This window comes from Pollicipes pollicipes, unplaced genomic scaffold, assembly GCF_011947565.3.
Source record: "Pollicipes pollicipes isolate AB1234 unplaced genomic scaffold, Ppol_2.1 Scaffold_1600;HRSCAF=1878_pilon_pilon_pilon, whole genome shotgun sequence".
NCBI lineage: Eukaryota > Metazoa > Arthropoda > Thecostraca > Pollicipedomorpha > Pollicipedidae > Pollicipes > Pollicipes pollicipes.
This window is the reverse complement of record NW_023595962.1, coordinates 11,872,148-11,988,260: the sequence shown is the minus strand read 5'-3', so window position 1 is coordinate 11,988,260 and position 116,113 is coordinate 11,872,148. Positions and strand designations below refer to the sequence as shown.

The following is a 116,113-nucleotide window of genomic DNA, read 5'->3' as shown; positions in this document are numbered from 1 at the left end:
AAGAGAGAGAGAGAGAAGAGAGAGAGAGAGAGAGAAAGAGAGAGAGAGAAAAGAGCGAGTAAGAGAGAGAGAGGGGAGACAGAGAAAGAGCGAGTAAGAGAGAGAGAGGGGAGACAGAGAAAGAGCGAGTAAGAGAGAGAGAGGGGAGAGAGAGAGGTCAAGTAAAGGTCAGCCGAGCGGAGGTTGAAACAAGACTTCCACCAGGGGACAAGATTAGTGCGCTGGACCTGCAAGGGCCATAAACGTGACTATTTAAGTGTAAACCGTAAATGGTGCGTTTAGTACGTCAACGGACTGAGCGCTGTGTGACTGACGCTCAATGGCGCCCGAACATGGAGCGTCCCATATGCCTATAGATAAGACCGTACTAATAGCCTTATTCCTCGTAGAATGACCCGAAAAATAGAGAGATGGATACACTGATACTTCGGCTACATGCCCACATCGAAACAGTTAGTTTGTCGAAACTACTGATATTCGTTTCTGCCCTGTGCGTTCTGGATAAGTGGACTTCCGGTGACGTGCGATATTGAAAATGAATCTGTGTTGCCGGGGTGGAAAAGAATGTCACCATAGCCAGTTTTCGCAGCCGTCAGTTCTCACTGCATTCTGTTTTCGTCGCAGAGAGTGAGCACATATGTCAAACAAGTCTTACTGGACATACGGGGTAAACATGTTTTTCGTATCTGACCCTCCTGACAAGCTCATATCCGCGCAGCCGGTGATCGCAGCTCCCCCCTAATTTCATCAGCACGAAAGAACATTCTGTAAAGCTGTGCAGCAATATTTCAAGGCCTTTGCGTCAAAGATATACGATCTAAATTGATCTTACTGCAACATCGCAATATGACCAAACTTTACTTTTCCTAACCTCCCGTCAGCAGTAACGATCCTGCTGTTTCAACGGCCACCTGGGTTCTCCCAGGCGGCGAGGCCTCGCCACGTGTCTGCCCGACTGGTCTCTAGCAGCGGCCGCCCCAAAGGGCCGACCGTCCTGTGGCCGGGGTCACAAGCAGGGCCGTAGAAACGGCGTCGGAGGGGCAGCCCTGCAGCGGCCGCCGGGGCTCGCGAACAGGGCCGCAGGGACGGCGCCAGAGGGGCAGTTCTGTAGCGACCGGCCGGGGTCACCAGCAGAGCTGCAGGGATGGTGCCGGAGAGACAGCCCTGCAGCGACCGGCCGGGGCCGCCAGCAGGGCCGCAGGGACGGTGCCAGAGGGGCAGCCCCGCAGCGGTCGGCCGGGGCCGCCGGCAGGGCCGCAGGGACGGTGCCAGAGGGGCAGCCCCGCAGCGGTCGGCCGGGGCCGCGAGCAGAGCCGCAGGGACGGTGCCAGAGGGGCAGCCCCGCAGCGGCTGCCGGGGAAGCCCCACACAGCCGCGGCCGCCGCGCCGGCCTGAGCAGTGGAGCGCGTATTCGGACCGCTCCCGCCGCTCACCGGGCAGGGGAAGCCTCGCGCGTCAATAGCACCCAGAGACCGTCACAAATGGCCAAACCAAAGCCGTCCGGTGTGACGCACACGCTCGCGCACGTCAGGCGAGGAGCGGCGGGGAGGTTCGACTGGCCCCCCCGCGGTCCGGCGGGGACGCGGGAACCCAGCCCAGTGTGTGTCACGGGAACCTGGTCCAGTGTGTGTCACAGAAACCCAGTCCAGTGTGTGTCCTGGGAACCCAGTCCAGTATGTGTCCCGAGAACCCGGTCCAGTGTGTGTCCCGGGAACCCAACCCGGTATGTGTCCTGGGAACCCAGCCCAGTGTGTGTCCCGGGAACCTGGTCCAGTATGTGTTCCGGGAACCCAGCCCAGTGTGTGTCCCGGGAACCCAGCCCAGTGTGTGTCCCGGGAACCCAGTCCAGTGTGTGTTATGGGAACCCAGTCCAGTGTGTGTCCCGGGAACCCAGTCCAGTATGTGTCACGGGATCCCAGCCCAGTGAGTCATGGGAACCCAGCCCAGTGTGTGTCATGGGAACCCAGTCCAGTGTGCGTCTCGGGAACCCAGTCCAGCATGTGTCCTGGGAACCCAGCCCAGTGTGTGTCACGGAACCCAGTCCAGTGTGTGTCCCGGGAACCCGGTCCAGTGTGTCTTACGGAAACCCAGTCCAGTGTGGGTCACGGGAACCCAGTCCAGTATGTGTCTCGGGAACCCAGTCCAGTGTGTGTCCTGGGAACCCAGTCCAGTATGTGTCACAGGAACCCAGTCCAGTGTGTGTCCCGGGAACCCAGTCCAGTGTGTGTATCACGGGACCCAGTCCAGTGAGTGTCTCGGGAACCCAGTCCGTTGCGTGTGTCACGGGAACCCAGTCCAGTACGTGTGTCACGGGAACCCAGCCCAGTGTACGTCACGGGAATCAAGTACAGTGTGTGTGCCACGGGAACCCATTCCAGTCAAGCGTGTGTGTCACGGAAACCCAACCCAGTGTGTGTCACGGGAACCTAGTCCAGTATGTGTCACGGGAACCCAGCCCAGTGTGTGTCATGGGAACCCAGTCCAGTGTGCGTCTCGGGAACCCAGTCCAGCATGTGTCCTGGGAACCCAGCCCAGTGTGTGTTACGGAACCCAGTCCAGTGCGTGTCCCGGGAACCCGGTCCAGTGTGTCTTACGGAAACCCAGTCCAGTGTGGGTCACGGGAACCCAGTCCAGTATGTGTCCCGGGAACCCAGCCCAGTGTGTATCCCGGGAGCCCAGTCCAGGCCTAGGAGAGCACTGATAAGACGTGGCATCTGGTCCAATGCGTTCACGCTGAGCGCACGCCACAACGATTGTTACCTCAAGACCACTTTTACAGGGTTTCAAAGTATGCGTAATGCACAAGACGATCGGTGTGTTCGTCTCAAATTGCCTGCGGTTCGCATCATGATCATGATTTCCTTGGGAATGGCAAGCATGGCTCCCTTGAGCAATTTACGAGATCTTGTTTCGCCACATTATGCGTGCGCTTCGTTGCGTTATTCGGAACTTATGTACGCGGATTCTAAAGGATACGCAAAATTCCCAGTGCTTGTCTATGCTGCATAGCCCATCAATATAAAACACCTTTAAAACGCCTTCATACTCTTTGAAGAAGAATGTTAACCCACTGGCGGGTGTCGTGGAGGGCGATCTCACAGCCGGTAACCGTGGCCAACTCCAGCCAAAGTTGGCTAACAGGCTTCGTAAGTGCCACCACCTGGACGTACATCACCGCCTGGTTAGCTCACGTGGCGACGTACATCGCCTGGTTGGCTCACGTGGCGACGTACATCGCCGCCTGGTCAGCTCACGAGGCTCCTCAGGCAGGCCGCAGCGACAGAGCCAGTGGAAGGTCGCAGTGGTCGTGAAGTCGTGGCTGTAGCTCAGCCGTTACGACCCGCAGCCAACGCTAGTTACTTCACCTCCCGGGCTTTATATGTGGTTACTCTCTCCGATATATGATAATAAACTTTGACCTAGTGGGTAACACAAGGGTACCCACACAGCGTTCGCACTAGGGGCTTATTTTCAACAAAAAAATGAGTAGGTTGAACAGTGAAGAATGAAGAAAATGAAAAGAACCTGCCCTCAACATACGCCAATAAACGGGTTCTTCCCGGACAGGGCCCACCTCCATTTCAAAGTTGAAAGGGGGTCTGGAGCCTAAAACGTCAGGACGAGCCCCCCCCCCTCCCCACACCAACTGAATGGCAAAACTACACCCCTGGTCTGCGCTGTCTGGTGCACAGCTCCAGGCTTCAGGCCCACTCACGCCGGGCTTTCTGCGAGGACAGAGGGGGAGGAGGAGGACTAGGCGCGACGGACTGAGAAGTCTGAGCCTTTCAAGTCCAGTCCTCCCAGTTCCGAGCCCTCCCAGCGCCCCTTGGCCCCAACTCCGAATCCTCCCAGTGCTCCTTGGCCCCAGCTCCGAGCCCTCCCATTGCTACCTGATTCCAGCTCTGAGCCCTCCCAGTGCTACCTGGCCCCAGCTCCGACACTCGCACGCCACTACTGCCGGCGCCGCGTGCACTGCGCGTTGTGGAACCATGGGTGTGACCTCGCGCACGTGTCTTTTGTGATTATGTGCATCAGGTGCTCGCTTCATCTATGCAAACGTGCCACAATGGCCTGATGCTCACAAGCCAGGCCGCCTGGCCACAGTCAAATCCACCACTGGCAGGCGCAGCCCTGCAGCCAATGCCTATCGGTCGGCACTCGCGTGCTGGCCTGGCCTGGGGGATGTTAAGGATTTTTGGCATGGCCTTGTCAAGGGCTATGTGCCGAACAAGAAGTTGCACCCACTTAACGGGCGCCTTCCCGTCAGCGTTGCGCTCACGGGCATATACAGGTAGATAACAGCATTACAGCAAGTTTATCTTATGTGGCACGTCGTAGGCAGAAATACTGGCGCATGGATGGCCTTTATCTTGTCTGGCCTCAGCCAGTGTTGTGTTCCTATCCTAACAGATAAGCTGCAGCCACGGCGTTAGCAGCTTCAGTGGCTGAGTGAGCTGGCTGAGCTAAGCTTCAGCGGGCACTATGCATCAAAACCAAGGCTATAGCTGTGAGGAGGTCGCGAAGCCGACCATCCTTCCTCGTCCCGTGAAACAAGCGGTTTGCGTCACAGAAATGTCGAAATTCACAGAATTTGGGAGAAAATTATACGTTTGCCCCTTCCCGTCGAGAAAAATTTTGGCTGCTTGCCTGATCAGAACACAAGCCAATATGCCTGAGAAAGCCTGGCCGACGTAACGCTACCTTGCGCTTCTGGAGGATGCTGCTGTCAAAATTGCTGGCCGCTCACTTCCATCCACGAAGACAATGTCGGCTAAGGCCTCCGAGACCAAGGACCTGCTGCGCGACCTGCTGATCTTCAGAAGATGGTAAAATATCGGTTTACCCCCGCAAGTTTCTGGTTGGGAACGATCTCCACCCCACCCTGCTCCACCCCCCGCCCCACACTCACGTTCTCGCAACCCCTGGAAGCGTTCCACGACGGAATACGCAGAGCACCAATCATGTCAGCCAGACATTTTTGAATGATGCCAATGCCCGTCGCTGAGCCGTGCCTTTAAGCACGTAACGCCGGCGTGGCGCGCGACCCTCGGCTCGGTCTGTCTCGTCTACATCGACCGCCGACATCTGGCGCCGACAGGTGGGCGGGGGGGGGGGGGGGGGGGGCGGCGAAACCAATTGTGTGCACATACAGGGCACAGCGCCGTGCGCACACAGCTGAACCGCGGCCCGCCGCGCGCAGGCGCGGCCACGACGTGACACACAGGCGCGCGAGTCTGGCTGTGTGCCGGCCAGACGGCAGGCTGCCGCAGGTCTGGCTGCGTGTCGGCCAGACGGCACTGACTGCCGCAGGCCTGGCTGCGTGCCGGCCACACGGCACTGACAGCCGCAGGTCTGGCTGCGTGCCGGCCACACGGCACTGACAGCCGCAGGTCTGGCTGTGTGCCGGCCACACGGCACTGACTGCCGCAGGTCTGGCTGTGTGTCGGCCAGACGGCACTGACTGCCGCAAGTCTGGCTGTGTGCCGGCCACACGGCACTGACTGCCGCAGGTCTAGCTGTGTGCCGGCCAGACGGCACTGACTGCCGCAGGTCTGGCTGCATGCCGGCCACACGGCACTGGCAGAGGCGGAAGTAGTGGGAAAACAATGTGATTCGCTTTAGCTGCAGTGACTAATTACCGGCACAGCACCGAGGTACGGCCCTGGCATTTGTTGGCTACGGCTCTGGCCTAGCCTGAAAACCATGGGCCTTTAAAATGACGACGAGCCGGCAGCCTTGACTGCCAACTGAGAAACGGCATCAGTCCAGCCTAAACATGAACACCGTTAAGTCCAAGCCGTGGAAGAGTTTAGTTAGATGACATTTCAACTCTCACTGAATTTTTTGTTTTTGTTTGCACCAAGACATGCTCTGCACGACGTTGAGCATTGCCTCTGCTATTTGTATGGAAATAGGTGGTTATAAACAAATCTGGTGTCCAATGTCAGATTTGTAGCGTCTTTAACTGCACCCATGCGTGTGATTAACGGGGCATATGTCAATAACAAGGTTGCTCATTCGGACAGACAACCGGCCAATCTGCTCGCAATTGAAACAACCAATGTTTTTTTTCGGATGTTTCATGGAATGTTACATTCATGCGTATGACAATGCCATATTTATGCATGTACGCATATATATATATATATATATATATATATATATATATATATATATATATATATATATGTGTGTGTGTGTGTGCGTGCGTGCGTGCGTGCGTGCGTGCGTGCGTGCGTGCGTGCGTGCGTGCGTGCGTGCGTGCGTGCGTGTGTGTGTGTGTGTGTGTGTGTGTGTGTGTGTGTGTGTGTGTGTGTGTGTGTGTGTGTGTGTGTGTGTCATACGTGCGTACGTGCGTGCGTTGGCGTGGTTGGGTGTATTTCGCAGCGCCGTAACGGTGGCGTTTACACAAAACGTTCTTGTCCTTGTTGGTGTTTCACGTAGGTCGTAGCATTTTCAGTCAAAAGGCTAAAACCGGTTTTAAACTGGTTTAAACCGGTAAAACCGGTTTTATGAATAACATGAAACGTCGGCATTCGAAAAAAGCCTAGGGCTTTCCTAAAATGCCGCAACAGATAAACGCCCACGACATGTACATTGTAGAGGTTTATTACCCGGATTTGATTGCCCTTTCTGCCATAATGTTGTCATTCACATTACAAAATTATCTAAAACTTGGATTTCACGCTAGACCTATGGGCCGCCGTTGCCAACAGGATGCTTATCAGAGACTTGTCGTTCATTTCTCTCCGGTCTCCCATCAGCACCAGTGTAATGATTAGCTTCAGGTGTTGTGCAGCTGTGCAGCTTGAGTGAATCATTACGCTGGGGCTGTGGAGAGAGCTGAAATAAAAAGGCTGGCAAGCGTCTGATTTCTGTGTTGCTAACTGTCATTCGTGAATGTCGTTGGGCGTTACTTCATTAGGTTGCGTATATGTTCTCCCATCGTCTCGCCCGATGTAGGCACGTCAATGCCTCGCGTGGGAGAAAACTGGTCAATGGTCCTCTGTGATGACCAGGCATTCATTTATTTCCCAGGATAGAGAAAGCATCTCCGAAACGTCCATCACAGCATATGTGAGCTGACATGGAAACTTAGTTGCTAACTACCAAAGTATCATAAAACCGCCGGCCGAATAATTGAAAAATAACGAGCAACTCTTCAAAACTGGATGCGCATGGGTCTTAAATGATACGTGCATCATATAGACGTGAAGCACAAAAGTAGACACTATCTGTACCAACCAAAGTGACGGCAACTTTAAGCACTCATTGCAATATTCAGCGTGCTAACTCAGACGGTAGCCTGAGGGCGCCAGCACATTCGCCGACAGCAGCATGTTTGATCAGTTAGTGCAGGTCAGCACAAGTTAGTATCACTACCGATCGTCCCGCTCAAGTCTGAATACGTCACTGATCCTGACCAAATGTTGAGCATGGCTACTTGGAACAAACTGCATGCATGGCTTGAAGGGAATGTACCGTACCTAAATATATTGAAGCAGGCATCATATATGATGAAATAGGCTCAATTGTAGTTATTTACATAATTTTAGGCGAAAAGAATGCTCTAGACAACACGGCATTCCCAATTAGTAAACATACTCATCAATACATCATTGCCTGATTGTGTTTGGGCTCATTTACATGACGTTGAGGTGCTGCCAAATTGTCGTGCGAAATTGCCACCCTAGTCCTAATTTGTAGTACTCTAATCTCCTGAGAGGCTGCCGTGGTGGTGCTGGAGGTGTTGCCTGAACCAAATAGCGTTATGTGCTTGTGTTTTGATCTTTTCTCGTGGTGTTCTAACATATTTATCCGCGAGTTTAAGCTGCTTATTTGCACTCACATGTACGGTTATGGCGCTATTCTGAAAGGGAACGTTCCACATCTGTGCGGCATTTTGAGCTGATATAGACATTTTGAGGATCATTCAGTGCAGTTCACGGTCCTACCTTTCTTAAAACCTAACACGCTCTAGTTTCTGAGCTAGACGTCCGCCAGGATGTGCTGTCTATTTCGTGGAGATAATTTCGAGGCCATGCAAGCATGCATGACGCCGCGGCAAATGTATTCAAATTATGCCACCCCAGAGGCCAGGCGGCGTTCAAGGTCAGGAAAAATATTATCGTTCAGCCGTTCGGACCTGGCGTTCGTGAGCGCCATTTCCAAATATGGTGGATGTCAATTGTCTCAAATAATGCTGAGCAAGCTGTGCAAACCTCAATCACGAGGCACGTTTTGTGCTACATAATGTAAGAAGTTGGACATAGTTTATTCACCTGTTGGCTTCTATCCAAATGAGACTTGAAATCGAATAACTGAATGACGCCATGAACGAGAATGAGAATACAGGTAAGCTTCGTGAATTCAAGGAAAAATATGCCAGAACACTAAGAGAAAGGGCCAAAATACGACAACGTAACCAGATTTGGCGCAGCGCATATTTCCAGCCCATGCTGCCATGTCTCGACGAGATTGAAGTAATACAAGAAAGTTACAAATATTTTTCCCGTAAAAACTAGTACCCAAGTCCAACGTTTTGCATTAGACAGCATAAAACGTGCTTCATGATTTAAGCCTGCACAGCCTGCACAACATTGGTTGAGAGCCAACTGACCTCCGTTATCCCTGGAAATCGTGCTCACGAACGCCAGATGCGGACGACTCGACAATCATCTTTTTCTTGACCTTGATCGTCGCATGGCTAGTGAAATGGCAGCATTTTAAAAACGTTTTTGTGGCGTCACGAGTGCCTGGATAACTTTGCCGTAGTTTTCCCGAAAAAAGGCTGCACATCTTCGCGGGCGTATAGCTCAGAAACTAGTGATTTAGGTCGCAAGCAGGGCAAGGCTGTAAACTGCACTGAATGGTCTTCAAGATGGCTATTTCAGTTCAAACCCCCACACAATTGTGGAACATCCATTTTTAAAGATACAGGACATGGATAAGCGTTTATGAGAAGCTAATAAACAGCAGCTGGGGCGCGCCAGTCACAAGGCGCTACGTTCAACAAGTTGCAGAAGGGAAAGATCAAGATCGGGGTGGCAACTACAAACTAAGATCTGGGAATGATAGATGATGACATGGAAGTTCGCTTTTTGGTGAGCTTGTCTTTTACAGGATTCTCACCGTTGTGTTCTGTTCAGTATGTTTATTGTTTCGCCGGTAGTTTGTTTACAGTTCGTGTATTTGCTTGAAGTTCGCGCTATGTTTGTTTAGTTTGCAGTCTTTGTTTGAAGTTTGTAGTGGCGTACAGCTGCGGTCCAAAACATCGGTTGGTCTTTTAACAAATGTCACGTCTCATAAGCTACTCGCTGAACTTTCTAAATAGACAGGAGTTCTCAAAAGAAGCCACTGATCATTCGGCCATCCGTGGCCCGAATGAAGCAGTCATTCGGCCATTCGTGGCCCGAATGAAGCAGTCATTCGGTCATCCGTGGCCCGAATGAAGCAGTCATTCGGCCATCCGTGGCCCAAATGACTGCGTTTGCACTGATGGTGTGTAGTGTTTCACACATGCTGAGCCTATACTTGTTTAACTGGTTTGAAGAAGCGCCCTTGGGTAAGAGCCCGCAGCGCTACGGTACAACGACAGGCAATTTAGGTAATTCAAACGATTTTAGGAGCAGGAATTTTGATCAGTAATGAGGAAAATGTTGCGCAAACGTTGTAAAACACGCTACTGAACCGTAGTGGTCGATAGGTAAGACGAGGTACGTACAAGCTTCGCTCTAAATAGTCTTTTTTCAACGACACCCCTTAAAATGAGAAGGCATCTTGCAGTCATGAGGTATCCCACGACTTCACAAGGGTGCCACATCCCTGACCTCATGCTTAAAATTTCAAGGAGGCCAGCAGTGCACTTCGTGCTGGCCCACCCCGTGCACTGGACCATGTGCCTTAGGAATGCTGTGCCAGACAGAGACGTCAAGGCCGCGCATGACGCGCGTGCACTCCGCAGCCAGAGGCGCTCACATGCCGGCCAGATTAGCGCTAGAGATCTACAATCGGATTACCCGGCCGTAGAGACAGCATTAACCTTGCCAAACGTGGTGCCAGCATATGGCCGGCAGGGCTTCCCAGCATGGTGGGTTCTGGTCAAATGTCTTCACTCGCCGCCTGCTGCTGCACCTTCGACGTTGATTCGCCAAGTGTTGGGCACCCGCACACCCGCCCCATCACCCAGCCATGCTGCAGTTTCTGTGCCTTTATCGTACATCACATCGAAACCTATTTCGGTACATGGATACCGGCTCAGGGCCGGTCAGGATCAGCTGGTACAGATACGGGTACCGGCTTTCGCAGCATTCAATGCAGGCGCACGTTTCCTGCAATCAGCATGCAGCAAAGTTCTAGCATCTCCAGGCCCGACTCTGCTCCAGTGACGCCATCGTTGACCCGGTGCTTGCTGCAGACAGCGCGGCCTTGCCTCTTCGCCAATAGCCCACAGGACGCTGTCGTGCTCTACGGCAAGACTGTCGCTCTGGAGAGGCAGCACGTCCACAGTGGCCGTGACTGCCGCTGTTTCGGACAGGTGTCACCTCCAGGGAGGCTGCGACTGTGCCTCTGGAGAAGCAGCACATCCAGAGCGGCTGTGACTGCCGCTGTTTTGGACAGGTATCACCTCCAGGGAGGCTGCGACTGTGGCTCTGGAGAAGCAGCACATCCAGAGCGGCTGTGACTGTCGCTGTTTTGGACAGGTATCACCTCAAGGGAGGCTACGACTGAGGCTCTGGAGAAGCAGCACATCCACAGCGGCTATGACTGTCACTCTTGATAGGCATCACCTCCAGAGCGGCTACAGCTGTCATTCTTGAGAAGCATCACCTCCAGAACGGCTGTGACTGTCATTCTTGACAGGCATCACCTCCAGAGCGGTTATGGCTGTCGCCCTTGAGAGGCATCACCTCCAGAGCGGCTACAACTGTAACTCTTGACAGGCATCACCTCCAGAGCGGCTACATCTGTCACTCTTGACAGGCATCACCTCCAGAGTGGCTACAACTGTCAATCTTGACGGGTATAACCTCCAGAGCGGCTAACTGTCACCGCGAGGCTTTTTGATCGATTTAAACAGCGAGTTTTTCTACGACAGTGATGTTTGCCTGTTTTCCCCTTAGGTCGCTTACAGTGTGTTTTGTTTGAACTCATTTTGCACTAGCTCAGCGCACCTGATCGATTTTGTGTTAAAGGCTTATCATTCTTTGGCCATCGTTTACGGAACGAAATGCGCTTCCTTGTCAATCACGTACACATGAAGGAAAGCGTACAAAAATATCATTTTTCTGTCATTCCGCATCACATGATCAGCCCCATCAGTGCCTGTATAGACTTACTCAAGATGTTTTTCAGGCCAGCCAGGCTGTATGTTCGCCCGTGCCGTACCGGACCTGGGAAACGTCGTAAGCCGTTCCTGCAGCTGGCTGGCAAGAGTCGGATAACCGGCCCAACAGGACGGCCTCCAGGCCAGAAATCAGTCGTGTCTGGCCCGTATCGCTGGGAACCAACTGGTACCTTGTTATTTTTTTTCCATTCTTTATATCAGAGGAGCGCGATCACACCCCTTTGATGGCGAACCAGCGACTGTATTGACCACGTTAGCGCTCCGGGGCCACTGTGCAACCGGGACTCGAACCCGGGTCCCCAACGCGGGGGTCCGACGCGCCAACCACTCGGTCATCACTGACACCTAGTCGGAACGACCAGGTTAGAACAAAGGCGACTACCGCCGCACGGTAGATCACGTCGGCCAAATTATCCACTGTACTTTATCTGCTGGTTTGCGGCACACGGTCATACGTAGGCGGTCATACGGCATACGGGCATACGGTCATACGGCATACGATCTTTGTGATATGGTAGGTTGAACAATGACTGTTCTAAAGGTCACCTCTACCGAGCATGTGGTCAAACCAACAAAAGTGAAAAGAGTCGTTAACAGCTGCTTCGGTAATTCGTCGCTTCGAACGTCTCTATTCATCTTGGTGCCGCTGCCGTTTTAGTTACGACCACGCTCGTTGAGTTCCAGGCCGTGTTAAGGACATTAACTGCCTCGGACTCGGGTTAAGTATTGCCAACTTGGATCAATTAATGCACGCGCCTAAATACACGCGACCAAATGAAACAGAGCCCTTCTGAACTATGCAGTTGTTTCAAAAGACTCAGACCTTCTCAAAGACCTTTCAGCACCCCAGAGGCATCATAGATTGGAGTCATGTGGTTGTCTTCACTATTGCAATGTAGTCTGGGCCTTTCCGGTACCTCGCTCGGCGTAACCGGTTGCAGCCATTTGTCTACTCAATCCCCCATCCTGCTCTCCGTAATATCCTTTTTGCCATACCATCGGCGCAACCCGAATTTCTCTAAGAGAGGAGGGCGTATCCGTCCGGTTGCCCCCTCCCCCCTCAGCCTGAGCAGGCCTTAATTAGCAGCAATCCCAAAATTGTTTTTGTTCTGTTTTTGTAACTGCGACGCTGCACCTTTGGATCCGAATGCTGTGAAGTTTTGCACACTACGGCAATTGCCGCTAGAGGTCTCAACGATGATGATTAGAGACAACTTCGTTTATCGCTAAGTAATGTACAAATGAACGCGACATTAGTGACAGCATAACACCGCCATATAACTGAATGCTTAGCAGGGTCCCTGATCCCAAAGCTACCCCTGCAAAATATTCGGAACAATAAAGAACAGCTGTCAAATCAGAATGCGTATTTTCGCGTCCAGGTGGCCAATCAGTGGTCAGCCCACATGCTACTATAGCTAGCGAGCGCTAGCGGACTGGAGGTCGGATCCTGCCGTCAAATACAGTTCAGGGGAGAAGGGCGCCACTCAGCAGAGAACCTGCTTGCAAACGAGGCGGGCCTCTCGCGATGGGTACATTCTTGAACGCCGCCAGAGACCCCTTAAAGTAGGCCAGTCGGGGTTATTCTCGGCAACTAGCGAGATACTTGCTTTGCGAGTGATTTGCGAGCAGAGGCTCATTTACCAGTCAGCGGGTGCAAGAGCGTCAATTTGTATGCTTTCAGGGGCGGGGCTACCCGCCCCCTCTCTCCCAATGCCATTGGAGCCCCCTTGAGTGAATATGAGCACATATAGAATAATGTACCAAAGGAGTGGAGATCAATTTATGTTGGTCATAGCCCTCTCGATTGACCACGGTGATACGTCGCATCGCAGCTGAAGATAGCTTTGAGCTTTTGGAGGTCCTCCCTCGAGGATGGCGTCAGACCGATAGTGATAAAGTGCTCTGAGAACGTGTTGACAAAGTGCTTGTTCTCGTCCTTAGATGCTTCTTACCGCAGCATGGTTTGACGGAGGCGCGATCACAGACGACTGATATTGTTTTTACCACCTTTTGCCATTGAATGGTCATTCGAGTATTACTACAATATTGATTGCACTAGAGATAGCGCTTGTAGCTATTGATTAAAACGCGTGTTAGCTTTCAACCGGATCACCTTGCATTAGCGGCAATGTCATATAAACTTTGTTTATGTCTGCTTGTGTCGCCTTGCCTGTATACTGTGCATTGTTGTCTTCTTTTTACGTTTTTTTGTGAGCTTGATGCTTTGTTTAAACGAGAACTTGCGGCACAATCAGCAGACTTCCACCAACACTCCGTGTATGTTGGGCGTGTATCTGGTAACATGCATGGGTACTGTAAGATGTCTACGTTCATTCGACTGGGAATCAGAAGATAATCACGCTGTTCTTCCCATTTGTGATTAATGACCGTTCTTAGTATGCATAGGTCGTGAGGAATGGTGATGCAGTATGATTTGGGCGTAAAATATATTTTTACACAAAAATTAGCCCAAACCTTAAGGATAGGTATATTTCTGGGAGGAGCGCCCATGCTGAGCAGCACCTGTTAGGTGACCCGACCGACCATAAAATTGCGGATAAGCCCATCCACAGCCGTCGTGCGCTCTGACGTCACCTGGCCGTTTGCACGGTCGCTGTCACCGCCCGCAGGCTTTTTCAGCCAGGGATACATGACGAGCACCCACAGCGATTCGAACCCACGCCGCCACAGGTGTGTGAACTGGAAGGCAGGTGCTTCAACCCGCTGAGGTATGGGGGCGGACTTAAAATGTGCATCCCAGCTTTTTTTTAATTTTTTGCTTATTGTTGCATGGAACGAGTACGTCTTGACTAGAAATGCCCGTTTTCTCGGAGTTCTTCTCCACGGCTCAGGATTTGAAGTAGCCACTCCCGTGTGAGAAATATCATCATATCAAATACATCATCATCATACGTCATATCATACATCATATCAAAAACTCTCTGCTTGCCACTATGAACGCAATACATTTCATTTACCTCGCTTTCTGTAACGCGTGTGTTCCGCGATGTTTGCAACACACGAGTGTGTCAAAATGTTTGTGCAATAATCTCTACAAAAGTTTGGGACAATTTGGTTGGACAAAAATATGTGAAACCATGAAGCAATTATCCGCAAATACCACGGAACGTCACGCTATGGCTGTTATTTCTCCCCTTATCCATGACGTTAACTGCAGGGACACTTTTCGAGGTACACTTGGGTGCGCACAGCAGTTGTCATGACGACGACGGTCGCGACTGCAGGGGAGAAGCGTAGTGTTGTTACAAAGCGTTGACAGCGTAATTTGAGCTTAAAAATGATTAAAATTGATATATGTATGTCTGGACGGCACTGCACTGGCACTACCCAGTGTCTTTGTTAGACATAATTGGTCCCGAGGCTTCACCTGAGTATACTTTTGAAATATGCCTCAAAAGTGGGACACCCCTTAAGCACATTGAGAACGGGACAATTGAATCTACGCTGCGCCGTTGCACTCTTCACCCGATTGTGCCGCAAAAATGGTAGCAAAGAATGAAATTAACGTATTGTGTGCGGTGTATTCCAAAGTGACGGGAATGTGGGGGCGACGTTGACCTTTTGCGAAAAGACCTGGCCGTGAGCAGAGTATCAGAACGTCGAGTTTCCACAACATAACCGATCATTTTTATAACGTCATTTATCCAGTGCCTCAAAGGACTACCGCACGGCTATTTTCAACATAAAATTCCCAATTCGTCTCCTCGAAACGCTAATATTCAAGATTTTCCTGGCTTATATCAACTCCCATCCGGTGTGAACACATTTGCCACGCTATCCTTACGACGGCTGCCCTGGAGACCAATTGGGTCAATTGTCATTGCCTGCTCTTTCTCTTCAGCTATCTGCATATCTGCTGAAAAGGTCGTGCCACTTCAGTTTTACTTTTGTGTGTATGTGCATCGTGAGTGTACTCAAACATTTCCACAGGTTCTCGTCGGCATGTCTCGGGCCACGTTGTCCTGCATAAAACCGCCTTGTTCGCACCTCGGGCCGCCTTCGGCGATCGATGACAGACACCTATGTTCGTTAGTCATAAAGGCTCCAGCTACTAAGATGCTATTCTGCGAATTACACCCCAGTGTGTGTCATTGTGCCTTAACGGCGCACTCAGCTGTTGAGGCTATGTGATGTTGCATGCCTCTCCCTTGGGAGGAAGGGCGGGTACCGCGATGAATCGAGCCCTGTACCTCCGGTTCCCCAGACACGCAGTGGCTATTGAGGGCTCATTAACCACTACACTGTCGGTACCCCAAGTACAACCCATTCTAAGTCACAGTAAATCGCAGCTTCACATCGCCTTCAAACGGAAAGTCATACCTGCACAGCAAACACATTTGGAATCCACGAAATATCTCATTCTTTCATATCAATAGCGTGCACGCAAATTAAAGTGACCGAAATCCGGAGAGATCCATTTGGGGGTGGGGCGGTGGGGGGGGGGGGGGTAGGTTAGGTCAATTTTATCGGATCAGCCCCCGCCCTAACCGGCTTTAGAAATAGACCAAGCTTTAAACAGTTGGGTTCTCCGCGCAGTGTGGAGGAATGCAAGCTCGTTCCTTCCGCCGCTTCTCCTTCCGTTTCTTTCCGCCCCCCCCCCCCCCCTCTACTTTTATGCCGGGCCTGGGTTCCTCCACACTCAGCGCGCCGTTACACCTCCGTTAGGCCCCGCCCTGTACATTTGTGGACCTTGTCGGCTGAATGGAAGTTCCTTGACGGTTCATTACCCATGGTGACTGGCTGCGGAGCTCAGCACGCCCGTCAGAGGAGGAGGGGGAGGAGAGGAGGAGGAGAAAACTGTTGTCACACCAGCCATTAGCCATCTCAGGAGCAATGCATGCATCACTTGAAATCTCAATTTTCTGTGCATTTAACATTTTGTGGCAGTGGAGCTTCTAAACAGGCCACCATGCCAGCCTGTGAGAGTCTAGGATCACCTCACCCTGCTGTAGAACCTCACCATCCTCTCCTAGATGTCTTAACGGTCCAAGTTACACACTCTCCTCAGCACCCTACTGCCCAAGTTAACTCTCCTCAATATCTAACTGTCCAAGCTGCACACTCTCCTGGGTATGCAACTGTCCAAATTACACTTGCCTGGATATCTTACTGTCCAAGTCACACAACCAGCAAAATATGTAAAAATCACAACCCTATCTGTTATGTTTCTAGGAGCTACAGCTGCTGCAATGGCCACTTTCCCTGACACCCACTTTGAAGTGGCAGCAGCCCTGATAACAAACTACATGGATAACCGATAGCTGTATTGTTCACAACACATCAAATGAAACCAGTAGCAGCACCAAGCTCTGGTGACAACCATCAGCCACATCATTCATGACATAACATCAAGTGAAAGCATATGTGGTGACAAGCTCCAGTGACAAACGGGTGAACCGTTTGTTTGGAAATGTCAGCAGCAAGCATTCACATACTTCTGTGCACCACTGCAGGCATGCAGCTACATGAGAACAGCACACAAATTATGCTGGAGTGGCTGCAGTAAACAATGCTTACACATCATGCTACAGTCATCTAAATAGCTATGTTAGACCAAAAATCAACATCTAACAAACGCAACTTAACATAAGATGCACCACAAAACTTGGCACCGCACACATCAGCCAAGGGATCAGCAAACTCATTTTAAAAACACACAAATGGAAAACAACAAAGGCAGCCAGCACCATGCAAAAATGGATGAACACAAATCATGCAGAACTGGCATATCTTCTGCAATGGTGCCAGCATGGGTAAGGTGGATTAGCACACAAAGCAACACACACAGCTTCCTCATGTTAAGCACCCAGCCCCATAACAGAAAATAATAGCTGTGGTTGATATAAGAACATTTGCTCAGTTCTGATTCACTTCCACAAATTATATACACACAATGCTGCAATGTTACCATCAAACATCCAGTTTTACATTAGGGTTGCAGATAGTGCCACACCAGCAACTGCACCAGTGCATAGTTCTATTCACTTTCACTGTAGCGTTTTGAAGTGAGTAGAAATCAATTCTGGTCAATTGCAAGCTATTTTCTATTCAACTTGTGCCAACACAACAGCCAAGTATGCGCTTTTGTTGCAGCTATACTCACTTGCCCAGCTCCTCCTTCAAGTCGTAATTATCACTGAACTTTGTAGTAGCCAAGGACGCCATGTTCCAGCACACCAGCTCTGCCTCGCTGTTCGAGAACGGTTATCTACTTAGCGCACCTCACTATGTCCAACACATCGGTCCGTTCGGCTGGCGGGTTCACGGGTGAAGCCCCAGCAGACGAGATCCCGCGCAGAAGCCCGTTGTTTCCTCGCGAATCCACCTCGTACTGAGCCAAAAAATAGTATCCTCGTGCAACGATGTATCCAGTGAGCATTCCACGCTATGGGCTGCCTTTTAACACCGAGATCACGCTCCGCAGGGCCGCTGACGCACCCCCACAGCCTCTCGGCGCCCCCTGCGATCTGCAGACACAACCGCCAAGGTCGAGCTTGCTGAGCGTGCCCCATCGATTCCTGAGGCAGCCACTAATAGACTGCCTACATGCCCCAAGAAGCTGCCTCAGGTGAAACCAAGGCATACATGATACATTTAGTGTTCTGCTCGATGTATACAAAAAAGATTTTCAGCCAGTCGCGGGTACAGGGGGTTCAACGGGTCCATGCCCGCTTGGGCTTCGATGGGGCTCATAGGCTCCGAATAGGTCCTTAGCCGGACGAACAGACGAACAGGCGCAGTTTTGTATACAAAACGCAGTAAAGTTGGATGTTTTTTGGCCTCAAAGCGACCAAGAACTGCCACAACCGAAAGCAACGTACCCAGAAACAGACCAAAACTTTTGCTGACTGAGAGGGTGGAGATTGGGGAGATTTTAAGGCTCATCACACAGTCCAGAGGCCTTATGCTGTTACACTTGGTTTATTTGAATTTGCTCGGAGGCTCCTAGCTGTTGTAGGGGTCGTAGCTACTGGCACACCAGGCACTTTTGTCGATCAGGAGCCCTCCACGGATTCTTAACATTTCCTCGAAAGGCTCTGTACGCTATAGTCGGGGCCCCATATGTTAACCTGCCGGGATACTCTCGGTTGTTTAGGGCCCCTCCACATTGGCCTCAATTAACAAACCGACACACCCACGGTGTGCTCATCGGCCCTCTACATTGGTCTAGGGCCCTTTCAATTTCCTGTTACCTGGAGAGGGCACCACGCCCTTGTCGAGGGCCCCACCTGGTGGTCGGCTTCGGCACACTCGATCGCTCGGGTGCCCTCTACATTATGTTTTAGGTACTCCTAATGTGCTTGGAGTGCCTTCACTTTTGTCACGGACCCATCTGTTGACCTGCTCGGGCACACTTGATCGTTCGTGGGTCCTCTACATTGGGTTCGTCTTGTATATTTTTTAATTTGCTTCGAGGGCGCTTCGCTCTTGTCGAGCCCTCTATCTGTTAAGTTGCTCAGGCCAGTGGCGGATCCGGAGGGGGACACGGGGATATGGCTCTCTGGGGTGCCAAAGGGTCTGAAAGGCTCTGAAGGGACCCATAACCGGTCGAACGGACGCAGTTTTCCAACACAAAACACGACCAGCTTGAACATCTTTGGGCCTTCAGCGACCAGGAACAGTCACAAGCGAAAGTGGAGGGCCCGTGAGCAGACGGGTGGCAATTTGGGGAGATTTTGAGACTGCTTACGCTGTCCCGAAACCCTACACTGCTGTGGGAGGGCCTTATATGTTAGCCCGCAGGGGTGCTCTCGATTACTAAGGGCCATTCACATTTGTCTCGGGTTCTTTCGACTTGCTCGGAGGGTGATGCGCTGTTGCTGGGGCCTCTATAGGTTAGCGCATCGAGGCGCTCGATGCCCCGGGGCCCTCTACATTGGCCTAGGGCTTTTTCTCTCTGACCTCGTTTGCGGAGGACGTTTCAGTCATGCCAGGACCCTTTCTGTTGACCTGCCCGGGCACCCTTGATCGCGCATGGGCATGCTTCGATGGCCTGGGGCACTTAACATCTATTCGGAGCACCCTGACCTTTCGTCCAGGGCCCCATATGCTCATATGCCGAGGCATTCACGAAACCCCAAGGGAATTAAACGAAATGTTCCACATTTGGAGGAGCTGAAGTCACCAGATATGATAAAATAAGGTCATTCATAACTACTGGCATATTTTTTAGACTCTTCTAGGCAACACGATTTCTCTCTTAAGTAAATATATTGTCAATACGTCATTGTTTGATTGAGTCATCGTATCTTGCACAACATTGATCGAGAGCTAATTGACGGCCGTAATATCTGGGAATTGTACTTATGATCGCCAGATATGATCGATTGGACAGTTCTATTTTTCCCGGCCTTGATCGCCGCATGGCTGATAAAATAGCAAGATTTGAATGGCAATACTGTGTCATAGATGCCTTAGTGACCTCGAAATAGTCTCCTTGAAATAGTCTGCACATATTCGCAAGCGTGTAGCTTAGAAACTATAGGGGTTTAAATCTTAAGAAGTGCATCTCAAATTGATGGCTTTGAAGTGGTGCCACATGATCTTCAAGATGGTTTTTCAGAAATTTAGATGTAGACCACTCCCTTTCATCCATGCACGTGGGCCTTAAGTTTTTCCTGTTTGCTGAGAGGCACTGCGCTCTGGCCGGGGACCCATATGTTTACCGGCCGGGGCACTCCCAACCGTTCAGGGGCCCGCCACATTGATCTTGGCTTCTTCTCGCTTTCTCTGAGGACCCAACACTGCTAATCGCGGGGCACAAACCTTTCCGCTGCTGTCGACCGCGGCACCCTCGATCGCTCAGATTACACCCTGTTGGTCTTGAATTTCCCCATTTTGCCGGAGGGCTTACGCTGTTGCGGGATCTACATGTTGATCGGCCGACGCACTCTGGATCGCTACGGGGCCCTCCAAATTGGTCTTGGGCTCTTCCGATGAAGTGAGAAGGGTCCTTCTCTGTTCTCGTTAACCTCACATTGGCCTGCGAGCGCGAGGGCGTTTCGTTGCCTCGTGTGTATGGGGCCTGGCTAAATCACTGCTTGCTTACAAATCCGAGATCTAGACGATGAAGATTTTGTCTTGGCACCCCAGCCTTAGATTCGTAGCTGAATATGTACCAATGAACTTTTACGCGCAATCATTACACAAAATTTTACGCGCTGTCGACGTCGGAGTTGCCATTTTCACCAGTCATGGCAAAACGCTTCTGACGTCTCTGTGACATCATGCATCTAGGAGAGACTTCAGAGGTGCAGCTCCAGATAGACTGCGTAAGACCGAACTTGCTTAGCTCAAAAACTCAGGTTCTGAAGCCGTGCGAAGGGCATGCCTGTGAACTGGAGGGAATTATCTCGAAAAATGTCTCTCTCAGTTTAAAACCAATTCAAACGTGAAACAGTCTTATTTACACAGCATAGTCCTTGCTACAAAGAACACAAATTATGTTTTCACTGGCGTCGACCAGCAGGTGCTGCCACCTGCCGACCAGTCATGAGGACTACGGGACGGGGAAACCGGTCGGGCTTTGTACTCACGAGGGACGGAAGGACATGGATAGCGCTGTCGTTGTGCGCTTGCGCAGAGCCCCAACTCCCGGCGGATGGCGAATAGCTTTGTAGTCTGAAACACTCTTCTACCAACGTTTTTGATAAGCACGAGGCTTTGCCCCGCGTGGGAGTGGAAGAGAAGGGAGATGAAGAAGCGCTTCGCTCGCGACGTCCGAGGCATACCTTATCGCAGTCGAGCCTTACGAACTCATGAAATGAAGCCTCAATAACAAGGGGCGTGCTCGTGAGGTCAGGGTCGGACGCGCTTGGTTGAACAGGAAAGGTCCAAGGGGGAAAGGTTTGTCTATCGGGGTCGAGCAAGGAACCTGCCTCCACAGCGGTACTTCCTCCCCCGAAGGTCAGTGGAAGCTCCTCCAAGACAACATGCGGTTGATGTGGGCTCCCCAATGGATCCCCTCCACCACGACTTTGGACTACAGTTACTCCTAACAAGCGTGCTGCAGTGCCTTCCTCCCCTCCTCCTAAGCTGTCGTCACCATCCGACTGTGGCAGTCCCCGGATCTGTCCCGGACTTGAGCACGGCCCAGGAGAGCTGGACCGTGGCTCGCGGTCCGAGACGCGCAGTCCCGCTTCCGGTGCGGCCCAGCACCACATGCTTTTTACCGCAGCTTACCTTGTGACTGTTCGCGCCACTTTTAAAGTGAGTGTTCCACATTTGAAGATGTTGAAGCAAGCATCAGAATGATGGAATAAACTCACATAACTATTGGTATACTTTTAAGCAGAAAAGACTGATCTAGACCACACAATTTTTCCGTTAAGTAGATATCCTCCGTAATGCGTCATGGTTTGATGACGTCATCGCACCTTATGTAACGTTGATTGATAGCCAATTAACGGCCGTTTTTATCTGCAAATGGTACTCATGAACGTCAGGTATGTATGGCTCAACAGTTATAGCCTTTTTGGCCTTGACCTTCGTATGGCTAATGGAATAGCGTGGCCCATGCCGTTTATAATGTAATAGTAACGTCATTCAAATCCGGTGTAAACGACGGCACTTTTGCGTCATTGCTACCAGGTTAGACCTTGACATGGTTCTCCCGAAAAGTCCGCACATGTTCGCGGGTGTGTAGCTCAGAGACTAGAGGGGTTTACATCTTAAGAAGGATTGGCCTCTGGGCTGCATCAAATAATCTTCAAGATGGTTATGCTAGTCCAAAACCCCATACAAATGTGAAACACTCCTCAGCTTCGCAAACACGACATAGGGATGGTTGCACGCATCACACTGGTTCATCTAGCCTCTTCGCTACTGACAACAGAGATAATTAAACTTGGATGACCTCATATGGCCTTGCGTGGCCTCATTTACCTATTTTGGCCTTATTATGCATTAAAATGATATCACAACATGCTTTCAGTGGAATAGCAGAACTCTGCGCTCAAAAGTACCTGAAAAGTTGTTTACTTTGAGCTCAGTATGGGTTTTGCAGAAGGCACCGATAGAGGCAGGTCATGATGTGGGCCAAGGCCATGTCCTCTGTGGTCATATGGCAGTTGGACATGGGAAAAGGTACTCTTTTTCTCATACACAAACACGAAACGTGCACAAAAATGCGTACCAACATGCATCATCTACAAACACAGCAAAAATTGACCTGACCCCTGGTCACTGATCTTGCCTGTTTAAAAAATCTGAAATATGAAAACTGTATGTATCACCATATTTTAAATTCTAGCATGATTGAACGATGGCTAATAATCCACAATTAGTGATTTGTGGTCAAAGTCTTTTAGGAGGTTGACTTATGCGACCTTACCTAGGTCACTAACCTTGCTAGATCACGATTTCAAAATTACTCAGAGGATGCCAAATTGACAGGTAAAAGACACTGAAAATTTGGTGTTGCTGCCAGCGTTTGTTTTTTAGCTGTTCTCGAAAAACCGTTGGCGGGAGTAAACTTCCTCCGGTCGAGTGCTGGTTCCCCCCCCTCCCTCACCCCCCCCCACAGCCATGCGTTCTCACAGTGGAACACTACAAGCCTAAGGGTGAACAGCCAGGACCTGCCGGCAGTATTCGGCCCGCACTCTCCTCAGGACATCAAGTTGACGCCGGACTCGCATTGCTGAACCAGTGGATACAATGTGTTTCGTAAGGATTGCTGGCCGATGTCATCGGGCAAGGCGGCGTTTTGCTGTCCGCGCATCGCAGCGTGCCAGTGAGGAAGCGGACCGTCCAGACGATCCTTCGGGCCGTGACAGCACGCCTGCGCTTTAATTCCTGATCCCTCACTGTCTGTTCACTGTACTTGCCCCACTGGCGTCGCTTTTACGGCGATACGGATCAGATGCCTTACCTGTGAGTCGCCCTGTCAGTCATGATCTTGGGAGATTTCGACGCTCATCATACGATGTGGAGTTGCGCTGGCGTGAACACGCGTGGTCGGCTCTGCGAAGCTCTTATTCACGACGCATCGTTATGGTTCTTACACACAAGAACACGAACTCAACATACTCTTCCGCTGGTCGGACATCAGCCCTCAATCTCAGCCTGTCCGGTCCTGAGCTGGCCAGTAATGGACGACTCTCTCGGTGGCGGCCACTCTCCGGTGTGGCCATTGTATCGAGACGGAGACATTCTTGGCACCAGACCGAGGAGATGGAACTTTTAAAAAGCCGACTGGAATGGGTTCGTGCCGAGACTCGAAACATCCATTTTAATCAGGGCCGAGTGCCCATCCACTTCATTTGAGGATATTACAGCTCTGATCTTAGGCTCTGCTCCTGTATGCATACTTCGCACGTCTGGAGCTCCTTGTTGCACGCCTGTCCCTGACTGTGGAGTGTCGAGACGTGCTCACGCAAACGGGTATTTTGTGTATTGGACCGTTACAACACCGCGGCAACATGACGAATCTTAAGAAGGCAAAGACGGTTGCTCGGTGTGCCATTAACATGCTTCTTGGTGCTCGTACGTCAGTCCCGTGGACAGTCTCATCTGGACTTCACTGGTCTGGTCCAGAACAAAACGAGCATTGGGGGAGTATAGGCCAGTCCCATTTCCGCTACTGCAAGTTGGTGATGAAAACGTGACACACTGGACTGACGTCACCAACAATGTTGACCGAGCGCTGCCTGCGCGAAGTAAGGGTGAAGACTCGAAGCCACATTTCGTGTGCCACATAGCCCTGCGCGAGAAAGTCATCCCCGATTTCTTTCCACCCATACAACCGGCATTCAACAAGGCTTTCACGATGATGGAATTAATGTCCGCAGTCCAGTCTTTGAAAGATGTGTCGGAAGGTTCACATGAAGCTCAAAACTACATGCCTCAACACTTGCCAGCCTGCACGTTAGAGACACAGCTTGCGTTTTTTAACGTCCTGTTGGAAAGGTGAATTTTCCAGTGGCCTGGCGGCAAGCCATTCTGGCCCCATTTTCGAAACCTGTGAAGATCAGTTTGAGTGCACTTTATTACCGCCCACTCGCCTTTACATCATTCCTCTGCAAGGTAATGGAGAACATCGCACATGTTCAACTGTTGTGGTTTTTAGAGTACCACCGCAGTCTTCCCAACGTGCAAAGCGGTTTCAGAAAACATCGTAGCACCATCGAACATACTCTAACCCTGGACACCGTCATTCACACCGGTTTTAACGACAGCCGACGCGTGGAGGCCGTGTTCTTCGACATGGCAGCAGCTTATGACACCGCCTGGCAGCACGGAATTCTTTTGCAGTTTTTTTTAACTAGATACACTATTCGTGATTCTATGTGTATTTCTTGAAAAAACCTTCTTGCTGATCACGCTTTTCGAGTCCGCGTCGGAAGCCATCTGTCGAGAAGTTTCCCCGCAGTAGACGGCTTCCAACAGGGGAGCATGTTGAGTGTGGCACTGTTTGCAGTAGCCATCAACGATGTCGGTGATGCCCTCCCACGATCCATTGGCCGTTCATGACATCTTGAGACATCATCGCTTTGCGTTGATGTCTTTGTAGTACAGTGTAAAGCCTCCAGCCGTCATCCACAGGGAGGCAACTGCAGTTGGCCCTATCCCGTTTGGAGGAGTGGAGTATGTGAATGGGTTCCGATCCGCTACTGCTAAAACCACCATTCATTTTACCCGGCGCCAGCAACGTGCTAATATTGATCTGCAAGTCTATGGTAAAAGTGTTTTCTGGGAGCCGGCTATAAAGTTCTTGGGATGCGATTTGACCGTCGGCTCACGTGCAAATGGCGCCTCAATGCGCTGCGTCACAGATGCTTTAGATATTTAAATTTCTTGAAGTGCGTGTCACGCGCTTCTTGCGGTGCTGATAAGAGCAGAGTCAGGCTTTTATGTCGTTGGCTGATTCTTGCAAAGCTTAACTTGGCACGTTGTTTGTATGGCGGCGCGTGTGATTAAAGCAAGCATTTTTGGACCCAATCCATAACGTATCTCTTTGCACAATCACTGGAGCAGCTCGCACAACGCCAGCCTTTAGCCTCATAGCAGAATCGCAGAGCCAACCCTGTCTTTGCGGAGGAAATTCGCCACACCCTGCGCGCGTATTGAGCTTGCTGCATGAGGGGCCAATGCAGCAGAATGTCCCATCCTGCGTCCGGATCCTTATTGGAGTACACTTTGACGCCTCTTTGGAACTACTCACAAGTTTCACAACGTTCTCAGCCTGTCGCCACCAGTTACATCTACACGGAAATTGTGTGCAGATTACAATGTTTGCCATTAAATTATGGCGCTGCAAACTATGTGCGGTGAGGAGCGTTTGGACTGCATATAAAAGAAATCGAGTGCGGTTATTGCCAGGGATAGTCACCAAAGTATCGGGATTTGTTCAAGGCATTCATGGTCATTTTTGGGATAGTCATTTTTCACATGCAGTTTTAATGCAACGTTCTTAAATAGGACCATACCGTGCACCACACACACTTCCTGAGCCAATGCGTACAAAAAAATCGATAGTTTGTTATTCAAATTGGCCATAAAACAATGTTGTTTTTATGCATTTTTGAGGCTGCCACTCACAAAATCTTCAAAATCAATGCAATACCTTGCAGAATTCCCAACTGGTCAAAACAGTGTGGATTGAGCTTTGATAGCTACATCTTTTGGGCGAACTTCAATATTCTCAAACACGTTGTAGTTATGCTAAGGTGTTTTGTTCGCGACCGCCCGCGCTCAAAGAAGCAGCATCGAAGACACATTATGGTGAGTGGTCATCTCCCGTTCGTTAGCTATGATGTGCGCTACTATTGCTACCTTTTACAGCTGTTACGCGCCAAAATGGTTGGCTAATGGGCGGGGTGGAACTTTAAAATCGGGTGCCGAGAAGGGGCCTGAGTAGATTTGGCGAGCAATATGTGGTGGATTGATCGACGGGGTACCCAGAGCAGTTCCGATCCTGCCTCAAGCGGGAGAGCCAGCTTCTTTGCCTGTGGTAGGGGCCCTTTGATACTGAGGGTTGCACCAGTGTCGTGCGATGAAGCACCGCCAACAATAGCGACATTTTCTTGTGGTTGAATATATGACCGTAAATAATCGTTATGACATGATGCACCACGTCGGCTCTCCAAAATTGTATCAGCAGCGCATGTGCCAGCCGCCACCAAGGCACTTGGACAGATGACGCGCTTTCCCAGCACTGATCTGAGGGTCTCACCATGTGACGACATGCTATTATTGACGACCTGTCCCCCAAATCCAAAATCGTGTGGCCAAACAAGTATCAAAACGAGTATGTATGTTAATTGGGACGTAGTGAATCACTTCTTATAACCATAATTCCGTCTAGCTCTACAAAAGCATGTGAAAGTTTTATTGGTAGGTCCGATCCTTGAAACCACGAGGTTAGTGAGTGTGCGGTATTCGAACGCTACATTATGGCAGTGTTTCGTTCGAAGTCCGGAGGCTTACGACAAGTTGCGAAAATTGGTACTGCTGCAGCTATTGGGAATTTGTTGACGATTTTGTTATTACTTTATAAATTATTGGGAATTTGAACATAATATTTGTTAACAAACATCCTGCTTGTTTTGGGAAAAAGTCTATACCGAAAATGTTCTACATGCATGCATCCAACCGCCAACAAGTATCGTCACTGGTTTCGACGTTTATTTTCAAACCATGCTGCACGAAAATGCTCTGAAGGTCGAGCCAGGCGTTGTGCATCTAAGCACATTATTAGAGATTTATTTCATAAACACCAAGCAACAAACTGGAGTAAGCTACGTGTCAGCTTATCGATCACGTGTCAAACAGTGAATAACATACAAATTCGTCCTGAACAACAACGCAGTCTAAGGAATAAAACAATAACGAATCGCACCGGCAGGAACACCAACATACAACACTGTGGTTCTCACCCTCTAAAATGCACCTAAGCAGCCGACATCAACCACAAAACAACACCGTGTAAGCATTGCGCCCAACATTTGCTGCCCCATCGCCCCAGGTATTGCCATGTATTCAGTCTTTCTTAGTGCGACGAAAGTGACTGGAGCTATCTGTTATGACAGGGAATACCCGATTCTAAGCCATTTTAAGCAAAGCACCGCACCTTCAAGACGACACGAACCTGCTTGCCTCCTCACTGCGCCCTGTCGCCGCGGAAGGGATCGTTGTCGTTGAACATCTGGCGAATGAAGCCGCTGACCTGCGCGTCAGCGGATTTCTGGTCCGGCTCGCCTCTGACGTAATCAAATGACGTCATGTCTGGATTACGCCCGCTGTATGAAAGACCGGCCCTGGTGAAGGAGGCGTCTGGTGAGCTTGGGGCCCGTACATATAAGCGTGGTGTCACGAAGTGACTGTTTCGGGTTAAACTAACTGACTGCACCAGCAACAACACTCATGTAAAAAAATGATTAAAAAATTTTGTGGATGTGTGCCATTTGTTTTGCATAATGATAAACCGATCTCGGAAACCACTACACCGAAATGGAAACTCAGGGGGCAAACCAAATCATGGGATGAAGCCAAAGTGTTGGGGGGGGGGGGGGGATCTGAGCGCTCCCAATTAAGTAGCAAACTGCACACATGGTAGCCTACCTGCGGTCTACTACTTAGTCGTCCTCTGCCACTACTTGATAGGCTGATGATAAACTGCACATACAGCCCCTTGACACCATCCCTCCACCCTCCCAAGAAGCATCCCTCTACTATCAACTGTCTGCCTCCACTATCCCTACACTCACTTTCTACCAACTTCCTGCCATTCCTTACTTGACAGCTGTTACCGCATCTATCTTGATCGGCTACTCACCTGTAGGCTCCACCCCCTTGTTCCGCGCCACCCCGGTACTCCTCGCTGTTGTCTTTCCTGGTGAAGCCGGGTCCGTCGTCGCCATAGTAACCGGGCGCTCCGCCGTCATAATAGGACTGGTTCGGGGTGTAGAGCTCGTCCTCGCCTTCCTGAGGTGCCTCTCGCGAGTCCTCTCCTTCGCGCCTCTCGTCGTCCGCGTAGTAGCGCCCTGCGGCAATGGTTCATGTCAGACGCGAGCATTGGTCGAGCCATCTGTGATTGCTGGGGGCATAAAGCTGGCTGCGTATACGAACGGAGGCGAGTGGGTCCACATGTACGAATATAGCACAAGTAGCGTTATCAGCGCAATATAGTCCAATGGAGAGCTTCCTTACCACGCTTCACCATGGGGCTAAGATGGAACAAAATGGGTCGACTCTCTAAGAAGTATAACTTGACTCGTCAACAGCATAACTTGCCTGTTGATTTAAAACTCAATGAGCGAAGTTTTAGGTGCGCAAACCATGGCGCTTGATGAGAACAGGTGGCGATTTTTGTTTGAATCGGCGCTGTTTCTTTTGCCCGACTGATGGCGAGGCATTCCAGCCTAAGAGTGGGACGGGGCTTCCTTAGCATATCAGGACGGAGCGTGGTAAAGGTTCGAAAGAAACCGTCAATTTTCCAAAGTGTGCCTCCTGCACTTCTGCACTTGCAAAACCAGATGCTGGACAAACGTTTCATAGATGTGTTAGTATCGTGGAGATCGGCTACGAAGCATGTCCCGGGTGTATCTACAGCTTGAAACCTCCGCTCCACGGGATAAGATGCTGGGCACTGGATACAATGGATACGTCTCGCGTGCTCGCAATCGCCCGGCACCGCTAGCTTAGTCCCGCTCCCTGCGCGCCGGTGACCCGACCTCGACATGGGGTCACGAGGTCACGACCCAATCATGGCGCACCACGCAGGGCTGCGTCGCGGCGCGTGGCGGCGGTCAAGGTGACCTGACCCAGCGGTCCAGACCGTCCCGGACCTAACTGGACCGGCCAGGCCGGCCGACCCAGCATCCAGACTGCCGAGTGTATCATTAACACAGTTGCACGCAGACCAGTTCCAGTTGCGTGCAGGCAGTTCTGCACGCTTTCCACACAACGCTCAGAGGCGTTCAGAGACGGGCGCCTTGCACGGCACCCGTGTCCTTTACGTTTAACCAGACCCGTCACTCACCTCCGCTCTCCGGCTGCCGATAGAACCGGTCGTGCTGTATCTGATCCGGATGTGGCTCTCTGTAGTAGCCGCCCTCGCCGGCGTCCTCGGCCGAGTCCGGGTGGCGCGAGTCCGGCTCCCGGTAATAGCTGGGCCGCTCGCCCGGGCTCCGCGTGCAGCTGGGGTCGGCCGCCCGAGGGACGACTGGCGCCGCTCCTCGTCCTCTCCGGGGCGTCGCTCGGGGTAGCGTCGGTCCTCGTCCTCTCCGGGGCGTCGCTCGGGGTAGCGTCGGTCGTCGTCGCGCTCGTCGTCCGAGTCGACGTACCCCCGCTGGTCGTCGTCGGGGTGTCGCGACGCGTGGTACCGGTCGCCGTAGCTGCGTCGGTCGTCCTTCTGATGCCGCTCCTCGTCGTAGCGCCGCTCGTCGCCGCGTCGACTGTCGCCCGGCCTCCTTTCGTCGTCGCCGTACCTCCCCCCATCATCACGCCCGTCGTCGTGGACGTTTCTGTCGTCGTTGTAACGCCGTTCCCCGTCAGGCCCGTCGCCTTCTGGCCTCCTCTCGTCGTAGTATCTCCTCGCGTCGTCGCGTCTGCCCTCGTCTGGCCTCCGTTCACCGCGGTATCTTCGGCCGTCGTCTACCTCCTGCTCGCCAGCGGGGTAGCGCCGCCTCCCGCTGTCTCCCCGGTCTTCGTCGTGGTGTTCCGGCCTCGGGCGGCGCGGTGGCTGCGGCGGCTGACGGTAATAGCCGGTCACTTCGCTGGAGTCCTCCGATGGAGGCGGTCGCCTCTCCGCCTCCGGGCGCCGGCGGTCATCATCGCCGTATCTCCGGCCTCCGGTGCGACGATCGTCGTCATGAACACGCCGCCCGTCGCCATGTCGACGGCCTTCGTCGTAAGGGTAGCGATCTTCTGCGTAGCGACTCCCGCTGTCGGAATAACGACCATCAGGGACGCCTCCCGGTCGGCGACTGCCCAGGGACGGGTTCTGCTGATATCCCCCACGTCTGTCGTCCTCTTCCTGCTGCCTCCTGGCCTCCTCGCGTCTCCTGCTCTCCTCGGCCGCGATCAGCTCCTGTTGCTTCTGGCTCTCGTTGATCCTGACGCGCTCCTGATGACGCTCGTTCGTCTGAACCGGCCGTATTTCCGTGAACGAGCCCAGACTCTCGATTGCCCCGTCCCCATCCTCTTCACCGTACTGACCGCCATCGTCGAAGAACGAGTCATCCAGCTGGCGGCCCGCTGTGTCGTTTCCCGCCCCTCCCGCCGCCGTCGGAGCTGCCCGGGCGTACCGCTCCGCTGAGCTGTCGTAGCCCGGTCCCCAGGTCGGGATCGACGCGTCAGAGATGTAGTCGCTCTCGCGGCGCTCGAACGCTGCGTCGGTGTTGGCCGGAGACGGGAAGTGGTTGCCGAACTCGGCGTGCGAGCGGCGGCGGCCGAAGGCGTCTGTCTTCGGCGTCCGGTCGCTGGCGCCTCCCGCGTACGGCAAGCGCAAGAGGTGAGCTGGCCTCCGCTGGCGGGCCCACTCGATTCCGCCATCTTCGGGACGGTCGGTATCGGGTGCGCGGCGGTTCCACTTGGTGCTCTCCCACCTGGGGTTCTGATTTTCATCGTAGTCCTTTCTGTTGTAACCGGGTCTCTCCTGGTAGTCGGCTTCGTCATGTTCTTCCCGGTAGCTCGATAGTGGCTTGTGATGTCTGTGACGCTCGTCGCCATGTTGATCAGGAGCGGATTCAGAGCTTAGATCATCATCGCCATCCCGGTATCGGGAGTCATATTGATCATATTCGGCGCCGGACGCTTGCTTCTGTATCTTCTTGGTGTCGTCTTCCAAGCTGTTTGGAGCTTCCTCCTCCTCCGACCCAAACTCGGGAATGTCCACAAAGTTTGCCGGGTTGTGCGGGTTCCGCGGATATTCCTTTTCCGAGCCACCGAGCGGAAGAGACGCAACCTCAATCACGGAACGACCTAGCGCCGGCAGCCTCTCCTGTATGGAGGCGCTGCGGGTGGCAGCCTGGCGGCGGCGACGCACAGACTCGATCCTCTCCAGAGCTCCAGTGGACGGCGTCCAGCGGTACCGAGCGCCCTTCAGTCCTCGTGCCTTCCTCGGCCAGTCCACGATCTCGTCAACTTGCACCTCAGCCTGGTCTTCCGTCGCTGGTGGCACCTCGCTGCCGCGTTCGCCAGTGTCCAGCACTCTGCCTAAGTCGTCGTCGTTGCTGGACTCGCTCAGTGCTGCCCGCTTCTGGAGTCTGCGGTATGAGGGATCTTCTGGCGCGCGCACGTCGTACCTATCGTAACCCTCTCCCCGATTGCCTCTTTCCGGACGCTGGCGAGGGTGTTCTTCCGACCTGTAGTCTCGTCCCGCCCCGTACGCTTCGTCCTGCTCTGATCGAACGTAGCGCAGCTCCTCATTGCTTGGTAAGCGGTCTTTAGAAGGGTAGTAGTCCTTGGCAGCGTAACGCCCTTTTACGGTGTAGCGGTCTTTAGGGGTGTAATAAACGTTGGTTGCGTAGCGGTCGTTTCTAGAGTAGTCATTTTTCTGGTCATAGGTGTTATCGCTGGTCTTGGGCGAAGATGAAGGGAGGGGAATGGAGCTGGAGCGGGCGGCGGGCCGACGCTCAGGCCGGAAGTCCTCGTGGTCCTCGAGGACGGGCACTCGCACTTCTGCGTCCTCCTCAACATACTCATCATCATAATACTCCGGATAGTCCTCGTCATAGTCCTCCACGGAAATCGCCTTGTGCCGCCGCCTGCTGCCACCGCGCCTCCGTCCGTCGTCCTCCGCCCGTCCGCCGTCCTCGTAGTCCTCATACTGCGGTCGTGGGCGGCGCCGGCCTGCTCCCGCCGCTCCCCGCCGCTTTCCCTCCTCCTCTTCGTCGCCCTCGTCCTCGGCCGGGAAGAGCTGGCTGCCGTAGTAGCGATCATGCTCCTCCTCCTCCGCGTAGCCTCGCTCCACCTGCTCGTCGGTGGGCCGGATGTTGTAAGGGTCACCGGCGCGGTGGCCGTCGCCGTACACGTGGCGCGCCGCATGGTCGCGCGGGTAGCCGCCGTTCTCCCGACTCGCGTGGTGGTGCCCGTCGAACGCGCCGGCGTGCTCGAGCTCGTCCTCCGCGTACGGCTCGACGCGCGCGCGCGAGTAGCCCGCGCGCTGGAACGTGTCGTAGCGCGAGCGATGCTCCTCGACCGGCCGGCGGCGTCGTGGCTTGACGCGTCGCTCCTCGTGCTCGTCGCGGTACGACTCGGCGTGTCGATCGTGGCGCGACTCGTCCGCGCCGCGCCGCCGGCTCGGGTCCAAGTACGTGCCCTCGAGCGGCTGGCCCTGGAACGGGTGGCCGGGCAGCCAAGGCGCGCGACGCTGGCGCGCGCTGGCGGCGTACGGCGGTGGCGCAGCCGCGCGATTCCAGCTCCGGTCCGTAGAGCGGCGGTGGCGGCAGCGCCTCTGGCGGCGGCGGCGGCGGCGGAAAGCTTGGCCGGCGCTCCAGCAGACTGGTGCCGAGGTCGCGGATGCGCGACCCGAACGAGTTGATGGCGCTGACCGCGCGCGAAGAGAACGAGGGCGCGGGACCGGGGTCGGGGTACGCCGGAGCCGGACCGGAGTACGCCGGAGCCGGACCGGGGTATGCCGGTGCCGGACCGGGGAACGGACCGTCGGGGTCGGCGTGCCGTGGAAACGGAGAGGCGTAAGGGCCGTTGTAGGGCTCCTCAGCCTGCCGAGGCGGGTGAAACGGAGGCGCCCTCTGGTGCCCGCCTGTTGCCTCAGCCACCTGGTGGAAGATTTGGGAGTTACGATTGTGCTCCGCTAGTGGCACGTCACGGGGGTATCGGTACTGTAGCGTTAAGTTGCGCGCTTGGGATATATGAGATGTGGAGTTTGATTCCCACGGTAGCTGCCCTTCTTCCAGGGAGACAGACAGACGTCATCATATGACCTTAGCGCTTGTGTCGTAAATCCACAATGACTTGGCATGCGGTAAAACTGAGAGTTCCGTAGTAGGCTGGGCTGATTTTTTGACGCTTTTATAGTTGTTCAATATCCGCAGATGTGATCACTTTTGGGGTGAGCATCGGCAACAACGCCGTCCTATAGACAATAACTACTGCCGCAGGTCAGCCTTGCAGCACATTCCCTCTAGCCATTTTTACCCTCAAGATTGTAAAACTTCGTGACTCCTTTTTGCCCCTCAATCACGGTTTAGACACTTTAAACATCACCACTTCAGGTACCGTCACATATTCAATCTTCACGTGCCCCAAATGTTGTGCAAAGGACGGCTGGCAAATGTCATTTTCTTTTTTCACTTGCTGACCTGTGATTGGTCGTGCCAGCTGCCATGCCGACTCTCTGCTACTGGTTGGTCGATCCCCAGCTGGCCCAGAAGCGCCCTCTGCTCAGCAGAAATGGGGCTGTCCTCCAGCTCACGAAGAAGCAGAGACGTTCCAGCTTGGTTTGTCGAGTTTTCCGATGATATCACTGGTACACTGGTTACGCCATTGAGCCCCAGAAGCCAAGCTATCAGGGTAGTTTTGTAGAAATGCTGAAAAATCGCTGAATTTTAACACAGCAAGTGAGTATGCTTGTTAAGAACAAGCAAATTTCACGGATGCTCCTGTAAAACTGCGTTATTCCGGGTGATCTCAGTACCATCAGTTCCCCGGTGATTTGCAAACCACTGCGGACGTCATGCAGAAGAGGATTACGCACACATGTTGTCACGATCCGTATGAACAAAGTACAGAAATGCTGGATTTCGCAATGGCGCAATGAACGACTGGAACCGAAGAGTGAAGAGGCGCATGGTAATGGACAGTGCGCATGGATTTAGCGCACGTCTCCGCAAAATAATTGTAGGCCATCGATCTCAGAATTGAACACTGGAAAAAATGGGCTGGGTTATCACGCCATAATGTGGGATAATCTTTCCCATTATTACCAAATATCAGCAGCTATGACTTTCAACGTTTTGGTCTGCCCTTCACGACGCGACTACAGGTCAGATGTGACTTAACACGCGATCGGGTGGGGGTTAAATTGCCCCCCGAAAATTTTTCCGGAATGGTTTCCGAATGGCTTGGTGTAGCCGCGCTAAATTTTGCATGGCTGTAGACAATTGAATCACAGATCGTTTGGTATGAAACATTTTGATGTACCTTGTAAGGTCACTGACCTATGGAAGGTCAAAATCAGGCCATGGGAACAGCGAGGCCAATTTCTAGGGAATCGTTCAATCTGATCCAACAGCGGAGTGTTAGACGAAGCCAGACATCTCTGAGATACTTTCTTAGGCAACACAACAATGGAATAAATAAATGACACTGACCAAAGGTCAGTGATGAAGGTCAGGCTAAGGTCGAAATCAGCCTCCTTTATTACTCTAGGACTTGCTCTATGAGGTAATTTCTGGTGCTCATGTCGAATTTATTGCTGACAGGAACCGCATTATGCACCTTTCATAGACTTCTTAAACGCCAGAAGAGGTCACTGAGCTAGAATGACCCAGATCAACAATTCGTCTTTAGGAACATACTGCTTAGTGTAATCGACGTCGCTTGTTTAAATGCAAAACTCAAAGTGATCTTGCATGACTTTGGTCGCCACGACATTCGAAAGGTCAAACGAGGTCACAAGTGAGTTCACGTACAGTTCAACACACTCTGTGAATTTGGTGTCTCTAAGTCTCTCAGTTCCTGAGATCTCAGGGACGCGAAATTGACCCCCACGCGAGCGAAGGGTATCCAACCGGCCACCCGGGGGCGTGTTAAGCCCACGCTGTTGTTGAGAGAGATTATTGAGGCCTAAGTGGTTGACGCGGTCTTTAATACACATCTACGGCATGGCGTAGCAGCTTGAACATTGCTTGGCAATGTGACACACACAGAGCTATGCAATACATCCCAAATTGCACGTGCACAGTCAGGTTTAATAAGACGCCCACCCATTTTCAGACCTAAAGAGGCGTGATCTAGCCAACCCAAGGGGTGCCGGTGTCGGGACTGATGACCATGTTTGCGGATGGTGTATTCCACGGGCACATGCCGTTTGCCACTTCATGCCCTTGATACTATCTCTGATGAGCCACAAGTATCCGACGCTGGTGATAATGTGATCTCGCCATCCGTAAACATCGTGCTTATCCAATAGGTCGCACAATACTTCGCTGCAAAGCCAAGTCGTGCCGGGCTATTTCTGCGCTTCTAAAAATACGTCATGAAATTGCGCATGTGCTCAGCTGTTTTCACCACAAAGATATCCGATGAGAGATGGCAGCCTTGGCTGTCAAAGCACCGGTGAACCAATGGATGAACTCTTACCATTTTCAGCTGTGTGTCATTCCCCTCCTAGCCACAGACAGCAGACCCGCTGCACGCACTTCACCACAGTGCGCTAGATGAGAGCAAACCGCGGCCAAAACCGCAGCGTACTGCGGTGTTTCGCGCTCACCACTGGCGCACTTCGCGGCGGGTTAGCGTTTTAAGCGGCGGTTTCACCGACCGTCGGGCACGAATGAGCTGCGCCAGCGAGCGGCACGACGAACGTGGCGCGGTCGTTACGGGGTGAGAGACGATCGTGGCGCGGGGCGGCGGAGCGGCGCGGCGGCCGTGCCCGGCCCTTGCAGGACCGCCAGCGAGAGTGCATGACTTCGGCCAGGCTCGTGTTCCTGGTGCCGTGGTCTTTAGCGCAACGCCTTGCTGTCTTGCAGATTATGGTAAGCTAACGTTTTGAAGATTGCAACCAGGGAGTGATCCACCTGCGGTTACTGTATAAAGGGTAGCTAGGATAGGACGTGGATGCAGGACAACAGGGATTTACCTGCCAAGGGTCCTCAAGAAGGAGGACCGCAAGAGCTGACGAACGATGATGTATTTAACTGTACTAACTATCCGGAAATGTAGCAACTTCTGTGAGATGGGCAGGTTTGCCGCCAAAAGCATGTTCAAGGTCATACTCGTTTTTTCCAGCGTCATCGGTGCTGTAATTTGAATGTTCCTAGCCATCGGTGTAGCTTCACCAGTGCATGGACTGGGCGCATACATTAACACACATTGCATGCACTGGATGCATGCAATAATACACATTACATGTGGTCGACGCAGACATTATTATACACAACGCACAAAGCAAGCATCTGAACCTAAAGCTGGTGAAAACCAAATACATTCATATAGTGAAAGTTCATTTTTGATTTATAAATATGAATCTAAATTTCATCTAAACTCCCACAATTTCAAGGACGTCTGGACAGGAACGAGATAAACCGCGGGTAGGAGGTATCCACAGGCGGCCAGGACACGAGGGGGAAGTGGAGTGCCATCCAGCCTGACCTGCGCGCTGGTCATCCCGGCGGGAGGTGGTCTCCACACGCCGCACCAGGCCCAGCGTGGGGCGTTCAGGGGGCGCGTCCGTGCGGCTTCTCAGGGGGGCAGGGCAAGGGAGGGGCTTTCAGGACGGAGGACGTCCAACCTTACCAGGTGCGTCGCTCTGAAGCCTGACCTTACCAGGTGCTTCGCTCTGAAGCCTGACTTTACCAGGTGCGTCGCTCTGAACCCTGACCTTACCAGGTGTGCCGCTCTGAACCCATGCAGCCCGCCGTGAGCAGCCATGATCTACCTGGTATGCAAACTGCTTGACCCTCGTTCAACTTCGTTCAGCTGAACTCAAATCGAATCAACTCAAGACGGTTCCAAAATTGGCTGCGGCCGCTCACGAGCTGGTGACGCGGAAACGATCGCCGCACGGTGGCTGCCGGCCCTTTCACTCGGTTCCGGCCGGCTGCCACGCACGCCGCCAGCCGCGGGTCGGACACCGCTTCAGGTTTCGCGCGCCCCGCCACGGTGCGCCGCATTTGCCGGGATCTGCGTGGCAATGGTGTGGTTCATCGGAACGGCACGGGAAGACAGAAGCGTTTAAGGAGAAAACGTTGGTTTTACAACGGGGAATCCTCGCGGGACTTTTTCCTCCGGTTTAAAAGAAGTCGTCGTCATGCACAGCTGTTTAATCGTTCATATTTTTCATATAGGTTATGATAACGAATTGCATTGACTAAGCTAAAACCGGCCAGTTTTCAGCAACGTTATCGACTTTATAACACTATTCACAAAGTAAAAAGGAAGTCCCAGGATGACGTTACTCGCGTGCCTTTAACACTTGATGTTTCGCACCCAGAATCGACCTCTGCTGACGACAGATCGCTTCGGCTGGATTCGGCGCCGGGAATTCTGACCCAGCCCGAGGTTTCTCGTGTAGCACTCACAGGCTAATGGGGCTAGTTAAGCTCCATCATGTTGCTCCTGCCTATGGCTGAACAACGTAGTGTAGTGTTACTCTTAACTGGTCATAAATTAATACCAGTCATGTGCTGGGTGTCTTTTTCTCTTCAGGTCATTCCTGGGTAAAGAATGGTTTGAAAGCGCAGTTCCACACAAAGTCGGATATTGATCTCACATCTGAATATATATATATATATGTATATATTCAGATATATGTATATATATATATGTATATATATATGCATAAATATAAATATATATATATATATATATACATATATCTGAATATATATATATATATATATATATATATATATATATATATATATTCAGAGAGAGATATATATATATCCCGAGATAGATAGATATATATATATATATATATATATATCCCGAGAGAGAGAGAGAGAGAGATATATCTGAATATATATATATATATATATATATATATATATATATATATATATATATATATGTGTGTGTGGACGGCACCTAGGTCTATATATATATATATATATATATATATATATATATATATATATATATATATATATATATATATATGTGTGTGTGTGTGTGTGCACGGCACCTAGGTCTGCTAATGATGCTTGCTCAACTTCACTATTTGCCGGCTCGTTAGCCTGAGGCAGCTGCCTCGGCTCTCTACAATGTTTCACAGCGTACATCCGCCAGTGATAGCCCCCTCCTTGCAGAGGATCTCATCGCTGTCGTCATCTCCGTTATCGTCATATTGACGTGCGGGCGTATCGTGCGAGCGGAATGTATTTGTCGCCCTGCACGGGGAAGGTAGGCGGAATGGTTCTCGTGACTGGGTGGTCCGGCGATCTCCCTTTCTCATGTCTGGGAGGTTCCTTGCTAACGTGCCATGAGTGCCGTCACATGGGTTCCCTTGTTAACTCCATGGAACAGAACACTGTATCTCTCCCGGTGGTTTGCCAAGGACCGGATGGAAATCGACACACATAATTTTCAGCTCGTAGTTCCCGGGTCTAGTCAAAACATTTAGCGACTCTCCACCATAACCATTCAATTCATGGAGCTGCTGTCGCTAGATCTCCCACTGTGAGGAGCCTGGGTGTTGCATTTCGCCAGCACATGACATTTTTGGGATGAACGAGTGGCATTGTGCGGCGATGTACGGCCATGCTGCGACCTCAGTCGCAGCAGGCATAGTCTACCACACTTTGCTCTTGTTAAGGTGGTAGAGAAACTCGTGGTATCACTGACACAGTGGTTCGTTCAAATGGGCTTGCTGGTCATATGCACCTCTCGTTAACGGCTTTTTCATGATGTCTGACTGATGTTGATTTGAGAAATGACTGATGTTCCGGGTGTCCCTCGGCATTCCGTCCAGCGCTTAGCGTCCCGCCGCACACTTAAGTCTCGGCACCAGTGACGTCACGCTAACGTAAAGCGAAGATGAAGCAGCTATTACCGGATGGTTTTGCCCCTCTTATAGGGCCTTGGTTTTATGCGGCCTTTTCCATTACTAGCAGGCGGGCCAAGAGCCGTTTGGAAGTACCTCGGTTACCCGACGTCTTCCTGCCACTACTACTGCGACGCTTAAGTTCCAACCAGCGATAGAGGCAAAGCCATCACCGCAGGAGCAGGTTTTGTGCTGTCCTACTGCTGTGGTAGAATCCACATCTGGGTTTCGACGGGCCCAACCTAAAACCACCGCCGAAACCCGGGATCGAACCAGGGACCTTTAGATCTTCAGTCTAACGCTCTCCCAACTGAGCTATTTCGGCCGCGGAGGCATCTGGAAGTGCTTATATGATCCTGTGTGCGGGATAGGCGTATGCGTCATTACAGTGGGGAGAGAGGTGGGAGAGGGTGACCAGCTTTTCCATAATAAAGTCAAGTACATTATGTGCAGCGACCTCCGTGGTATCTCGAAAAAGAGACAGGGCAGTGATTTGGCAGACCCCGACTGAGCACGCTATATGCCTCTCCGTTAGCGACATGTTTTCCCGGTCTAGTGTGACTGGCGACGCCGCTGCAGAGGATAAGTGAGACCAGAAAAGTGCTCTGCTACGGTGGGCGTAGGAGCAAAGGCGCCTCATTACGGCGTTTGCTTTGCTTTTGCTCACTATACACTCACAAAATTTTGGTACGCTCACTTCTCATGCTGTGTGGTCGTTGATTTTTTCTTGGCTGTCTAACGCTGTGTGACCATTTGCGAATTTTGGAACAACATCGAACTGCGTCTTATTTCAATGACCATTCCGAAAACATGGCACTAAGAGGGAGTATTGTGTACCAATGTTCCTCGTCCTGCGATGTAAATGAGTGCAATGTCACACATGCCGATCGGAATTACATAACACTGATGAACCGGGACACAGTCCGAATTTTCTTAATGGAGCTTGGGATCTCTCAGAACGCTGAGCGCCTGCTTTTGGCTTTCGGCCTGGATCCATGTAAGCTAAAAAAAGGCGGCGCGTCAAAAAGGGCTACATTTAGCAAAACGGCCTCTGGAGAATTGCGGGCTTTTTTGATGGTCATAACACCAAGGGACGTGTTTTACTTCCGTCCATCCAGTTTTCCCAGAATTTCAGATTTAGGACCATGCAACGTGCCTTATCTAAGAATGAAATATTGCATGTGTGTCCATTGTAAAACAGGGACGTAAGTCTATACCACATGTCAAACGCAATAAAAATAGGATAAACAGAACCGGAGCTCAACGTCTGGTGTCATGTATCTAACAAGCTCATGATTCTACTCAGGAAGCCGTTTTGCTTACGCAACACTTCTTCGTCCTACGCGCTTGTCTAGGAATGGAAGATTGTACATATATCCATTGTAAAACAGGGACGTAAAACGATGCCACATGTCAAACGCTATAAAAATAAGATAAACACAACCGGAACTCGCCGTCTGGTGTCATGTATCTAACAAGCTCGTGATTCTACTCAGGAAGCCGTTTTGTTTACGTAACACTTTTTCTACGCAGCAAGTGCTTAGCATACATGGGTTCAGGCAGAAAGCTGAAAGCAGTCCTTCTGAGTTCTGAAAAAGTCCAGGCTCCATTAGGAAAATTCGCTCTGCGCCCATGTTCAAAAGCACGTGGTACGAGGGGCATCAGCACACACAACCGCTTAGTTGTGCTATGGTATCAGAATGCTCATAAAAGTAAGGCGGTGGGATGTTGCTCTAAAATTTGTAAATGATCATAAAACGTAAGGAAGCCGAAAACGCCTTCATAACTTGGGTGATGAGTATACAAAAATCTTGCGAGTGAAAATTGAGCCAACATCCAAGTGACGCACCTGACGCTAAATGAGACGCTTTGCTCCCCCGCCTACTGGAGTAGATCACCTGCCTGGTCTCCCTCATGCCATGCAGTGGCACCACCAGTGATTCCAGGATGGGAAAACATGATGGTGGAGAGGGGCAAGTAGCGTGTAGAGCCGAAGTTGCGAAATTTGCAAATCACTAAATTGACAACTTACCAAATTATTTTTACCAAATTACTACTCTGGCACTTTTGTTAGGATTCCAGGAAGGTCACTGTACGCGATGTAGTGGGGCGGCGTTCGATATGTCGTCAGCACGTTTGTCAGCACCAATCACAGCCAATTCGCCCCACGTCACGTCACGTGATCACAAAGTCACGTGGTATGTGACGCCACACGCCGGCTGAAGATGATGTCAGGAGTTTTTGCCCACCCGTCAGCATGGAGAGAAGGCGTCACCAAATTTAAAAAAATCACTGACAAAGAACCGGGGGTCTGACTTTGCAGCTTTTGCGTTGGCGAGTACGTTAGATAGGGTGGGGGCAGTACTCTCGAATTTTTGGGGAATACAACGTAGGATAGAAAAGAAGGGAACTGAATTGTAAAGAGCAGCCATGAAAAGATGGGTAACAGTGATCGGTGTGGTGTTTTGCTGCGTTCCCAGCGAACTAATAGTGTTGGAGTGATCGTAAAAGATAGAAAACAGAAACGAAACGTCAGGGGTCTCGAACATGGACTTCGTCAGCACAAGCGAGAGTTCAATGAAAGGATGGGCCTCATGCCGGCACAAAAAGCACTAAAGGATCGAAAGACCTTTTCGCACAAAAATGAGTGAACACCTAAAATAAGAAACCAAGAAATTGGAATAAGATATGAATGGGAACAAACGCTCAAACTGCGGATGCGACAGATGATGGTAACATTCGCTCGGGTGGGGGTCAAAATTTCCCTCCCCCGAAGGTTTTTCCGGTATCGTTTCCGAACGAAGCGGCGTAGCCGCGCCAAATGTTGCATAACTATTGAAAATTGGCTAGCGGATCGTTCGGTGTAAACAATATAGATGTGCCTTGTAAGGTTGCTAACCTATGGCAGGTCAAAGTCACTCAATGGTTTCAGAGAAGGCAATTTCTGGGGAATCGTTCAATCTGGTGCAGCAACGGAGTCTTAGATGAATCCACACATCTCGAGATGCTTTCTTAGGCAACAAAAATATTGAATGAGCAAATTATGTCGACCTAAGGTCACGTATGAAGGTCAGACCAAGATCAACACCAACCTGTTTTATTGCTCTAGGGCTTGCTGTATGAGATAGTTTCTAGTGCTTATTTCGAATTTATTGACTGCAGGAACCGTATCATGCATCTTCCATGGATTTCTTAGGGGTCAAAATAGGTAATTGACCAAAAATGACCCAGGTCAACATCTTTTTTTGGAAACATACTGTCTAGCGTAATTTTTGTCGTTTATTCAAATGCAGAACTCAGGGCAGTCTTAAGTCATTTTGGTCACCACGACCTTCAAAAGGTTGAACAAGGTAACTGACAAATGAGGATGTGAGCTTTTGCTTAGAAACAATTTTGGGGGCACTTTGGATACCAGCTTGGAATTTGACCTTGTTTGACCTCATTCGATGACCTATATGCCGCCATCCCTTCCTGAGGCCAACTATGAGGACTTCGTGTCGAAGCGGCACCAAAATGTCATACCGGAGAGGCACCGAAACTTTCATTTGGGAACGCCACAAACAACACTTTTTAGAGGTAGCACATTCCTGAGCGCCACAAAAGGCGAAAAACTTAATTGTTCCAAGCATCAACTCCAGCAGCTCCATTGTCTGGTGCCTCTCCATTGACCACACCCAGCTGATCGGTTCATTCTTCGAGGCAGCACTAGCACCTTATTTCAGGAAATATCCCAAATCATCTTTATCTGGGAGGATTGGCGTGAGCTATCACGAGTGCCACATTCAATATGCATGACAAAACCTTTTCATCGGCCAGTTCATCAAAGATGCATGCAAACCTCCCCGCGTTTTTCGTGCATTTACATTCGAATTATTTCGGAGCCTCGATATCCTTCATTTTCGATAGGCTCCATATTCAAGGAGTGCTGCAGTGTGCAAAGCCTTAGGGTTTTTTCGGAGCACAGCACTTCATGGATAACGTACTGTCTATGTCTCATCCTGTACAAAATCCTGGACCGACCCGCGGCAAACAAATATGTTTCCTTGATTTGGGGCCAGGTAATCTATATGTCAAGATATATTAACTTCCATGGGCCAGCACAAATTGTCCAAAAAAAAATTAATGAGAAGAGACCTTAGAGCACCATTATCAGGAGCGCATGCAAGTGGGCTACAGGAGCACGCGATCCCCCTTTAGGTCCAGAAAAGTGCACCAAGGACTCTCTGGACCGTGACCAGGGACCCGATTAGACTGCCTGAAAGGGAGCTTAAAAACAATATTAGGGGGAAAATACGCACAACAATTTTAAACCAGTTTTGAGGACCGGCCGCAGGGCTGGGCCCTCAAATGCCAGTCAGAAAGCCCCTTGGGCTAATCGAGAGCCCCTTGTAACAGTGAGGTCCGGAATGACAGAGACCACCAACCGAAAAATCGTTTGCGTATCGATCTGGGCCGTGATGCCCATTTCACAGAGATAACCAGAGCCTGCAAAGCTCACTCAGATGGCTCGTTGCATTGTTGGGGGCCTCGAAACCATGAAGCCTCTGTGTCGGTCGGAGGCCCAGGATGCTTAACAAGGGTCCAGGACAGTAGTACCGAACGAGATGCCCTACGCCCCGTTTCGACCAGTGGCCCGATAAGCCGAACTAGGATCCCTTAGCCAGTTATTGGCATCCTATGTCATTAAAAGATCCTGTTGGGAATCGTTGATCCGGAGTCATATGTCCTGATCAGACGGCCTACTGCGTCAAGGAGGGGACCGGCGTATCATTCATCCCTCTGTGATCCGTCGGATCGACCAGGGGGGCGACTCCCGTATCGCCAGAGTGGCAGCCGCTAAGTACTTCGGAGTGGAACGGAGGGGTCTTTCAGTTCCTGATCAGGACAATTTTAGTGAGCAATTTTGAACTTGATTTCTGAACGGATTGGCAATTACTGCTAATTTTTGCAATGCTTATCCATCCCGAGAATCCAGCTGGAAATTGCAGATATTAGATATTAGATAGTAAGTCCACACTTCCACACGTACGAATTAATCGCATAAAGCATTTGACAATGCTCATTTCCTATACCTGGTCGGTTTTGCCTGCTTGTTGATTGATTCCAATCAAGGTGTGGCGTGGGTGACAGCAACGTATGCAAAGTAAGTTGCATTGGGCCGAATGGTGAAGTAACGACAAAACTTCCCGAAATAAATGCACCAATAAATGTGTTTCTGCACAGGCTTAGTCTAATCCCTCGAAACAGAGGAGTGAAGCAAAACATAAAAGTGCGGGTGGAGACCCATGAACCGAATCAGAAACATCACCCCCTGGTCGTGAATGCAACAGCATAAACATACCCCATCAATGATTTGCTTTCATGCTTTACCAAAACCCTTAATATATTTATTTTCCTAATAAGAGGCTCACCATCCCACCAATTCATCATAAATGCCTGAAGCCTATCAGAGTAATGCATTCACCTATTTTTATGGTTCATGAGGTTCTTTGCCATAAATATATATCCTGCACATCCCTTGGTCAGGCCGGTACGTAAAAAAGTAAATATACCCGCGCTGTCTTTTGTTGAACGATTATTTTACATTTGCATAATTCATGTAAAATTGGTTTGCCAGTGTGGCATTTATCACCATCATGTGATGTCCAAAAAGGCAGTTTTGTGGTGACACGTAAAAATTTTTAACTCATACCCCCCTCAGTTTTGCAAGATTTTAGCAACAGTGAATTGCCCATTGGTAACCTCAAATCAACAAAGGGGGAGGCAAGTTAACATTGCAGAGGCCAGACTCCTCACACGAGAGCAAGTAACACCCCAGCCTATAATCTTTGATAATGTGTAGCAACTAAGTGGTTTGGTACCTACGCACCTAGGTATCTACTCACTTGTCCAGGGATGAAGGGAATTGATGGAAGGACGTCATTGATTATTCCTTGCGAATCGTATGCAGTCTAAGCCAATCGCCCAGCTAACTTTCCGCGCATGCACGCAACCATCACAACACTTGATCACAACAAAGACGGCGACGACACTCGAAACTAGGCGATAGAAACGCCAGCCGATACAAAGCCGCTAATTAAATACGGGACACAAAGGCCGCAACTGGTGCAGTCGGGTACAACTGTACCATGAACGGCAGCCAAACGGCACACATGGGCGTGACGTCAGGGGACAGTAGAAGTGCGCTTTCTGAAGATGAATCTTCAGTTTGCCTTTGTAGGCCCATAGCATTATTCCAAGATCCACCGGTTGTGTCCCGCAATCCTTAGCCAATCCTCAGCTCGCGGCTTGAGGGCAATAGAGATCTACCGTTTCCTGGAGAGTCCCGTCACATCGCGTGACCAAAAGCCGGCCGCTGGTTGGTGGGGGGACTACATTTTGCACAGAAACGTATCTAAATTTGGAGACTTCGACGAGGCGAATTGGTCACAAGAGAGTAAACCGCTGAGGAACTATTCCGTATTGAGAAAACTGCTGCATACCGGAAGACATGAGTAACACAACGGGCCCCTAGAGGCGTCAGAATTCCAAGGAAAAGCTCCTTTCCGCTACTCTGCGGCCCATCTTCTCTTCCTCTCGAGTTCCCCGCGCTGAGTGAAGTTCCCCCCGGTTAACAGTCGTACGTTCCCCAGCAGTTGGGAGAGCGTTAGACCGAAAATATAAATGTCCCTGGTTCGATCCCGGGTTTCGGCAGCGGTTTTATTTTAAACTCAGCAGCATCCAGATGTGGACTCCATCGCAGTGGCGGCACGGTACAAGGGTCAGGCTATGGCTCTAAGAGCCATAGCGTTATCGCTAGATGTAACTGTAGTGTTGCAGTAGGGAGAAGATATCTGACATCCACAATCCTCACGCAGGTTGTGACCCGCTTGCTAGCAAGTTGATAAACCGCATGAGGTCAAAATCATATAACTAGGTAGACCCGTTATGACTTCATACTTGCTTAAACTTAGCATGACGTCACTGATGCCAAGACTTAAATGCGGTCGAGGGGCAATTGCAGCATCGCTAACGTCAAGCAAAGGCGAAGTGGAAATTACCGGACGGTTCCAACCATGTTTTATTGCATTGGTTTTATGCGGCATGAACAGTTGCCCATAACCCGGTCACAAGTTAAGATGGAATCGTAATTGTCCAAGATCATCTTCCCACTGCAACACTTAGGCTGCAACGAGCGATAGCGCTATGGCTATTGGGAGTCATAGACCGGCTCCCGTACCGTCTTGCCACTTCTAAGAAAACACATCTGAGTTTTGAGGGTTTTGCTTAAAACCACTGCCGAAACTCGGGATCGAACCAGGGACCTTTAGATCTTCAATCCAGCGCTCTCCCAACTGAGCTATTTCGGCCGCAAGTGCAACCGGAAGCGCTGATATGCTCCTGTATGGGGGAGCAGCGGCGTTATTGCGGTGGCGAGAAGGGCGGGAAGCGGTGGCCAACCTCTCAACCTTTAACTTAAAAACATTATGCGAAGCACCCTTCATGGAACCCGGAAAAAGGGACAATGTAGTGACTTTGTAGTCGCCGGCTCTACACGCTGTTTTCCTCTCCCCCAGCGATGAGTTCACCCAGTCCAGATTCGCTGGTGACGCCACTGCAGGAGGTAGTGAGATAAGATAGGTGCTCTGCTCTTGTAAGGGGAAATGTCCACAATGGTTAGCAACTGTCGAAAAGATAAACAATGCCCTGAGTATTATCATACAAAGCAAGTTACATATTTTTGATTTATATTGCCCGGACTACATCCTATATTGCATCATCCATTTCTAGCAAGAATAAACTTCCCTCCACTGGTGGGTGGCAGATTTACTTCATTTGCCACACTTAGAATGAGCTAGAGAGGAAGAAATGACAATGTAAGAAACTTTTCCTTTTAACGTTTGCCCAATCTCAGTAACGAAGCAATTTAATGACTCTGCCATATCCTGATCATCTGTAACTGCTTCATCATTCCCCTGACTAATCCTAGTTTGAGCAGCATCTATTTTGCTTTGAATTTCGAAGAGCTTGCAATGTTTTGCATGTATCCCCGGAAGTGCAGGAATGTTTAATGAATTGATCACTCTAATGCTTACTCTTAATTACGTAAGCTTTTCAGGGTATTTGCGAGGAACAGTATGCACTTAGCTGAGACAGTGGGATTACCACAATTCCTCTTTTAAAAAAACAGGTGAACGGAGAGATAGATGCGTTAATACTTCGGTAACATGTTTTTTACAGAAATGAGCACCAGAATTATGTTTAAGCCTCAAAACTGCCTGCCGAGCGCAATCGATTTGTTTATTTTTAGTTTTTTTTTAACAGCGACCCACAGTTTTACAGGTCATCAACATTCAGGGGATTACACCAGAAGCAACTGTTAGCCATTTCTACGATGTGCTACATATTTGACTTGAAATTTGAATACGCGAAAAATACTATGCCTGTTTACATGCAAACGAATGCAAGTAAACAGGCATCACATATCGCGCGTCGGTTACGCATGCCAACAATCTAATTTGAACAGGCGTCGCGCATCACACGTCAGACACCACTCATACCTATAAATGGTTCAAGCTAGCACACATCACACAGAGCAGTCTGCACTTGCCAGCTCCGAGCCATCTGTATTTACATGTAGGTGATCACAATATATATATATATATATCTATATCTATATATATATATATATATAGATATATATATATGTGTGTGTGTGTGTGTGTGTGTGTGTGTGTGTGTGTGTGTGTGTGTGTGTGTGTGTGTGTGTGTGTGTGTGTGTGTGTGTGTGTGTGTGTGTGTGTGTGTGTGTGTGTGTGTGTGTGTGTGTGTGTGTGTGTGTGTGTGTGTGTGTGTGTGTGTGTGTGTGTGTGTGTGTGTGTGTGTGTGTGTATGCATATGCATATTTATGTTCAAGCGACATTCACATGATAATGGGACAAATAAAGGCATTACCGGGGTGGTATTTTACTAAACTGGATAATCAACTGCACGTTTGATTGTTGCAGATCGCTACACTTAATGCATGAGCAAGTATAATTGCCTTCATAACAATCAGATGACCTACAGTCCTTGCGTGACATGCTCCTTGCAACATGTACATCATTGAGAGCATGAGTGAGTTTCAAATCTTGATTTATGTAAGCTTAAAGTTTCAATTGCAAGCCAGCAAGTTGTTTTCGGTTTAAAAACCTTCACCTCATGCCTTGGTTTCAAGCAGTGGCCTGAAACGCTTGATATCACCGAAAGGTAAGTCAAAATTTCTAATAACTGGCCTCAAATGTCCATCCAACAAATTTCTGAAAAAATATAACACTCTGAAATAATATAACTCTCTCAGCGAGAACGAATCAGCATGCCGGCACAGGGCAAGATATGCGCAGAATAAACTTGCACCATAACAGTTAATTAGCATGCTTTACTCAGAACAAAACGTGTCTCAGCACGTGTCTTGTGCTCAGAAACCGACGAAAAATCAGTCACGTCCTTATGTCGCGACACCACGACGTCACGTCCATTTATGTTCATCCATTTGTCCATTTATATTTATTTGATATCACAGATAATATTGAGGCCACAAGAAAGCATGGAGAGTGGAAGAAAACTTCCCTTTTTCAGGACGTTTCTCTCGTAATCTGAAAATGTCAAATACAAGCCTTTTTATGGCGGCATTGACCAACCTCAGTTATGACACCGATCTTGTAATGGCTATAAGGACCTAGTCGCCCACCTACGTGATCATTTTGATACTCAATGTCGATTAAAACCGCACAGTAACAGCTGGCGCCGCAAACGTTTGCCGCCATGAAAGTCATAAACGATTAGGGCCGGATAGCACAGCTGCAATCCCCCGAGCGCACGATGCAGCCCGCGCGCAGCATTCCCGGCCTTCCTCCCGACTGCCACCGCTCCAGCTGTTGTGACGTCACAGATCTACCGGCGGCGCTTCTAAGGTTGGAATACAATCTTCAGGCAATGCTGAGCGGGCGGGAGCATTCCAGGCGCGGAAGGCGGTGGACGCACTTAGACGCGCGCTGATTGGTTGAGGCATGTTCAGAATTGCCGATAGTACGGGAGCTCGCGCTTAGTAGCAGACGTATGTGACCGGCAAATCGATGGCGTAGAACTTACCGGCGAGCATGATGTCGCACGAGATAACCCGAAGCGGCGAGCCATTTCAATGCACTTTGATCTTACACGGCCTGATACCCCATGGCCATGCATCATCGGTGAGTGGCGAGCGTGGCGAGATGTCTGCTGCAAAGAAGGCTGGCTTGGCTGCTAAATACCATCAAAATCAAGCCCGAACTTGATTCCTAGCTTATTTATGTTTAGCCAGCTGGTTGATCAGCTGATGGCTGATGACCAATGCAGAGTTCATCCTTTCTTATAAAGGAGTGCAAACCATTCTGACTTTCAAAATGTATTAAACGCGTGATGCAGAAGTGTAATAGGTGTCAAACACTCAATAGGCAAGGAAATGGCGCATGCGACGTCAGTGGCACGTAAAATTACGTTCGACAATTGCGCGTGAAAATTTATCGCCGTACATGCGAATGCTGCTCTGAGCGAAAGCACCAAGGCCAATAGCGACGGAGCCTGAGTGGTGTCGGAAGTCGTGGGTGCCGCGGGAGGCCAGCAAAGAGGCTCACGTCAACAAGTATAGGGTTCTCAGAGCAGGCGAGAATAACCCGACACCAACGTGATGGGCCACTGGATGATCGGCAGCAGTGCTCCGGCATACTGATCTATAGAACCCCGGCCAGAACACGAGGTCCTCTGAGCAAAGGAAAATTACTGAAGACCAATGTAAAATAATGTAAGACTCCTATATGATCAATAGTGCCTGGGCAGGTTAACAGAAAGGACGCCCGGAGAAGTGAAGGGTCTCCAGCAAACGAGATAAAAGGAAAAGAGCCCTAGATCAATGTAGACGGCCCCTGATCATCGAGTGGCTCGGTTCCTTACTTTACAGCGTCCTCAACAAGAGTACAAAGCCCTCCGAGCAAGTGAGAAGAGCCCGAGAATAATATGAAGCGTCTTTGAGCAGCCGAATGTACTACATCATTTGGGACCCCGGAAGTCTTTTTGAAGATTAAATCTGAGCCACTTGAATGAATGGATTCATGGGATCCGAGCTTACGCTAAGCAGTGCTTGTTGTGTAAGCCCTGGCCCTACCATCCGATCGCGCAATTCCACGTCAATGGCAGAATTTGGTGGCGAATACGCGCCGCAACGCTCGGCACGGTCCGTCCTGACCTCTGACGTCATCTAACCCTTTTCGCGGCCACAGGCCATACCTGTCGAGGGCAGATAGCAGGCACCGAAAGGGACTGGAACCCACTCCACCACGGGCGAGTGAACCGGAAGGCAGGCTCTCCAACCAACTGAGTAATCGGGACGAACTGACTTTTTCCATTCGCCCTTTCGGGCGAGTGAGAAGAATCTGTCGCGGGAAAACCTGACCGATCAGGAGCACCCAGGTATGTAAGCGGACAGTTTCTCAACAGCAGCGCAGGGCAATGCGGGAAAATGCAGAGAGTTCGAGGGCAGCGTGAAATGCTCCTTAGAGGTTAGATTGACCCGGGAGTGGATATATATTGCCTGGGGAATAGCGTAAGGCCTCTGGACAGCATAATGAACCGCAAAAGGGACTCAAACCCGCTGACCATATGCAAACAGTGTATGGCCACTGCAAAACGTCATGAACCTTACAATCTCCCAATCGCGACCCTCGCAATCAGTGAAGAATTACTGGTGTTTGCTCGTGGGCCCTTTACTTCCGCTTGCGACAGCTCTTGGTCGTCAGGAAACCCAAACACGTCCAATTTTGACGCGTTTTGTGTTAAAACACTGTAGCTGTTCGGCTGAATGTGGACCCTTCGGAACCATTGTAAAACAGGGACATAAATCGATACCACATGCCAAACGCCATAAAAATAGAATAAACAGAACCGGAGCTCGACATCTGGTGTCATGTATATAACAAGCTCATAATTCTACTCAGGAAGCCGTTTTGTTTACGTAGCACTTTTCTACGCAGCGAATGTTTGGCATACACGGCTTCAGGCATAAAGCTGAAAGCTGTCATTCTGAGTTCTGTAAAAGTTCAGGCTCCATTAGGAAAATTCGCGCTGCGCCCATGTTCAAAGCACGTGGCACGGGGGGCATCAGCACAAATAACCGATTTTTTGTGTTATGGTATCAGAATGCTCATAAAAGTAAGGCGGTTGGATGCTGCTCCAAAATTTGTAAATGATCATAAAATGTAAGGAATCCGAAAAACGCCTCCATAACTTGGGTGATGAGTATACAAAAATCTTGCGAGTGAAAAGTGAGCCAACGTCCAAGTGAGGCACCTGACGCTAAATGAGACCCCTTTGCTCCCCCGCCTACAGGAGTGGATCACCTATCTGGTCTCACTTATACCCTACAGAGGCGTCACCAGTGATTCCAGGATGGGAAAACATGATGGTGGGGGGGGGGGGGGCCAAGTAGCGTGTAGAACCGGAGTTACACAATTTTCAAATCACCAAATTGCAAACTAACCAAATTATTTTTAACAAATCACTACCCTGTCACTTTTGTTAGGATTCCAGGAAGGTCACTGCACATAATGTAGTGCGGCGGCGTTCGATCTGTCGTCAGCACGTTTGTCAACACCAACCACAGCCAATTCGCCCCACGTCACGCCACGTGACCTCAAAGTCCTGTGGTCTGTGGCGCCACACGCCGGCTGAAGATGATGCCAGGAGCTTTTGTACACCCGTCAGCATGGAGAGAAGGCGCTACCAATTTTTTTTTTTTAAAAATCACTGACAAAGAAGCGGTGGTTTGATTTGGTAGCTTTTGCGTTGGCGAGTACGTTAGATAGGGTGGGGGCACTACTCCCGAATTTTGGGGAAATGCAACTTCGGATAGATAAGAAGGGAACTGAACTCTAAAGAGTAACCATGAAAAGATGGGTAACGGTAATCGGTGCGGTGTTTTGCTGCGTTCCCAGTGAACTAATAGTGTTGGAGTGATCGTAAAAGATGGAGAACAGGAACGAAACGCCAGGGGTCTCGAACATGGACTTCGTCAGCACAAGCGAGAGTTCAGTGAAAGGATGGGCTTCATGCCTGCACAAGAAGCACTGAAGGATCGAAAGACCTCTTTCGCAAAAAAAGGAGTGAACACTTAAAACAAGAATGGAAGAAATTGGAATGAGATAGGAATGGGAAGAAACGCTCAAAATGCGGATGGGATAGATCATGTTAACACGCGCTCGGGTGGGGGTCAAATTTTCCTTCCTCCGAAGGTTTTTCCGGGATCGTTTCCGAACGACGCGGCGTAGCCGCGCCAAATTTTGCATAAGTATGGAAAATTGGCTAGCGGATCGTTTGGTGTAAACAATATAGGTGTGCTTTGTAAGGTCGCTGACCTATGGCAGGTCAAAATCAGGCAATGGTTTCAGAGAAGGCAGTTTCTGGGGAATCGTTCAATCTGGTGCAACAATGAAGTCTTAGATGAATCCATACATCTCGAGATGCTTTCTTAGGCAACACAAATATTGAATGAGCAAATTATGTCGACCTGAGGTCAGGTACGAAGGTCAGACCAAGGTCAACACCAATATGTTGTATTGCCCTAGGGCTTGCTGTATGAGATAGTTTCTAGTGCTTATTTCGAATTTATTGACTGCAGGAACCGTATCACACATCTTCCATGGATTTCTTAGTTGTCAAAATAGGTCATCGACCTTAAAATGACCCAGTTCAACATCTTGTTTTTAGAAACATACTGTCTAGCGTATTTTTTGTCGTTTATTCAAATGCAAAACTCAGAGCAGCCGTAAGTTATTTTGGTCACCATGACCTTCAAAAGGTTAAACAAGGTAACTGACCTTAGATGAAAATGTGAGATTTTGCTCAGAAATAATTTTGGGAGCACTTTGGATATCAGCTTGGAATTTGACCTTGTTTGACCTTATTCGATGACCCATATGCCATCAGCCCTTCCTGAGGCCATCTATGAGGCCTTCGTGTCGAAGCGGCACCAAAACGTCATGCTGGGGAGGCACCGAAACTTTCATTTGGGAACGCCACAAACAGCACTTTTTAGAGATAGCACATTCCTGAGCGCCACAAAGGGCAAAACAACTTGATTGTTTCAAGCACCAACTCCAGCAGCACCATTGTCTGGTGTCTCTCCATTGACCACACCCAGCTGATCGGTTCATTCTTCGAAGCAGCACTAGCACCTTATTTCAGGAAATATCCCAAGTCATCTTTATCTGGGAGGATTGGCGTCAGCTACCACGAGTGCCACATTCAATATGCATGACAAAACCTTTTGATCGGCCAGTTCACCAAAGATGCATGCAAAACTCTCCGAGTTTGTCGTGCATTTACACTTACATTATTTCGGAGCCTCGACATCCTTCATTTTCGATAGGCTCCATATTCAAGGAGTGCTGCAGTGTGCAAAGCCTTAGGGTTTTTTCGGAGCACAGCACTTCATGGATAACGTACTGTCTATGTCTCATCCTGTACAAAATCCTGGACCGACCCGCGGCAAACAAATATGTTTCCTTGATTTTGGGCCAGGTAATCTATATGTCAAGATATATTAACTTCCATGGGCCAGCACAAATTGTCCAAAAAAAATGAATGAGAAGAGACCTTAGAGCACCATTATCAGGAGCGCATGCAAGTGGGCTACAGGAGCACGCGATCCCCCTTTAGGTCCAGAAAAGTGCACCAAGGACTCTCTGGACCGTGACCAGGGACCCGATTAGACTGCCTGAAAGGGAGCTTAAAAACAATATTAGGGGGAAATACGCACAACAATTTTAAACCAGTTTCGAGGACCGGCCGCAGGGCTGGGCCCTCAAATGCCAGTCAGAAAGCCCCTTGGGCTAATCGAGAGCCCCTTGTAACAGTGAGGTCCGGAATGACAGTCAGAGACCACCAACCGAAAAATCGTTTGCGTATCGATCTGGGCCGTGATGCCCATTTCACAGAGATAACCAGAGCCTGCAAAGCTCACTCAGATGGCTCATTGCATTGTTGGGGGCCTCGAAGCAATGAAGCCTCTGTGTCGGTCGGATGCCCAGGATGCTTAACAAGGGTCTAGGACAGCAGTACCGAACGAGATGCCCTACGCCCCGTTTCGACCAGGGGCCCGACAAGCCGAACTAAGATCCCTTAGCCAGTTATTGGCACCCTGTGTCATTAAAAGATCCTGTTGGGAATCGTTGATCCGGAGTCATATGTCGTGATCAGACGGCCTGCTGCGTCAAGGAGGGAACCAGTGTATTATTTATTCCTCTGTGATCCTTCAGATCGACCGGGGGGCCCGGCTCCCGTATCGCCAGAGTGGCAGGGGCTGAGTACTTCGGAATGGAACCGAGGGGTCTTTCAATTCCTGATCAGGACAACTTTAGTGAGCAATTTTGAACTTGATTTCTGAACGGATTGGCAATTACTGCTAATTTTTGCAATGCTTATCCATCCCGAGAATCCAGCTGGAAATTGCAGATATTAGATATTAGATAGTAAGTCCATACTTCCACACGTACGAATTAATTGCATAAAGCGTTTGACAATGCTCATTTCCTATACCTGGTCGGTTTTGCCTGCTTGTTGATTGATTCCAATCAAGGTGTGGCGTGGGTGACAGCAACGTATGCAAAGTAAGTTGCATTGGGCCGAATGGTGAAGTAACGGCAAAACTTCCCGAAATAAATGCACCAATAAATGTGTTTCTGCACAGGCTTAGTCTAATCCCTCGAAACAGAGGAGTGAAGCAAAACATAAAAGTGCGCCTGGAGACCCATGAACCGAATCGGAAACATCACCCTCTGGTCGTGAATGCAACAACATAAACATACCTCACCAATGATTTGCTTTCATGCTTTACCAAAACCCTTAATATATTTATTTTCCTAATAAGAGGCTCACCATCCCACCAAATCATCATAAATGCCTGAAGCCTATCAGAGTAATGCATTCACCTATTTTTATCGTTCATGTGGTTCTTTGCCATAAATATATATATCCTGCACATCCCTTGGTCAGGCCGGTACGTAAAAAAGTAAATATACCCGCGCTGTCTTTTGGTGAACGATTATTTTACATTTGCATAATTCATGTAAAATTGGTTTGCCAGTGTGGCATTTATCACCATCATGTGATGTCCAAAAAGGCAGTTTTGTGGTGACACGTAAAAATTTTCAACTCATACCCCCATCAGTTTTGCAAGATTTTAGCAACAGTGAATTGCCCATTGGAAACCTCAAATCAACAAAGGGGGAGGCAAGTTGACATTGCAGAGGCCAGACTCCTCACACGGGAGCAAATAACACCCCAGCCTATAATCTTTGATAATGTGTAGCAGCTAAGTCGCTTGGTACCTACGCTCCTAGGTATCTACTCACTTATCCAGGGATGAAGGGAATTGTGAAAAGACGTCATTGATTGTTCCTTGCGAATCATATGCAGTCTAAGCCAATCGCCCCAGCTAACTTTCCGCGCGTGGACACTCGAACGCAGGCGATAAAAACGCCACCCGATCCAAAGCCACTTATTAAATGCGGGACACAAAGGCCGTAACCGGTGCAGTCGAGTGCAAATGTATGCAGTCGGGTACAATTGTACATGAACGGCAGCTAAACGGCACATATCGGCGTGACGTCAGGGGACGGTAGAAGTGCGTTTTCTGAAGATGAATCTTCAGTTTGCCTTTGTAGGCCCATAGTATTATTCCAAGATCTACCGGCAAGACCCAGCAATCTTCAGCTCACGGCTTGAGGGTCATAGAGGTCTACCGTTTCCTGGAGAGGCCTGTCACATCGCGTGACCAAAAGCCGGCCGCTGATTGGTGGGGGGACTGCATTTTGCACAGAAACGTAGCCAAATTTGGAGACTTCGACGACGCGATTTCGATGACAAGAGACTAAACCGCTGGGAACTGTTCCGTATTGAGAAAACTGCTGCATACCGGAGGACGTGAATAACACAACGGTCTCCCGGAGGCGTCAGTATTCCAATGAAAAGCTCCTTTCCGCTACTCGGCTGCCCATATTCTCTTCCTCTCGAGTTCCCCGTGCTGAGTGAAGTTCCCCCCGGTTACCAGTCGAATGTTCCCCAGCTTTAAGTTGGGAGAGCGTTAGACTGAAGATCTACATGTCCCTTGTTCGATCCCGGGTTTCGGCAGTGGTTTTAACTTAGACTGAGCAAAACCCAGATGTGCATTCTACCGAAGTGGCAAGACGTTACGACAGCCGGTCTATGGCTCCCAATAGCCGTAGCACTATCGGTCGTTGCAGCTTTAGGGTTGCAGTGGGAAGATGATTTTGGACAAAAACGATCCTACTATATCTTGTGACCGGTTTGTGGGCAGCTGTTTATGCCGCATGAAATCAAGGCCACAAAAAAGAGGTAGAACCGTCCGGTAATTTTCACTTCACCTTTGCTTAACGTCAGCGATGCTTTGGTTGTCCCTCAGCCGCATTCTCGGCAACAGTGGCGTCGTGCCTTCTTCCCACTTCAGCACTACAGTTACATCTAGCGGCAACGTTATGGCCATTAGAGCCATATTCTGACCCTTGTACCGTCCTGCCATTGTGATGTAGTCCGCACCTGAATGTTGCTGAGCTTAATTTAAAACCACTGCCGAAACCCGGGATCGAGCCAGGGACATTTAGATCTTTAGTCTAACGCTCTCCCAGCTGCGCACCTGCGCGCTGGTGACACCCGTGACATCCATTAGTTTAACTGAAATTCGCGACGACATACTAAATCACATCAGGAAATGTGTAACACCATCAAACGGGGAATGAAATTATCTATCATTATCCGCCGTAGCAATGAAATGATATGATATTTTAACGACCTGGTGCTGCGTCGTTTGAATGCTCCGCGTGGGCGCTTCGCGCGGCAATTGAGTTTACACGTGGCAACCCCCCCCCGACATTGCTCTGATTTAATTACTTTGGCGACGACATGCTCAAAGCTTAACAACTATTTTTAATGCCGTCATGTAAAGAATTACCAATAAGCTAGCACACATCACACATCAAAGCACTCATCACATTCGCACGATCAGTCAGGATGAGCCCTGTACGTTAACACGCGCCCGGGTGGCTAGCTAGACACCCTTGGCTTGGGTGGGGGTCAATTTGACCCCTCCCCCGGGATCTCGGGAATCAAGAAAGCTACAAACACTAAATTTACAGGATATCTTGACCTCCACGTGAGCTTATTTAGTTCAAAGTTTTAGCTGCCTAGGTCATGACCTTCAGGTCAAATAAGGTCAAACAATGTCGAATTCCAGGTTAGTCTCTGAAGTGCCCCCAGAAGCGCGGCAATTGTTTCTAAGCAAAAGGTCACAATCCCATTTAAGGTCAGTGACATTGATTGACCTTTTAAAGGTCGTGGCGATCAAAGTCATGCCAGGCCGCTCTGAGTTTTGCATTTGAATAAGTGACAAAGATTACGCTAGGCAGTGAGTTCCTAAAACAAAACGTCGACCCGAGTCATCTTAGGTCAATGACCTGTTCTAGCTTCTAAGAAGTCAATGGAAGATGTATAATGTGATTCCTGCCGTCCATACATTGGAGATGAGCACCACAAACTATCCCATGCAGCAAGCCCTAGAGTAATAGATCAGGTTGGTTTTGACCTTGGTCTGACCTTCATACCTGACCTTATGTCAACATCATTTGCTCATTCAATATTTGTGGTGCCTCAGAAAGCATCTCAGGGATGTCTGGCATAGTGAAACACTCGGTTATTGTATCAGGTTGGATGGTTCTCTGGAAATAGCCTTCGCTGAAACTATGCCCTGACTTTGACCTGCCATAGGTCAGCGACCTGAGAAGATAAATCTATTTTTGTGTCAAACGATTCGCTATTTAATTGTCTACAACTATACAGGATTTGGTGCGACTATGCCACGCCGTTTGGAAACCATTATGGAAAAACCTTTCGGGGTGGGGCAATTTGACACCCACGCCCAGCCAAGCGCGTGTTAAGGTCTGGTTACTGACGTTTTACAAAAATAGATTCACCTATTTTCCTGCCGGGAAAGCTCTGTGTTATGTAGATGACTTTTAGCTCTAAAATGGGCATAGGGTTCATACTTCCCTGGATTTCAGCCTGCGCACAGGACCATCCAGGGAGGGAAGGCGTGAATCTATTCTTGTTAACGCTTTGTTGTATGATGCGTGCTGTTTTGAAATTGCTCACATGAATGGGTGATGCCTGACGCGCGATACGCGATGACTGTTTAATTTAAATCGCTTGCATGTACAAATGCTGCGTGATGCGTGATGTCCAGTTACTTGAAATCGCTCGCGTGTCTGAATGAAGCGTGATGCGTAATGCCTGCTGACTTGCCTTCGTTTGCATGCACACGTATTTTTCATGCATTCCAATTTTTAGCTTGAGTCACACGGTATTGTAGTAATGGCTAGCAATTGCTCATTTTTAGCCCTATAAATGTTGGCGACCTGCAAAGACTGTGACTTGCTTTTTCAAAAATGAAAAATTTACAACTCAAGTAGGATTGGCAAGCGATTCTACATTTTTGTGTTTCTTTTTGTCCCAAACAATCTCATCGCGTGTTGATATCCAGAAGTTCCGTTCGCTAGGGTGTTTAAAACTTGTGTCCTAGTTTTTATCTTTTACTGTCCATAGCGCTCGAATATCATAGGACAAAACTGTGTGCATATGAAATGAGCCCGTATGTCTAACGACCGTTTTATTACCGCATAAGTTATGTCATTGCGTGAGTGCTTTTTATGACGACACCACTTTATAACCTGGTCCCGATTCATTCATCACATTCAGAAGCGAAAGTTGCGGGATGGAAGATGTGAGAGCGTCACTACTGAATTTTGTAAAGTGGCTGTTAAGGTTTCCCATCTAAACAGGCACATTTGTCACAAATATAGATACAAACACACTAGTTGTGCCGCAAAACCTTCTGACATTTCCTTCAGTATTCTTCACTGCTTTCAACTTCTCTGAGCAGACGACAACTAGAATAACCAGACTTAACGAGGACATTCACTTTTCTCCTAGCCCTCGTTTCGGGCCTGCATTCTTCAATACCTCAACAGCAACGTAATTTGGTATGCAATCTGAACTGCTGTGAGAACAGGATAGACAGAAGCAAAACGCATCAACTGTTGCTAGATAAATCAAAAAAGGGTGCAATTTCATTCCGAAAGCCGATTTGCGCACCGCATTTTTAGCATATATGGCTCCAGGCACAAAGCTGAAAGCAGGCATGATGCGTTCTATCAGTCCAAGCATCATAATGAAAATTTGGGCTGCGCCTACGTTCAAAAGCACGCGACAAGCAATTCCAGTGCGTATGAGTGCCAACAAACCCATTCGCAGAACGGGGATGTCGGCACACGCACATCTTCTTAGCTGTGCTATGATATCGGAATGGCCCTTGAAATCAGGCGCAGTTCGCTGTTGTTCTTAAGTTTGCTAATTGTCATACAAAGTAAGGAAGCAAAAGAAGACCATGTCACTTATGCCGTGAGGTTACCAAAACCCTGCGAACAAAAAAGTGAGTGAACTCCTAAATGAGACACCCAACGTCAAGTGGGACGCCTTTGCTCGAGGGCAGGCCACCTATTTGGTGTCACTTATCCCCTGCAGCGGTACCACCAGCGATTCTAGGCTGGGGAAACATGTCGTTAGGGAAGGGGAAAATATCTTGCAGAGCTGGAGTCTATGCAGTCACTACCTTGTACCTTTTGTTTCGGACTGCATGCGAGTTTTTGCGCATTCGGTTGTTTCCGTGGCCGAAATAGCTCAGTTGGGAGAGCGTTAGACTGAAGATCTAAATGTCCCTGGTTCGATCCCGGGTTTCGGCAGCGGTTTTAAATAAAGCCCAGCAAAATCTAGACGTGAATTCTACCAAAGTGGCTGGACGGTTTGAGTGCCAGTCTCTATCTCTAATAGCGATAGCGCTACCGCTAAAGCAGCGCTAAAGATATCTGACATCCACGATCGCACAACTTGCTACCCGCTTCCTGGCAACTAGGTGGGCCAGCAGTGTAGCAATGGGTCGTTGTCATGTAAGAGAGGTAAAACTGTCCGATGGCTATCACCTCATTCTTGCTTAACGTTAGCGTGACGTCACTGTTGCCGGGATTTTAATGCGCAGCGGAGCGCTTAACGTTACACGGAATGCTGAAGGGCGGCCCCGAATATCGCTAACGTTAAACAAAGATGAAATGACAATTACCTGACCAGTCCAACTCTTGTTTATGGCCTTGGCCTCATGCCGCATAAATAGTTGCCCACAAACCGGTCATAAGTTTTGCTAGGATTGCAATTGTCCGAGATCATCTTCCCACTGCAGCGCTAAAGCTGCAACCAACGATAGCGCTATGGCTTTAAGAGCCATCGGCCGGCTCTCGTATCGTCCTGCCGCTGTGGTAGAACACACATCTGAGTTTCGCTGAGTCTAAGTTAAAACCACTGCCGAAACCCGGGATCGAACCAGGGACCTTTAGATCTTCAGTCTAACGCTCTCCCAACTGAGCTATTTCGGCCGTGGAAGCAACCGGAAGCGCTAACTTGCTCCTGTATGCGGGGAGCATCGGCGCCATTATGGTGCGGAGAGAGGCACAAGAGGATGACCAGCTTCCCATACTTAAATCAATCATATTAGGTGAAGTGCCTTCGCTGGAATCCGGAAAAATGAATAGGGTAGTGAGTTGTAGACTCCGTCTCTGTGCGCTGTTTACCTCTCCCTTCAGCGGTATGTCTCCCCATCCTGGAATCACTAATTACGCCTCTGCAGGGGATTGGTCAGACCAGATAGGTAATCTACTCCTGTGAGCGGGAGAGCAAAGGCGTCTCACCTGGCGTTGGGTGTCTCATTTAGGCGTTGCCCACTTTTCTTTCACAAGATTTTGGTACACTCACAACTTATGAAGGGGTTTGTAAGTGCTTCTTTTACTTTCCTATATTGCATGACCATTTACAAATTTTAGAACCGCATCAAACCGCACTTGAATGACCATTCCTATATCATGGCACAAGGAAGAGGCTCAAACAGAAAGAGGCTTGGAGTAGTCATGGCCAAACTCAGCTGAAACCATCCGGTTAAAAAGGCCAAAAGCTACAAATACTCATTCACGGCGCTAGTAAAGGTTATCAGACTTACGGGTGGGTGGGAGAGGCAATCACCTGGTCCTTTGTACGCTTGGTCTTGAGCTGTATCTATAGGCAGTCCACCCAGCTAAGCGGACCTTGTTGCTGAGAGAACTCCTGGAGCAAAGCGCCATAAGTTCTGGTACCAAGTGTCTGAGCATGCATATGTTAATGATTGTGAAACAGGAAAGAGGTCAAGTGTGGAGAGAGCTACACAATGCACACCTACAGGGCCAAGCAAACAACATTCATTCCAAAAGCTTCATATATATTGGTTTTATTTATATGTCTTGACAACATGCTGGCGGATGATATTCTTCACGATATTTTTTGATACAGAGATATCAGATATTCTTGGGAAATTTGAAATTATGACACTGCTCCGCAGCACAGAATGAAGGAAAGATGCTGTCGATAACTTATGACTGCGACTCGAGAAAATGTGAGTTAAATGTTTTTTCGGGCCCCTATGCATGCATTTTCAAAATAACGATATGCATATATATGTTCATATGCACTGATTTAAAAAGCATAGAAAAGTGTGAGGTCATAAATTCATGCATTGTAACTTACATTACAAATTATGCAATTTCCTGTAAGATCAAAACTTTTTCGTGTAAAGGTTAGCTCTGAGTTTTTGTTGCGTTAAAATTTCTATCAAACGACCAAACTTTTTGAAATTACTGAGCCATCTAGTTGAAAACCATGGTTAACATCCGGAATCAAGCAGCAATATTTCAAACAAGAATAAAATCGCTATGCGGCAGATGCGACATTTTTAGTAATAGTCCTGCTCACTGTTCCAATAAGTCTGCTTTATTTTGCTTGCAATGTGATTAACATGAGATGCAAATCTAAGAGATTTGTGAATAAGCACGCCAAGGTAGTTGATTTGTATTCTTAGGCTCTAATAGATAAATTGAGTTGCACCTTTCGTGCTAAAATCTCGCAATCTAGTTCAGGATCAACTATTTCGTGTTTGCTGCTTAAATATATATATATATATATATATATATATATATATATATATATATATATATATCGTGGCATGAAAATAGACACACAAGGCCTAATAGCTAGTTTGTAGTTTGAACCTACGAAATGCAGCACGGCAAACAATACCTTTTCCTGTTACCAACGGCTCTGTTACGTCTCAGCTATAATGCAATTAGCATTTTCTACCTGGCACATACGGCCTAGACCCATTGGTTATATAGCATGCAATGTGGACTAGGCTGTACTAAACTTGACAGCTGGCAGTCTGCACTTACCAGCTCCGAGCCATCTGTATTTACATGTAGGTGATCACAATATATATATATATATATATATATATACATATATATATAATGTATATATATATATATATATATATATATATATATATATATATATGTGTGTGTGTGTGTGTGTGTGTGTGTGTGTGTGTGTGTGTGTGGTGTGTGTGTGTGTGTGGTGTGTGTGTGTGTGTGTGGTGTGTGTGTGTGTGTGTGTGTGTGTGTGTGTGTGTGTGTGTGTGTGTGTGTGTGTGTGTGTGTGTGTGTGGTGTGTGTGTGTGTGGTGTGTGTGTGTGTGTATTCATATGCATATTTATGTTCAAGCGACATTCACATGATAATGGGACAAATAAAGGCATTACCGAGGTGGTATTTTACTAAACTGGATAATCAGCTGCACGTTTGATTGTTGCAGATCGCTACACTTAATGCATGAGCAAGTATAATTGCCTTCATAACAATCAGATGACCTACAGTCCTTGCGTGACAGGCTCCTTGGAACATGTACATCATTGAGAGCATGAGTGAGTTTCAAATCTTGATTTATGTAAGCTTGAAGTTTCAATTGCAAGCCAGCAAGTTGTTTTCGGTATAAAAACCTTCACCTCATGCCTTGGTTTCAAGCAGTGGCCTGAAACGCTTGATATCACCGAAAGGTAAGTCAAAATTTCTAATAACTGGCCTCAAATGTCCATCCAACAAATTTCTGAAATAATATAACACTCTGAAATAATATAACTCTCTCAGCGAGAACGAATCAGCATGCCGGCACAGGGCAAGATATGCGCAGAATTAACTTGCACCATAACAGTTAATTAGCATGCTTTACTCAGAACAAAACGTGTCTCAGCACATGTCTTGTGCTCAGAAACCGACGAAAAATCAGTCACGTCCTTATGTCGCGACACCACGACGTCACGTCCATTTATGTTCATCCATTTGTCCATTTATATTTATTTGATATCACAGATAATATTGAGGCCACAAGAAAGCATGGAGAGTGGAAGAAAACTTCCCTTTTTCAGGACGTTTCTTTCGTAATCTGAAAATGTCAAATACAAGCCTTTTTATGGCGGCATTGACCAACCTCAGTTATTACACCGATCTTGTAATGGCTATAAGGACCTAGTCGCCCACCTACGTGATCATTTTCATACTCAACGTCGATTAAAACCGCACAGTAGCAGCTGGCGCCGCAAACGTTTGCCGCCATGAAAGTCATAAACTATCAGGGCCGGATAGCACAGCTGCAATCCCCCGACCGCACGATGCAGCCCGCGCGCAGCATTCCCGGCCTTCCTCCCGACTGCCACTGCGCCAGCTGTTGTGACGTCACAGATCTACCGGCGGCGCTTCTAAGGTTGGAATACAATCTTCAGGCAATGCTGAGCGGGCGGGAGTATTCCAGGCGCGGAAGACGGTAGACGCACTTAGACGCGCGCTGATTGGTTGAGTCATGTTCAGAATTGGCGATCGGACGGGAGCCCGTGCTTAGTAGCAGATGTATGTGACCGGCAAATCGATGGCGTAGAACTTACCGGCGAGCATGATGACGCACGAGATAGCCCGAAGCGGCGAGCCATTTCAATGCACTTTGATCTTACACGGCCTGATACCCCGTGGCCATGCATCATCGGTGAGTGGCGAGCGTGGCGAGATGTCTGCTGCAAAGAAGGCTGGCTTGGCTGCTAAATACCATCAAAATCAAGCCCGAACTTGATTCCTAGCTTATTTATGTCTAGCCAGCTGGTTGATCAGCTGATGGCTGATGACCAATGCAAAGTTTATCCCTTCTTATAAAGGAGTGCAAAGCATCCTGACTTTCAAAATGTATTAAAAGCGTGATGCAGAAGTGTAATAGGTGCCAAACACTCAATGGCCAAGGAAAATGACGCACGTGCCGTCAGTGGCACGTAAAATTACGTTCGACAATTACGCGTAAGAATTCATCGCCGTACATCCGACTGTTGCTCTGAGCGAAAGCACCAAGGCCAATAGGAACGGAGCCTGAGTGGTGTCGGAAGTCGTGGGTGCCGCGGGAGGCCAGCAAAGAGGATCCCGTCAGCAAGTATGGGGTTCTCAGAGCAGGCGAGAATAACCGGAGACCAACGTGATGGGCCACTGCATGATCGGCAGTGCTCCGGCATATTGACCTGTAGGACCCCGGTCAGAACACAAGGTCCTCTGAGCAAAGGAAAATTACTGGAGACCAATGTAAAATATTGTAAGACTCCTGTGAGATCAAAAGTGCCCGGGCAGGTTAACAGAAAGGACCCCGGTAGGCGTGAAGGGTCCCATCAAGTAAGGAAATAGGGAAAATAACCCTAGATCAATGTAGAGGGCCCCTGATCATCGAGTGGCTCGGTTACTCACCTTACATTGGCCGCAGCAACAGTACAAAGCCCCCCCGAGCAAGTGAGAAGAGCCCGAGACTAATATGAAGCGTCCTTGAGCAACCGAATGTACTACATCATTTGGGACCCCGAAAGTCTTTTTGAAGATTAAATCTGAGCCACTTGAATGAGGGGATTCATGGGATCAGAGCCCACCCTAAGCAGTGCTTGTTGTGTAAGCCCTGACCCTACCATCCGATCGTGCAATTCCACGTCAATGGCAGAATTTGGTGGCGAATACACACCGCAACGCTCGGCACGGTCCGTCCTGACCTCTGACGTCATCTAACCCTTATCGCGGCCGCAGGCCATACCTGTCGAGGGCAGATAGCAAGCACCGGAAGGGACTGGAACCCACTCCGCCACGGGTGGGAGAACCGGAAAGCAGGCGCTCCAACCAACTGAGTCATCGTGACGGACAGACTCTTCCCATCCGCCCTTTCGGGCGAGTGGGAAGAATCTGTCGGGGGAAAACCTGACCGATCAGGAGCACCCAGGTGTGCAAGCGGACAGTTTCTCAACAGCAGCGCAGGGCAATGCGAGAAAATGCAGAGAGATCGAGGGCACCGTGAAATGCTCCTTGGCGGCTAGATTGACCCGGGAGTGGACATATAGGGCCCGGGCAACAGCGTAAGGCCTCTGGACAGCATAATGAGCCGCAAAAGGGACCCAAACCCACTGACCATATGCAAATGGCATATGGCCACTGCAAAGCATCATCAACCTTAAAATCTCCCAATCACGCCCCTCGCAATCAGTGAAGAATTACTCTTGTCTACTCGCGGGCCCTTTACTTCCGCTTGCGACTGCTCTTGGTCGTCAGGAAACCCAAACACGTCCAATTTTGTCGAGTTTTGTGTTGAAACACTGTAGATGTTCGGCCGTATTTGGACCCCTTCGGAGCCTATGGACCTTTGGGGGCCAAAAGGGTTTCATGACCCGTCCCCCTGGATCCGCTTCTATTTTGCACATAGGTAAATCCTTCTTGCAGGCAAAATGCTGTACGGCGTGTGTTTGTTACTCACGCATGACATTATTTTCCACTGTATTATGCCGAAATGCTTTTGCTCATTGACAAAGCGAGATTGATGTCAACATGAGAAAAGAGCAGCTGGATCACGCCCTTGGCGGATCGCTTTGTGCTGACACCTAGCGGACCAGACTACATCAAAGGTTATAGGTGGCGCTTCTGTATCGAGAACCGTGATTTCTCTGACGTTCCTACAGTGAAGACTTACACCGCCAATAGCATTTCTTTTTGTCTTTCGAGCAGTTTTGCTATATCATTGTACACGATGTTAATATGTGTTGACAGCATGTGTTTAAAAAAACGGCAGACTGCGCTGCTGCACAAACAGCACGTACTAAAACTTTGATGACGAGCTCACAACAACCGAGGGATGTCTAGAATACAGTATGTCGCCACTTGGTGCTTCACCGTCTTTGCCTTCGATCGCTGTAAAATTTGTTTTTTTCGTGGCTTAAGGTCAGATAACACTTAACTTGATGATAAGAGAGACGAATAATTCTAGCATTCCTGGGACATACTCATGTCCTTAACAAATTTTGGACAGAGAAGTGTCCATGGGCATAGCTACTTCCCAACCATACATCACGAAATATGGACTCAAATTTGTGCTATCTTTTTGTGCTCTTCGATAAGCCGAAAAATAGCGGGGACATTCAAATCCTTGTCCCTCTGAGCAGGGCTGACGAGTGATGATGTACCGATCGTAACTATAGTTTTGCACCAATGGTCCTGAATTGTATATTGCAATAATTTTGAAAGTGTGTTTTAAAGCCTTTATGCTTTACAGAGAGAGTCGCTCTCTTCTAAGCTTTTGTCGATAAGCTTTCGTCGAAAACGAGATAACGATAACGAGATATCGATAACGAGATGACCACCAAATACCCTTGATGGGTTTAGTCGATGGGAGGGTTTCAACAATCGGGGGAATAACGACCTGTGAGCCAGGCAATGGTGCGCACTTTTGAGTGTTCGTAACAGGGAGCGCCATGCCGTTCAAGACCTATGCTGGACGGAGATGTCACCTAATTCGGGATGCCTCTCATTCGCATGATTATCACGAAGCATCTGGCCATCCGGAAACTTTCTTGAACAGTTGATTGATCCTCGGGATTGTGTAACGGAAATTCTAGAGAGTTTTTTCGGTCACGTACCCTCTCCTAGGCACATCTTTGCTTGTAGTCCTGCAGCGCCCTGCGTGTCTGGTCGGAGTCTATAATACTCACGCTTGGAGATGGTCCGAGACGTGGGAGTCTGTCAGCAAAAATATTCTGCTCGCTAAATATGTGTGCTGGACATCGCAAAGATATTCGTCGAGAATGATGGCCCAGCGTTGGATCCTTTATTTCTCATATCACTGGTAAAGAGCAAAAGAGCTGTTTTAGGGGTTGTAACTCGTCATAGCAGTGAATCTTGAGCCATGAAGGTAGTGTCTATGTTTCTGTATGTCGTACACAACCGCGTAGGTTTCTTTTTTTCGTAACGGGGCACCGTTGTTGTGTGACATTCAATCGATGTGAGAGATATTGGACCCCTACCCCCCCCCCCCCCCCACTCTTTCGCCTTGTTCCGTGTCTTGCACGAGGGGAGCAGTAATGCCGTGGTGTAATGCATCTGGGTAAAGTTTTAACGGTTTTCAGTGGCCTGGGTGAGCCAGCACAGGAGCTTTGAAAAGAGTTTCTCGAAGACTATTAAACGCCGTTTGACATGTGTCATGCTGATAAAAGTGGTTGTCTTTCCTTCTTGGTTCCGTGATGACTTTTGCGATTTTAGCAAAATGCGGAATTAGCGGTGGGAATATGAGTTTGTTTGACGAGATGCTTCATGTGCAAGAAATTCGATGTTGAGGCATCATTGCAAGCTGCCATTTCATTGCATATAGATTCCTTCCTTTTTAACTACATTTTATTTTGAATGACACTTTTAAGCATGTAATGACGAAATCGTCCTCCGTTTTAACAGCACCACCAGTTTAGAGGTAAGCATGCGCTGAATGCCGCCCGCGCCGGGACTCCCGTCTGGTGAAAGTGGTTCATTCTCGCCCGTGCCACGTGATCACGTCCGGTCCAATTCGGTCATTAGGACTACATATGATGATGATGATCGGCATCATGATCATGCCCATGATGGTGATGATGGTAATGATGATGGTGGTGATGATGATATGAAACGTGCGTACAAAGATCACCAGTACCAAGTAGATTTATTAACGTCTCATAACACCTCATTTGGTCACACCTTCCAAAACTACAATAACGATGGGCGCCCTCCCGTCCCACTCCAGGGCTCCCGCACAAAACGTCCTCAACCTCTCCGTACAAGCAGCCCGAGGCTCGCCCGTCCGTTGGGGACCAGCACCCTCAGTAGGGAGTGTCCCCAGTCTGGCGCCGGACGCGCCTGGAACGCCACCACCCCCGGTGGGCGAGGGCCGCGGATGCCTCTGGGGGCGGGGCCACGTCCATCGCTTGAGATGTCCTGCGGGCCGTGGTGTTTACCATCGGCATCGCTACCGCGACTATGACTGTGAATATTACTGTGGCTGTGACTGTGGGTGACGTGATCGTCGTACGTGCGAGTGACGTGTGTGGTATCGTGCTCATGGCCAGCTGACTTCGGCAGGTGGCATTTTCTCTCTCCGTGACCGCCGCAGGATTTGGACCCAGGGTCAAGTTTAGTGGCAGACTCAGGGCCAGGCTTGATGACAGAGGCACCTCCAATACTGGGATCGCGCTGTTCACCACCGCTGTGTAGCTTGTGTGGCGTGAGGGACTCGTTTGGTCCCTTGTCCCCATCAAGTCCCACTGCCGTGTGCCCTGGGACAAAGCCATCCTTGCCTTGAGAAGCAGAGCCAAGCTCGTCACCGAGCGAGTGACTCCACTCTTGCTCATCCTCAGCCCCCGCACCAGGCACCACTTGGTCATCAAACGAGTGATCCCACTTTTGCTCATCCCCAGCTCCCACACCAGGCACAACTTGGTCACCGAACGAGTGACTCCACCCTTGTCCGTCCCCAGCTCCCACACCAGGCACAACTTGGTCATCAAACGAGTGATCCCACTCTTGCTCATCCCCAGCTCCCACACCAGACACAACTTGGTCACCAAACGAGTGATCCCATTCTTGCTCGTCCCCAGCCCCTGCACCAGGCACACCTTGGTTACCGAACGAGTGGTGCCGCCCTAGCTCGTCGCTGGCTCCCACACCAGGCACAACTTGGTCACCGAACGAGTGATCCCACTCTTGCTCATCCCCAGCTCCCACACCAGGCATAACTTGGTCGCCGAACGAGTGATCCCACTCTTGCTCATCCCCAGCTCCCACACCAGGCACAACTTGGTCACCGAACGAGTAATGCCGCCCTAGTTCGTCCCCAAACCGCGCACCAGGCACATTTCGGTCCAAGTCGCCGTAGCCGAGCGCCCCCAGTGGGCCAGTGTCAGGCCCACCGCCCGGTGTCCCGTGCCGCCCCTGACCCGACCTGAGGCCGGACCACTCCCAGGCTGGGTCACCGTCCTCAGACACGTACAGCGAGCTCCGCCAGAAGCTGTGCCCGTGGCCCGGGTCGTCACCCTGCTGTTCCTGGCGGACGTAGTAGCCGAAGCCACTGCCCCCCACCTTCGTCTGCACCGCGCTGAGGCCGGAGTACCTGCCGTCGCCGGAAACATAGCCTCCGCTTTCAGATGCAGACCCTCCAGCTTCGTGATCCGACCTCGTGACCGGAAGAGAGGTCGATGCTGCTAACGCCGACAAGCAGACCAACTGGGAGAAAATATGCAGGGCAGGGTGTCAATTGATGAAGACGAGAACGTGATGGCGTTGCTATGTTAAGCGAAATGTTCCCATATAAAGATATTGAAACAAGCATCACATATGATAAAATAGACTAACTTTTAAATACTGGTGTAATTGCACTTTTTTAGTGAAAAAGACTGCCCAGCATAATTCTCCGTTTAGAACTTTGCTGCTCAGTGTGTCATGGTCTGATCGCGTCATCATACCTTGCACAACACTGTTTTAGAGCCAAATAACGGCCATTATATCTGGAAATCCTACTTAAGAATGTTAAGTATGAACGCCTCAGTAATCATATTTTTTGGTCATAGCAGGATTTGAACGGTGTTATTATGATGTCATGAATGCTAAGGTGACTTTGAAATGCTCTCCCCGATATACCTATAGCCCCTATATATATATATATATATATATATATATATATATATATATATATATATATATACCTATAGCTCGGAAATTAGAGGAGCTTAGGTCTTAAGAGGGCTAAGATTGTGAACAGCACCAAAATGTCTTCAAGTTGACTATTTCAATTCAAAACCCTTATATCAATGTGAAACATTACCTTTAACATCCCAAAGCCATGGCTAAGTTTAGCGCAGGCGAATATTTCTACCAGTCCTACGCGCGGTTATCACCGAAAGCTTTCAGCACGAGAGATGAGCGCGAGTTTTCAGCACGAGATGACAGTGCCAGTAGTCTATCACGGGGAAAGCAATACAAACAGTCTCTATCCCAACAGGGCAGCAACTGAGATCTCCAGGATCGCGGCTTAATGGTTTTGTTAGGAAAAGCTAATTCAGTTCTTGATATGAAAAACTGGTAGCAAGTGCCTACGAAATGATCATAAATTATCGACAGAGTGGTAATAACCAAAATGCGAACGTTAAATTTGTGATGCAGTCAATGCAGACAAACTGTGCCAGTCATCCCCCTTCCAACTTCATAAAATTTCATTCTCATCTAATGCATTGTCAGGCAAGAAATGGAAGTTATTCAAACCACAAGCACGCCTTTAGCACTGATATTCCGATTTCTTCTGACATCATATGGCGAGGCTTTAATGTCTCGCTTGCTACAAAGGATCACCATCCTCTTTCCAGCACCATTGATGCCCCGTGCGGTGGTCCCCGCAATGACGTCACATGATGACGTGGGACCGGGCGTCAGCTGACCGCGGCGCTCTTGACCTCACCGTGAGAGTTTCCATCGCGCCACCGGAGCCGCCTGACGTCGCCGACACACCGCCGACGGCAGCGCCCGCGTGTGTGTCTGTGTGTGTGGAGTCTCAGCGCTCTATATCAGGATATGTGACCGGAGGCGCACGCAGGCACCCCACCGCGGGATGTCGGAAAAGTCGCGATTTGATATCAGTGACCTGATGGCGATGTCGCACGTGAGGACAGCACGCTAAAACGCATCACGGTTTCTACAAAATTTAAACATTACATGGCCAATGACGTTACCCTGTGTGCGCCGCTGCTTTACTCACCTGAACCGAAAGAGTTCAGTAACACAAGAGTGCTAGTAATAACTGGCAGGGCCCCAACCCAACAAAAACCCGCCGTTACCACTGACCTCTCAGCGAACGCTCGCGCAAGTAGCATGAGTCAATGAGCCGGTCTACTGTTCATTTAGCCCTGTGTGTGCTTGCAAACTGCTGAGCTTGGTAAGCTACTGAAATAAAAACTGCTGCGTGGTAAAGTTCGTCGTCATTAAGGCTTTTCGATGCACTTAGTGGCTGAGGCTATATTGCGTCACTTGCCCCACCCTGGCAAGAAGGGCCATGGTGTGATAGAGGTCATAGTTTATAAACCAAGTAATGGTACCAAGCTCGCTCAAAATGGCATCTCTGGGTAGATCGTGACAGGATAACCAAATCACGCCGTCGGCTATATATACTGCACGTCAGTGCGTTACATACCTCTCATCATGGGTAGATCGTGACAGAAGAACCAAATCACGCCGCCCGCTATATATACTGCACATCAGCGCGTTACATACCTCTCATCATGGGTAGATCGTGACAGAAGGACCAAATCACGCCGTAGGCTATATACACTGCACATCAGTGCGTTACATACCTCTCATCATGGGTAGATCGTGACAGAAGGACCAAATCACGCCGCCGGCTATATATACTGCGCATCAGTGCGTTGCATACCTCTCATCGTGGGTAGATCGTGACAGACGGACCAAATCACGCCGTAGGCTATATGTGCTGCACACCAGTGCATTACACACCTCTCATCAGGGCGTTTCAATGATGTTATCATAGATAAGATAGGTAACGACCGTTATTGTTTCACCACGTAGCTCCGGCGAGGATGGGTTCTTCCGGACGATACTCTCCAGTCTTGACTGAGAGGATGCACTACGTCTCCGCCTCCAGCCTGCTCGATGCTACATCGTGATGGGCTTTGAATGCCACATCCTTACCAAATAGGCCTTAAAAGACCGAATAAAGTCGATAGAAGCACCCTTTCGAAAGATCACACCGGTTTAAAGTACTAACTTTTGTGGCGATCGAAGGCGGCTCCGCCTGGGTAGGTACTGCATTGCACATCTACGCAGACCGCTGGCGATTGACCATCACCTCCATGACAGAAACAGCAGACATCGCCCATAATGTGGCACAGAGCGCACCGCCGTTCCGCGTTGGGGCTGTCCACAGTGGGGGCATCTCTCAGGCCGACCTGACGTGTCGACGCATCGATCATTATCATCATCACCATCATCATCATCATCATCATCATCATCATCATCGCCGCCGGACGTGGATGACAAATTCAGGCAGCTGGCGTTACAGTCCCCGGGTGCGGAAAACTTGCTTCCAGCGGTTAGAATTCTCGCCAGCTGGATGGTTGCTTCGTTCAGAGCCGAGCGGTTTAGATTCTCCGCGATCAGTAGGTACACGTAGTTGTCCCGTTGCAGCTGCCCAGCGGTTGCCTGGGCTTGCACTTGCACTTGCGATGCGGTTGCACTTTGCTCCAGGCTTGAGGAATATCTTCCAAAGTCCCTAGGTTAGCCAAGTTAAACGTCTCTTTCCGTCTAGCTTGCTCTCCAGCCTGACGACATTATTTACTGCATAGGGCCCAAAGCGTCCCATACTAAGGTGGAAGAGTTTGTAGCCGTTAGAAAACAATAAGTAAGTCATGTATGCTAGAGAATGAGTTCTATAGGCAAGACACGTGATCATCGTGTTGCTTTTTCCGTCACATGTGCATGTGCTACCATGCTCGTATTAATAGTGTCACTGGCATGCCTCTGGAGGGTCGTCGTTCTTAAACGAGCGTTTTGGAACTTCGCAGCTTTCTTACTTATCCACCCATTTTTCTCCTAATCTTCTTTCATACTTTCCTCCCCACATTTATTCTTCCCAAGGTGAAGCTAAGCCCAAGTTGAAACACACATGATAAAAACAATCGATTGTGTATATTCAGACTTGACAACTCAAACCATGCGGCTCGCTAGTCAGGTAAATCCTTCACTGCTAAGTCACAATCATGGGAATACTCAAGTTTCACTTTCTCTGCTCGCGCTGGCTTCTTTAGTGGTAGCTGCTGTAGCCGCCATAGTAGGCAGGAGCAGAGTAGCTGTAGCTACGGCCGTATCCGTAAGACGGCGCGGCGTAACCGTAAGAGTGGCGGCCGTAGCCGAAACCATAGCCGGCATTGCCGTAGCCGTATGAGCCATATCCGAGACCAAAGCCGTTGCTGTAACCGTAGCTGCGTCCATAGCCGAGACCGTAGCCGCTGCGGTATCCAAGACCGTACCCGTTGGCGTAGCCCAGACCGTAGCCGCTGCCGTAACCCAGACCGTATGCGGGGGCAGTGTAGCTACGGGTGTAGCCGTAGGCAGGAGCGACGTAGCTGTAACCTCCACCGTAGGCGGGGGCGGCGTAGCTGGCCACGGCGATGGACTCGTCCTGGTCCAGGTCCGCATCAGAGGCGGCCGCCACGGCCACCACGGCCAGCGAGAGCACGACGAAAAACTGGAACTTATTCCCAACTCGGACAAATGGAGGGTAGCCGAATATGAACTTTACGTGATATTCGAAAGCAGACACAAAATGACATTTTAGCCCCTGCGAATACGTGGATATATCCGTTGAGAAAACATCTGCTTCAATCTCTTCGGCAATCCACCGCTTGAAAAAGTATTAAGTGATGACGGCGTCTTTAGGCCAAACATGACACAAGTGTTTTAATCCGATGCAGTTGAGTTGGTGGCGCCCACAGACATAAAGAGACGAAATAAATAGCTACAGAAAAACAATACAGCACGGTACGTGTGGCTCCATGGTGCATTTTGCTATGTAAATTAGAACTATTAAGCATTTGTCTTTCCAGAGCTTTGGGACATTGCAGCTTTGATACTTATTATTCTATCTCTCTCTTAATCTTCTTGCATACTTTCCTCCTCATACTTATACCTCTCAAGGCAGAACCAAGTGCGAGTTGGAAAAAACGGCATGATAAAAACAATCAATAGCTTGTATTCAGACCTGACAACTCAAAACATACGGTTCGCTAGTCAGGTAAATCCTCCAAACCTAAGTCACAATCATGAGAGTGGTCAAGTTTCACTTTCGTTGCTCGCGCTGGGTTCTTTAGTGGTAGCTGCTGTAGCCGCCATAGTAGGCAGGAGCAGAGTAGCTGTAGCTACGGCCGTATCCGTAAGACGGCGCAGCGTAACCGTAAGAGCGGCGGCCGTAGCCGAGACCATAGCCGGCATTGCCGTAGCCGTAAGAGCCATAGCGGAGACCATAGCCGGCTTTGCCGTAGCCGTAACCACCATATCCGAGACCATAGCCGTTGCTGTAGCCGTAGCTGCGTCCATAGCCGAGACCGTAGCCGCTGCGAAATCCCAGACCGTAGCTGCGTCCGTAGCCCAGACCGTAGCCGCTGCCGTAGCCCACACCGTAGGCGGGAGCAGCATAGCTACGGCTGTAGCCGTAGGCGGGAGCGGCGTAGCTGTAACTTCCACCGTAGGCGGGGGCGGCGTAGCTGGCTACGGCGATGGACTCGTCCTGATCCAGGTCCGCATCAGAGGTGGCCGCCACGGCCACCACGGCCAGCGAGAGCACGACGAAAAACTGCAAACAACAGCGGAACGATAGTGAGATGGCGAGAGCTGGAGACACACCAGACAGCCAAGCAGTACACAGTGTTGCCAGGAAACCAAAACTGTTTACGTACATCTCAGTAAAATATAAACATTCCACGTTTCTCTTTTTCATGCGCTGAAAGGTGTGCATTCATGGGATAAACCAAAACATTTCAAAATAATTTTTGTGTCATGTTTAACAGCTTTTGTGATGAAATGAGCAATTCTGACGTTCACATCGCTTGGAATCGAAAGGTGGACGTGCTAATCTGGGGTTCTGAGGGTGTAAATAAGAAAAGAACTTCGCTTGTTTCGCGGCTGAGCAGCGGCGACATCAGGTTTACAAGGTGATGTTTGCTTTTTGCATGATAAATTGAATTACAACACATTTTGGGCAGGCCCAGAAGCACCTTGGTGATGTGTCCATTAAATTTGCTTGCCAACACCTTTAATCCATTGCATAACCAAATGATAGCAAAACGCATACAATGCATAATGTCCGATACAAACAGAACTAATGATTCCCACAACTAGTGCAGTCAGCAAGCAACCATCTAAACATTACAGTTCCACCTATCTAAATCGTCAGATTTCAGCCGGCCCCTTGAACACCAACACCACCGGGCTCACCTTGTTCATGATTGGTGGTGGAGCAGAGGATGACTGTGCGTCGGTGGCGGCACTGCTGGCCTTTATACCGGGCATCGCTGCAACCTCTGAAGGCTGCCGCCATTGCTGGCCTGCTTGGGTGACATTGAACCACTGAGTATCGCCCTAGGATACCGCCACTTCCTCTGTCTGTTATGAGAGCGCAGAATTGTGCCAATCACCCAGACAGGTGGCTGGTACCACCTAGGGAAATCAACCCCGACTCCTACGCATTCGTTTGGACTTCTTGCTGAATCCCTTCAAGACGAATATATCGTGTGTCAACTGTGACTTCCACATAAGAAGTCGAATTGTCACTTCTAAATCGTCTCCAATGTGCTCGATTCCATTGACAACAGCTTGGGATGCAGATAGTTGCATGCATTACACATACATCGCCATACACATCGACAGGAAAACTTCCACTGTTACTTCCGTTAGAAGCATGACATCCACTACAATAAGTGTTTGCTATCAACTGCACTCAATCGGAGTTACCCTGCATGTGCGCAACGCGCCAAGTCAACTTTATTTTCCATTTCCGCTCGGCAAGGTTTTTGTGTACAAGATTTGCCAGGCGAATCACGCGGATTTTCTGTCCCCGTAAGAAACTAGCAGCTTTGCTCACACTGCAGGAACCTAAAACCAAACTGCTTATATACCCGCAAACTCCAATCTTTCGACTCGCACAGACAGGGTGGTTCTGTGCTAACATCTGAACAAATGCATTCCGGTGTATTGGCATTTAGAGGTCTTCTCCGATAAAACTTGCTGTCCCCCGACCCACCCGCTACCCATTGGGTTATGATTTCAGCCACCGTATACCCTTTGAGATTTACTAACAGCTATCAGTTACCCATTCGTAATCTGTTGCACCCACTCGGTGCCCACCCGGTACTATTCAGCGTTAAAAAAGCAATAAGTAACATGGTCTAGCATCTCTTGAAATGCCTACCCAACAATTTGTAAACGTCTTTTCCATACTAATGCTAGTAAGTCTCTCAAAATAAGAAATCAAACCATCCGGTCACCCCTTCCATACGAGCATCGAAGTGTTTATTCCGCCTGTGAAGTCGCCTCCATTGATATTGTTGTCCAAGCTTGGTAAGAGCACTGTCAAGTACCCTGCGCAGCCAATGGTACAAAATTGCGCTGTGGAACAATGGAAATGGGCAGAGATGCTCGATTCTAGACGTGGGTTCGTCGTGCCAACTTGGTTTGAAGGGGGCACGATTTTCATTACTTTCTTTTTACGTTTAGCTTTTGTAACTGGAACTGATGTCGAATGCTACCGAAAGGTGCAAATCTGTTTGAACCGGTGCGTTAAATGATTGCATGATATTATACCGCCGTCGCTGTTTACTTTACAGTGACTCAGTTTAGGCCTTGGCGGGCTCATTTTGTGCCTGTTCCCCCTCTCTGCCTCCCTTCTGCGCCTCTGTCTCGCACATTGTATATGACCAAGACAAAGCCGAAGCCGTCCGCTAATGAAGTTTCGTTTACCAAGAAACACGTGTTGATCAAGAAAGTCGCAATGCGCGCGGCTAGGTACCAAACTTATGTGTCATAAAATGGAGGCTAATGCCATGAAAGGAGGCCTTGCCAGCTGTTGAGATCGTGTCGCGAGCTTGCGATCTAGAAGCATGACAGTGCCGTAGTCTGACTTATCTCTTCATTCGTGGTGGCACCGTATTTCATGATCATATAACCCACCTGCTGCCGTCCAGTCAATAGGAGAAAACTTGACAACATATTACACCTGTTCCCAAGCAAACCTGCTCTCAATTCTGACCAATACAGGGCAGTCGAATATGGGTTTTACGTGATATTCTAAGCAGACCCCAGATGGCATTTAAGCCCCTGGGAATACGGGGATGCATCTGTTGAGAAAGCACCTCCTTCAGTCTCTTCAGCAGTCTATCGCATGAAAAGTATTAGCTGATGACGTCGCCTTTGGGCCCAACATGACACAAGTGTTGTAATCCAGTGCGACCGCGTTGATGGTAGGCGCAAACATAAAGAGGCAAATAAATATTTCCAAAAAAACAATAAGGCATGGTATCTATGGCTACATAGTGCATTTTGCCATGCAAACTTGAACTATTAATCATTTGTCTTAGCAGAGCTGGGGGATTTTCTTAATCACTTCACCCCAAGCCTGAAGAATATCTCACAGATCCTCAGGCTAGCTAAGTAAAACATTTCATTCCGTCCCGTTTAAAAATTGAACCTGACGTTGTTAGTTATTGCTTAGAGCTCAAAACGTCCCACACTAACGTGTGAGAGTGTGTAACGGTAAGAAAGCAATGAGTAAATCATATATACTGGAAAATGAGGTGTACAGGTAAAAGACGAATTCATCATGTTTTGTCACATCTACACGTACTACCATGCCCGTGTCGATCGTGTCACTGGCATGTCCCTGATCAGGTGCCGTTCTTTACAACGAGCATTTCGAAACTTCGCAGCTTTGATACTTATTCTTCTATCTTTGTCTTAATCTTCTTGCATACTTTCCTGCTCATATTTATAATTCCCAAAGTAGAGCTAAGCGCGAGTTCGAACAAACGACATAATCAAAACAATCGATAGTGTGTATTCAGACCTGACAACTCAAACCATACGGTACACTAGTCAGGTAAATCCTCCAAAGTTAAGTCACAATCATGAGAGTACTCAAGTTTCACTTTCGCTGCTCGCGATGGGTTCTTTAGTGGTAGCTGCTGTAGCCGCCATAGTAGGCAGGAGCAGAGTAGCTGTAGCTACGGCCGTATCCGTAAGACGGCGCAGCGTAACCGTAAGAGCGGCGGCCGTAGCCGAGACCATAGCCGGCATTGCCGTAGCCGTATGAGCCATATCCGAGACCATAGCCGTTGCTATAGCCGTAGCTGCGTCCATAGCCGAGACCGTAGCCGCTGCGGTATCCCAGACCGTAGCCGCTGCCGTAGCCCAGACCGTGGCCGCTGCTGTATCCCAGACCGTAGGCGGGGGCGGCATAGCTACGGGTGTAGCCGTAGGCAGGAGCGGCGTAGGTGTAACCTCCACCGTAGGCGGGGGCGGCGTAGCTGGCCACAGCGATGGACTCGTCCTGGTCCAGGTCCGCATCAGAGGCGGCCGCCACGGCCACCACGGCCAGCGAGAGCATGACAGAAAACTGCAAACAACAGCGAAACGATAGAGAAACAGCCAGACCTGGAAAAACAGCAGACAGCCAAGCAGTGCACAATGCTGCCACGCATCGAAAACTGCCTACGTACATTTCAGGAAACCTTAAACTCACCACATTTTTATTTTCCATGCGCTGAGAAGTGCGCATTCGTAGGGGAAACAAAAACACTTCAAAACCATTTTTGTACCACGTTTAGCAACTTTTGTGATTAAAGGAGAAACTGAACGCTTCCATGGCTTGGAATTTAAGTGTGGACGTGATGATTTGGGGGTTTTCAGCAATATAAATAAGAAAAGAACTCCGCTTGTTTCGCAGCTGAGCAGCAGCAACCTAAGTTTGGCAAAGCGATGTATGCTTTTTGCATGACAAATTGAATTACAACACATTTTGGGCAGACCTTAGAAGTATCTTTGCCCATTACACGTAGCCTGCCAACACCTTTAATCCACTGCAAAAGCCAATGATGGCAGCATGTGTACAGTTCAGAAAGTCAAAAACCAAATAGAAACCATAATGACCAAAACTAATGCAAAGCTAAACTAATGACAGCAAGCAACCATTTAAACATCACAGCCTCACCCAGCTGAATCGTCAGACTTCAGCCGGCTCCATGAACGCCGTCACCACCGGGCTCACCTTGTTCATGATTGGTGGTGGAGCAGAGGGTGACTGTGCGTCTGTGGCGGCACTGCTGGCCTTTATACCGGGCACCGCTGCAACCTTTGAAGGTTGCCGCCATTGCTGGCCAGCCTGGGTGACATTGGACCACTGAGTATCGCCTTAGGGTATCGTCACTTCCTCTGTCTGTTATGAGAGAGTAGGAATGTGCCACTCACCCAGACATACGGCTGGTTCCCAACACGCATGACAACCACTACCAAGTGTTTGGTATCATTTCCATTTAATTGAAGCTGCCCTGGTATGTGTGTAGCGCGCCGAGTCGGCTTCATTCTCCATTTCGATGCGGCAGGGGTATTCTTTTTAAGATTTTCCAGGCGAATCACTTGGATTTTAAGTTATCATAAGAAACTAGCAGTTTGGGTGATACTGCAGGAATTTAAAAACAAACCGCTTACATGCCCTCACACCCTTAACCATTTGGCTTGCACAGATAGTGGGGCTCTGTGTTTACACCTGTACAACTCCATTCTGGTGTTTTGGCATTTAGAGGTCTTCTCCGGTAAGACTTGCTGTTCTCCGACCCATCCTCCACGCATTGGGCTATGATTACATTCACCGTATACCCACTGAGGTTTACTATTAGCTATCAGTTACCCATTCGTAATCTATTGCACCCACTCGCTGCTCATCCTGTGCTATTTTGTGTTGGAAAAACAATAAATGATATTGGCTAGTATTGTTTTAGATGTCTACCCGGCAATTCGTAACTGTCTTTTTCGTTCCAATGCTGGTAAGTTTTTTTCAAAATATGCAACCAAACCATATCACCTCTTCTTATGAGCACCGAAGTGTGTATTCAACCCGTGAAGTCGCCTCTATTAGCATCGTTGCCAAACCTTAGTAGGATCACTGTCGATTCCCCTAGAGCACGAAGTCATCTAAAATTTCGGCTGTGGAACAATGGAAAGGCCGCAGGTGTTGGGTGCTATGCGGGGTTCGTCTTACCAATTTGGTTGCAAGAAAGCACGATTTGCGTTACTTGGCTTTATTTTCAGCGTTTGTAATTCGAACTGAGTTCCAATGCTACCGAAAGAAGCAACTTTTTTAAGTCGATGAACTGAAGGAACTGTGCGTTAAATGACTGCATGGAAATATACCGCTTGCGCCATTCATTTTACTGTGGCTCAGTTAAAGCCTCGACTGACTCATTTTGTGCCGGTGCCCCTTCTTCCGTTCCACCTTCGCCTCTGTCTTCCACGTTGCGTATGATAAAGGTAGAGCTGAAGCCGTCGGCTCGTTAATTTTCCTTTATCATGAAACACGTGTTGATCAAGAAAGCCGTGAAGCGCATGGCTACGTGCCAAACTTATGTGTTGTAAAAACCAGGCTAATATCATGGGATGAAGTTACAAACCTAACTATTGTGATGATATTTTATCGTAACCTTGCAATCGTAACGCATGGCAGCGCCAAATTTAAATATATTTCCTTATTCGTGACCCCACCGTATTTCATCGTCAAGTAAACGCTCAGCTGACGTCCAGGCAACCAAAAAAGGCTCTACGACATTCTACACCTTTTCTCAAGGAAGATTCTTCCCAACTCTGACAGACACAGAGTAGCCCAATATGGATTTTACGTGATGTTCAAAGCAGACCCCGGTGGTATTTAAGCCCACTAGAGTGTGCGGATGAATCCGTCGAGAAAACGTCAATTATAATCTCTTTAGCAATCCATCGCTTGAAAAGTGTTACCTAATGATGGTGCCCTTGGGCTGAACTTGATACAAGTGTTTTAATCCGATGCAACTGCGTTCGTGGTGGCCGCAAACATAAGGAGGCAACATAAAAAGTTACAAAAAAGTAAACAGCACGGTATGGTACGTATGGCTGCATGATGTATTTTAGCAATACAATTAGAATCATTTTGATCGTTAGAGACGGAGCGCATTTCCTTTAACGCTTCCCTCTTAGCTTGGAGAATGTCTTCCAAATTGCCTAGGTTAGCTAAGTTAAACGTGTCTTTCCATATAGTTAAAAGGTTGAGTCTGGCGATATTTGTTATCGCATGGGGCCCAAAGCGTCCACACTAACGTGTGAGAGTTTGTAGCCGTAGATAAACAATGAGAAGATCATGCATACCAGGGAATGAGGCATATAGCTATGACACGAGATCATCCTGCTTTTTTCTGTCATTTATAGATGTGCTGCCATGCCCGTGTCAACAGTGTCATTGGTATTCCCTTGGACAGTCACTGTTCTTTACCGCGAGCATTTCGGAACTTCGCAGCTTTCACACTGATGCCCCATCTTTCTCTTAATCTTCTTTCATACTTTCTTCTTCATATTTATTCTTCTCAAGGCAGAGCTATGTGCGAGTTGGAACAAACGACATAATAAAACCAGTCGATAGTGTGTATTTAGACCTGACAACTCAAACCATACAGTTCGCTAGTCAGGTAAATCCTGCAGAGTTAAGTCACAATCATGAGAGTACTGAAGTTTCACTTTCGCTGCTGGCGCTGGGTTCTTTAGTGGTTGCTGCTGTAGCCGCCATAGTAGGCAGGAGCAGAGTAGCTGTAGCTGCGGTTGTATCCGTAAGACGGCGCAGCGAAACCGTAAGAGCGGCGGCCGTAGCCGAGACCATAGCCGGCATTGCCGTAGCCGTTAGAGCCATATCCGAGACCATAGCCGTTGCTGTTGCCGTTGCTGCGTCCATAGCCGAGACCGTAGCCGTCGCGATATCCCAAACCGTAGACGTTGCCGTAGCCCAGACCGTAGGCAGGGGCAGCGTAGCTACGGGTGTAGGCGTAGGCAGGAGCGGCGTAGCCGTAACCTCCACCGTAGGCGGGGGAGGCGTAGCTGGCCACGGCGACGGACTCGTCCTGGTACAGGTCCACATCGGAGGCGGCCGCCACGGCCACCACGGCCAACGAGAGCACGACCAAAAACTGGAAACAGCAGCGAAACGATAGAGAAAAGGCCAGAGCTTGGAAAGTAACAGACAGCCAAACAGTGCACTGTGTTGTCACGCATCTAAAACAGCTTACGTACATTTCAGTAAACCCTGAACTTGTTTTTGAACATGTCTCTCTTTTCCATGCGATGAGAAGTTGGCATTCATGGGATAGCCAAAACATTTCAAAACCATTTTGGTACCATCTTTAGCAACGTTTGTGATTGAAGGAGAAAGTGAATGTTTCCATGGCTTGGAATTGAAGGGTGGGTATAGTGATTTGGGGGTTTTGATGAACATAAATAAGAAAAGAACTTCGCTTGTTACGCAGCTGGGCAGCAGCAACTAAGTTGTACGAAGTGATGTTTTCTTTTTGCATGATAAATTGAGTAACAACACATTTGGGCAGACCTTAGCAGCATCTTGGTGATGTGTCCTTTAAACCTTGCTTGCCAACACCTTTAATCCACTTCATAAGCCAATGATAGCAGCGTGAGTACAGTTCAGAAAGACAAAGACCAAACGGAAACAATAATGACCAAAACTAATGCAAAACTAAACTAATAACACCAAGCAACCATCTCAACTTCACACCTCAACCCAGCTGAATTGTCGGCTTTCAGCCGCCTCCATGAACACCGACACCACCGGGCTCACCTTGTTCATGATTGGTAGAGCAGAGGGTGACTGTGCGTCGGTGGCGGCGTTGCTGTCCTTTGTACCGCGCACCGCTACAACCTTTGAAGGTTGCCGCCATTGCCAGCCTGCCTGGGTGACATTGGACGACTGAGATTGGCCCTATGGTACCGGCACTTCCTCTGTCTGTTACGAGAGAGTAGGAATGTGCCACTCACCCAGACATGTGGCTGGTTCCACCTGGGAAAATCAACCCCGGCTCCAGCGCATTGGGTTGATTTCCTTGCTAAATCCCTTCAACACGAACTAATTGTGTGTCGATTGCAAATCCCATACAAGCAGACGAATCGTCATTTCTGAATTATCTCCAATGTGTTCGATTCCGTTGACAACAGTTTGGGACGCAGATAGTTGCATGCGTTACACACATATTGCCAAGGACGTTGACAGCAAAACATCCCTGTTGCTTTCGCTTCACGCATGACAGCCACTACAATAAGTGTTTGCTATCATTTCCATTCAATTGGAGCTGCTCTTGCATGTGTGCAACGCGCCAAGTTGACTTTATTTTCCATTCTGGCGTGGCACGGTTTTTGTTTATGAGATTTGTTACGCAAATCACTTGAGTTTTACGTGATCGCAAGAGGTCAGCAGTTTGCTGATACCGCAGAAATTTAAAAACAAACTGCTTACATGCCCGCAAAACCCAACCTTTCGACTTGCACAGATAGCGGGGCTCTGTGTTGACATTTGCACAATTGCATTCTCGCGCATTGGCATTTAGAGTGTTTTCCGGTGAGACTTGCTTCGCCCGCCCTATCCGCTACCCACTGGGCTATGATTATAGCCATCAGATACCCACTAAGATGTTCTAACAGCTATCAGTTACCCATCCGTAATTTGTTACACCCACTCGTTGCTCACCCAGTACTATTTAGCGTTGGAAAAGCAATAAGTAACATGGGCTAGCATCTCTTGAAATGTCTACCTGTCAAGTTGTAAATGTGTTGCCCGTACCCATGCTGGTTATTTACCCAAAATATGTAACCAAACTATCCCGTCACTCCTCTGAATATGGGTATCGAAGTGTTCATTCAACCTGTGAAGTCACCTCTATTACTATTGTTGCTCAAGTTTGGTAAGAACACCGTCAATTCCCCTAAAGTATGTAATCGTCTGAAATTTCGGCCGTGGAACATTGGAAATGGGCAGAAATGCTCAAATCTATACGTGGGTTCATCTTGCTAATTTGGTGTCCAAGAGACACGATATTCTTTAATTTGGTTTTGGTTTTAACGTTTCTAACTGCAACTGAGGTCATACGCTACCGAAAGATGCAACTCTGTTTCCATTTTTAAGTCAATATACTGATGGAACTGTGCGTCAAATGACTGCATGGAAATGTACCGCCAGCGCCATTCATTTTACAATGGCTCAGTTTTAGCCTTCACTGACTCATTTTGTGCCTGTGCCGCCCCCTCCCCCCCCCCCGCCTTCCTCCCTCCTTTGCTCCATCTACGCCCTTGTCTTGCACATTCCACACGGTTAAAATAACGTTCAACTCATCGACTCATCAATTTTTTATATAAAGAAACACATGGTCATCAAGGAAGCTGTAACGCGCATGGCCACGTACCAAACTTAAGTGTTGTAAAACAGAAGTGCTGTAAAACTTAAGTGCCGGCATCTTTCAGCAATCAGCCATTTTCAGCCGAATATGGGCAAGAACATTTTAAGCAAAACCCAGCTCGCATTACATGTATTGGAAATGCGCAAATGTATCCGTTGGGAAAACTGTTCTTTTAAGTTCTTCAGCAATCCATCGCTTGAAAAAGTATCAGCCAATGACGGCGCCCCGCATCGGCGTTGGTGGAGCCATAAACATAGGGGAAAAAAGCTTTAAAATGATAACACTTACTGATGATTATGGTTCCATACTGCATTTCAACATTTAAAAATATAAATATCAAGGACTTTGGCCTTCCAGAGACGGAGGGCATCCCCTTCACCACTTCGCTCCTAAGAAGAATTACGCTACCAAAAGTCCTAAGGTTAATTTCCTGTAGTCTATTTGTCACGTATCGATGTACTAGCATGTCCGTATAGATGGTGTCGCTGGCATGCCATTTCACAGTCGCCACTGTTTAGTGTGGGCATTTCGTAGTTTCGCAACTTTCGTACTTATCCTTCTATCGTTCTCTCGATCTTCTTTCATACTTATCCTATTCATGTTGGTCGTTCTCAGTGTAGAGGTAAGCACAAGTTGAAACACAAGATATGATCTAAACAATTGATAGTGTGTATTCAGACCTGACAACTCACACCATTCGATTTGCTAGTCAGGTAGATCCACCAAAGTTAAGTCACAACCATGGGAGTATCAAAGCTTCACTTTCGCTGCTCGCGCTGGGTTCTTTAGTGGTAGCTGCTGTAGCCGCCATAATAGGCAGGAGCAGAGTAGCTGTAGCTACGGCCGTATCCGTAAGACGGCGCAGCGTAACCGTAAGAGCGGCGGCCGTAGCCGAGACCATAGCCGGCATTGCCGTAGCCGTAAGAGCCATATCCGAGACCATAGCTGTTGCTGTAGCCGTGGCTGCGTCCATAACCCAGACCGTAGCCGCTGCGGTATCCCAGACCGTAGCCGCTGCCGTAGCCCAGACCGTGGCCGCTGCCGTAGCCCAGACCGTAGCCGCTGCCGTAGCCCAGACCGTAGGCGGGGGCGGCATAGCTAGGAGTGTAGCCGTAGGCGGGAGCGGCGTAGCTGTAACCTCCACCGTAGACGGGGGCAGCGTAGCTGGCTACGGCGATGGACTCGTCCTGGTCCAGGTCCGCATCAGAGGCGGCCGCCACGGCCACCACGGCCAGCGAGAGCACGACGAAAAACTGCAAAAAACATCGGAGCGATAGTGAGATGGCGAGAGCTACAGAAACGGCAGACAGCCAGGCAGTGCCCAGTGTTGCCACGCATCTACAATTGATTACGTACATCTCAGTAAACTTTGAATATTTCATGTTTCCTTTTTCCATGCGCTGAAACGTGTGCATTTGTAGGGTAAACCAAAACACTTCAAACCATTTTAATACTATGTTTAGCAACTTTCGTGATGAAAACAGCATTCTCAAATTTTCCATGGCTTGGAATTAAAGGGTGGAAAAACTAAATTAAGGTTATTGAGGAATACAAATACGAAAAAACTCCGCTTATTTCTCAGCTGACCAGCAGTTACCTAAGCGGCCACCACGGCCACCACGGCCAGCGAGAGCACGACGAAAAACTGCAAACAACGGGGAAACAATGGAGATGGCGAGTGCTGGAGAAACAGCAAACAGCCAAACAGTGCACAGTGTTGCCACGCAACCAAAACTGCTTACGTACATCTCAGTAAACCTTGAGCATTTCATGTTTTTAATTCCATGCGCTAGAACGTGTGCATTAGTAGGGTAAGCCAAAACAATTCAAAGCCGTTTTTGTACCATGTTTAGCAGCTTTTGCGATTAAAGGAGCAATTTAAACGTCCCATGGCTTGGAATTGAAAGGTGAACATGCTTATGTGGGGGTTTTGAGGAGCATAAATAAGAAAAGAACATCGCTTGTTTCGCAGCTCATCAGCAGCGACCTAAGTTTTACCAAGTAATGTTCGCTCTTTGCGTGATAAATTGAGTTACAACGCATTTTGTGCAGACCCCATCGCATCTTGGTGATGTGTTTATTGAACCTATCTTGCCAACACCTTTAATCCATTGCGTAACCAAATGATAGCAAAACGCACACAATCCATAATGTCCAATACCAAACAGAGCCAATGAGTACCAAATTAATGCAGGTAGCGGGCAGCCATCTAAGCTTCACACCTCAACCATGATGAATCGTCGAATTTCAGCCTTTCCCATGAACGCCGACACCACCGGGCTCACCTTGTTCATGATTGGTAGTGGAGCAGAGAGTGACTGTGCGTCGGTGGCGGCACTGCTGGCCTTTATATCGGGCACCACTGCAACCTTTGAAGGCTGCCGCGGTGCCCGCCAACTTGGGTGACATTGGTCCACTGGAATTAGCTCTAGGGAATCGCCATTTCCTCTGTCTGTTATGAGAGTGTAGGAATGTGCCACTCACCCAGACATGTGGCTGGCCTCACCTGGGAAAATCAAACCGCCACTCCAGCGCATTGGGATGTTTTTGTTTTTTTTTCCAAATCACTCCAAAACGAATTAATTGTGTGTCAATTGTGACTCCAATATAAGCAGGCAAATCGTCATTTCTGAATCGCCTCCAATGTGTTCGATTCCGTTGACAACAGTATGGGATGCAAATAGCTGCATGCGTTACACTCATGTCGCTGTACAAGTTGACAGGAAAACTTCTACTGTTATTTTCGCTACATGCGTCACAACAACTGCAACAAGTGTTTGGTATCAGTTCATTGGAGTTGTTTGGTATCATTCAATTGGAGTTGTTCTTGCATGTGTGTAGTGCACTAAGTCGACTTTTTCCGTTTCCGCTCGGCAAGATTTTTGCTTCTAAGATTTGCCGGGCGAATCACGTGGGTTTTATGTGCTTGTAAAAGACCAGCAACTTTGCTGATACCGCAGAAATTTAAAAACAACCTGCTTACATACCCGCAAATCCCAGCCTTTCGACTAGCACAGATAGCGGGGTTCCGTGTTAACTTCTGTTCAATTGCATTCTCGCGTATTGGCATTTAGAGGTATCTATTCGTAATCTATCGCACCCACGCATTGCCCGCACGGTACTGTCTAGCGTTGGAAAAGCAATGAATATCATTGGCTGGCATCTCTTGAAATGTATACCTAACAATTCGCAAATGTCTTTTCCACATCAATGCTCGTAAGCCTCAAAATATGTAGCCAAACCATCCTGTTACACGTCTCATATGAGTAACAAAGTGTTTATTCAGCCTGTGAAGTCACCTCTATTAATATTGTTGCGTAAGCTCGATGGGAGCACCGTCGATTCCTCTATGCATGCAATGGTCTAGTGTTTCGGCTGTAGAACAGTGAAAATGGGCGGAGATAATCGATTTCATACGTGGGTTCGTCTTGAGAATTTGGTTCGAAGGGGGCACGATTTTGGTTGCTTTCTTGTTTAGCTTTTTTAGCTTTTGTAACTGGAACTGATGTCGAATACTACCAAAATATGCACCTCTGTTTGAACTCTGCGTTAAATGCCTGTATGGAAATATACCGCCGGCGCTATTTATCTCACAGTGGGTCAGTTTAAGCCTTAACTGACCCATTTTGTGCCTGTGCCCCCTCTCTCACCCACGTGCGCCCCTGTCATGCACATTGTATATGATCAAGATCAAGCTGAAGAGCCACCGGATCATCAAGTTTCGTTTACCAAGAAACACGTGTTGCTCAAGAAAGTCGCAATGCGCGCGGCTAGGTACCAAACGTATGTGTTATGAAATCGAGGCTAATGTCATGAAAGGAAGCCTAACAAGCTGTTGAGATCGTATTGCGAGCTTGCGATCTAGAAGCATGGCAGTGCCGCATTTTGACTTATCTCTTTATTCGTGATGGCACCGTATTTTACGATCATATAACCCACCCGCTGCCGCCCAGTCAATAGGAGAAGACTTGACAACATTTTATGCCTGTCCCCAAGTAAACCTCCTCCCAATTCTGGTCAATACAGGGCAGCCGAATATGGATTTTACGTGATATTCTAAGCAGACCCCAGATGGCCTTTAAGCCCCTGGGAATACGTGAATGCATCCGTTGAGAAAACATCTGCTTCAGTCTCTTCAGCAATCTCTTGCCTGAAAAAGTATTAGCTGATGACGGCGTCTTTGGGCCAAACATGACACAAGTGTTGTAATCCAATGCGACAACGTTGATGGTAGACGCAAACATAAAGAGGCAAATAAATATTTACAACAAAAACAATACGGCATGGCACGTATGTCTGCATAGTGCATTTTGCCATGTAAATTTGAACTATTAAGCATTTGTCTTTGGAAAGCCGGGGAGACTTTCGTAATCACTTCGCTCCAAGCCTGAAGAATATCTTACAAAGTCCTCAGCTTAGCTAAGTGAAACGTTTCTTTCCGTCCCGCTTAAAAATTGAGCCTTACGTCGTTATTATTGCTTAGAGTTCAAAGCGTCCTACACTAACGTGTGAGAGTTTGTAACGGCAAGAAAACAATGAGCAAATCATATATACTGGGAACTGAAGTGTATAGGTAACAGGCGAATTCATTATTTTTTCATCACACCTACACGCACTACCATGCCCGAGTCGATCGTGTCACTGGCATGTCCCTGATCAGGTGCCGTTCTTTACAACGAGCATTTCGGAACCTCGCAGCTTTGATACTTATTCTTCTATCTTTGTCTTAATCTTCTTGCATGCTTTCCTGCTCATATTTGTCCTTCTCAAAGTAGAGCTAGGCACGAGTTGGAACAAACGACATGATGAAAACAATCGATAGTGTGTATTCAGACCTGACAACTCAAACCATACGGTACGCTAGTCAGGTAAAACCTCCAAAGTTAAGTCACAATCATGAGAGTACTCAAGTTTCACTTTCGCTGCTCGCGCTGGGTTCTTTAGTGGTAGCTGCTGTAGCCGCCATAGTAGGCAGGAGCAGAGTAGCTGTAGCTACGGCTGTATCCGTAAGACGGCGCAGCGTAACCGTAAGAGCGGCGGCCGTAGCCGAGACCATAGCCGGCATTGCCGTAGCCGTAAGAGCCATATCCGAAACCATAGCCGTTGCTGTAGCCGTAGCTGCGTCCATAGCCGAGACCGTAGCCGCTGCGGGATCCCAGACCGTAGCCGTTGCCGTAACTCAGACCGTAGCCGCTGCCGTAGCCCAGACCGTAGGCGGGAGCAGTGTAGCTACGGGTGTAGCCGTAGGCGGGAGCGGCGTAGCTGTAACCTCCACCGTAGGCGGGGGCGGCGTAGCTGGCCACGGCGATGGACTCGTCCTGGTCCAGGTCCGCATCGGAGGCGGCCGCCACGGCCACCACGGCCAGCGAGAGCACGACGAAAAACTGCAAGCAACAGTGGAACGATAGTGAGATGGCGAGAGCTGGAGAAGCAGCAAACAGCCAAGCAGTACACAGTGTTGTGACGCGTCTAAATTGCTTACGTGCATCTTAATAAGCTTTTAACATTCACGTTTCTCTTTTCCATGCGCTGAAACGTGTGCATTCGTAGGGTAAACCAAAACACTTCAAAACCGTTTTGTATCATATTTAGTCCCTTTCGTGATGAAAGAAGTGATGTGGACGTTCCCATGGCTTGGAATTGAAAGGAAGACATGCCTATTTGGGGTTTTGAGGAACATCAATAAGAAAAGAACTTTGCTTGCTTCGCAGCTGAGTAGCAGCGACTCAGACTTTACCAAGAAATGTTTGCTCTTTGCGTGATGACTTGAACTACAACACATTTTTCGCCGTCCCTGGCAGCATCTTGGTGATGTGTTCATTAAACCTAGCATGCCAACACCCTTAAACCATTGCGTAACCAAATCATACAAAAACACATACAATGCACAATGTCCAATAAAAAAAACAATGATTCCCAAAACTAATGCAGGCAGCAAGAAGCCATGTAAACATTACAGTTCCGCCCAGCCTAGTCGTCAGATTTCAGCCGGCCCCATGAACACCGACACCACCGGGCTCACCTTGTTCATGATTGGTGGAGAGCAGAGGGTGACTATGCGTCGGTGGCGGCACTGCTGGCCTTTATACCGGGCACCGCTGCAACCTTCGAAGGTTGCCGCCATTGCCGGGCTGCCTGGGTGACATTGGACCACTGGAATTCGCCCCAAGGTATCACCACTTCCCCTGTCTGTTATGAGAGAGTAGAAATGTGCCACTCACCTCGACATGTGGCTGGTTCCACCGGGGGAAATCAACCCCGACTCCAGCGCAGTTGGTTGATCTTCTTGCTGACTCCCTTCAACACGAATATATCGTACGTCGCTTATCACTCCCATATCAGCAGACGAATGTTAATTTCTGAATCGTCTCCAATGTGTTCCGTTCCGTTGACAACAGTTTGGGATGCAGATAGTTGCATGCGTTACACGCATAGCGCCATACACGTTGACAGTAAAACTTCCCCTGTTGCTTTCGCTACACGCGTGACAATCACTGCAATAAGTGTCTGCTATCAATTTCATTCAACTGGAGTTACTTTTGCATGTGTGTAGCGCGCCAAGTTGGCTTCACTTTCCATTTCCGCCAGACAGGGTTTTGTTTCTAAGATTTGCCAAGCGAGTCACGTGGATTTTATGTCCCTCTAAGAGACGAGACTAGACCCGCTACCCATTAGGCTATAATTACAGCCGCCGTATACCCACTGAGATATACTAACAGCATCAGTCACCACTTCGTAATCTATTGCACACACTCGTTGTCCACCCGGTACTATTCAGCGTCGGAAAAGCAATGAATAACATCGGCTGGCTTCTCTTGAAATGCCACACGACAATTCGTAAATGTCTTTTCCATACCAATACTAGTAAGTTTCTCAAACTATGCAACCAAACCATTGGGTGGCCCCTCCCAAGTGAACACCGGAGTGTTTATTCGGCCTGTGAAGCCGCCTCTATTAATATTGTTGCTCAGGCTCGGTGGCAGCACTGTCGATTCCTCTATGCATGCAATCGTCTCAAATTTCGCCCGTGGAACATTGGAAATGGGCGGAGATGCTCGATTCCATGCGTGGGCTCGTCTCGCCAATTTGGTTTGAAGGAGGCACGATTTTCGTTACTTTCTTGTTTATCTTTTTGAGCTTTTGTAACTGGAACTGATGTCGAATACTACCGAAATATGCATCTCTGTTTGAAGTCTGCGTTAAATGATTGCATGGAAACACACCGCCGGCGCTATTTATCTCACATTGGGTCAGTTTAAGCCCTGACTAACTCATTTTGTGCCTGTGCCCCCTCTCTCACCCACGTGCGCCCCTGTCTTGCACAATGTATATGATCAAGATCAAGCTCAAGCCGTCGGACTATCAGGTTTCGTTTACCAAGAAACACGTGTTGCTCAAGAAAGTCGCAATGCGCGCGGCTAGGTACCAAACGTGTGCGTTATAAAATCGAGACTAATGCCATGAAAGGAAGCCCTACCAACTGTTGAGATCGTATTGCGAGCTTGCGATCTAGAAGCATGGGAGTGCCACATTTTGACTTATCTCTTTATTCGTAATGGCACCGTATTTTATGATCATATAACCCCCCGCTGCCGTCCAGTCAATAGGAGAAGACTTGACAACATTTTACACCTGTTCCCAAGCAAACCTCCTCCCAATTCTGGTCAATACAGGGCAGCCGAATATGGATTTCACGTGATATTCTAAGCAGACCCCAGATGGCATTTCAGCCCCCGGGAATACGTGGATGCATCCGTTGAGGAAACATCTGTTTCAATTTCTTCAGCGTTTCATTGCGCCTGTATCCTTAAGTATTACCTAATGACGGCGCCATTGGGCCAGACATGACACATATGTTTTCACCTGATGCGACTACGTTGATTGGTGGAAACATAAGGAGGCGAAATAAATAGTTGCAAAAAACAATACGGCATGGTATGTATGCCTCCATAGTGCACTTTGCCATGTAAATTTGAGCTATTAAGCATTTGTCTTTGCAGAGCAGGGGGGACTTTCTTAATCACTTCGCTCCAAGCTTGCAGAATATCTTACAAAATTCCCAGGCCAGCTAAGTTAAACATTTACTTCCGTCCCGTTTAAAAACTGAGCCTGACGTTGTTAGTTATTGCGTAGGGCTCAAAGCGTCCCACACTAACGTGTGAGAGTTTCTAACGGCAAGAAAACAATGAGCAAATCATATATACTGGGAACTGAGGTGTATAGGTAACAGGCGAATTCATCCCTTTTTGGCACACCTACACATACTACCATGCCCGTGTCGATCGTGTCACTGGCATGTCCCTGATCAGGTGCCGTTCTTTACAACGAACATTTCGGAACTTCGCAGCTTTGATAATTATTCTTCTATATTTGTCTTAATCTTCCTGCATGCTTTCCTGCTCATATTTGTCCTTCTCAAAGTTGAGCTAAGCACGAGTTGGAACAAACGACATGATGAAAACAATCGATAGTGTGTATTCAGACCTGACAACTCAAACCATACGGTACGCTAGTCAGGTAAATCCCCCAAAGTTAAGTCACAATCATGAGAGCACTCAAGCTTCACTTTCGCTGCTCGCGCTGGGTTGTTTAGTGGTAGCTGCTGTAGCCGCCATAGTAGGCAGGAGCAGAGTAGCTGTAGCTACGGCTGTATCCGTAAGACGGCGCAGCGTAACCGTAAGAGCGGCGGCCGTAACCGAGACCATAGCCGGCATTGCCGTAGCCGTAAGAGCCATATCCGAGACCATAGCCGTTGCTGTAGCCGTAGCTGCGTCCATAGCCGAGACCGTAGCCGCTGCGGTATCCCAGACCGTAGCCGTTGCCGTAGCTCAGACCGTAGCCGCTGCCGTAGCCCAGACCGTAGGCGGGAGCAGTGTAGCTACGGGTGTAGCCGTAGGCGGGAGCGGCGTAGCCGTACCCTCCACCGTAGGCGGGGGCGGCGTAGCTGGCCACGGCGATGGACTCGTCCTGGTCCAGGTCCGTATCAGAGGCGGCCACCACGGCCACCACGGCCAGCGAGAGCACGACGAAAAACTGGAAACAACAGCGAAACGATAGTGAGATGGCGGGAGCTGCAGAAACAGCAGACAGTCAAACAGCGCACAGCGTTGCGACGCATCTAAAATTGCTTACGTACATCTTAATAAGCTTTTAACATTCCACGTTTCTCTTTTCCATGCGCTGAAACGTGTGCATTCGTAGCGTAAACCAAAACACTTCAAAACCTTTTTTGTATCATATTTAGTCCCTTTCGTGATGAAAGAAGCAATCTGGACGTTCCCATGGCCCGGAATTGAAAGGAAGACATGCCTATTTGGGGGTTTTGAGGAACATCAATAAGAAAAGAACTTTGCTTGCTTCGCAGCTGAGCAGCAGCGTCTTAGACTTAACCAAGAATTGTTTGCTCTTTGCATGATGACTTGAATTACAATACATTTTTCGCCGTCCCTGGCAGCATCTTGGTGATGTGTTCATTAAACCTAGCATGCCAACACCCTTAATCCATCGCGTAACCAAATGATACCAAAACGCGCACAATGCACAATGTCCAATACAAAAAAAACGATGATTCCCAAAACTAATGCAGGCAGCAAGCAACCATGTAAACATTACAGTTCCGCCCCGCTGAATCGTCGGATTTCAGCCACCTCCATGAACGCCGACACCACCGGGCTCACCTTGTTCATGATTGGTGGTGGAGAACAGAGGGTGACTGTGCGTCGGTGGCGGCACTCCTGGCCTTTATACCGGGCACCGCTGCAGCCTTGATGGCTGTCGCCATTGCCGGCCTACCTGAGTGATCTTGAACCACTGAGTATCGCCCTAGGGTATCGCCACTTCCTCTGTCTGTTATGAGAGAGTAGAAATGTGCCACTCACACAGACAGGTGGTTGGCTCCACCTGGGAAAATCAACCCGACTCCAGCGCATTTGGTTGATCTTCTTGTTGATTTGTCTTATCACGAACTAGTTGTGTGTCAATTGTAAGTCCCACATAAGAAGACGCATCGCCATTTCTGAATCATCTCCAAGATGTACCTTTTCGTTGAGGGCAACGAAGGATGCAAATAGTTTCATGAGATACAAGGATATCGCTATAAACGCTGGTTAGAAGACAGCAAAACTTCCATGGTTACTTACGCCACACGCACAATAGCCACTCCTTTGAGTTTTTGTTGTCATTTCCATTCAGTTTAAGTTACCCTTGGTTGTACGTAGAGCGCCAATTCGACTTCATTTTTCATTTCGGCGCGGCAGGCTTTTGTTCCTACGCCTTCCAAGGCGAATGACTTCCGTTTGATTTGGCCGTAAGAGGCTAATAATTGTACTGATTCTGCAGGAATTTAAAAACGAACTGCTTACATGTCCTCAAACATCAACCCTTCAGTTTACACCGACACCGAGGTTCTGTGCTTCCTTCGTTACGACTGCATGCTAGTGTGTCGGCATTTAGAGGTCCCCAGCGGTAAGATGTGTTCCACCCCACCCACCTGCCACCTTTTGGGATATGCTCACAGCCACCAGCTTCCCATTCATTATCTATTGCACCCACTCGCTGCTCATCCGTTACCTTTCTGCATTGGTAAAAGCAAGACAAAACAAGGCAAGGCATTTTTGGCTGGCATTTTTTGAAATGTCTACTAAGCACTTCGAAAATGTCTTTCCGTACCCATCCTTGTAAAATACCTAACCAAACCATCCCGTCAGCCCTCCCAGATGGGCACCAAAGTGCTTACTCAACCTTTTAAGTCATCTCTGTGAACATTGTTGCGAAAGCTTAATATAAACACTGTCGATTCTCCTAAAGCAAGAAATCGTCCAAATTAGGCGGTAAAACAATCGAAACGGGCAGAGAGACTTAATGATACAAGCGAGTTCGTCGTCGTGCCACTTTCAATGGGGTACACTTTCCTTGCCTTGTTTTATCTTCATCTTTTTTACTGGAACTAGAGCCAAGAGCTACCGGAAGACGCAATTGTCTTGATAGTTTTAAGTCTATAAACTGAAGGAACTGTGCGCTAAGTGACTGCATGAAATAAACCGCTGTCGCTTTTCATTCTACGATGGCTCAGCGTAATCCTTGAATGAATCAGCTTAAAACCCTGACTGGCTGATTTTAAAACCGATATCGCTCAGAGGCTACCTTTATCTATCAGAGGCGATATTTTTCCTGTCGGTGCAATTGTAAATCGGTCAGAGGACATCCTCCAGAATTGACAGGCGAAATAGCTACCCTATTCCAATTTTTCAACGGTACCAGATTATTTTGGAAGACTTTGGAAAGCATCATTTCACGTCGGTGATTTCGTCCGACCGGCGGCCGCCGCCTGGTGTAGTTATCTGTAGCGGCCAACGCCGTTCGGTTTAACGGGAAACGCAGCCTTGCACGCCGCCGTCCTTCTTCCTAAGATTGAGAGCGCGCAAGCTCAAAACTGGTTTACGTGAGCTGGTTCTCCAGTCAGTTCAGCCGTAAAAGTATGGACGTCCTCAGGCAAACATGCCTTAGTCTTCTTTATTTTTGTCCTCATTTAGTCAGCTGTATTGAACGCTTTTGAGGCACCTGACCTTTTGTTCAGACAAGAGTGCCGATGGTTAGAATACTAGGGGTCACATTATCGTTCCCAGCCGGGGGGTGAGGGGCCATTTCGTCCCAGCACAAGATGCCTATCAGCTGCCATTCCGACGACACAGGGGCCGGGTTCCCTGGTCGATCCGGAGACCCTTAGAGGGCTGCATCTTACATTGCCCCCTCCCTGATTCGGAGGGCTCTTTGACTCGGGCAGCTGCCCCAGATCAACGAAGGGGCCATCATTGACGAGAAACATTCCTTATCGCCGCAGGGGTCCAATAATTGGCGGAGAGACTCTGATTTGGCTTCACGAGCCTTGTGCGTGTGGGCGTGTGTGCATGTGTGTGTGTGTGTGTGTGTGTGTGTGTGCGTGTGGGCATGTGTGTGTGTGTGCGTGTGGGCATGTGTGTGTGTGTGTGTGTGTGTGTGTGTGTGTGTGTGTGTGTGTGTGTGTGTGTGTGTGTGTGTGTGTGTGTGTGTGTGTGTGTGTGTGTGTGTGTGTGTGTGTGTGTGTGTGTGTGTGTGTGCGTGTGGGCATGTGTGTGTGATTGGGGGTTTACGACGCACTCAGATGTTGACGCTAAATGGCGTTGCCCGTCTCTCGCACTGGCAGGAATGGCGGACACCGCGAGAATTGAACTCCGTATATCTGGTTTCTCAGATGTGCAATGGTTAACGCAGACGCGTTAACCACCACTCCATCGGCACAGCCGGTAGTGTTGCCCTTCCTTCCTTCCAGCCCTTCTATTGTGTCACTGCGGACTCCCACCGTAAGTTCTGATGTCTTCTTTCATTTTTAGATAGCCCCAACCAACGCAAGAGACCCCCAGGAATTCAAGGTTTAGTCCCTGTCCGTGACGGGACTTGTCCCTATCGCCTCCGTCCCTGAAAGCAAATATTCCCTGACCGTCCCAGGGACCCCTGCCGACACAGGATTCCCTGTTCGGCACTGTAGGCCCCTGACCCTTCACTGTTTCGGAGACCCCGACCAATTGAAATCGTGGGCCCTGACCCTGTCTCCGCTCGGGAAATGGGCCCTAAGGGTTCAGGCCGACATGGGGCCAACTGCTCGATGCAAAGGTCTCTGGCCGAAATAGAAGCCCGCACTGTCTCGTAGTGTCCCCAATTGGTACAAGAGGCTCTCTAACTGACTAACTAAGCTAAGCTCTAACTAAGCTGGGGTTTTTAGTGTGACCTACAGCAAGTCCCCCGGGGCCTTCCGCCTCCCTCGGCCCTAGGTCGACGGTTCCGTAAGCCTACGGAACTGCATTGCCGGGCCCCCTCAAACAGCCAACGGGCCGACTCGGGCCCTCACCCACACAAGGCCTCACCTACACAAGGCCTCCGTCACACATAAGTCGGCGAATCTTATGAACACTTTTTAGAGGCTTACCATTCATGGCTTCACACTGTTCACAGTATGAAAATTACGGTAGAAAAATATGAGTACGCATCTTTGAAACTTTGGAAATAGGGCATTTCACCATATTTGATATAATTTTAGATGACTAATGCTCACTCTCATCACTCAAGCCGCTTCAGAGTCTTGCATAACTTTTGTGATTGACGTAAACTGAAGCTGCATGTCCTCAATTTCTGACGTTAAGAACATACAAGCCGTGCAAACCCATTGCTAGTTGTTAAGGCCATTTGTAAAACACTGAGCTATCGCAAAACGACATAGTCGGCCTTACATTGCATCTCCCGTATAAGCTTGCGAGTAAAAGAAAATATCGGCACTAAATTCTGACATGCCTGTTGATTCGGGAAACATATCGCAAATCTTCATGATACGGCCTATGCGCCAGGATCCTATCAGAATACAAATGTTTCGTGTGGTCTGTAACCACACCGAACCTACACCGTCACCGTCCAGTGAGGTCAGTGGGCTGATCGTGTGCGGAAAGCAGAACCAAACACCCAAACACCTTACCACTAAACCGCTGACTCATAGCTATCACAGACCTGTGATTAGCTGCGGACAAGCGTAGCCCAGAAAACCAGCCCGGCATTCTCACAAAGTCGCACGGTAATGCGTTCCGTCACGCAACAAAAGTTACTGCATTGCCGGCAGCGGCTGCGTGGCTCAATGCCACCCTAAATGGCCGAGACCATGTACTAACGGCTTCCGCCAATGCCGCGCGCAGGGGCGCTATTTAAGCCGACTGGAGGCTGCCCTGGGCACAGTCTGCCGCTGAACAACACTCCGTCAACAACCATGAACAAGGTGAGTCTGGAGTCCGCTGGAGCTTGCAGGCGGAGGTGTGACCAGTCCGTGAGGCGTTCCGAGCGGTGCGTGCGTTCACGCTCGACAAACGTTGTGTGTTTGCTGTCGATGACGTTTGGGTGTGTTAAGTTTTTGCTGCGTGATTTTACGTAACCCAGAATTTAAGTGTCATCAATCGTTTGGATTAGCACCTCCCAGTTCACACTGACCCGTTTGCATATAGCCGCTTATAACAGCATTGCCATGGGGCATAATTTGTAATGGACGAAATTACATCTTTAAATGAAAATAGTGGTTCTGAGGCATAGCGTCCACTGACTCAGCTTCCAGACTCGAATCTCTTTCCGCTGTTGTTTCTTGCAGCTTTCCCTATCTCACATGTCGCTTCGCTGTTGTTTCCAGTTTTTCGTCGTGCTCTCGCTGGCCGTGGTGGCCGTGGTGGCCGCCTCTGATGCGGACCTGGACCAAGACGAGTCCATCGCCGTGGCCAGCTACGCCGCCCCCGCCTACGGTGGAGGGTACGGCTACGCCGCTCCGGCCTACGGCTACACCCGTAGCTACGCTGCCCCCGCCTACGGTCTGGGCTACGGACGCAACTACGGTCTGGGCTACGGACGCAGCTACGGTCTGGGCTACGGCAACGGCTACGGTCTCGGCTATGGACGCAGCTACGGCTACGGCAACAGCTATGGTCTCGGATATGGCTCTTACGGCTACGGCAATGCCGGCTACGGTCTCGGCTACGGCCGCCGCTCTTACGGCTACGCTGCGCCGTCTTACGGATATGGCCGTAGCTACAGCTACTCTGCTCCTGCCTACTACGGTGGCTACAGCAGCTACCACTAAAGAACCCAGCGCGAGCAGCGAAAGTTAAGCTTGAGCCCTCATGATTGTGACTTCCTGACGGAATAGTGATCTGGATTAGCAAACCGTGCGGTTTGAGTTCTCCGATCTCAATAAACTGAATTCGCTCTATGAACTTGTTTGAAGCGATCAGCGAAGGACCATTGTGATGATGTGCCAGACAAAGAAGATTGTGTTACTTTTCGGTGCATGAATGCAGTCTTAACATCAGCATGGTAGCAGGCAACAGCAGCTTGCGCTTTGGAATCCACCGATAACTGGTTATTTTACCAAATAACCACTTATATATATATATATATATATATATATATATATATATATATATATATGTATATATGACGGCTGGTTATTTCACCAAAGTGTGCATGCATAAGCATCTACCAGGGCGTCTGCCAGCCAAACGGCATAAGGGAAGTGAAATATGGTGCAATACCTGTTAATGCATCGCTTAGGATTTTTTGGAAAACGTGTGTTATCGCCAGAACACACTGCCGAACCAGCCCACGTTTGCACCACTTCTGCTGAGATGGTCTCTGACGGCTGCGTGTATGTGTATCCTTGAGGCCCAAGGCCCAAGCGATGGAATTCAGTCGTTGCATTCAGACAAAATTCGCAGGTGAAGCGCAACCAAAGATTGCCTCCCCCCCCCCCTCTCTCTACCCTGCAACTGCCGCCGCTCTACAGCTGTTCGGTCGGTGACATTCGGTAAGCGAGATCGTGCCAAACATATCAGTCAACGAACAGCCGTTTTGCGACTCGCTAGCCTCAAATTACGGTCATACAGGACGCTCGTGCAAAGTTACGCTCCTTGACCACGGGGTCTCTGAGCTGACAGCCTGAAAGGCTACATGCTCGGAGCTTGGCGACTATTTTCCCGGGCAAGGCAACTCCCTGTTCATATCAACATCAACGTGATAAGTATTATGACGAAACTTGCGTGCCTGTGGAACATGTTGGTTTTGCCCCCCCCCCCCAAGCCAAGGAAGCTATGGCTCAGAGACTGAAAATTTTGATGAGCGAGGTGTTCAGTGTGGCCATCTAATCGTACTTAATTAAATAAAATAAAATCGCATGCTTTGTTCATATTGCAAAACTGAGGTATTGTGCGCTGATTTTTTTAGTTAATTAAGAATTAATTAAATTGAATGCAATTAACCTTGATAAAATTATACTTCAGTTCTGTACCCACAGCATTTTGTTCGGTGCGTTGAGTTTTCGCCAAAATCATGTGACGTCCTCAGAACAAAAGTCAGGTGTTTTACGTACTACAGGGGGTACAGAATAAAATCAAAGATGGCTTACTTGTTGCAACGTCTCATAGCTAAGGTTAAAATCACTGCTTGAATCATCTTGAATGATGAGGTAGATGAGAAAGCTGCAACTGATGTGGCACCGGTTATTGTCCACATATATGGCAAAACAGCAGCGTCATAGGCAACTAATTTTTTAAAAAAATCTTTGGTTTTCCAAAAAAAATCCTGAGCAGCTCTTTGCCAGTGAGCAGACTGATTACTGCAGAAGAAAACACATTTTTCTGGTGGAGCTGCTATTAAGGATAGACACACGGTAAAGAGGCTGTTTTAATGTAAAACTGATGGTAATGTAATGATGACGCGTTTGGTAATGATGTCACGCTTGGTGATGGGGATGCGCTCAAATAGCTTGAATGGTTTCAGAGGCTCTCCATATTCTTTCAGATATTGTGCTGCCCTTTCAAGATTCTTTGCTTTGCTTCGAGAACAAACAGGGTGTTTAAAAAGTCCAAGATTGCCTTGAAGGTATCAACATCACTCTCCAATGTTTTGAGTTTCCTGAAATGAACGCAAATTCATTTGGTAGGTGGGGGTGGACGGATAGTTGGGTGTTTTTCAGGTCACAGGTCTCATCTCCGACGCGGCTTGGCAGCACTGCTGTGGTCCCATTGGGAATGCCACCTGCTGACGAAGTGTTCTTGCTGGCCAATAGGAGCTGGCACCAACGAGACCACTTCAGCACGCAGTGAAAGCATTGTGCACCGAAGTGGACATCCTCCCCGCAACTTCGTGCAGAAACGCCGGTGCACAGACCGAGAAACCGCGTTGACTCAGACCTCTAGCACATACGTGACTCGGCAATCCTCAGGGAGCAGATTGTAATGAAATATGGTCAACAGAGATGAACGAACTGCTGTCCATGATATCGACAAGGCCGGGCGTCGCCGACCCCGCGGCCAACCAGACGTCCGTGCCAGGTGTCTCGTCATTAAGACCCGCCATAGCCAGACAACACCACAACCGAACCTCAAGTCATGCTCGGTTTCCACGTTTTGACGGTTCGATGCTTTCATCTGAGCTGCCAATCAGGCATGTGAACCGGCTCGGCCCGTGCACTAGCTTATGCACAGGGCGTTCAACCGCGACGAGTGGCGACGATCCTGTGCCGGTCTACGCCCGACTTGGTGATGATGCACCGACTGCAGATGATGAGACCGAGGTGGCGCGGGTCCAGTTGATAGGGGCGATTGGCGGCAACCCTGTGCCTGTCCACAACCGACTGTGCTCACTGCAGATGATGAGACCTAGGGGGTGCGGATCCAGTCAGTAGGGACGAGTGGCGGCTACCCTGTGTCGGTCCACAACCAACTGTGCTCACTGCAGATGATGATTTCCCAACATTTTGGATCCAGCCAGCTCAGCGTGCCCTGAGCCAATCCCTGCCACGAGTCTCTCTCCCGACGGCCGAATAGGCACCGCCAGGCAGAGGTCAAGGGTTATGGAATGAAAAGAACACTGACATTTCTTAATCTCGTACATTTGAGAGTGCAGCGGTGAAATAGTGCAGAATGTTCGACGTTTGGGCCAAATTCAAGTGACGCGTACACTTGGGCCTTGAAATTCCTTGAAAGAAACTTCGATTAGTGACAAGCACCTGCTGTTGACGACTTTGCTCCTCGGGGCAGCTGTCACTCAATACCTGCAGATGTGGTTTGCCTGGCTTTCGTCATATCGTCATGCTCCTTGTCACATCTTTCTTGACCGGCGTATTTGACGCCATGGCTGCAAAAGGCTATGGAAATAAGATTGCTTCTCTCCTTGCCGGTGTGACAAACAGCTCTGAAGAGGTAGAAGGAATAGACACCCAGGATAAAAGCTAACGTAACAGTGACAGTAGAACAGTAGATCGACTCACTGCTCAGCCAGAGGGCGGGATGAGCCCGGCTCAGCTGTGGCCGGCCAAGCAGGGCTGTCACCGGTGGCGTCTGCCAAGCCGCGCGGACGGGCCCGGGTCAGAGGTCAAGGGAATGCCATATAATAAGCCCGAGCGGAACCAGCGTCCATGTGTGTGATCGGGTGGCATGTTGTGTGGGTAGACTTAAATGGTGATAAGGGATGCAGTTTTTGCTCACAAAACGCGATTAATTGGGTAGTTTTTTAGGCTTATTTGAACGTATTGATCACAATGATATGGAAAGGCGTCCTGATTTGACTTTTAGTGTGCCGACAAGCACTATTAAGTCAGCGGTCGGCATTTGAGCAGTCGCATCTATTTGTTGTGAGTCTTTGAGAACTTCACAAGCCTCCCTCATGCTTATCCATCTCAAAGACCAGCTAGGGACGGCTTGAAGCAAGCGGCATGACATGTACAATCGACGGCGTGTATTAGACATGACAACTCAAACCACACGGTTCGCTAGTCATGTAAATGCTCCAAAGCTAGTCACAATCATGAGAGCACTCAAGGTTCACTTTCGCTGCTCGCGCTGGGTTGTTTAGTGGTAGCTGCTGTAGCCGCCATAGTAGGCAGGAGCAGAGTAGCTGTAGCTACGGCCGTATCCGTAAGACGGCGCAGCGTAACCGTATGAGCGGCGGCCGTAGCCGAGACCATAGCCGGCATTGCCGTAGCCGTAAGAGCTATATCCCAGACCATAGCCGTTGCTGTAGCCGTAGCTGCGTCCATAGCCGAGACCGTAGCCCCTGCGGTATCCCAGACCGTAGCCGCTTCCGTAGCCCAGACCGTAGGCGGGGGCAGTGTAGCTATGGGTGTAGCCGTAGGCGGGAGCGGCGTAGCTGTAACCTCCACCGTAGGCGGGGGCGGCGTAGCTGGCTACGGCGATGGACTCGTCCTGGTCCAGGTCCGCATCAGAGGCGACCGCCACGGCCACCACGGCCAGCGAGAGCACGACGAAAAACTGGAAACAACAGCGAAACGATAGTGAGATGGCAGGAGCCGAAGAAACAGCAAACAGCGGAAATTGCTACCACACAACTAAGCCTATTTCAGTACGTCACGGCAAGCCATAAGCCATCATTTTTTGTTAAATTTGCGTGTGCGCAAGAGCATGCATTGATGGAGTAGACCAATACACCCCGTGGAATTATTGAACCTTTACAGTTACTTTTTGTCAAGACTTAAATGCGAATATTTTAAATGGTTGTGATTTTATGCTTGGCAACAACTGTTTTCGGGAACAAGACAGATTTGTTTTTCACAGAACAATTTGAATGAACCATTGTTTTCGATAGACGTAAACGGTTCGTTGGGATCACGCCAATTTGAACCCGTTGTCCTACACCTTATGTGCAGTGCATAAGCTAACGAAAGCAATGGGCCATGGATTTTAGAATGTGATACGGGGATGCAAAAGTGATCACTGAAAGAAGCACAGCCAGTAAACACCAGTCTAAACGATGCAACTCCACCCAGCTGAATCGTCAGAATGCGGCCGGTCCCATGAGAACCGTCACCACCGGGCTCACCTTGTTCATGATTGGTGGTGGAGCAGAGAGTGACTGTGCGTCGGTGGCGGCACTGCTGGCCTTTATACTGGGCACCGCTGCAACCTCTGAAGGCTGCCGCCATTGCCGGCCTGCCTGGGTGACATTGAACCACTGAGTATCGCCCTAGGGTATCGCCACTTCCTCTGTCTGCCGCGAGAGAGCGTGAATGTGCCACCCATCCAGGCAATGGCGGGTGGTTCCACCTGGTACAATCACCCCCAACACTCGCGCTTTGAGTTCATTTTTACTAGCAAGGTGAGCTGAGTAGCCAAATTTCGAGCAGAATTCTGATTTCGATTTAGTGAGATATAGCTTCGTTTTCCTAATCATTCAGACAGAATCAATTCCGTTGTAAAATACGCAGACTGTAATCCGTTTCATGTCACACAAAATCACCGTTGTGGACATCTTGCTGATAAGTCCGGGAACAAATCCATTGTTTTACTTGCAGCAAGCTACAAAATTTCTATAGCGTTTCATTATTTTTGAAGTTCGTTTTCCCTTTCCATTTGAATTCTGTCCCAATATATGCTTATACCCGATGAGTGCTGCTTTACTTTCCAGTTATTTACTCTCTTTAAGGCGTCAAATCATGTTGATTTATGCCACGTAGACGCTATTCAATGATAATTTTGTGAGCCAGGTAATATTGCAAATGTGATGGCTGTTAAGTTCTCTTTTAATATTTTTTAGAGCCACGTAAAAATTATCGGGCAATAACACACAAGCGGTAGCCGGCCATACAAAGTTCACCAAAATTAATTGACAGTTGCGAAGATGAAAAGCAACCATGCCACGCTCATTAATGGAACTCAAGGACTTGCATCGGGAAATCAGGCATGTTACAATGACGGAAGTTAGTGTGGTGGGATTTGTAGCATCCCCGCCTGGTCCCTTATATGATGCAACATGGTACAGTCGATCGCATTCGTATCTTTAAGCAGCTGTCAAAATCAGGGTCGTGGGTCGGCACATAGTATGCTTGAAAGGGTACAAAAATGGTATCACGCAGCAGGAAATAGCAACACTTTTCCCATGAATTAAACAGTCTTTCTCAAAAGAGATCCAAAAATTTTCTGAGACGATTTGTGAGCAGATGCAAAACACCTTCACTTGAGATACATGCGAGTAAAAAAATACTGATGCACCAAATGATATTTCTGTAAACCGCATGACAGCCCTTCATAGTGCGAATAACAACGAAACAACGGATTCATTAAGTATACCATAAACCGCGAATGTGAAATAAACGCAAAATAATTTAATGCTTTCGGAATTTTTTAACTAATGCTGTTCATTGAAGGCCGAAGCATATATCCGCTTTCGACACGATGAAGACTACACTTTGAACATATCAACCAATGGTTTTTATCACTTTCATCACTTTACAATCACTTAAAATCACTTTAAAAGGAATGTTTCGCTTTGGAAGCTATTGAAGCAAGCACCACATATGACCAAATGGGCTCATTAATATCTATTGGTATACTTTCATCTTGAAAAGACTGCTTTAGACGACACAATTTCTGAAGTTGGTAGAAATATGTTCCTAAATATGCCGCTGTTTGATTGTGTAATCGTGCCCTGCACAACATTGAATGAGACTCAACTAAGTGAGGAGCTAACGGGGCCTCTATTAAGGAGCCATGATAATGTATGGGTGGGTGACATATTTCTCTGCCCCCCCCCCCCCACACCCCACCCGCCCCAATATATATAGCAACAAGTGCCGGTACTCTGAGGTGAGTTCCAGTGGTCTAATGTCATCCAAGTAGGCCAGCAATGAGCAATGGCGGCAGCCTTCAAAGGTTGCAGCGGTGCCCGGTATAAAAGCCAGCAGTGCCGCCACAGACGCACAGTCATCCTCCGCTCCACCACCAATCATGAACAAGGTGAGCCCGGTGGTGTCGGTGTCCATGGGGCCGGCTGAAATCTGACACCTCGGCTGGGTGGAGTTGTGATGTTTAGATGGACGTAAGCAGTTTTAGGTGCGTGGCAACGCTACAGTGCTTATCTGTATGTTGTTTCTCCAGCATTTTCAATCACACATGTCGCTGCACTGTTGTTTCTCCAGCAATCGCTATCTCACATGTCGCTCGGCTGTTGTTTCCAGTTTTTCGTCGTGCTCTCGCTGGCCGTGGTGGCCGTGGCGGTCGCCTCTGATGCGGACCTGGACCAGGACGAGTCCATCGCCGTGGCCAGCTACGCCGCCCCCGCCTACGGTGGAGGCTACGGACACGCCGCTCCCGCCTACGGCTTCACCCGTAGCTACGCTGCCCCTGCCTACGGTCTGGGCTACCGCAGCGGCTACGGTCTCGGCTATGGACGGAGCTACGGCTACAGCAACGGCTATGGTCTGGGATATGGCTCTTACGGCTACGGCAATGCCGGCTATGGTCTCGGCTACGGCCGCCGCTCTTATGGCTACGCTGCGCCGTCTTACGGATACGGCCGTAGCTACAGCTACTCTGCTCCTGCCTACTACGGCGGCTACAGCAGCTATCACTAAAGAAGCCAGCGCGAACAGCGAAGGTGAAACTTGAGTACTCTCATGATTGTGACTTCACGTTGGAGGATGTGCCTGACTAGCGAGCCGCATGGTTTGAGTTGTCATGCCTAAATACACATCGTCGATTGCCATCATCACGTCGTTTGTTTCAACTCGTGCTTAGCTATAGTTTGAAGAGGATGAGGCCGAGGGAGGATTGAAGAGTTCTCAAACCCTCATAACAAACAGCTGCGACTGTTTTAGAGCCGACCAGTGACTATCTGCACGGACATGTCAGTGCATGTTTTCCGAAAAGGGGAACCAAGATTGGGCTGAAATTTTGCCTCAAATCATCATTTCCTAAAATTTTTATTTGCCTATGGCTTTCTTGTCATCTCAAGCTTGTACGGTGCACCCTGGGAGGTTGTGGTCCCTGGATGTAGATCCATCTTACCACGGCCTAGGTATTAGCCAATAACCTAAATTGCAACGTGCTACGATGCATTGTGTAGATATGTGTACCATGCGTATGGCTTAGTATAAGGCGATTTATATTTTGCGATCTGAAGTTTCTAGTCGTTTGTCTATCGCAGGCGCCTCAGATTTAGACACTGGGTCAGTTTTGCTTGCATATATTTTTCTTGGCTGAAACTTTTTCCTGCAATGGTATATATATATATATATATATATATATATATATATATATTTTAAGGGATGAGACCCATCTTTTCTGTACGGCAGAAATCGCACATTGCTAATGGATCAATTGGCATTTGGGATCCACTTAGAAGTCGTGTGATATACTTACTCGGATACCCTGTGTTGATCAGAACTGGCAGGAGGCCTGCTTGTATACATGGTGTCAATGTGCTGAAAAATCTCTGCTTGTCTGTGCGGCAGTGTAATGGTAATATCATGAAGAAGTCTGGCGCTTCACACTAATCAGCAAATATGTATCAAAATGTGGTTTGTTCGCTTTTAAGACTGAAGCCTTACGCTTGAATGTCTCACATTGTTTGCGTCGAAAAAAATCGGTATTATCATTTTAGCCATGTACTTACAACAATTTTGTTTGGAGGGTATCCATACATTCGCATAGCGTGTAATCCTCGCTCAACGAAAATTCATGACCCGACGTCTTGGTAGCAGCTGCTGATGCAAATCATCGACCGTCTGTGTCATTGAGACTCCTACAGTGCCTAAAGGAGGGCGCGGCGTTGCCAAGGAGAACCAAGTCGGCCAGGGCCACATTGCTCCACATCGACGGAAATGGGTCCGCGAATGTCACAGGGCATCCAACGTTGGATCGGGGTCTATGATAGTGCAATGAAAGATAGGAACTTACGTTGATAGATTTCGCCATGACCCAATGGAGAGACCCTGTGTCAGCCAGAGGCCGCAATACTGAGCGTGGGTAACCCAAACTGTTTCAGCTATTTTGCAACTAATTCTTATAATTCTGATCGCTGTTTATAACTATTGACTTACTATGCGGCGGCAAGGGATGCAACTTGCGCTAGCGAGGTTCACTGTGTCGATCCGGTGCCAGAAGGCGCGGTCGGAGGCCCCTGTGATATTGCGCGGGCCGATGGTTGACAATTTGCTCTGAAGGCCTCTGGATCGACCAGGCTGCCATGAATGTTGTCAGAATGACAGCCGGCAGGGTCGCTGGGCTAGGACAGAATGGCACTTCAGCCTGTGACAGGGAGCGGTAATGTACCGCTAGACGTTCTACCCGATGGTCATCCTGCCCAGGAGCAGTAAAGGTTCTCTTCAGTTTACATCATGGGATCAAGATGGGATCAAGAATGGGATCAAGATTGCAAAGAAGACCGATGCCTTAACGGAATCAACCGTTGCAGAGCAATCGATGCAGTCGTGGAAAGCATGCACACTCGCAAACCTTCGAAACAAGGACATCATGGCCAGGCGGTGCAGTTTGCGTCGAACTATATCTGTGAACCTGTGTAACCTGCGAAAACGGCGATGGAAGCCTGATACGCGAGAACGACATTGCTAATAGTGCCAATGGCTTCTCCGATGCAGTCATTTTAGAACTGTCTCTTTTATTTTGTTAACTTTTAACTCCATCTAGGATTGCATGATCTGGTGCATTCTTGTTCTCTTTTAGTTGACAAAGTAACGAATAGGAAAAACCAGGCAAATTGGGATGTCTTGAGCTCATGTGAGGCAATTCCTTTTTTAGCGAAGCGCCTTTCGTCAGCGGGGATCCTTTGTACACGGGTTGTGACGCCCCTTGCTAAGGCCGGTTGCTCCTTTCGTACACAAACTAATGCGTCGAGGAGCCAGAAGGAAGCTTCAGCGGAATAATGCACGCGCACGATAATCCGACAAATGAGCCGATTTGTCGAGCCTTGATTTTGGAAATTGTTGAAAAATGTTAAAAAGACTGCTTTGGACAACGCAATTTTTCTATTTGGTACACATGCTCTTCAGTACGCCACCGATTGCGTCGTCGTGCCTTGCATACCATTGACTGATAGTCAGATAACGTCCGTTATGTCAGTAAATCGTAGGTCAGCTATTTCGCATCGAAATGCTGCGCTGTCCAGAAGGACGTCGAGGAAAACTGGCCCTATAGATCAGATCGCATGCGCCTGATATAACAATGAGTGAGAAGTACAACAACGGTGAGATACTCCCTTTCAAAAAAAGCAGTGCTCATTCGATGCTTGTAATAGGATTCCCAACAGACCCGGACCCAGCAATGAGGTAGAAGCACAAAAACCTGCGGTTTGTGCTCATCGTTCAGCTGGAACTACAAGACGATATAAACAGGTGCATGTTTTACACTCCGTGGATCATCAGTCTCATTGTTGATCCATTGCAATGAAATATATAATTTAAAAATTTTCTGTAAATGGCTGGTATTTAAAGCAATGTTCTTGGGCTATTGGCATAAATTGGCGTCCAAATCCAAATGCATATGCAATACGAAATACGAAACTACTGAAACGTCTGACCAAATATCCTTAGATTGCAAGTTTCTTGCGTGCAGCAAACAAAACGATGGGTTTCTTCCAGACTTATTGGCAAGGTGTTCACTACGGCACTTCTTTGTCACCTGACACGGATTACAGCTTGCATACTTAACGACGGATTTGATTTCGCGGGAATCATGACCAAAACGAGACCGTACCTAACTCGAAATCAGAATGCTGCTGAAAATTTGGCTGCGCTGCGGATTCAAAATGAAAACTAACGAACTGGTGTCGGCATTGATTGAGCTGGGCGGCGCCAACAAAATGTCTGGGTGGGTGACGCATTCCTCTGCCATCCCCCCCCCCCCTGCCTACCCGAGCCCCCACCCCTCCCTACCCTACCATCTCCCCCCTCCACAACAGACATAGCAACAAGACAAGTGCCGGTAGTCTGCGGTGATTTTCAGTGGTCGAATGTCACCCAAGCAGGCCGGCAATGGTGGCAGCCTTCAAAGGCCGCGGCGGTGTCTGGTATAAAAGCCAGTAGTGCCGCCACCGACGCACAGTCACCCTCTGCTCCACCACCAATCATGAACAAGGTGAGCCCGGTGGTGTCAGTATTCGTGGGAAAGGCTGAAACCTGCCGATTCAGCTGGTTGGAGTTCTGATGTGAAGAGGAACGTGAGCAGCTTTAGATGCGTGGCAACAAGATGCATTGCTTGGCTGCCTGCCGTTTCTTCAGCTCTCGCCATCTCTCTATCTTTCCGCCGTTTGTTTCCAGTTTTTCGTCGTGCTCTCGCTGGCCGTGGTGGCCGTGGCGGCCGCCTCTGATGCGGACCTGGACCAGGACGAGTCCATCGCCGTGGCCAGCTACGCCGCCCCCGCATACCGTAGAGGTTACAGCTACGCCGCTCCTACCTATGGCTACACCCGTAGCTACGCTGCCCCCACCTACGGTCTGGGCTACGGCAGCGGCTACGGTCTCGGCTATGGACGCAGCTACGGCTACAGCAACGGCTATGGTCTCGGATATGGCTCTTACGGCTACGGCAATGCCGGCTATGGTCTCGGCTACGGCCGCCGCTCTTACGGTTACGCTGCGCCGTCTTACGGATACGGCCGTAGCTACAGCTACTCTGCTCCTGCCTACTATGGCGGCTACAGCAGCTACCACTAAAGAACCCGGCGCGAGCAGCGAAGTGAAACTTGAGTATTTTCATGATTGTGACTGAACTTTGGAGGATTTACCTGACTAGCGAACCGTATGGTTTGAGTTGTCATGTGTAATACATACTGTCGATTGCATACATCACGTCGTTTACTTCAACTCATGCTTAGCTATGCCCTGAGAAGGGTAACTATGATGAAGGTTTGTAGAGCTCTCAAACGCTCACAGTAAACGGATCCGACTGTTTAAGGGCCGACCAGTGACTATTACATGGACATATAAGTGCATGTATTTGGGGAAAGAAAACTAAGAGTGGTTCATCTCCGGCCAACATTTCCTTTTCTTCTTTGCCTAAGGCCTCCTTCTCGTTTCAAGCCTAAACAATGCAGCGTGCGATGTTGTGATCTTGGACGGTAATACATTTCACCATGGCCTAGGGATTATCCAATAAACAAAATTGCAAGGTGCCACGTTGCATTGCGTAGACATGCTCACGATGTCGCATGAGTTAGTGTAAACCAACGTATATGTTGCTCTGTGAAGCTTCTGGCCGGTTTTTACAACCGCAGATACCTCAAATTTAAACACTTGGGTCAAGTTTTGCCTAATGATGATATCCTCGGCCTATGCCTTTTCCTCCAATGGCATGTATAAGTGATGAAACCAATCCAATGAGACCAAAAGTGCATGTATTTGGGGAAGGAAAACCAAGAGTGGTCCATCTCTGGCCAACATTTCCTTTTCTTCTTTGCTTAAGGTTTTTTCTCGTTTCAAGCCTATACAATGCAATGTTCTTGTCAATAGGAGCCCTGCCCGCGAGAGGCAGAGGGTCTCCTTGGCGTGCAGCAGGGATCGTCATGAGATGTAGCATTGTATTGAAACTGCGTGAGCAGGTTCATGTTGCTAATAGTGTTTCATATTTGTTAGGGTTTTGAACCCCAAGCTACATTTTGAAGATCATTCGGTGTAGTTCACAGCCGTGCCCTTTCTAATTCCTAACACTCTTTAGTTTCCGAGCTCGCGGCCGCAAAGATGTGCAGACACGTTCCGTGCAGATTATTACGAGGCCATGTAGGCATGCATGGCCTCGTAGTATTTCCAGCAGTAGTGGTTGTTAGTTGCCTCGCAATGAATGTTGAGCGACGAATTAAGTTTCGTGCCAAACAATATAAAAAAATGGAAATGATTGCACCCCTTACTGTTGTTACGGACATAAGGCTTGAAATAAATAGCTTAAGAATGGCGTCATAACAGGGCACGTGAACACACGTAAACGTCTTAGATCCGCGGATCGGTATTTAAACTGTTAACTGCATTCGCGAGCAAAATTTTCCGCATCGATTAGGTAGTAGTAATAGTTGCATTCCTTGTAAGAAAGGCAGGAGAATGGAGATTAAGATGCGGTAATATTTTGGCAACATGCCTTTGTAAAGCAATAGAAGAAGTGAGCATTGCGGAAGGTGCCGTACGTGAGCTTATTTTATCATATCTGGCGCTTGCTTCAGTATCTTTTGTCGTGTAATATTCCCTTTAAAGGAACTGTCCCTTCTGTAGGTCATATTTCAAAAACATAACCCAGTGAAAACTCCGCACTAGTTATGTCTAATACTAGAACTGAGTAGGGCGCTTCAGCACCGTTAGGACGTAACAAGGATATCAGTTGTATTTATTTTTCAGTTCAGATTACACTGTCAGCGCTTTGTACCAGCACTACGCTTGTTCTCTGCAGTCCGCGACCGCCGTCGCCATGACAACCGCCTTGCGAAAACTCTACAGGTACAACTAAAACAACGCTTGTGAATGGCCCAGCGGGCAACGGCCCCTTACCGAGAAGCGCATTGGTCGAAGTTTTGCACCAGTGCGTCACATGAATCATGTGATGCTCGCATCCATAACGTCAAAGTGCGCATCGAAAAGTGCCACTGGAGTAAAAGCCATAGGGGAGAATACGGGACATGCTGTATAGACGGGATAATTCAAAGACATGGTGTAAACATTTCGTTGAATTTACGAGATGATAGCTGCATGTTCGCAAATCTTCATTGTCTAAACAGTGTTTAAGATTTTGCAGCATCTATTACACAATTTTTGGATACACTAGTGAGTTTCAAACACTGTAGAGCACACAACTTGGAAAAATCAAGGCAAATGATTTTGTTACCCTCATAGTGGTGAGCAGCGAGTCAAATGAGCTTTATCCGCAGGGCCGGCTATTTCAAATTGAAAATCTGAGCCATTCAGCAGGGTTTCGATAAAGAACTGGCATTACCGATCAAATGGTACGTGACTGACGTAAATATACCTCAAAAATACAAAACGTGGTATGCTACTTTAAGAAAATAGGCCGGCGTTCAATCCATACATTATTAGCATTGCCAACGCACTCAGATGCGAGTAAAGAGGTGGGAAAACAGGAACCAGCAGTTTGCGCCATTGTTAAGTAAGAATTTCAGTGTGATATAACACATTTATCCTTGACACTTCGTGACTCATCGGTCTTATTTTTTATCATCACGGTGAAATGCATGTTTTGCAAATTTTGCGTACATGACTGGATGTTTAAGCAAATCTCATTCGCTGTGGAGCGTAATTGGCTGCCAACTCACAAATGTAACGTGCAAAAATGAAAGTCAAAACCGGCCAAACGTTATGCTGAGTAAAATTCGGCAAAAAGCGAAAACTTAACCAGTTTTTTGCAACCATGGTCTACCCACATGTTTGGGCACGTGGCACATTCATGCTCTCTCACAGCAGACAGAGGAAGTGCTTCTTCCCTGGGGCGATACTGTTCAGATAGAAGCAGTTTTTAGATGATGTGGCAACACTGTGCAACTGCTTGGCAGTCTGCTGTTTCTCCAGCTCTCTCCATCTCAACAACATTTCGCTGCTGTTTCCATTTTTCGTCGCGCTCTCGCTGGCCGTGGTGGCTGTGGCGGCCGCCATCTGATGCGGACCTGGACCAGGACGAGTCCATCGCCGTGGCCAGCTACGCCACCCCGGCCTACGGTGGAGGTTACAGCTATGCCGCTCCCGCCTACGGGCTACACCCGTAGCTCCGCTGCCCCCGCCTACGGTCTGGGCTACGGACGCAGCTACAGTCTGGGCTACGGCAGCGGCTACGGTCTCGGCTATGGACGCAGCTACGGCTACGGGCAACAGCTATGGTCTCGGATATGGCTCTTACGGCTACGGCAGCCGGCTATGGTCTCGGCTACGGCCGCCGCTCTTACGGTTACGCTGCGCCGTCTTACGGATACGGCCGTAGCTACAGCTACTCTGCTCCTGCCTACTACGGCGGCTACAGCAGCTACCACTAAAGAACCAGCGCGAGCAGCGAAAGTTAAGCTTGAGCCCCATGATTGTGACCTCCTGACGAATAGTGATCTGGATTAGTAAACCGTGCGGTTTGAGTTCTCCGATCTCAATACTGAATTCGCTCTATGAACTTGTTTGAAGCGATCAGCGAAGGACCATTGTGATGATGTGCCAGACAATGAAGATTGTGTGCTTTTCGGTGCATGAATGCAGTCTTAACATGCATAGCAGGCAACAGCAGCTTGCGCTTTGGAATCCACCGATAACTGGTTATTTTACCAAATAACCACTTATGTATATATATATATATATATATATATATATATATATATATATATATATATATGACGGCTGGTTATTTCACCAAAGTGTGCGTGCATAAGCATCTACCAGGGCGTCTGCCAGCCAAACGGCATAAGGGAAGTGAAATATGGTGCAATACCTGTTAATGCATCGCTTAGGATTTTTTGGAAAACGTGTGTTATCGCCAGGACACACTGCCGAACCAGCCCACGTTTGCACCACTTCTGCTGAGATGGTCTCTACGGCTGCGTGTATGTGTATCCTTGAGGCCCAAGGCCCAAGCGATGGAATTCAGCGGGTTCATTCAGACAAAATTCGCAGGTGAAGCGCAACCAAGATTGCCTCCCCCCCCCCCCCCCCTCTCTGCCCTGCAACTGCCGCCGCTCTACAGCTGTTCGGTCGGTGACATTCGGTAAGCGAGATCGTGCCAAACATATCAGTCAACGAACAGCCGTTTTGCGACTCGCTAGCCTCAAATTACGGTCATACAGGACGCTCGTGCAAAGTACGCTCCTTGACCACGGGGTCTCTGAGCTGACAGCCTGAAAGGCTACATGCTCGGAGCTTGGCGACTATTTCCCGGGCAAGGCGATTCCCTGCTCATACCAACATAACGTGATAAGTATCATGACGAAACTTGCGTGCCTGTGGAACATGTTGGTTTTGCCCCCCCCCCCAAGCCAAGGAATCTATGGCTCAGAGACTCAAATTTTGATGAGCGAGGTGTCAGTGTGGCCATCTAATCGTACTTAATAAATAAATAAAATCGCATGCTTTGTGCATATTGCAAAACTGAGGTATTGTGCTTATTTTTTTAGTTAATTAAGAATTAATCAAATTGAATGAAATTAACCTTGATAAAATTATACTTCAGTTCTGTACCCACAGCATTTTGTTCGGTGTGTTGAGTTTTCGCCAAAATCATGTGACGTCCTCAGAACAAAAAAGTCAGGTGTTTTACGTACTACAGGGGGTACAGAATAAAATCAAAGATGGCTTACTTGTTGCAACGTCTCATAGCTAAGGTTAAAATCACTGCTTGAATCATCTTGAATGATTAGGTAGATAAGAAAGCTGCAACTGATATGGAACCGGTTATCGTCTTATATGGCAAAACAGCAGCGTCATAGGCAACTAATTTTTTTTAAAATCTTTGGTTTTCCAAAAAAATCCTGAGCAGCTCTTTGCCAGTGAGCAGACTGATTACTGCAGAAGAAAACACATTTTTCTGGTGGAGCTGCTATTAAGGATAGACACACGGTAAAGAGGCTGTTTTAATGTAAAACTGACGGTAATGTAATGATGACGCGTTTGGTAATGATGTCACGGTTGGTGATGGGGATGCGCTCAAGTAGCTTGAATGGTTTCAGAGGCTCTCCATATTCTTTCAGATATTGTGCTGCCCTTCAAGATTCTTTGCTTTGCTTCGAACAAACAGGGTGTTTAAAAAGTCCAAGATTGCCTTGAAGGTATCAACATCACTCTCCAATGTTTTGAGTTTCCTGAAATGAACGCAAATTCATTTGGTAGGTGGGGGTGGAGGGATTGTTGGGTGTTTTTCAGGTCACAGGTCTCATCTCCGACGCGGCTTGGCAGCACTGCTGTGGTCCCATTGAGGATGCCACCTGCTGACGAAGTGTTCTTGCTGGCCAATAGGAGCTGGCACCAACGAGACCACTTCAGCACGCAGTGAAAGCATTGTGCACCGAAGTGGACATCCTCCCCGCAACTTCGTGCAGAAACGCCGGTGCACAGACCGAGAAACCGCGTTGACTCAGACCTAGCACATACGTGACTCGGCAATCCTCAGGGAGCAGATTGTAATCAAATATGGTCAACAGAGATGAACGAGCTGCTGTCCATGACATCGACAAGGCCGGGCGTCGCCGATCCCGCAGCCAAAGAGACGTCGGTGCCAGGTGTCTCGTCATTGAGACCCGCCATAGATAGACAACACCACAACCGAACCTCGAGTCATGCTCGGTTTCCACGTTTTGACGGTTCGATGCTTTCATCTGAGCTGCCAAGCTGGCATGT

The 116,113-nt window shown here is 49.0% G+C and overlaps 2 protein-coding genes and 4 non-coding genes across 6 annotated transcripts in view; 1 reads left to right on the top strand and 5 right to left on the bottom strand.

Annotated features, from left to right (window-relative positions):
• LOC119093203 (calcium/calmodulin-dependent protein kinase type II alpha chain) overlaps window positions 1–17,828 on the bottom strand; it is a gene marked incomplete in the record, with an annotated part of 241,694 nt that extends 223,866 nt beyond the window's left edge. The window contains 1 exon segment of the mRNA XM_037216120.1: window positions 17,475–17,828. Within this exon segment, the coding sequence (XP_037072015.1) occupies window positions 17,475–17,536 (62 nt within the window).
• A 9,642-nt stretch (window positions 17,829–27,470) lies between these two features.
• LOC119103506 (trichohyalin-like) lies at window positions 27,471–86,738 on the bottom strand. Its single transcript, XM_037227116.1, has 9 exons — window positions 86,730–86,738; window positions 82,103–82,173; window positions 73,300–73,515; window positions 69,363–69,530; window positions 30,594–32,694; window positions 29,542–30,455; window positions 29,352–29,509; window positions 28,146–28,353; window positions 27,471–27,570 (listed from the first exon to the last, which is right to left on the bottom strand). The coding sequence occupies exons 1-9, from the start codon at window positions 86,736–86,738 to the stop codon at window positions 27,471–27,473; spliced, it is 3,945 nt and encodes a 1,314-aa protein (XP_037083011.1).
• On the bottom strand, window positions 39,294–39,366 carry TRNAF-GAA (transfer RNA phenylalanine (anticodon GAA)). Its single transcript has one exon. It is a non-coding gene; the product is annotated as a tRNA-Phe (tRNA).
• On the bottom strand, window positions 46,318–46,390 carry TRNAF-GAA (transfer RNA phenylalanine (anticodon GAA)). The gene has a single exon. It is a non-coding gene; the product is annotated as a tRNA-Phe (tRNA).
• On the top strand, window positions 59,827–59,899 carry TRNAF-GAA (transfer RNA phenylalanine (anticodon GAA)). Its single transcript has one exon. It is a non-coding gene; the product is annotated as a tRNA-Phe (tRNA).
• TRNAF-GAA (transfer RNA phenylalanine (anticodon GAA)) lies at window positions 60,511–60,583 on the bottom strand. Its single transcript has one exon. It is a non-coding gene; the product is annotated as a tRNA-Phe (tRNA).
• Window positions 86,739–116,113: the final 29,375 nt, after the last annotated feature.

What these genes read in the sequence shown, in the direction of transcription:
- LOC119103506 (XM_037227116.1), bottom strand. An exon ending in GTGGACCTGTACCAGGACGA is followed by an intron (nt 73,516 to 82,102) that starts GTCCGTCGCCGT and finishes CTACACCCGTAG; the next exon opens with CTACACTGCCCCCGCATACG. An exon ending in TCGGCAGCCGGAGAGCGGAG is followed by an intron (nt 28,354 to 29,351) that starts GTGAGTGACGGG and finishes CCATTGCCGCAG; the next exon opens with GGCGCTACTACGCGGACGAC.